This window comes from Pan troglodytes, chromosome 9, assembly GCF_028858775.2.
Source record: "Pan troglodytes isolate AG18354 chromosome 9, NHGRI_mPanTro3-v2.0_pri, whole genome shotgun sequence".
NCBI classification, from domain to species: domain Eukaryota; kingdom Metazoa; phylum Chordata; class Mammalia; order Primates; family Hominidae; genus Pan; species Pan troglodytes.
Window position 1 is genome coordinate 36,870,265 of NC_072407.2, and position 120,727 is coordinate 36,990,991.

The window sequence follows — 120,727 nt, forward strand, 5'->3', positions numbered from 1 at the left end:
AAGTGCATGCCACCATGCCCAGATAATTTTTGTACTTTTTGTAGAGACAGGGTTTCACCATGTTGGCCAGGCTGGTCTCAAACTCCTGACCTCAAATGATCTGCCTGCCTCAGCCTCCCAAAATCCTGGGATTACAGGTGTGATCCACTGTGCCCAGCCCATAGTATGTTTTCTCATGTATTAAGATCTTTTAAATTTATCTCAGCAATGTTTATAGGTTTCGGTATATAGGTGTTACGTCTATTTTGTTAAATTCATCCTTAAGTACTTAATGTCTTTTTACACTGTTCTAGATGACATCTTTAAAATTTAATTTTCCAACTTTCTTTCCAAGAGAATTCCAATTATGTTTTCAAGAGAATTGAAAACGTATGTTCACATAAAAAATTGTTTATAGCAGCATTATGCATAATAACCAAAAAGTGGAAACACCCAAATGTTCATCAACCTATGAGTGAATAAACAAAAAGTAGTATATACATACAAGGGGATATTATTCAGTTGTAAAAAGGAATGAAGTACTGACACATGCTACAACATTGGTAAACCTTGAAAGCATTTCAGTAAGTGAAAGAAGCCAGACACAAAAGCCCACATATATTGGGTGATTCCATTTATATGAAATGTCGGAATAAGCAAATCCATAAAAATGGAAAGTAGATTAGTCATTGACAGGAACTGTGGGGAATGGGAAATGATAAGCAAGTGCCAATAGATAAGAGGTTTTTTTTCAGGGTGATGTAAATGCTCTAGAATTAGATACTGGTGATGTTTACACAATTTTAAGTACATATTAAAAACCACTGGACGGGCGCAATGGTTCATGCCTGTAATCCCAGCACTTTGGGAGGCTGAGATGGGCAGATCACGAGGTCAGGAGTTCAAGACCAGCCCGGCCAATGTGGTGAAACCCCGTCTCTACTAAAAGTACAAAAAAACTAGCCCGGCGTGATGGGGCGTGCCTGTAATCCCAGCTACTCGGGAGGCTGAGGCAGGAGAATCACTTGAACCCAGGAGGCGGAGGTTGCAGTGAGCCGTGATTGTGCCATTGCACTCCATCCTGGGCAATAGAGGGAGACTCCATCTCAAAAACAAAAAACAAAAAATACTGTATTGTATACTTTTAAATGGTGAGTTTTATGGTACACGAATTATACCTTGATTTTAAAAAAATTTATTTTCCAATTGCTTATTGTTAGTATATAAAAATATAATTAATATTTGGTTATTGACCTTGTATCCTACGATCTTGCTAAATTTAACTTTTAATGCTATGGTTTGCATGTGTTCCCCCAAAAGCAGGTATTGAAAACTTAATCCCAATGCAGGAGTGTTGGCAGGTAAGACCTAATGACAGGCAATTAGGCCTTGAGTGCTCCACCCTCATGAATAGATTAGTGATGTTATTGTGGAAAAGAGTTCATTATTGTAGAAGTGGGTTCATTGTAAAATTCTCTTTCTTGCCCTCTTACCTTCTGCCATGAGATCACACAGCAAGAAGTCCCTTGCCAGCCTCTCAGTCTTGGACTTCCCAGCCACCAGAACCATGAGCCAAATAAATCTCTGTTCTTGGGCATCCTGTTACAGTAGCACAAAAAAGCAAAAATAGAAAATTGGTACCGGAGAAGTGGGGTATTGTTATAACAAATACCTGAAAATGTGGAAGTGACTTTGGAAGTGGGTAATGGGTAGAAGCTGAAGAATTTGGAGGAGAAGCCTAGAAAAAAAAAAATACCTGTACAGAGCATTAAGGCTCAGAAGAAGAGATAGCTGTTAGGAAAGTCTGAAATTTCTTAGAGACTGCTTAAATGGTCGTGACCAGAATGTTGGTGGAAATGTGGACAGTGAGGACTATGCTGATGAGTCTCAGATGAAAATGAGGAGCAAGGTATTGGAAACTGGAAAATGGGTCATCCTTGTTATAAAGTGGCACACAAGTTAGCTGAATTGTGTCCATGCTCAAGGGCTTTATGGAAGACAGAACTTAAGAACCATGAACTAGGACATCTGGCTGAAGTAAAATCTAAGAAGCAAAGCATTATGAAGCTGTGTGGCTTCTCTTAACTATATGTGGTAAATTTAGAGTGGACACACATGATTTAAAGATGGCATTTATCATTTAAAAGGGAAGCAGAATAGAAAGACTTGGAAAATGTCCAGCCTGGCCATGTAAAGAGTGAAAAGTCATGTTTAGAAGAGCAAACCAAGGGTGTGGCAAAGCAACTGTTTACTAAAGGGATTAGTAGGGATGGAGGGGAGTCAGATGGTATTTATCCCACAAAGACAATGGGAGAATGAGGCTGCCCTTCTCATCACAGGCAAGAGCAGGGTATTAAGGGTGAGCTTTCCAGAGAAGCATCAGCAGATAATCAGCATTTACTACCTGCATTCCCTCAAGTCTCTGCTCCCTGCATTCCAGCACAGCACTGTTTGGCCACCCCAGCCCTGGCTCAAGTGTGGCCAGGTGCAGCATGTGATGCTACTCCAGAGGGCACAAGCTCTAAATCTTGGCAGTGTTCACACGTGTGCCAACTCTGCAGATGCCAAGAGGGTGCAAGCTATGGGCCATGGCAGCCCTCACCTAGATTTCAAGGAATATCTCGGACAGCCTGGGGGCCCAGGCAGAAATGTGGTGCAGGGTCAGAGCCACAGCAGAGAGTATCCTGGAGGCATCACAGAGTCCCCATTAGGACAATGCATAGTGGAACATGTTTGATTTCACAGGCTCAAGGCCAGAAGAAGTATGCCTCAGAATGAATTGTGCCATAAGTCTCTCCCATATCTAATATAGATGAGACTCTGGACTTTGGACTTTTGAACTGGTGCAGGAATGAATTAAGACTTGGTGTTGGCCGGGCGCGGTGGCTCACGCCTGTAATCCCAGCACTTTGGGAGGCTGAGGCGGGTGGATCACGAGGTCAGGAGATCGAGACCATCCTGGCTAACACGGTGAAACCCCGTCTCTACTAAAAAATACAAAAAATTAGCCAGGCGTGGTGGTGGGCGCCTGTAATCCCAGCTATTCAGGAGGCTGAGGCAGGAGAATGGCGTGAACCTGGGAGGCGAAGCTTGCAGTGAGCCGAGATTGTGCCACTGCACTCCAGCCTGGGCGACAGAGCCAGACTCCGTCTCAAAAAAAAAAAAAAAAAAAAACAGACTTGGTGTTATTAGGATAAAATTAATATATTTTGCTTGTGAGAAGGATGTGAATTTGGGGGGCCAAGGATAGAATACTATGTTTTTAACGTATTCTCCAAAAAGCATATGTTGGAAACTTAATCCTCAATGTAACGTTATTGAGAAGTGGAGCCTAATGAGAGGTGATTAAGCCATGAGGCTCTAACCCTATGAATGGATTAAGGCCATCATCGCAGAAGCAAGTTCATTATTTCAGAATGGGTTTGTTATAAAATGGCAGGTTCAAGTTTGAACCCCTTCTCTCTCTCTTTCTCCTTTCTCTCTCTCTCTCTCCTTTCTCTCTCTCTCTTGTCTTTTTGCCTTCTGCCCTGAGATGATGCAGCAAGAAGGCCTTCACAAGATGCCAGCCCCTCAATCTTGGACTTCCCAGTCTCCAGAACCATGACTCAATAAATTTCTGTTTATTTTAAATTACTCAGCCTTAGATATTTTGTTATAGCAGCACAAAATGAACTAAGACAATCAGTTATACTTTTCAAATTTAGATTCCTTCAGATTTTTATGACATTCACAAATAAAAAGTGTTTTACTTTTTAATTTTTGTCCTATATGTACTTTATTTATTTTTCTCACCTTATTGCTCTGGCTAGGTCTCCAGTACAATGTTGAATAGAATGGTAAGACAGAGAGTGATTGATAGCTAATACAAATATTGATATTTAGGGAATGTTAATAACGGATATAAGGGAGTTCTTTGTACTATTCTTTAACCTTCTTTATGTCAAAATAAATAGTTAAAAAGAAAAAAAGATAAGAAACTATGTACCACACACTGTTCTAAGCATATTTTAAGTTATTTAATTCTTTCAACATCCCTCTGAAGCAGATATTTTTACCCACTTTTACAAAGGAGGAAACTGAGGCACAGGAAGGTTAAGTAGCTTTACCAGGACCACACAATTTGTAGTTAGCAGAAGCAATATTTGAATCAAGGCAGCCTGGCTTCCGAGTCTTTGCCCTTATCCACTATGCTATTCTGTCTATCCAAAGAGTATATCTTTAGTTTTTATTTAGTTTATGAGGACATTCACGGGAACTTTCATAATCTCAGCCCCTCTAACTTAATTTTTCCCATTAGGTTAAGTTCTTCAACTAGAATTTCTCTTGGCCTCAGGTTTTGTTTGTTTGTTTATTCATTTGTCCAGGAACTTAAATGTAATAGCTGGAAAAGAACCACAGAACTTTAGTGACTTTGATAGATAAGTGTCTGAAAACGTGGCAGAGTGTTGTCACTCTAAATAAGATGGCACAGAAGGTGAAGATGCTCAGGTCAAGAGGATGTCTGGTGTAGAGCTTGAGGCAAAGGGACTTTGTGTAACAATAGCACTGTCTAGCACTAACTGTAGAGAAAAAAGGGACCAATTATGGTTTGTTTGTTTGTTTTTTGAGACAGGGTCTTACTTTGTTGCCCAGGCTGGAGTGCAGTGGTGTGATCTCGGCTCACTGCAACCTCTGCCTCTTGGGCTCATGTGATCCTCCCACCTCAGCCTCCCAAGTAGCTGGGCTACAGGCAAATGCCACCATGTCCGGCTAACTTTTATACTTATTTGGGGTATTTTTTGTAGAGATGGGGTTTCACCATGTCACTCACACTGTTCTCAAACTCCTGGACTCGAGCGATCTGCCAGCCTCAGCCTCCCAAAGTGCTGGGATTACAGGTGTGAGCCACTATGCCTGGTCCCCAATTATGATTCTAAGCTTATCAAAACCGTAATAAATGACACAAATATGGCTGTTGCAACCTTATTTTCTTTTTTTTTTTTTTTGAGACGGAGTCTCACTCTGTTGCCCAGGCTGGAGTGCAGTGGCACAATCTCAGCTCACTGCAACCTCTGCCTCCAGGGTTCAAGCAATTCTCTGCCTCAGTCTCCCAAGTAGCTGGGACTACAGGCACACGCCACCATGCCCAGCTAATTTTTGTATTTTTAGTAGAGACAAGGTTTCACCATGTTGGCCAGGCTGGTCTTGAACTCCTGACCTCGTGATCCACCTGTCTCGGCCTCCCAAAGTGCTGGGATTACAAGCGTGAGCCACCATGCCCAGCTGCAACCTTATTTTCAATAATATAATTTCAAAGGTATTCATGCACTTGGTGCTGGCACATACGCATTCAAAACAGTACTCTGATATACTGTGAATGGTAGGGAAACTGATAACAATCTTTCTGGAGAATAATTTGACAATGGGCATCAAAGACATCAAGGAGCATTGAGGATCTGGGCTTGGTGGCTCACACCTAGAATCCCCCCAGTTTTGGAGGCCGAGGTGGGAGGATGGTGTGACCCCAGGTGTTCAAGACCAGCCTGGGTGACAGAGCGAGATCCTGACTCTAAAAAAGAGGGGAGAGCATTCATGTTCCATGACAAAGAAAGTCTCCTTCTAGGACTGTACCCTAAAGAAATCAAATGAATTAGATGTACGCAGAAAGTTGCTTATTGCAGTATTGTTCATAAAGCAAAAAACTGGAAACAAACACCCAACAACAGCTGAAGGATTAAATTATAGCATGTAAATATAATAGATTGAAATATAGTTATCAGAATTTTATTGAAATGAGGGACCTTACAGATAAAAATTGTAGCACCAAGAATCACCCTCCTATTTCCTGCATATCAGCAACTCTCATTTCTTTTTTTTCTTTTCTTTTTTTTTTTTTTTTTTTTTGAGATGGAGTTTCGCTCTTGTTGCCCAGGCTGGAGTGCAATGGCACAATCTCAGCTCACCGCAACCGCTGCCTCCCAGGTTCAAGCGATTCTCTTGCCTCAGCCTCTCGAGTAGCTGAAATTACAGGCATGCGCCACCACGCCCGGCTAATTTTTTTTTTTTTTTTTTTTGAGACGGAGTCTCGCTCTGTCGCCTAGGCTGGAGTGCAATGGCGCAATCTTGGCTCACTGCAGCCTCCGCCTCAGCCTCCTGAGTAGCTGGGACTACAGGCATGCGCCGCCACCACGCCCAGCTAAGTTTTTGCATTTTTAGTAGAGTTGTGGTTTCTCCATGTTGGTCAGGCTGGTCTCGAACTCCTGACCTCAAGTGATCCGCCTGCCTCAGCCTCTCAAAGTGCTGGGATTACAGGCGTGAGCCACCACGCCTGGCCTAGCAACTCTCATTTCTGTGTCCTCCTTTGCTCTCCCGCTGGGCTGTAGCTGCTTGTCTAGCGCAATAGTTTTCAAACTGTTTGCCTAGGGGCTTCAGAGTTCTATCAGGTGCCTTGGGAGCTGTGGGTGAGGAGCAAGAGAGAGGACCCATACGCCTCGGGATTCCACTTGTATCACTTTTTTATACTGAAGTAGCATATAAGCTTTTGTTTAGAAGGATTGCAATGTTTAAAAAAAAAAAAATGGTCCTGGTGCAGTGGCTCACACCTGTAATCCTAGCACTTTGGGAGGCCAAGTTAGGAGGATCACTTGAGCCTGGGAGTTTGAGACCAGCCTGGGTAACATAGGGAGGCTCTGTCTCTACAAAAATAAAAAAATTAGCTGGGCGTGGTGGCACATGCTTGTGGTCCAAGCTACTTGGGAGGGTGAGGTGGGAAGATCGCTTGGGCCCAGGAGGTTGAGGCTGTAGTGAAGTGTGAGGGCGCCACTGTACTCCAGACTGGGTGACAGAGTGAGACCCTGTCTCAAAAAAGGAAAGAACAAAAAAGACCAAGTTCACTTATTTCACCCTCTATATTGATAACTTCTTTAATATTGTCCTAGTTCTGACCTCTTGAATATTCTTTTAGGATGTAGCTTTTAGCACTTTCAGCAACATTACTTTACCTTGTCCCTTTATCAACCCACAGCTGACAGAAGACCCAATAAGTAATTAGACTTGAGGGAAAGCCCCTTACGAAAGGACATCCCTAAAAAGTTAAAATACAAAAACTAAAATTATATATCAAACAGTAATGCAAGCAATGTTTCCCCAAAAGCAGAACCCAAGACAAGGATTTAGGTGCAGGTAGCTTATTTGGAAGGAAGCAAGGATGACAGAACAAGGAGAGAGACAGCGAAAATGGACAAGCCAGGGGTACATTATTAAAGTTGCTGCTGTAGGCAACAAGCACTCACTTCTGTGAGCCTCCTAGAGGTGTAGGTTGCCTCCTAGAGAAGGGTGCAGAATGCCTCCTAGAACAGCCCACCTGGAAGCTGGGAGACTGCAGCAGTTACCCATTGACTTCCATTCTCTATTAATTGAGGATTTCTTTTGCTTTGTGGGGTGTGTTGGGAAGGAGATGCACTCCAGAGAGCTCAGTGGTGTTTAAAAAAAAAAAAAAAAGCAGCAGGCTGGGTGCCCTGGTTCACACCTGTAATCCCAGCATATTAGAGGCTCTCTTGAGGCCAGAAGTTTGAGACCAGGCTGGGCAACAAAATGGGAGCCATCTTTACCAAATAATTAATTAATTAACCTGGTGCGGGGTGGCATGCACCTATAGTCCCACTTACTCTGGAAACTGAGGTGGGAGGATTGAGGTTGCAGTGAGCTGTGATTGTGCCACTGCACTCCAGCCTGGTGGCAAAGCAAGACACTGTTTCTTTTCTTTCCTTCCTTCCTTCTTTCTTTTTTTTTCTTCTTCTTTTTTTTTAATGAAGTCTCACTCTCTCACCCAGGCTGAAGTGCTATGGCACAGACTTGGCTCACTGCAACCTCCACCTCCTGGGTTCAAGCAATTCTCCTACCTCAGCCTCCCAAGGAGCTGGGACTTACAGGCATGTGCTACCACGCCCGGCTACTTTTTGTGGTTTTAGTAGAGACGGGGTTTCACCATGTTGGCAGGCTGGTCTTGAACTCCCGACCTCAGGTGATCCACCCACTTCAGCCTCCCAAAGTGCTGGGATTACAGGCGTGAGCCTCTGCACCCGGCCGACACCCTCCCTCCCTCTTTCTTTCTTTCTTTTTTTTTTTTTTTTTTTGAGACAGAATCTCACTCTGTTGCCCAGGCTGGAGTGCAGTGGTGTGCACTCTCTGCTCACTGCAACCTCTGCCACCTGGGTTCAAGCGATTCTCCTGCCTTAGCCTCCCAAGTAGCTGGGATTACAGGCATGTGCCATGACACCTGGTTAATTTTTGTATTGTTAGTAGACATAGGGTTTCACCATGTTGGCCAGGCTGGTCTCAAATTCCTGACCTCAGGTGATCCGCCCACCTTGGCCTCCCAAAGTGCTGGGATTACAGGCGTGAGCCGCTGCGCCCAGACCATTGTTTCTTAAAAAAATTAAAAAATAGGCCAGGTGTGGTGGTTCATGCCTGTAATCCCAGCACTTTGGGAGGCTGAGGCGGGCAGATCACGAGGTCAGGAGATTGAGACCATCCTGGCCAACACGGTGAAACCCCATCTCTACTAAAATACAAAAAATTAGCTGGGCCTGGTGGCATGCACCTGTAGTACCAGCTACTCGGGAGGCTGAGGCGGAGGAATTGCTTGAATGCAGGAGGCGGAGGTTGCAGTGAGCTGAGATCGCGCCACTGCACTCCAGCCTGGTGACAGAGCGAGACTCCATCTCAAAAAAAAAAAATGATAAAATAAAATAAATAAATAAATAAATAAATAAATAAATAAAGGCCAGGTACAGTGGCTCAGGCCTTTGGGAGGCTAAGGATGGCAAATTGCTTAAGGCCAGGAGTTCCAGACCAGCCTGGGCAACTAGACAAGACCCGGTCTCTACCAAAAATAATAATATTAAAATAAATTAGCTAAGTGTGGTGATGCACACCTGTAGTCCCATCTACTCCAGATGCTGAGACAGGAGGATCACTTGATCCCAGGAGTTCAAGGCTGCAGTGAGCTATGATCACTGCACTCCAGCCTGGGCAGCAGAGTGTGACCTTGTCTCTGAAAAGAAAAAAAAAAGGCTGGACACCATGGCTCATGCTTGTAATCCCAGAACTTTAGGAAGCAAAGGCAGGAGGATCACTTGAGCCCAGGAGTTGGAGAGTAGCCTGGGCAAGACAGGGAGATCCCTGTTTCTACAGAAAAAAAAAAAAAAAATTAGCCAGGCATAGCGGCGTGTGCCCGTAGTCACAGCTACTCAGGAGTCAGAGGCAGGAGGATCTCTCAAGCCCAGGAGGGTAAGGCTGCAGTGAGCTTTGATAGAGCTGCTGCACTCCAGCCTGGGCATCAGGTGATACACTGTCTCAAAAAAAAAAAAAAAAAAGAAAAGAAAAACGAAAAAAGAAAAAGAAAAGAAAAAGCAGAATGTAGAAAGACACATGGCAGCATCTTGAGGAAAGATGCTGTGAGTGTGAAGTAGGTTTCGAGCTGTCTCAGAATTGAGTCAGGGGATGTGACGTGGGCATTTGAGGGGTCTGTTACAACATGCCATGAGCAATGTTCCTCTGAGTTTTTAAAGTTGTGAGTAAGAAACCATATTCCATGAGCAGGAGCAAAATGAGTATACATGAACAGACTGATGGTGCAATAAAATTAAACAGGTATAATGAATAGTCCAGTGTTCACTTTGTTACTTTCATAAATGTTCTATGTGAGTGTATTTTGGTGGAGGGGGGACTCTATGAAGAGGCTGAATTTCAATGTTTCCACTGAACACAGAGAGCGCTCATGGAAGCAGAAAGCTGAAGACATATTGGACAAGAGACTGTAAGCCTCTCAAGAATTTGTAGATATTTGGGAGAGGGTTTTGGATTTCCACAAGAGCTTGAGTCTACCTTTTTGGATCTTAAGAAACAGAAAAATCCCTGCAACAAAATTTAACCTGATATTAAGCAATGACATGTTTAGCTAGTGTATTAGTCTGTTTTCACAATGCTATAAAGAACTACCTGAGACTGAGTAATTTATAAAAAAAGAGGTGGCTGGGTACAGTGGCTCATGCGTGTAATCCCAGCACTTTGGGAGGCCGAGGCAGGCAGATCACGAGGTCAGGAGTTTGAGACCAGCCTGACCAACATGGTGAAACCCTGTCTCTAATAAAAATACAAAAAATTAGCCCAGTGTGGTGGCACGCACCTGTAATCCCAGCTACTCAGGAGGCTGAGGCAGGAGAATTGCTTGAACCCAGGAGGCAGAGGTTGCAGTGAGCCGAGATTGCGCCACTGCACTCCAGCCTGGGTGACAAAGCAAGACTCCATCTTAAAAAAAAAAAAAAAAAAAAAGAGGTTTAATTGACACACAGTCCTGCATGGCTGGGAGGCCTCAGGAAAGTTACAATCATGGCAGAAGGGGAATGGGAAGCAAGGCACATCTCACATGGCAGCAGGAGAGACAGAGAGAGCAAGTGGGGAAGTGCCACACTTTTATACCATCAGATCTCATGAGAACTCACTCACTATCAAGAGAACAGCATGGGGGAAATCCACCCCCATGATCCAATCACCTCCCACCAGGTCCCTCCCCTGACACATGGGGAATAAAATTCCACATGAGATTTGGGTGGGGACATATAGCCAAACTATATCAGTTAGACTACATATACTAAAACTAACATACAGCCTGGCCAACATGGTGAAACCTCATCTCTACTAAAAATACAAAAATTAGCCAGGTGTGGTAGTGCACACCTGCAATCCCAGCTATTCGGGAGGCTGAGGCATGAGAATTGCTTGAACCTGGGAGGTGGAGTATGCAGTGAGCCGAGATCACACCACTGCACCAGCCTGGGCAACAGAGCAAGACCCTGTCTCAAAAAAAAAAAAAAATTAACATGCATGATAATTAAGTGAAGTCTAGATCTCTCCCAACAACCTTCCTTTATCACCACCATATCTGGGGCTTTGCGATAAAGGGAACAGAGAAGTACCTAAGGGAAGGGGGAGGATATAAACCAGCTGTGCAGAGGGCAGAGTGTGCTTTGGTGTCTTAGGCCAGGCTGTAGCAAAGAGAAGCTGAGGCTTGAGAATACATGCTCTACCACCCTTAGTTTGGGGCTCAGTCCTCTGGAGGCAAACCCTCTGAAAAATATTTGCCTCAAGCTGTGTTTTCAAACAACTGGGATAACAGGTGTAAAATGAGACTGTCCTAGGTAATGAAATGTTTTTTTTTCTTTTCTTAGTGTGTGTGTGTGTGTATGTGTGTGTGTGTAGTATGTGTGTATAAATCTATGAAGGGTCTTTTGGCATACCAGTTCCAACCAGGCTGAAGATATAGACTAGAGTGGGACATTAGGAAGGGCGAGAGAATGTTTTCCATAGCTTTGATCAACTCATCCTCCTGCTTAAAATGTTCTCATGGCTCCCTATTGTGAGAAAGTATACTAAAGTACTTATATGTTTGGATGATGGTCCAAATCTGGGACTATTTGAACATCAAAATAAACAAATGTGGTAATGGATTATAATCCTACGGTTGGGGACCCCTAAGACCACCCTCAATTTCAATGATTTGCTACAAGAACTCAAAGAACTCAGACACATTGTTATACTCGTGGTTATGATTCATTACGGTAAAAGGATGCAAATTAAAATCAACAATATGAAAATGCACATAGTGCAGAGTCCAAGAAAGACCAGATGCAGGCTTCCAGTGTCCTCTTTCAGTGGAGCTGTGCGGACATTAATACTATGTGACAACACACATGAAGTATTGTCAATCAGAAGCCCACCTAAACCTTGGTGTCCAGGGTTTTTATTGGGGGTCATTTGCATAGTCATAGTAATTGCTCCTATGGCTGACCTGAATTCTCCAGTCCCTCTAGAGGTCAAGCTGATATTATGTGGCCCAAAGTGCCCACTGTAAATCGCATTGTTAGCATGAATGATCTGGTGTGGCCCAAGGCCTTAACTAAACAAAAATACTCTTTATTAAGAGCCTTGAAACTAGGCAAGGGCCAAACTTTTCTTTGCAATGTACAGGGTTTGAACAACCCACGCCTGCTGAGTTAATCCTTTACAAATCTGCTAAATAAAATAAAAATCCATGAGTACATATTGATATAAATAAACAAGGAATGTTAAATTAAGTTTAGCCTAAAGCTGCCGCCTTACATATTTTAAGGTCAGCCTAAAAATTTCTCCGTACATGGTGAACTATAACCTAACTGGATGTGTAAACAGACTGTACCTATTCTTGTGCCAATCACTGAGTTTTAGCCAACCAAGGGTGGCCAACTGTTCAAACCATGTTCAAATAAGGCAAATACTAAGCCGTAACCAATCAGCTGTTTTTATACTTGTATTAGTCTGTTCTCACACTGCTATAAAGAACTACCTGAGACTGGGTAATTTATCAAGAAAAGAGGTTTAATTGACTCACAGTTCTGCAGGCTGTAAAGGAGGCAAAGCTTTAGAGGCCTTAGGAAACTTACAATTGTGGGAGAAGGCAAAGGGGAAACAAGCAATTCTTCACATGGCAGCTTAAGACAGAGAGAGTAAAGGATGAAGTGCTACACACTTTTAAACAACCAGATCTCATGAAAACTCACTATCACAAGAATAACAAGGAGGAAACCCGCCCCCATGATCCAATCACCTACCACTAGGTCCCTCCCCCAACACTGGGAATTACAATGCAACATGAGATTTGTGTGGGGACACAGAGCCAAATGATATCAATACTCACTTCCATTTTCTGTATATCACCTTCCTTTTCCCGTCTGTAAATCTTCTTCCACCAAACAGCTGTGCTGGAACCTCTCTGAACCTATTCTGATCCAGGGGCTGCCCAATCCAAGTCATTTTTTGCTCAATTAAACTCTATTAAATTTAATTTGTCTGAGGCTTTTCTTTTTAACAGGGATGAGGAACAATCCTTCTTGAAGAATGATAACTAATGATGTAGAAGGAATGATGAAGTTAGAAAAATCACTACAGTTGGTCCTCTGTATGTGTATAGCAGAGCCTCTAGAGGGAGCATGACCCTGCGCCAACTCCTTGATTTCAGACTTCCAGGCTTCAGAACTGTGAGATAATGAATTTCTGTTGTCACCTAGTTTGAGGTCATTTGTTGCAGCAGCCATAGGAAACTAATGATATGAACAGGAGACAGGGAGATCGGGAAATTCTGCGTAGAAGAGGGTGGTTCCCTGGCAAAGGCCCCACCTTCAAGCCTGGAGGCCATGGCCCTAAATGGAGACAGGCATTCCTGTTTTCATGCCCAAAACATTGCCTTTTGGCCCACCATGCCCCCTATCTCTTACCCATATAAACCTGGAACCCCAGGCTCCAGAAGCAGATGAGCAGACAAGCAGATGAGGAGACAAGGAGACAAGGAGACAAGCAGATGAGCTGTGGCACAGCACAGCAGGGAAAGAGAGAAGAGGAGGAACGTCTGAACACCAAGAGGAGTTCAACTGAGGGCAGTCAGAGAGGAGTTTGGCTGCTGGATGGCCAAACTTTAGGGGATCATCTTCCCACTCCATCCTCCCTTCCAGCTCCCCATCCATCCCACTGACTGCCACCTCCGCCACTCAGTAAAACCCCACATTCATCCTTCAAGCCTGTGTGTGACCTGATTCTTCTGGGACGCTGGACAAGAGCTCAGGATACAGAAAGCTGTCACACTGGCCCTCTGCTCTTGCAGAAAGGCAGAGGGTCCATTGAGCTGGCTAACACTCAAGCTGTCTGCAGACGGCAAGGCTAAAAGGGCACACGGTAACACACACCCACTTGCGCTCCTGCACCTGCCTGTCTGCGCACTCCCCCTCCCGTCAGGGGTTTGAGCAGTGGTGGCAACCAAATAGGCAAGCCACACCCCTGTCGCACGTCCTTCGAGGGGGATTAGGGAACATGCTTGTTTCAGTAATACATATGCTAAAAGCAGAGGTGAAAGAATGATGCCTTGAGAATTTTTTTTTTTTTTTATAGACGGATTCTCACTCTTACTGCCCAGGCTGGAGTGCAATGGCATGATCTTGGCTCACTGCAACCTCCGCCTCCTGGGTTCAAGCAATTCTCCTGCTTCAGCCTCCTGAGTAGCTGGGATTACAGGTGCCCGCCACTATGCCCGGCTAATTTTTGTATTTTTAGTAGACATGGGGTTTCACTATGTTGGCCAGGGTGGTCTCGAACTCCTGACCTCAGGTGATCCGCCCGCCTCGGCCTCCCAAAGTGCTGAGGTTACAGGCGTGAGCCACTGCACCGGCCTCAGGAATTTACACAATATTCAAGTATCCCCGAAATACTTATTGATTACAAAGTAAAATGTAGTAACTCTTTAGAGGAGAAATCTGGCAGTAACTCCTTTAACCAAGCCTATTTGGTCTGGAGTCAAATTGCTGATTTGAAGCTCCACTTGCATCATTGTGGTTTTTTGTTTGTTTGTTTGTTTGGAGACAGTCTCACTCTTGCCCAGGCTAGAGTGCAATGGCAACATCACAGCTCACTGTAACCTCTGCCTCCCAGGCTCAGGTAATCCTTCTGCTGCAGCCTCCCGAGTAGCTGGTATACAGGCACATGCCACCACACCCAGCTACTTGTTGTATTTTTTGTAGAGACAGGTTTTGCCATGTTGCCTTGGCTGGTCTCGAACTCATGGGCTCAATCAATCCGCCCACCTGGGCCTCCCCAAGTGCTGGGACTACACGCGTGAGCCGCCAGGCCCTGCCTGCATCACTGTCTTATATTAGCTTGTACAATGTTGGGAAAGTTACTTAATTTCACTAAGCTTCAATTTCCTGTAAAACGGATTAATAATAAAAAATATCCACATCTTAAGGATCTTAGGAGGATTGTGACAATTCCACATAAAGCCCTCAGCACAGGACCTAAGACATACATTGTCAATATGTATCAGTTATTCTTATGAGAATCACTCTCACCTACAGAATAGGTTTAAATCTCCTGTAATCTATTTAGGGAGATAAAATGTCCTCTCAGTGAAAGACTTCATGATAAGGCCACAGCCTTGTCTTTCCAGTTCATACTTAAATTGTACTCCTTTCCCAGACCTCCTGGTTTCTAATCATTCAACCTTGCTTACTGCAGGCCCTTGATCAACGAAACCATTCATCAGTGCCCCAAAGTCCCTCCATATCCATAGCTCAGAAAACTACCTCTCCACACAAAATTGATGATCAAGTATGTTTCTTGAAGCTCTTTCAGGGACACCCCCTAGTGAGGCTGCAGCTTCCAGAGAAGCAGGGTTAAACAGCAGCTTTCCTGATTCCATTGCTGTCTCCCTGGAGGGGTATGGCAGACAACAATGAGCAGAGTCAAAGATGATTGATAGGGTCAAGCCTCAGAGACAGAGAAAATTATAGTGGGACTTAGTTTCTTTCTAACTTTTTTTATTTTAATTTTTCTTTAGAAACAGAGTCTTGCTCTGTTGCCCAGGCTGGAGCATAGTGACATGATCATTCCTTACCGTAACCTTGAAATTCTGGGTTCAAGTGATCCTCCAGCCTTAGCCTTTGGAGTAGCTAGGACTGTGTCCGGAATTGGCGGGTTCTTGGTCTCACTGACTTCAAGAACGAAGCCGCAGACCCTCGCAGTGAGTGTTACAGTTCTTAAACGGAGGGTGTCCGGAGTTTCTTCTTTCTGGTGGGTTCGTGGTCTGGATGGCTTCAGGAGTGAAGCTGCAGACCTTCGCGGTGAATGTTACAACTCTTAAGGTGGCGCGTCTGGAGTTCTTCGTTCCTCCCCGTAGGTTCGTGGTCTCCCTGGCTTCAGGAGTGAAGCTAGACCTTCACGGTGAGTGTTACAGATGATAAAGGCAGTGTGGACCCAAAAAGTGACCAGCAGCAAGATTTGTTGCAAAGAAGGAAAGAACATAGCTACCACACCGTGGAAACGGATGCCAGCAGGTTGCCACTGTTGGCTCGGGCAGCCTGCTTTTATTCTCTTATCTGGCCCCACCCATATCCTGCTGATTGGTCCATTTTACAGAGAGCCGATTGGTCCACTTTACAGAGAGCTGATTGGTCTGTTTTGACAGGGTGCTGATTGGTGCGTTTACAATCCCTGAGCTAGACACAAAAGTTCTCCACGTCCCCACTAGATGAGCTAGATACAGAGTGCCCATTGGTGTATTTACAATCCCTAAGCTAGACGTAAAGGTTCTCCAAGTCCCCACCAGACTCAGGAGCCCAGCTGGTTTCACCCAGTGGATCCCGCACCGGGCAGCAGGTGGAGCTGGCTGCCACTCCCACGCAGTGCTCCACACTCCTCAGCCCTTGGGCCTCCGATGGGACTGGGCGCCGTGGAGCAGCGGGGCGGCGCTCATCGGGGAGGCTCCGCCCCACAGGAGCCCACAGCAGGGGGTAAGACTCAGGCATAGCGGGCTGCAGGTCCCGAGCCCTGCCCTGGGGGGAGGCAGCTAAGGCCCGGCGAGAAATCGAGCACAGCAGCTGCTGGCCCAGGTGCTAAGCCCCTCACTGCCCAGGGCTGGCGGGGCTGGCTGGCAGCTCCGAGTTGGGGGCCCGCGGAGCCCACGCCTACCCAGAACAGGCACTGGCCCGCAAGCGCCGCGGACAGTCCCGGTTCCCGCCCCCGCCTCTCCCTCCACACCTCCCCTCAAGCTGAGGGAGCCGGCTCTGGCCTTGGCCAGCCCAGAAAGGGGCTCCAGTGCAGCAGTGGGCTGAAGGGCTCCTCAAGTGTGGCCAGAGTGGGCGCCAAGGCCTAGGAGGCGCCGAGAGCAAGCGAGGGCTGCCAGCATGCTGTCACCTCTCAGGACTACAGGTGCACCACCATGCCTGGCTAATTTTTATTTCCTTTCTGATGTTTTAATTTAATTTATGATGTTGACCTAAGAGATGGAAACCAGGGCTGCTCTGGCAAAGACAGGGCTTATAGTTTCCCTCAATGCCAGAAGAGAAGGGAAAAATTTAAAACCATATCTTCTTTCCCTGTTCAAATCACTTCTCACACACATATTCCTTGTATTCTCAGTGAAACCACAAACTTGACCTTCTTGGATCTTTCTTCTTGATGGTTGGTCTATTTATAACATAGGAATGTGTGGACTTACTGACTACATTTCTAGTTAGGCAACCCCAAATTCTGCATTTCCCAACAAGCTAATGAACAAGGCCACCTCAGTGAAGATGGGGTTTCCTGGGTCTCACCCCAACTGATTCCCTCCATCATCTTAAAGCAAGTCACTCAATACCAGGCCTCAGCTTCCTCAACTACAAAAGGAAGGCAATGAACTATGTACTCAATAGAACTCCAATCTTTCTACCAGTTGAAATACTTATTGATTTTTTTTTTTTTGAGAGGCAAAATCAATTACTTCCTTTTCAATTGTCCTCTGGTGCTTTATTCCAATTTCTATTATATTTAACACTATCCTATTGCATTACAATTAGTTGTGTGTCTGCCTCTTTTCCTCATAAATTACAGGTTCCATAAAGACAGGCGTTGTATTAAATTTACCCTCTTATTCACAGCATTTAGTATTATGCTTGGCACTGTATTAGGCTCTAAATACATATCTATTGAATGAATAAATATGTAAGCTACTTAAAAAATGCCCATTCAGGCTGGATGCAGTGGCTCATGCCTGTAATCCCAGCACTTTGGGAGGCTGAGGTGGGCAGATCACGAGGTCAGGAGATCGAGACCATCCTGGCTAACACGACGAAACCTCGTCTCTACTAAAAATACAAAAAATTAGCTGGGCGTGGTGGCGGGCACCTGTAGTCCCAGCTACTCGGGAGGCTTAGGCAGGAGAATGTCGTAAAACCCAGGAGGCAGAGCTTGCAGTGAGCCGAAATCGCGCCACTGCACTCCAGCCTGGGCGACAGAGCAAGACGCTATCTAAGAAAAAAAAATGCCCATTCAGAAGTTCCAATTAGTCATTTACATATTCCTTTCCTTTCCCCCCCAAAAAAGAAAAACCAAAACACTCTATCTCAATTCTAAAATCGGGGCAAGATTTGAAAATTGATTAAATCAAAGGCAGTTTGGTTGTAAGATGAATTGGAGTAAATCCTACACTTAAGAAGGAATCTTCCAGCACTTTGGAAGGCTGAGGTGGGAGGATTGCTTGAGGCCAGGAGCTCAAGACCAGCCTTGGACACCATAGCGAGACCCTGTCTGAAAAAAAACAAAAAAAAAACTCTTCCCTTCTTCCTCACCTCCATCTCCCACTTCCTTCTGAGTTTATTGTCTAGAGTTAGTCATGCCTTAGAATATGCCCATGAACAATCTCCCCACATTTTCCACCCTAACTCCCATCCCATTAGAAAATCAATACGTATTTCGCAGGTCGCGGTGGCTCACGCCTGTAATCCCAGCACTTTGGGAGGCTGAGGCAGGCGGATCATCTGAGGTCAAGAGTTCGAGACTAGCCTGGCCAAAATGGTGAAACCCGTCTCTACTAAAAATACAAAAAAATTAGCTGGGCGTGGTGGCATGCGCCTGTATTCCCAGTTACTCAGGAGGCTGAGGCAGGAGAATCGCTTGAATCCGGGAGGCGGAGGTTGCAGTGAGACGAGATCACCCTACTGCACTCAAGCCTGGGCGACAGAGCGAGACTGTCTCAAAAAACGAACAAACAAAAACACGGGACCAACAATGCTCATTCTAGAGTTTGACATTACCTAGATCAGACTTGAAGCAGCTTGGTTACGAATCATTTGAGAGACCCCGAAACGTTCACAGAGCTGGAAGTATATTTTCAGTAGGGAAGAAGACATTCTTCAGATAGTATCATCAAGTGTACAAAATTTTTAAAAGATTTATTTACATATATCAAAGCATCACATTGTACCCCATAAATGTATGCAATTATGATTTGTCAGTTAAAAATAGTATTAATAAAAAATGTAATGATGTTATTTGTAGACTTGTAACATTTGAAAATAAATATAATTGTACTGATTTAGAGTGAACTAAGGAAATTTCATTTAAATGGCAAAGGAACATATGGTGACAGAGTAATATTACTAAAAATACTCACTAGAATTTTCCCTTAATATCTTTCCCTGATTTATGTGACATAAACAAACTACATAATGGTGTGAGGGACTATAAAGGTTTTATTGCCACTTGCTTGGTATTGCCTGCGTAACTCACTCTGAGTGCCAGTTGTGGGTATCTCAAACTAAGTGCCATAAAACATTTATAGCATGCCACTCCATTTCCTATACTTTTCATAGAGACAAAACTTTAGCGCTCACAAAAGTACTTATAAATATAATAGCTAGTTGTGAAAACTTTTTAATTTAGATCCCACATTTCCAGTTTGCAGGAAGAAAAATAAATGTAATGAAGATTTACGTTACTTCTCTGCATGAACTCAGATTAGTTCGCAAATTCCTTTTCAAAGAAAAACCACTTTTCAAAGATATCCTCAGTAAATGCATTTTGTAATTAACATAAAATTGGCAAAGTCGCTGTGCCTACACGTTTGAATTCATTTGTAAATAACGACTACTCACTTCCTTGCTTCCCCACCCGGGGACCAGGCTCCAAGCATCACAGGTGCAGAAAGACTTGCAAAAAGGAGTGAATAGGAACAAAAGGATGTAGGCGCCAGGAGGAAAACAGGATCTTCCAGAACAAAATTAATCTCGCAAGGCATAGCAGATCCGACACCAGATTATTACCAAAGTTTAAACTTTTTCAATGGTCATCAGAGATAGCGTATCAAGTTTATTAGGTCTTTCACTACGGCTGATTTGCTTAAACCTTTATGTTATGCTTATCTTGAGGGATAGATTTCTGTGCTAAGCACATAATAGGTGTTAAACCAATATTGATTTTTAAAAGGAGGTGGTCATTAAATAGAAATTTTACTGTTATTTTAACCTTTAAATTTATGGCCCAAGGGCCAAACGATGATTTGCACGATTCCCTAGTTTCAATACTTGTGAGTTATTACAAGAAATACAACTCTGCTATGCAACAGAAGAACCGCAAATAGTCATTAAATTACCGCACACCAAGCAGCTTGGAGATCAGATAGGAAATGTTTGGGGAGAGAGTCCTGCTGAAGTTCCAAGTCTCAAACAAAACCCCTCAACATCAGAGTGCATGGTGAGTTTAAATTTATTGTAATTAAAGTCATCCAGATGGTAGTTGGATTAATCAATGAAGAGGTGGTTATCTATCTTGGGATAGAAGATTCTGAAACCCAGAGTGAGAAAAATCCCCAAGGTGGGGGTGGGGAAAGTTAATAAGAGCCCTTGGGAAAGGCCCTTTCAGCGAGGATTGGAAAATAATACGTTTGAATTTGAATCTCTTTGAATATAAATCTCCCCTAACAGCAGGAAAAGGGTCCTCTAGCCCAGCAAGCTTTGGGGACGGAGTAAGCGGAACTGCAAAAGAGCTCGCTCAGCTGTTTCTGGATTGGGGCGCAGAGAAAGAAATCGCGATCAGGGAACTGAGTACTGGAGTCCCTCAAAATAACCCGAAGGGTCAAATAGTGAGCTCCAAGCAAAGCGTTGACCCGGCTACCCCTGAGCAGCGCCCTACGCTGGGTTCCACTCCACTTCCCCTCCCCCGCGCGGGGCGATAGCCAGGCGCGTTCCCTTCCCACGCGGGCCGCGGCGAGTGCGGACAGCTCCCTTCGGGGCTGCGGAAGGCGGGAAGTCTGCGGTTCGCGGGCTCCGGCCGGCGGGCGCCCCTCGGAGTCCCTGAAGTCGGCCGGGCCCCGCAGGACCCGCGCCTTCTCGGCCCCAACTGTCCCTCGCGAAGCGTCCTGCGGTGGCGGAGGCCTCGCGGCCGCCCGCCAGCCCCGCGAGCGGCAAGCGCGGGGCTCAGAGGGGAGGCGGGGCAAGGCCGCGGGGCGGAGGGGGGCGGGAGGTGCATCCTGGGAAATCCACCAACATGGGGCGCAGCGGCCGCCGCCGCCGCCGCCGTCGCCGCGAGTCCCGGCCGCGGGTGCCTCCGCTTCCCTGACGCCCAGCTGGGGCCTCGCCGCCCGCCGCGGCCCGGGTCTTTGCGGCCCAGACTCGCCAGCGCGCCCTTCTCCCGCCTGCTCGCCGGGGCCATGTGAGGGGGCAGCTCCCTCCACCGCCGCCGCCCCCTCTTCCTCCCCCGCCCCCTCTCCCTGCCCGCCCCCGTCACACGGAGCCCTGGAGGATCCCCCGCTGCTGCCCGCCCTCCCTACGCCACCCCCACGATGGACAGGAACTACGCGACCTCGGGCTTCACCGAGCCGCCGCCGCCGCCCGCGCCCCCCGCCGCCCCCGTCCCCGCCAGCGCCGCTGCGCAGCCCCCCGCCCCAGCCTGGGCCTACGAACCCCGAGCCGCCGCCGCCGCCGCCAGCAGCAGCTGCAGCAGTGGCAGCTGCAGTAGCGGCAGCAGCCCCAGCCTCAAGGCCAGGTAGGGAGGGTGGGCGGCGGGGTCGCGGTGGACCAGGAAAGGCCGGGGATGCGTTTGGGGCCTTCGCTCGGTTGCAGCGCCGCCCAGAGGTCTGGGCCGGGCGGGGAGCCCTCCGCTCGCCCTCGCCCAGCTCGGGGGAGGCGGCTGATGACTCCTACGGGGTGGTCGCGGGTAGGTGGGGGCGCCCGGTGCAGGATTCGCGCCTGGGGACGGCGGGTGAAGGAATAGCTGGGCGGGAGTCGTGGGGCTCCGTCACCTCTTGGGTCCTGGGCTCTCACATGGTGAAGTTTGGGCTCGTGGCTGAACTCGGGATCTGTGAGACCCAGGATTGGCGCCGGGGGTCCGAAGGGGGCGCCGGAGAGTTTGGGGCAGTGGCGATCCATTGTATTGGAACCTGGGTGGCCGACAATGCGGTCTTGGGGACTCCGGCGTGTGAGGGTTGCGGAGGCGGGAGAGGAAGAGTCGCGGAACCGCGTCCCGGAGACACTGGGGGACCCGGGAGGGCTGGGCTACGGGAGAATCCCCGGGGCGCAGGGCAGAAGAGGGGGCCCGGCAGGGCGCGAACGCGGCCCCAGGGCCGGGTGACATATGTTTGCGCTGGTGGCCAAGATTTAGGCGATTTTTCTTCCACGCGTTCAAAGTTGCTCTTAGGTTTCCTCCCCTTTTAACAACAGCAGGAAGTAAGGAATCTTTCTTTGCCTTCTATGCCTCGGGGTGACTGAGAGCTGGGAAGAAATGGGGCGGGGGTTGGGGTGGGGTTAGTGAAGGCCGTAAAGGTTGAAGAACCAAAGCATGCTTCTCCATCTCGGCCTTTAAGGTCCGGGTGCATTATGTAGCGTGGGGTTCAAGAGTTCATCTTGCATGACCAAGGGAATCTAAAATTTTGACTCCTACTTGATATTAAGCTCGCGGGAAATGTGTAGTAGTGCCACACTGTGAAACGGTCCCATTTGAATGATAACTGGAAGGCGTGGTCTGGTTTGGAGGATTGGTGAGCGGGGTGTTTTAAAGCCACCTCTCCCGAACAATACAGAATCTGGTAGGTGCAGCTTCTGATTACATGGACCAGGGAATCCTGGGTTGCTAATGACTTCATCCTCAGCTACCAACAGGAAGCTTCGTGGCTTTATGATCTCATCAGATTTCTTCATTATTTTTCACGACGGAAGTGAACTTTTGTTTTAAGTTTATACATCACCGTGTTCCAGGTTATCTTCTTTGTTTTTACGAAAGTTCTACGTTCATGATTGAGCAAATAAGTGTGAAGGGTAGCTGGTCTTTGTCTTAGATTGTCCATTGGGACGGTTGTGAAAGAATGAGAAAAATTTGCTTCAAGAATAGGGATATAAGCTTTCTCAGAAAATTTTAGGCCCTTTGTTTTCAAGACTTGGGAGTTAACAAAAATAATGTGATGTGCCAATTTGGAGCTAAGTAATTAAATGCTGAAACCTTTCAGAAATAGCCATAATTTTGTATTACATACAAGTAAGCCATTTTAAGGAGTTTCATGAAAGACGTTTGGCACTTCACCCATTATTTCTTGCTGATGGTAATTTGACTATCCTTTTTCAAGTAGCTTTTTGCATTGACTAGGATAATTTACAAATGAAAATTACTTTCTCATCATTGAACAGCATGATAGGTATTTGTGCCGCATTTTTTATCTTTTAAATGAAAAATATTTATTAGGTAAATGGAACTGAAATACTACCTAGTTACTTCTTTTGGTAGAATACTTCTGAGGCAAGAAACTAAAATCTACTTGTCATATTTTCCAAATGTTATTTATCAGAGTAACACGGAATGACTTCCCAAACACACTTGAAAACAGTAAGTAGATTCACTTGGCACACATAATCTAAAGGAGATTTATTTTCTGTTTACTAGAAGTTATTGAATCTTAAATATTACCCCTCATGCCCTCTCCCCCTGCTTTTTTAAAAAATAAGCGGTGGGGGGAATCAGCTAAAATACAGCATAGAAAATGCAGGTTTACCCCCCTCCCCCGCCAGCCTGCTTTGTTAACATCTTGTATTGGGATCAGGCCATCTGTACAGAGTTACACTTCTGAATTATACCTCATTTTATTCCTCAAACTGTGCAAATATTCCTCTTTGATTTCAGTTATATCAAAAATGGCAAATCTGAAATATGCCTTGTAAGTCTAAATATTCTACACTTCAGAAGCTTATTTATATTTTTATACCATTTTAAAAAGCTTTTTCATAATGCACGTATCAGTTGAATGTTTTTGTTCCCCTTTGTGGCAGTTTCTTGTGAAGGTGCAAATGAGTACTAGTTGTGATGATGTAATATGGATACTTATCCATAAAGAATTAGCCTGTCTGTCACCTTGTTTCCTGTAACCTATTCAGAAGCTGACAGATGGTAATGACATTCAGTTGTTGCCGACAGGGATCTAACATCCTACTTTATGCCTTCTTGGTCTTGAAATACATCATTTTCATCAGTTGATGGGAAGGTACATGATAAACAGCTTTTCATGAGTTTGAAACAATACTTTTTTGAATACAACAGCTCTGTTAGTTATTAGGTAGTTTTATTGTACTAACAGTGGAAAAATAGAGTGGGAAACTCCAGCATTATACCTTAAATGGGGCTTATAGAGAGATTTTTGAATATTTCTCAGAGTACTTGCTAGGTACTTGGAAAGTACAGGGATAAGGACTGGCCATATAAATCTTCATTTATTTGTGCTAATTTCAGTTCGTTTTAGGAACTAAATGAATGAACATGTCCTTTGCTGAACACCACGCAGTTGGAAATACCTTTTGGGGTGCAGTTTTGGATGTTGTAAATACCTTTGCATAGCTTGGGAAATAAGAAGGTCATCAAGAGTCTGCAGATCCATTGCCGCATTCTGTACTTGATACTTATATCTTGGTCACAACAGGAAGAGGCAGGCTGTTTTATGGTGATAATCGATGTGTTCGTATTTGAATATGCACCAGAAAGTAAGGGAATGGAAATATTTTGTATTTAAATAGGTTTATTTATTTTATTTTATTTTATTTTTTGCGATGGAGTTTCGCTCTTGTTGCCCAGGCTGGAGTGCAACGGCGTGATCTCAGCTCTCTGCAACCTCTGCCTCACGGGTTCAAGCAGTTCTCCTGCCTCAGCCTCCTGAGTAGCTAACCACACCTGGCTAATTTTTGTATTTTTAGTAGAGATGGGGCTTCACCACATTGGCCAGGCTGGTAATTTTTGTATTTTTAGTAGAGATGGGGTTTCATCACTACATTGGCCAGGCTGGTCTTGAACTCCTGACCTCAGGTGATCCACCCATTTTGGCCTCCCAAAGTGCTGGGATTACAGGTGTGAGCCACCGTGCCTGGCCTGTTTTTTGCCTTTCTAACTTGAAATAACTTTTGGCACCAGTTTTTAGAATTCCTAATGCATACTTTTTTTTAGTATGAGGTATAATGAGTATGATAAATACTCCTCTGAAAAACCAAAGTAATGATTAGCTCTTCTAAAACCTGTCAGTTTCTATATGATGGACATTTGTTTGATACATTTCAAATCTAGAGTTTTCCTCAAGGTTTTTGGGAAAAGGCCTTATAGATCATAATTTGTAAGGCGTAAGAACAATCTCAAGTTAATGAAAGGTTATTTCAGACAAACTTCCATTGTTAGAGTTCAGAAAGTTTTTTCCCATGGAAACCGTGTTGTAAGTAATAGTAGCTGTCATTTACGTCACGAGCAACTAATTTGTGCTAGCTGTTTTAAGTCACACGTACATTCATTTATCAAAATTCATTTATCATGAATAAATGAATACATACATTCATTTATCAAAATTCATTATAAAAATCCTTTGAGGTAGGCATTATTTTTACCATCCTTTTATGGATGAGGAAACTGAGGGATAGAGACATGAAGTAATTTATACCTACAGCTACATAGCTAGTAAATAGTGGTGCTGTGATTGAAACCTGGGCATTGCAGATCTGGAGCCTATGTGATAACCAGTGTACTGCACTGCTTTATTGTAAGATAGTGGAATGCTGTAATCCACCTATATGTGAAATGAGTTTCTGTGAGTTGGCCTGGAAACCTAAGCATCATTAATATCCTTATTTAAGTGTTCTTTGTCACCGTTGACCATTACCTCGTTGAAATATATTCCTTTTCACTTCCATAGCACTGCACTTGCCTGGTTTTCCTCCTACTTTTCTGGCCCAACGCTTTTTCCTGTTCTTCACTGGTGTTTACTCCTCTTCTGTCTAATCTCTGCATGTTACTGTTTCCTCAGGGCTTGGGATTGATAAATTTCTTGTTCATTCCTTGCTTTCTCCTGAGGACTCACATCCACGTCCATGCTTTTAAATACTATCTCAGTGGAGATGCCCATATTTGAGCAGACTCTTCTCAGGACCTCAGACTCTTCTGAAAACCTGATCACATAACCAACTACCTCTTTGACCTTTTACTTGAGCTTAATGATAGGCTTTCCCCACCCATCACACCTCTGCTTCTCTAGTGAGGCCCATCTCAGTAAGTCATACCTCTGTCCACTTAGTTGCCCAGGCCAGATGGTGGGAGTTGTGTGTGCTCAGTCACTAAGACCTACTGTTTTGAATCTAATGTCTTGAAACTGTCTGCTTCTTTTGTATCCACTGCTCCAGCTGGTCCAAGCCACCATTATTTTTCACTTGGACAACTGTGGTAGCTTCCTAACTTAGTCATCTTGGACCTTTTCTTTCCTCTCTTCAATTCATTCTTCTTATGCCATCCAGAGTGATTTTTAAAAACACAGATCTACAAGTTTGCTCTTGGTCCTTTGCTTGAAGCCTTTCCATGGCTACTCCTACATATTAGGGTCACATTTTTAAACATCTGTAATATGGTCAGGCGTGATGTCTCACGCCGGTAATCCCAGCACTTTGGGAGGCTGAAGTGGGAGTATTGCTTGAGCCCAAGAGTTTGAGACCAGCCTACGCAACGTGGTGAAACCCTATCTCTACAAAAAATAAATAGAAAAAATTAGCCGTGCATGGTGGCGTGCGCCTGTGGTCCCAGCTACTCTGGAGGCTGGGGTGGGAGGATGGCTTGAGCCTGGGAGGTGGAGGTTGCCATGAGCTGTGATGGTGCCACTGCACTTCAGCGTGAGCGGCAGAGTGAGAACCTGTCACACACACACACACACACACACACACACACACAAATTGTAATGTGCTCTGTATGGCTCTGCATTTACTGACCAATTTTTTTTTAATTTATTTTCTTTTTTATTTTTTCTTGAGACAGGGTCTAACTCTGCTGCCTAGGGTGGAGTACAGTGGTATGAACACAGCTTACTGCAGCCTCGACCTCCTGGGCTCAGGTGATCCTCCCAAGTAGCTGGGACTACAGGCATGTGCCACCACACCTGGCTAATTTTTAAATTTTTTGTAGAGATGAGGTCTTGCTATGTTGACCAGGCTGGTCGGGAACTCTTGGCCTCAAGCAGTCTTCCTGCCTTGGCCTCTCAGGCGTGAACCACCATGCCTCGCACTGGCCTGTATTAAATTCTTTGAATCATCCTAAATTCCTTCTTACCTTAAGGTTTTCATACATCGTCTTACCTTCACTTAGATAACTCTCACCCTATCCCCACCTCCCAGACTGACTTGTTAAGGCATCTCATGTGAGAAACCTGCAGTATTTTCAACCCTCACTCCTTGTTGCTTTGTGCAATGGTATATGTTTTCACAGAATATTTTATTTTACTTTCATATTCTTAGAAATATATATCTATGTATTGTTTATGTAATACGTATCTTCTTCAGAATGGAGGTTATTTGAAGAACCCCTATGTGTTTTGCTGTTATATTTGTAGTACTTAGTATTTACTTTAATCCATGGCATATAGTTGGTGCTTAATACATACTTATATCATGAAAGCCAGAACTCTGCTTCAGTGTGGGAATTGGAAGCCCCTTTATTCCTGTTGCAGCCTCTAATGCCATTCCCCCTCTACCCTGTAGTTGGGACCAAGATGAAGGGTAAGTTTGTGATTATCTTTGGTTAGCAGGGTGGGGATATGGGCTACTACTTGTTTCTTCCTTTCCTTGGTATGTTCTCTGGAACAATGAGTACTAAAGTATGTCTACCAAAACACAGTTTTCTTTTATTCATTAAACAAATATTTGAGTACCTGCAATTGTTAAGGCAGTGTTACCTGTATCTCCTTGAGTTATATTTCTGCAGTGAAAGCTTGAGAAATCAAGTGACAAGCATGCAATCACTCATTAAAATGTAGTGGCCATCTCTCAGTTTCTGTTTCTCAGCTGAGTTCTGCAGGGTGCCACAAAAATGAAAAAAAAAAACACTGTCTTGCCTCTGAAAGAACTTGTGATCTGGAGGGTGAGAGGGTAATGCACTTGCTTCCTCTCTGCTTGGCTTCTAAATGTTGAAGTGCTCAGAAACTTGGAGTTCTGTCCTTTTTTCTTTTCTCTCCACTGACCCTAGGTGTAGTTGCCATATATATGAGATGACTTTCAAATTTATATCTCTGGATTCATATCTAGCATCTGACATCTTCATTTGAATATTGAATAGGTATTTCCAAAATGACATATCCAAAACATGATTGTCACCCTCTCAACCTGGGCCTCCTCTAGCCTTCCCCACCTCAGTAATTATTATCACCATTTACTCCATTGCTTATGTCCAGAAGGTTAGAGCCATCCATGATTCATTTCATTCCTTCCCATATTGAGTCCCTCAGCAAATCCTGTTGGTTCAATCTCCATATCCATAATTTCCTGCATGGATAATTGCAGTTGCCTCCTGTTGCTTTTCTTGCCTCCTTTTAGGCCTTCTGTAATTTATTAAGTATGCAACAGCCAGAATTAACTTTTCAAAAGTATAGGTCAGGTAATGTCATTACCCTGCTTAGAACCTTCCAGTGTTAATCAGTAAAATCCAATGACTTGGTCAGGTGTGGTGACTCATACCTGTAATCCCAGCACTTTGGGAGACTGAGGCAGGATCACTTGAGGCCAGGAGTTCGAAACCAGCCTGGCCAACATGGCAAAACCCTGTCTCTACTAAAAATACAAAAATCAGCTGGGCATGGTGGCAGGTGCCTGTAGTCCCAGCTACTCAGGAGGCTGAGGCAGGAGAATAGCTGGAACTCAGGAGGCGGAGACTGCAGTGAGCCGAGATCGCACCACTGCACTCCAGCCTAGGTGACAGAGCAAGACTCCATCTTAAAAAAAAAAAATCGAATGACTTATCGTGGCCTACAAAGCCCTGCATGATCTAAGCCTCAGCTAATTTCTCCAACCTCATGTCATTCCCCTCCCACCACCATCCTTCAGCCATACTGGCTTTACTTCTGTTCCTGAAACATGCTAAGATTATTTGTGTCTTAGGACTTTTGCACCGGCTATTCTCTTTAACTGAAGTTTTCTTTCCAGGTCTTTGCTTTGCTGCTTCTGCTTTTGCTGATAGTTAGGTCTTTCCCCACATGTTACCTTCTCAGAAAGGCCTTCTCTGACTGCCCTGTCTAAAGTAACTGCACATCACTGACACATGACAGTTTTACTTCTTCAGAGCATTCTCACTCTCTGGAGTAATTTTGTTGATTTATATGTATCGTTTATTACCACCCTTTCCCGATACCACTAACCATCACTGATAGAATGCATGTTCCATGAGAACAGGGCTCTTTGTCTTGTTCACATCTGTACAAGGCAGGTTAGTATAGTAGTTGATAGCATAAGCTCTGGAGTTATAATGTTTGAGTTTGTATTTTGACTCCACCACTTGCAGTATGATCTTAGACAAGTTTCTTAACCTCTCTGTGCCTCAGTTTCCTTATGTAAAATGAGGACACTTTTAGAATTCTTGAAGATTAAATGGAAAAACTTAGAAAAGTATTTAGAGTGATGTCTAGCATATAGGATAGCATATAGATTATTAACTTTATTGTCAGCACTGAGAACAATGTCTGATGCATTGTGCCATTAAACATTCAATGAATGAATGAAATAACTGCTATTAATACTTGCCAGACTATTCCAGAGGTACAAAAATAATTCAGGGACTTAGTGGGGAAAATTATATTGAGTTCAAGGGGATCATGGTAGCATTTGTCAAGTAGATTGCATACAAACTGATCTGAATTATTGCTAATGTTGCATAGTGGAATAAGGGATTAGTACAAAGAAGGAGCTCCTAAGAATAAGTGTTCTAAGAGGGAGGAAATGGAATCTGCTAGGCCAGTTAAGGGCTGGGCCTTGAACTGGCACAGCATCACTTCTGCCAGTCTGTTGGTCAAAGCAGTCCCTGGTCCATTGCAGAATTGTCATGGGAGGGAAACTACACAAAGGTGTGGTTCACTGGGGAGCTCACCAGAGTAACACTGTACCACAGAGCGTTGGTACTAGATTTTAGAGGGCTTCTGATGACAGATCATGGAGTTTAGTCTCTCCACTCTAAAGGATAGGGAGTGGCCAGGTGTGGTGGCTTGTGCCCATAATCCCAGCACTTTGGGATGCTGAGATGGGCTGATGGCTTGAGCTCAGGAGTTTGAGACCAGCCTGGGCAACATGGTGAAACCCCGTCTCCACAAAAATACAAAAATTAGCCTGGCATGGTGGCATGCGCCTGTGGTCCCAGCTACTTAGAAGGCTGAGGTGGGAGGATCGCTTGAGCCTGGGAGGTGGAGGCTGCAGTCAGCCATGATTGTGCCACTGCACTCCAGTGTGGGCATAGGGAGTGAGACCTGTCTCAAAAAAACAACAAAAAAATCCACATAAAATCTCTGTTCTTGTGGAGTTTACATTCTTGGGTGAAGGAGTCGGGCAGGCAAATTATTGAGAAAATTTTCTCCTAGAGGAAGTGCACTTCCCTGAGATCTGAGGAAGCAGCAAGTGCAAATGTCGCAAGGCAGGAACAAGCCTGGCAGTTCCCTTCCCTGGCAGGATCTTGCTGTAGCTCAGTGGTACTTCAGAACCACCCAGAGGGCTTGTTGAAACACAGGTTGCTGGGCCCAACTCCAGAGTTTCTGAATCCATAGGTCTTGGGTGGAGCTCAATAATTTGCATTTCTAACAAGTTTGTAGGTGATTCTTATGCTGCTTGTCCAGTGAGGAGATTTTGAGAACCACTGACCTGGATCTTGTCAGTGTTGGCTTCTTGACATTCTTATCTCCTTAAATATCATCTCTTCGCAAAGACCTTCCTTGACCACCAGATCTAAAGTCCCACCAGGTTTCCTTTGTTCCAACGCTTCTGTTTTCCCCAAAGTATTTTTCCTTAGCTGACAAGACCAGACAGGTGAGTTTAGGAGTCTGACTGGACATGTGTATAGAGACAATAGTGGAATCTCAGAGATTAAGGTCTTTGAGGGTGAAGAATGAAGGGCTGAGAACTGAGCCTTTGCCATTGTAGGTGATAGTGTCTATTACATGCCTACTGTGTGCTGAGCACTGGCCTAATAATTTTATAGTGTTATCTCATTTAACTTCTCATAATAATTCTAGAATGTAGGTACTATTGTTAGCCCGTTATATAGACAAGGAAACTCAAGCAAAGAGAGATTTATTAATTTGTCCAACATCATTGCTAGTAAGTGGCAGAGGCAGGATTTGAACCCAGGAGGTGTAACTTCAGAGACCGTGCTATTAATCATAAGCTTTCAGGGAAAAATCCTTTTGGGAAGTTGAGGGTATAGGATTAAATAGAATTGGCAAATGAAGTCAGAAAGAGGTTTAATGATAGAATACTTTGAAGAAGGATGTTGGGTCTTTGGGATTTAACATTTATGCTGGGAGGTTATATTTTCCATTATTTAAAAAATTAGAATCATTTTCCCAGAGCATACTTTTGCCAAAAGTTTTTGCAGAAAACTTGGGGACATGGGCTTATACCAGACTGAATGGTTGCCGTAGGGTATGGGTAGTTCAGAGATTTTAACTGAAGCACCTCTCATATTCTAGACACTATTCTGGGGGCTTGGGATACATGAGAGAACAAAACCAAGATCCTGAGGTGAATGGGTTGAGACAGCTAATTAGAAAATGAACATAACTGTACATTATCTAGTATGTTGGGAGGTGATACCAGAAAAAGAAAAGCAGAATTAGGCAGAATGGGATGTGGATGGAGGAGGCGTTGCAGATTTACAAACAAAGTGGACTGGGCAGGCTTATTGAAATGATTGAACAATGACTTGGAAGTGCTAACTTTTGAAATGAGAAGAAAAAATGTTACCTTGGGAAACAGGGTGCTTCAGTAAGTTTTTTATTTGTTTGTTTGTTTGTTTGTTTGTGAGACAGTCTTGCTCTGTCGCCCAGGCTGGAGTACAGTGGCGCGATCTCAGCTTGCTGCAACTGCAACCTCCACCCCTGGGATCAAGCAATTCTCCTGGCTCAGCCTCCCAAGTAGCCGAGATTACAGACGCCCACCACCACGCCCAGCTAATTTTTGTATTTTTAGTAGAGATAGTGTTTCACTGTGTTGGGCAGGCTGGTCTGGAACTCCTGACCTCAAGTGATCCACCCGCCTTGGCCTCCCATAGTGCTGGGATTACAGGCATGAACCACCACACCCAGCCCCTGTAAGTTTCTTTTGCCCCTAATTCAAATGAGACTACAAGTTTTGTAAAAAACTTATCTGTTCCTTGGGTTAACTTGCTTACAGGAAATCTTATTTCTTTGTTTAATGTTTATCCCTATTGCTGCTTCTGGTGTTTTAATTTCAGCTACATGCTGGGTGACTTTGTTACTAGGCTGCTACTAACACAGTTTCCTTACATTGACTCAGGCCAGTCTAGCCAGGGCTTTTCAGTCTAGGCCTTTCTGCAGTCAAGGCAATAGTAAGCATTTCTTTTTCTTTTTCTTTTTTTTGTAGGGGAACAGAGTCTTGCTATGTCACCCAGGCTGGAGTGCAGTGGTGCGATCTCAGCTCACTGCAACCTCCAACTCCCAGGTTCAAGCGATTCTTCTGCCTTGGCCTCCTGAGTAGCTGGGATTACAGGCATGCGCCACCACATTCAGCTGATTTTTGTATTTTTAGTAGAGACGCGGTTTCACCATGCTGGCCAGGCTGGTCTCTAACTCCTGACCTTGTGATCCACCCACCTCGGCCTCTCAAAGTGCTGGGATTACAGGTGTGAGCCACTGCGCCCAGCCAGTAGTAAGCATTTCTTAATGTGCTAGCCGTGAATATGAATATGTGTATGGATGCTGTATAATATGAAGAGGTAAATGAGAGGATGTGGGCCTGGTTTCAGCATATCCACTCTTTTTTTTTTTTTTTTTTGCAGAACCATCTTCTCTTTTACCTTTGAGTGAAACACAGTTTTTTCACTGTTCCTAGAATGGTGTTAGGAATGCTCTTATCTAGGGTCTTTGTGCTTTTTCCTGTGCCAGGACCACTTTTCCCTGAGATAATCTGCGTGAGTTCCTCATGTTGATCAGTGGTCTCTGCTAGTACCCTCAAAAGAATGGTATGCACCCCCATCACCATCAACCCTGCTTAAGGTTTCTTCATAACATTTATCAATCCTTGATATAAATACTTCTCTGTTCTTGTTTATTGTAGTCTCTGTCCTTTAGCTTGGGTGTTTTTTGACAGTAGAACTTCAGCTGTGTTTTCCCCCACTTGCCTGGCATATAATAACTGTTCAATGAATACTGATTTAATAAAGAATATGTTTAATGGGGGATATTCTACTTTTACTTGTCTAATATTTCAGAGTTTAAATTTGGCCTCTGTAAGTTAACAACTCTTTAGGGATCCTGACCGTGTAGCTTGTCCTATGTTGCTAGGCATGTAGGCATTTATGGGGTGTAACTAAACATAAAATAATGAAATTTTCATATGGCCTAATGCCATCATTCTCATTACTGTGTGATCACTGATCCTGTTTAAGTAACTTGAGACCAGATTTGTCTGACCCAGTGAAGCAAACACAAATATGTGGATAAGCTAAAATACTTTTGCTTGGATCTGCTTAAATTAGATGGCTTAACGTTTTAAAACATTTCTCAGGTTGAGCAAAACTGCAAGATGAACATTACTCTGGTAAAGCAGCTGGTACTATTCTCACTAAAACTTTAGACATTAAACTACTTCAAGTCAGAGTTTGATTTGGCCAGAGCCACAAGGGACTGGTGGAATGATGTCAAAGTGAAAGTGTGAACCCTTCGGAAGGATGGGAATTAAGTAGAACTGTGCCTATGCCAGAAACCCCAACTCCTCAAGAAACCCAAAACTTAGAGATGGTCTTTTGCTATTTGTTAATACCTTTGTATTACTTTTTTTTAAACAGCAAGTTTTTGACTCAAATCTGATCCTCTAACATGGTAATGATTAGAATTGTTTCTAAGACTCGTAAGTTGTGTTTTAATAAGGCATAGGAGTTGAAAGTTCCAAACTTGCTTTTAAAAGCTAATCTAGCATACCAGCTAACTAATCTTGATCTACTGGGCTGCCTTTTAAGAAGGTCATGTTAGCACCATCTTCATAGATATCAAGCATATTTCACAGTATGTCTACTATTTGCTCTTAACAGATATGCTTATTAGGGAAAATTTAAAAGATAGTAAACTTGTGTGTTATGACATTTGATTAATATGTTATAATTTTTTTTGGTGTGTAACTTGTTTCAAAATATATACTCCTCTAAAATTCATTATAATTTCTTCCTTTACATTAGCCTTTGTTGTGAATTAATAATGCAGAACAAGAATTAGCCACCTTAAAGTTGATTTTCTCTACTATAAAAAAGACTATTTTTTAGTTTTTTTTTTTTTTAAGTTAAAAAAATCTGGGCTGGGCATGGTGGCTCACACCTGTAATCCCAGCACTTTGGGAGGCTGAGGCGGGTGGATCACTTGAGGTCAGGAGTTCAAGACCAGCCTGATTAATATGGTGAAACCCTGTCTTTACTGAAAATACAAAATTAGCCAGGTGTGGTGGTGCATGCCTGTAATCCCAGCTACTTGGGAGGCTGAGGCAGGAGAATCGCTTGAACCTGGGAGGCAGAGGTTGCAGTGAGCCGAGATCGGTGCCACTGCACTCCAGCCAGGGCAACAAGAGCAAAACTCCGTTTTTTAAGAGACAGGGTCTTACTCTGTCATCCAGGCTAGAGTACAGTGGCTCTCTGTAACCTGAAGCTTCTGGGCTCAAGTGATCCTCCCACCTCAGCCTCCCAGGTAGCTAGGACTACAGGTATGTGCCACCATGCCTGGCTAAATTCGGGTTTATTTTTGTTTTTGTTCATTGTAGAGATGGGGTCTTGCTATTTTCTCAGGGTGGTCTCAAACTTCTGGGCTCAAGTGACCCTCCTGCCTGACCCTCCCAAAGTGCTGGGATTATCAACATGAGCCACTGCACCTGGCCAACAACAACACTTGTACAGAAAATTTCAAACCAAACAAATTTAGAGAGAAAAGTATAATGAACCCCTGAGTATCCATTACCCACCTTCAACAATTTTAGCACATGGTCAGTCTTCTTTCATGCATATCCCTACATTCTCCCCCAACTCCCATGTATCATTTCAAAGCAAGTTTCAGGCTATGTATCTCTTTCAACCATAGTATGAAAGAGAACTCTGAAAGATAAAGACTTAAATTTTTTTTGATATAACTACAATATGTAGGATATTTTAAGGCAACCTATACATATTTCATTGGTTTTAGTACTTGAAGTCAATCTTCTAATAGTATAGTACAATTAAAATAGTATAAGTAGTATAGTACCGTCACAACAGGATAAAATACTACTGGTTTTATTATGAGTCTTTGGCTTACAAATTTGTGGACATTTCCTTAGGAAAACAGAAGCATCAAACTTTTTAAGCTTCTAGATGATTTCAGATGACTTTTCTAAAAGTTTGTAAGGAAGGAACAGCACATTGAGTATAAAATGAGTAATACAATTTTGGATTTTGATTCACCTGAACATATTCTTTTCTACCCTAAAATGTTATTAAATTCTTGTATTAAACCAAAGATATGAAAACATTTGTAATTCTAGTTCATATTCAGATGTGAATTGTGATAAATGTATTTTTGGACAGATTTCCTTTATCTAATGCCAGAAATAATAGACTATGTTAATAATAATACATAAAATTGTGATGTAGTGAAAAATTGACTCTACGGTTTTCTCAAACAAGGGAGAAAATTTAATTTGGTAAATGAAAGACTAAGCCACAAACAAAAGGATACATTGAAAAAGCTGAAAAAAACATTTCATAGCACGCATACATTTGAATCATGGAAATATGAACTGTGTTACATGTTGAGAAGTAACCAGCTATATGTTAGTTCATTTTTATTCATTCCTTTGTAGCCAAAATAAGAGATAACCATCCAGGGCCCATATAACCACTTTTGTCTGTCTCTTAAATAAACATGCCTGGTATTTACAGGTAGCTAGTACATGCAAACACAAAATAATTTGCTTTGATGGATGTATTTCTTTTAAAAGAAAAGCATAGGCTGGGCACGGTGGCTCATGCCTGTAGTCCCAGCACTTTGGGAGGCCAAGGCAGGCATAGATCCCTTGAGCCCAGTAGTATGAGACCAGCTTGGGCAACATAGGGAGACCCTCGTCTCTACAAAAAATACATAATTAGCTGGGCATGGTGGCATGCATCTGGAGTCTCAGCTACTCAGGTGGCTGAGGCAGGAGAATCATTTGAGCCCAGGAAGTCAAGGCTGCAGTGAGCCATGATCACCTCTCTTCTCCAGCCTGGGCAACAGAATGAGACACTTTCTCAAAAGAAAAGGAAAGCATTACAAAAAAAAAAACTGAAATATTGGAAATAAGGGGAAAACTTGGGACCAAAAAATCTTGTCTTTGTCCAGAAGAAAGATTGATAATGCAAATGATGACAAATAGAAAAAGAAGATGATGAAATGCAATTTTGGAGTTGTCCAATCCAGGCCTTGGTGGCTCTTGTTATCATGGATGTAGCCAAGCATATGCCATATCACCATCACATTTCATTATTTCCCTGTGAAACAGCAGACAGAAATTCTTAGCTGCCTTGACTTTGGCAGTATTTTTCTTGGGCAGCAGTTACAAATGCCAACATCTGTCTCTTTTTGTTGTGAATACTCTTTGGAACTGATATATTGGTTTTTTAATATACTCTGCCACCCCACTAGATAGGAAATTCCATACTACTAATTTGACCTTTCTTAGTGAAAACAAACATCTTCTGTTTAATCAGCTTGAGTATATCATTTGTACAAAATAAAATAGGATTTTTGGTAAAGATCATTAATGATGTATATGGCTGAATAATATTTCATTGCATAGACATAGCACATTTTGTTTATCCGAACTCTTTTGATGGACATTTGGGTTGTTTCCACTTTTTGGTTATTGCAAATAATGCTGCTATGGACATTTGCATGTAACACTTTGTATGAACATGTTTCCGGGGTAGGTATCTGGGAGTGGAACTGTTGCAAATTTATGTTTAACATTTTGAGGAATTGCCAAATTTTTCTCTCCTAAAGTGGTTGTACCATTTTGTATTCCTATCAGAAATATATGGGCCAGGCGCAGTGACTCACGCCTGTAATCCCAGCACTTTGGGAGTTTGAGACGGGCAGATCACGTGAGGTCAGAAGTTCAAGACCAACCTGGCCAACAGAGCGAAACCTCATCTCTACTAAAAATATAAAAATTAGCTGGGCGTGGTGGTACACGCCTATGGTCCCAACTACTTGGGAAGCTGAGGCAGGGGAATCGCTTGAACCCAGGAGGCGGAGGTTGAAGTGAGCTGAGATCGCGCCACTGCACTCCAGCCTGGGCAACAGGGCAAGACTCCATCTCAAAAAATGAAAAGAAATATATGGACGTTCCAATTTCCCCATGTCTGTGCCACACTTGTGATTGTCTTTTTATTTATTGCGCATTCATTTCTTGAAAAGTTTAGCATGTTTGACTCATCTGCCTCTTCTACCTCTATTTTCTCTAAAATTGGGTTCAAGGAAGGGAAGTATCTTTTATCATCAACAGCTTTATCGATTTGATATTTTCACTGATTTTTTTTAAACTAAAAGATGACGTGAGATTATTCAGCAGTTGGTAGCCAAGTTCATTAAACTCTAGATCTTTTTTTTTTTTTTTTTTGAGTCAGAGTTTCCTTCTCGTGGTCCAGGCTGGAGTGCAATAGCACGATCTTGGCTCACTGCAACCTCCGCCTTCTGGGTTCAAGCAATTCTCCTGCCTCAGCCTCCCAAGTAGCTGGGACTACAGGCACACACCACCACGCCTGGCCAGTTTTTTTGTATTTTTAGTAGAGACGAGGTTTTGCCACATTGGTCAGGCTGGTCTCGAACTCCTGACCTCAGGTGATCCACCCACCTTGGCCTCCCAAAGTGTTGGGATTACAGGCGTGAGCCACTGCGCCTGTCCTAAACTCTAGATCCTTTAACATTTATTTTAAAAGCAATTTCTCATGAAACTTGGAGCTACTTGGGAGTCGTGTGTATGGGGGGGTGTGGTCATGACATTATAAGGTGTATTTTGATTTTAGGATTCCCTTGGTATCGATTTTAGTTCGGAAACTAAGGGAAGTTGTGTAGCAGGTAGCTATGTTTAAAAAATGTAATTTAGACACTCCCATGCTTAAAAATCCTTTGGTTTTCCATTGCAGTTGGAATGAAATCCAGACTCATTGTGCCCACAAGGTTTTCCACGTCTGACCGTTAACTACTACCTTTCCACGATCTCCTACTGCTCACCCACTTCCCTTAATACACTCACAATATGCTGGTCTTCTTTCAGCTTCTCTATGTTCCAGACTTTTCCCACTTCAGGCCTTTTCCTAACTGTTCTTTCTCTTCCTTTGGTTTGGGGCAGGGCTTGCTTAAGATCCCTTCTTCAGGAGGCATTGCTGATTACTGTGTCCTCTTTCTCCCATAATCTCTGTATTTAGACTTTTTTCTTCTTTATTCATTTGATAGAGTTTATAATTGTTTTATTAGTTGTTTTCCTTTTATTTACCACCCTGTCTCACAACTAAACTGTAAGCTCTTCAAAGACTTATCCTTTTATTATATCCCCAGTGCCTTGCTCATTGCCTGGTACATAATATCTAATATTTGTTGAATAAATTAATTTACCCTGCTCAGCCATATATTTGTTTTATTCTATTTTGTAGAATTGGCTAGACACTTGTATGCTGTTTAATACCCCATAGTTAACAATAGGTCATGATGGCAGGAACTTTGTCATTGTGTATGCCTTTCACTCCTACCTTTTGCATGCATATACTCAGTAAAGACATAGAGACTTAAGTTGAAATTTTCCCTTGAAAATAATGTTGAGCATGTTGAAATGGATACCTTAGAAATGTTCTGCAGCTACACTGCCAATATAATGAGAATTTTTAAACAAAAAGTTTAAGATCAAAGGTAAATAGAGTAAAAATCAAAATGGACATTTTAGATCTAGGCCATAAATTAGGATTTACAAGCACTTTCTTATTCCTGTTCCCTACCTTTTCCTACCTCCCTCATGCCACTGTTATAACTACTTTTTTGTTCCAGTTGGCTTTTTCTGTTTTGGTCCTAGCCTTCTGGTCCACAGAACTTTGTAGCACAAGGGGTTGTGGGAGGAGATAGTACAATGTAATAATTGTATAGGTAATATATATGTAATATGTATGTTATAGCTGTGCTTGATTTATTATTACTGTCTCCTCAAACGGTTTCTCTAGCTGTCTAATCTTACTGCAGCAGTTAGTCCTCCTTTCTTGAAACTTACAGTTCCTTTGATTTTTGGAGACATTCCTGGTTTTCCTCTTAAGTTTTTAGTTAAACTTTCTTATTCTTCCTTATGGTTTCCTCTTCCTCTACCTTTCCCTTAAATCTGCATCTCAGGTAATTGATTTTAAAAGTACCAAGTTATGACATGGACACAGAGAGGGGAACAACACACACCAGGGCCTCCTGGGGGTGGTGGGGGAAGACGGGAAGGAACTTAAGAGTATGGGTCAGTAGGTGCAGCAAACCACCATGGCATATGTATACCTGTGTAACAAACCTGTATGTTCTGCACATGTATCCCATTATTTTTTAGAAAAAATAAAAAAATAAAAAAGTACCAAGTTATGAATGATTACTCATTGTCTTTAAATAAGATAGAGTTGATCCCTATGATATGGTTTGGCTCTGTGTCCCCACCCATATCTCATCTCAAATTGTAATCCCCACATGTCAAGGGAGACCTTGACGTGGAAGGTAACTGGCTCATGGGGGTGGTTTCCACCATGCTGTTCTCACGATAGTAAAGGAGTTCTCATGAGATCTGACAATTTAAAAGTGGCAGTTTCCCTTGCACTTGCTGTCTCTCCTGCCACCTTGTGAAGACATGCCTTGCTTCCCCTTCACCTTCTGCCATGATTGTAAGTTTCCTGAGGCCTCTCCAGCCATGCTGAACTGTAAGTCGATTAAACCTCTTTTCTTTTTAAGTTACCTAGTTTCACGTCATTCTTTATAGCAGTGTGAAAATGGACTAATACACCCTATAATAGTATTATTACTCATTTATTTCTGTGATATCGTAAGTGGAAGAGGGAAGAGTGGTACTTCAGTTGAGTTGCAAGGAATTTTGATTTGCAGATAAGTAACATCCTTGAGAAGCAGGAAATTAATATTGTTGGTCATATGTGTAAAGCAGTGTCTCCATAATTTCTGCCCTTAGCCCACTTCTGATGTGACTCACTCTTGGACATTTTCATTTACTTCCATGACTTCAAAAAACACTCAATTTGTAACGATCCCCAATTTTTTATTTCCAGCTCAGATTTCTCTTCTGAGTCCTAAGTAGGAATATTCATTAGCCCTCTTTCAATTATTTCTCACAATATGTCTCTTTAACACCTCAAACTCAGTGCTTTCAAAATTGAAACCGTCCATGTTTGTTCAGCCTTATGGGTGGCTCACTGTCATTAATGATTCCTGTCTTCCCCGCAAGTCTTCTCAATTGTATTTTTTAAGAATTCCTAAGTATCTAGCTATTGCCACTGTTTTGCCCTCATAATTTCTTACCTGGATTTCTGCAGTAGGATCTTGGCCTTCTCTCTTTAAGGTTTGCTCTGTTCTGCACAGTATTTATCAGATTATCTAAGATAATGATTCTTTTGAACTTTTCAAAGTGAACTTATAGGGTCCCATGTCACATGTCAGAACTACTAATCAATAATTTCTGAAAGGGAGATCTGGATGTATATAGTTTGAAAAAACTAACCAGGTGATGCTGATGAGCACGGCTGGTTACTAACCATTCTTTAGGCCAGGCAAAGTGGCTCACGCCTTTAATCCCAGCACATTAGGAGGTGGAGGTGGAAGAATCGCTTGAGTCCAGGAGTTCAAGACCAGCCTGGGCAATATAGGGAGACCCTGTCTCTGTAAAAAGATATTTAAAAAACTGGCCAGACATGATGTCGCACGTCTTTGGTCCCAGCTACTCAGAAGGCTGATGTGGGAGGATTGCTTGAGCCTGGAAGGTCACACCTAGGGTGAGTTATGATCACACCACTGCACTCCAGCCTGGGCAACAGAGCAAGTCCCTGTCTCAAAAAAGTATAAATTTAACTCTTACTAAAATTCTTGAGAGGCTCTTGATTCCCTTGAAGATAAAATGTGAGATCCTTATTTTGGTATATAATATTCCATAGTTTGGTTCCTGTTTACCTCATATCCCTGTTCTCCAATACAACCATGCTGAATTACTACAGTTCTAATGTGCCATCTTAGGGATATTTCTAGGTCTTCATATATGTGATTTTTATCTTCTTGGAACCTTCTTTTCTTTTGCTTTCCCTGGATAATTTCTCCTCTTCCTTTTTTTTTTTTTTTTTAAGATGGAGTCTTGCTTTGTCGCCCAGGCTGGAGTGCCGTGGCGCGATCTCAGCTCACTGCAAGCTCTGCCTCCTGGGTTCATGCCATTCTCCTGCCTCAGCCTCCCGAGTAGCTGGGACTACAGGTGCGCGCCACCATGCCCAGCTAATTTTTTGTATTTATTTTAGTAGAGACGGGGTTTCATCGTGTTAGCCAGGACGGTCTCGATCTCTTGACCTCATGATCCGCCCACCTTGGCCTCCCAAAGTGCTGGGATTACAGGTGCGAGCTACCGCACCCGGTCTTTCCTCGTCCTTTTAATACTCAGTTGTCATGTCCTAGAGGAAGTCTTCCCAGATTGTGTTATGTTTATTTACTTATGCTCTTTTATTTCTCTAGTTCCTAGCATAACACTTGGCAGTCAGTAAATGTCAGTTGTATAAATGCAGAACTTACCTTTAGGTGCAACAATAATAGCATTGATTCAGCATTCATTATGCGCCAGTTGCTGGACTGTGCTAGTTGCTGCTGACCGTATGTGCTTTATTGTTTATTTACCCTCACAACAACCTGATGAAGGTAGGTGTTACTATTACCCATATTTTACTGTTGAGGAAACGGGGACTTGGTTAAGTCTAACTAATTATCTGTGTGGCTAGCCTCTAAGTCACAGAATTTATATAGAACTGGATTTGAATCCTGTAGCCTGTTTGCAGAGCTATGCTTTTATACAGCTGTTACACAGTTGTTTCAAAGTTCCCTCGTTTATTTTTTCAAATTCATGATAAATAATTTCTTAATAAGAGCTGATTATTCTTAGGCTACATGTTTTTGCTTTTAAATTATCAAACTGGATTAGCTAAAACAAAGATTTTAAAATATTTGGCATTTAGGTATGAATGGGATAGGTATATGCTAGAGTTCCACGCAGATTTAATTCAGTGGACTTAGTGTTTATTTCTATTCGGATTTTATACCAAAGAATACTGTGTGCTAAATAAAGTAAAAATATTTATCTTAACTGAGAATATTAGAACTACAAAGAACATTAGGCTTTATAAGTAGGAAAACAAGTATTCTACAAGATTATGTACTTTGCTCAAAGTCTTGTAGCATTTATTTGCAGAATCAGGACTGGAATTTGGGGCTCCTAACTTCCAATCCAGAATGTTTATCTTTCTCAACTATGAAAAGCTGATATACCTAAAACTGTAACAATATTTTCAAAGCTTAAAGAGAATTCTATTTTTATTATATTCTAGGTATTTGTGACCAAATTATTTAACACAAAAAGAACAAAGTGATATGACTACTTAAGGCAAAATCATTTATTCAGTGCTTAAGTAACTTATTACTTGTGTGCAAGTACTGGCTTGTTTTCTCAGATTTAACATATTTCGTGAAACATTTGCTAATTGATTTTTAAACCTGGAATGTGTTTTATTTCTTAAGCATCATAAACATAAGAGTAGGCTACCCAAGGTGTAGGTTTATATGTTATTAATATCTGGGTATAAACCATAAGAGCATATATTTAAAAGCATTTTATCTTACAGTCATATAGCATCTTCACTGCATGAGTGGACATTTTAGATGAATTTTTTGCCTCAGCTATATCTGCTTTAGAAATTAATTTTCTTTGTTATAGTGAAGTTGACTAAAAAATGGTCACACTTAAACAGTGTAGAGAGTGGTAATCAGATAACTAATCTTTGTTGGTTTGTTTCAATTTTTGTTGTTGTTGTTTTTTGTTTTGAGACAGTCTTGCTCTGTTCCCCAAGCTGAAGTGCAGCGGCCTGATCACGGCTCACTGTAGCCTTGACCTGCTGGGCTCAAGCCATCCTCCCACCTTAGCCCCCCTGAGTAGCTTGGACTACAGGTGCCACTATGCCCAGCTAATTATTTTTTGTAGAGATGGGGTCTCACTGTGTTGCCCAGGCTGATCTTGAACTACTGGACTCAAACAATCCTCCAGCCTTGGCCTCCCAAAGTGCTGGGATTATGGGTGTGAGCCACTGCACCTGGCCTGTTTTGGTTATTTGAGAAAATTATAATTTTTTTTTTAAATGTGACAGTGACTGAAAGAAGATGATACTTCCCTTTGCAAAATTCTAACCTTCCTTGTCCTCAATTTCATACCTTACTCATGAGTGTGGGGAGGAGATAGAAGATTTGTTTTATGCTAGGGCTGGGAATATGAAGATTGAGACTTGGTTCATTCTCCTCTAGGATTTAGCTGAGGTAATACTTGGAGTTTGTAAGGTGATGGTAAAAGTTTACTATTCTCTCCCTACCACGACTACCCAGGGCTTGGGGATTAAGAAGGGCTATGCTGGGCCACAGTAGGTCCTATCTTACATAAATGTACCTATATTCAAAGACGAGTCTATACTGGTCCAAACGTGGAATTACAAATCAAGACCATGTTTTGAGGCATGCTTTTTCCTTTTAGGATTACAAAAAAGAAATTCTGGCTTTTGATTAAAAAATAAACAATCTCAACAGACCAGTACTATCAGATTATTATTGCTAAGATTAATACCTTCTGAAATTGATCTTAAAACCATAAAGCACAGATTTTTAAAAAACATTATTATATGGTATATGGAGATGGGCCAACCATAAAAGATTGAATACATGCATGACAGCAAGGCTTATCTAGAAACCACCTTCTTGTTTGGTAGTGTTGCGTAGTTCATGAAAAACTAAAAATGATCACTAAGGTTGGATGAGTATAATTTTGTTTTTTTTTTTTAGATGGAGTTTCACTCTTGTTGCCTAGGCTGGAGTGCAATGGTGTGATCTCCAACTCCTGGGTTCAAGCAGTTCTCCTGCCTCAGCCTCCCGAGTAGCTGGGATTACAGGCATGCGCCACCACACCCGGCTAATTTTGTATTTTGAGTAGAGACAGGGTTTCTCTATGTTGGTCAGGCTGGTCTCCAACTCCCGACCTCAGGTGATCCACCTGCCTCGGCCTCCCAAAATGCTGGGATTACGGGCATGAGCCACCGCGCTCGGCTGGATGAATATAATTTTTATTGATACAATTTACATGGATGAGTGACCATTTTAAATCGTACAATTCAATAATTTTTAGAATACTCACAAGGTTGTACAATCATCACCATTATCTAATTTCTAGAGCATTTTCATTACCTAATAAAGAACCACATACCCAGTAGCAGTCTTTTCCTAGTTTCCCCTCTCCCCAGACCCTAGCAAATGCAGTAATCTGTCTCCATGGATTTGCTTGTTTGGGACATTTCATATATAGCCATGCATCACTTGACAAAAGGGGTATGTTCAGAGAAATGTGTCGTTAGGCAATTATATCACTGTGCAAACATCTTAGGGTATACTTACACAAACCTAGATGGTGTAGACTGTACACACCTAGGCTATATGGTATGATCTGTCAAGCCTAGGCTACAAACCTGTACAGGATCTTAACTGCCCTGAATACTCTAGGCAGTTGTAACACAATGGTAAGTATTGGTGTATCTAAACACCCCTAAACATGGAAAAGGTACAGTAAAAATAAGGTATTGTAAGTTGTACATGTGGTCTGTTGATTGAAACATTGTTATGTTGGGCATGACTCTTTTTTTTTTTTTTTTTTTTTTTTTTGAGATGGAGTCTCAGAGTCTCGCTCTGTTGCCTAGGCTGGAGTGCAGTGGCGTGATCTCAGCTCACTGCAACCTCCACCTCCCGGGTTCAAGTGATTCTCCTGCCTCAGCCTCCTGAGTAGCTAGGACTACAGATGCATGCCACCACACCCAGCTAATTTTTGTATTTTTAGTAGAGACGGGGTTTTGCCATGCTGGCCAGGCTGGTCTCGAACTCCTGACCTCAGGTGATCCACCCACCTCGGCCTCCTGCAGTGCCGGGATTACAGGTGTGAGCCACCACGCCCAGCCGGGCATGACTCTAAATGGAATTATATGTGGTCTTTTGTGTTTGGCTTCTTTCATTTAGCATAGTACTTCCAGATTCCTCCAGGTTGTAGCATGTATCAGTATTTTGTGCCTCTTCGTGGGTGAATAATATTCCTTTGTTTGACTACATCACATTTTGTTTATTCATTTGTTAGTTTTTGCACATTTGGATTGTTTCCACCTTTTGACTATTATGAATAATGTTGCTATGAACATTTATGTACAAGTTTTTGTGTTAACATGTTTCCATTCTCATGGGTATATGGGAGTAGAGTTGCTGGGCCATGTGGTAATGATGTTTAACTTTTTGAGGGAGGCATGAGATTTTATTAATATTTTCTTAATTCAGTTAACTACTGTTGCTTTATTCACAGCTAACTTAATGTCAAATGTAATCTTTATCCCATTGAACACAAGATACTAAAAAACCCTATTTTATGGCCAGGTGTGGTGGCTCATGTCTGTAATCCCAGCACTTTGGGAGGCCGAGGTGGGCGGATCACTTGAGATCAGGAGTTCAAGACCAGCCTAGCCAACATGGTGAAACCCCATCTCCACTAAAAATACAAAAACTAACTGGGCGTGGTGGCACCGGCCTATAGTCCCATACTTGGGAGAGGCAGGAGAATCGCTTGAACCTCAGAGGCAGAGGTTGCAGTGAGCTGAGATCGTGCCATTGCACTCCAGCCTGGGTGACAATGTGAGACTGTCTCAAAAAAAAAAAAACAGCATTTCTCTGTATTGCTTTCTGTGACTTATGATGTGGAGCTCTCTTGTTTTGTGCTTCAGTAATTAATATCATTAGATGGTAGCTCAAGTAGGTTTTGGCCTTATATGAAATCCTGATATAATGCCTAAAATTAATAATATTAAGTCTCAGATAATTCAGTTTTTAATTAGCATGGAGTGACCTACTGGCTTAATCTTTCATTTTTGAATCCCTAGTCCTTAACAGGATGCCTGCCCAGTCAAGTAGGCACTCAGTAGAAGTTTGAGAGATTATTGAGCTCTAACTTGAAGCTGATTTCTCTTCCGAAACTGTACATGGGTTGTAATTATTTATGACTACCTGCTGTGTACCACATACTATTCTGGGTGCTTGGGATGTACCAGTGAATAAAGCAAAGGCCCTGTCCTTCAGGATTTTACCTTTCAGTGCATACTGGGCAAACTAGCATACTATATATAGTAAATACATATAGTATGTTGAGTGTTTATTAATGCATGGAGAAAAATAAAGAGGGTTAGGGCATGTGGAGAGTAAGGATGTTGTTTTATATGGGGTGGTCAGGGAAATCTTGAGGGGTGAAATTTAAGCAGAGACCTAAGGAGAAATGAGGAGTGAGTTTGAGGGATGAGGCAAGAGACCTGTCTGGCTGGGAGTAAAAAATAGGAGCTAAAATCAGAGGTGTAAGGGAGCAGCAACTAGATCATGTAGTGCCTTGAGAACTTTGTAAGAAGTTGTGGCTCTTGTGAGGTGGGAAGCCGTTGGAAAGTTTTTCATGATTTGATTTTACCTTTTTAAGAGAATGACTCAGGCTGAGGATGAGGGGAAGGAGGGGCAAGAGCAGAGGCAAGGAAACCAGTTAGGTGTAATAATTCCTTGCCTGTTCAAGAAGTGATTGGAGTTAGCAAAGATTTATAAGGAACACCCTCTTCCCCCCAAAAACCCCTGATATTTATAAATTAGATCAATAATTATTCTAACGCTTAGGAAGTTGTGTTTAGATTTAGCATGGCTTACATTTTTTTAAATGTAGACTTCATTTTTGGGAACTGTTTTAGATTTACAGAAAAATCAGGAACATAGTATAGAGTTCCCATACACCCCCCACCTAGTTTTCCCTATTATTACCATCTTGCATTGGTATGGGACATTTGTTACAGTTAATGAACCAATATTAATACAGTATTATTAACTAAAGTCTATAGTTTATTCAGATTTCCATAGATTTACTTAATGTCTTTTTCTGTCTCCTCTTATCTATGACAGTTTTTCCAGCTTAGTTTGTTGTTTTTGTTGTTGCGGTTTTGTTTTTTAGAGACAGAGTCTTGCTCTGTCATCCAGGCTAGAGTTCAGTGGCATGATCACCTATGAACTCCTGGGCCGAAATGTGTAGCTGGGAACTACAGGCAAGCACCACTAGGCCTGGCAAATTTTTAAAAGTTTTTTAGAGACTGAGTATTGCTATGTTGCTCAGTCTGGTATCAAGCACTTCTCTGGCCTCAACCTCTTATTACTTTGCTTTTGATAACCTTCACAGTTTTCAGAAGTACTGGGCAAGTATTTTGTAGGATACCCCTCTTTTGGAATTTGCCTAATGTTTTTTCTTTTCATGTTTAGACCGGTGTTACTGGTTTTGAGGAGGGAGACCACAGGGGCAAAGTGTCACTTTCATCACATCCTGTCAGTGGTACATACTATCAACGTGATTTATCACTACTGATAAAAGCCTTTATCACCTGGTCGATTCTTGTCAGGTTTCTACACTGTAAAGTTACTCTTTTTTTCCTCCTTTCAATACTATACTCTTTGGAAAGGCGTCACTGTGTGCAGTCCACACCTGAGTGGGGAGTTATGGTCTCCCTCCTTCAGGGTAGAGAATCTACACAAATTAATTGGGAATTCTTCAAGGGAAATTTGTCTCTTCCTCTCTATTTATTCAATCGTTTAATAATTATCAGTATGGACCCATGGATATATATTTTATACTTCGGGTTACAAGCCAGTACTATTTTGTTGCTCAAAATGTTCCTTCTTTGGTCATTGGGAACTCTTTTCAATTAGCTTGTGTGTTCCTTTGACATAAATGTCTTTTCTCTCTTTTTTTCTCCCTCCCTCTCTGCCCCCTTTCTTTTTAGCACTTTCTTACTTTCTGGCACTACAAGATACTCCAGACTCATCTTGTATATTTCCTGCCCCAGTACTAGAATCAGCCATTTCTCCAAGGAGCCTTGGTTCCTTTTTCTTGGAGAATGGTACGAGAAACCAATCTGGGCACTAGGTATATTCTTTGCTGCTGGAGTGTCATTGCTTCTGGGCTCTGTCCGCCAGAGTAAGGAAATACACATGTAGCTTGTTTTAATATAGAGAATGATTGCTATGATCATTTTAAAAGCATATAAAATCGTAAGAGTATTTTGAAAATAGCAGTTGGGCATTTGGGTTTTTGTATTAAGGGATTTCTACATTACACTTTGAGTAGCAAAAGAATGAAACTGGACTCCTACCTCACACCATATAAAATAATTAATTTGAAATAGATCTGTCATCCTAAATGTAAAAGCTAAAACTAAAAAACTCTTAGAGAAAACATGGGCATAAATCTTCATGACCTTGGATTACAAGTTATTTCTTAGATATGCTATCAAAAGCATGAGTGTGACAAAGGAAAAAATAAATTGGACTTCAAAATAAAAAATTTTTGTGCTGTACATGATACCATCAGAAAGTGAAAAGATAACCAATGAATGGAAAACAATGTTAAAAATCAGATTTATCGGGGACTTGTATCCAGCATATTTAAAGAACTCTTATACTTTAATAATAAAAAGATAACCCAGTTAAAATATGAGCAAAGCATGTGAGTAGACACTTGTCCAAAGAAGATGCAAGTGGTCAGTAAGCACATGCAGAGATGCTGTACATTATTAGTCATAATGAGGTAAATGCAAATCAGAACCACTCCACACCTGTTAGGATGTCTACTATAGATGAGAAATATAGATAATAAATATTAGTGAGAATGTTGAGAAATTGTAACTTATACTTTGCTGGTGGGAATGTAAAATGGTACAGCCACTTTGGAAAACAGTTTGGCCATTTCTCAAAATGTTAAACATGGAGTTTTCATTTGACCCAGCAATTTCACTCCTGGATATATATACCCAAGAGAAATTAAAACATATATCTATACAAAAACTTGTACATGAATGTTCATAGCATCGCATGATAGCCCAAAAGTAGAAACAACCCAAATGTCCATCAGCTGATGAATGGATAAACAAAATGTGGTATATCCATACAATGGAATATTCAGCCCTAAAAAGGAATGAGGTACTGATATATCCATGTTGTAATAAGGTGAACCTTGAAAACATATTTAGTGAAAGAAGCCAGTCATAAAAGGCCACATGTAGTATGATTCAGTTTTTATGAGTTATTTTGAATAGGCAAATCCATAGAGACAGAAGGTAGATCAGTGATTGCCAGGGGCAGAAGAGAGGAGGGAAATAGGACCAATTGCTCACGGATACACGTTTATTTGGGGGGGGGGTGATCAAAATATTCTAAAATTAGATTGTGGTGACAGTTGGACAAGTCTGAATATTCTAAAAACCACTGATTAGCATACTTTAAAAGGGTGACCTTTATGGTATGAAAGTTGTATTCCAAATTTGTTTTTTTACGAAATCATTTAGAACAGAATAGCAAAAGATACTTAGGGATAAATTTAACAAAATACACGTAAGAATTATACACTAAACACTACAAAAGACTGTTGAGAGAAATTAAAGATCAGAAACAGCTATACCATATTCATGGCTTAAAAGATTCAGTACTTTTAAGATGGTATAGTTTTTCCCAAATTGATGTTTAGATTCAATACAGTTTTTTTGTTGTCATAGAAATTGACAAGCTAACTCAAATGTATGTGGAACTACCTAGCACAGCAAAACAATTTTGGAAAAAGAACAAATTTGGAAGATTTGTGTTATTGAATTGAAGACACTATAAACACAGTTGTATAAAAATATAGTTAATTTGTGGATTGATTTATATGAACAGACATTGGTCAGTGTAACACTATAGTCAAGAAATAGAAACCCATATATATGGTTTATTGGTTTTTGACAGAGGTGCCAAGACAATTCAATAGGTAAAGAATAATCTTTTCAATATATAGTGCTGGAACCATCGCACACTGAAATTTTAAAAATGAGTATCAACCTTTTATACCACGTATAAAAAATTAACTCCAAATGGATTATAGCCCTAAATGGAAAAGTTAATACTATAAAACTTCCAGAAGAAAACAGAAAATCTTTGAGATCTTAAATTAGGCAAAGATTTCTTAGGTACACCACCAAAAGTACAATAGATAAATTAAAAACTGATCAAAATTAAGAGCTTTTGCCCTTCTAAAGATACTGTTGCAAGAATGAAAGCCACCGGGTGGGAGAAAATATTTGCAAAACATAACTGGCCAAGAACTTGCTCCAGAATATATAAGCAACTCTCTAAACTCAATAATAGAAAACAACCCAATAAAAATAGGCAGAATATTTCAGTAGTACTTTTACTAAAGATTTCTACATGGCAGATGGTGAGATACTTATTGCACATCAATTAGAATGGCTAATTTTTTTTTTTTTTTTTTTTTTTTTTTTGAGCCAGAGTCTCACTCCGTCACCCAGGCTGGAGTGCAGTGGTGTGATCTTGGCTCATTGCAACCTCCGCCTCCCAGGTTCAATTGGTTTTCATGCCTCAGCCTCCCGAGTAGCTAGAATTACAGACCTGTGCCGCCATGCCTGGCTAATTTTTGTATTTTTAGTAGAGATGGGGTTTTGCCATGTTGGCCAGGCTGGTCTTGAACTCCTGACTTCAAGCGATCCACCCACCTCAGCCTCCCAAAGTGCTGAGATTATAGGCGTAAGCCACCATGCCCGGCCTAATTTTTTTTTTTAAGTAACAACTTACAAACTAACAATACCTAGGGCCCATATGGATGCAGAGTTACTAGACATACATTATTGGTGGGAATGTAAAATGTTATAGCCACTCTGGAAAACATGCAGTTTATCTGAGTTAAAGATACATTACTGTATAACTCAGCCATCTCTCTACTCAAGTGAAATTAAAACTTATGTTCACACAAAAACTTATGCACATGTGTATAGCAGCTATCTTCATGATTGCCCCAGATGTCTCTCAACTGGTGAGAAGGTTTTAAAAAACAAACCAACCTGTGGTACAACCATGCAATGGAATACTGCTCAGCAATAAAAAGGAATGAATCACTGATAGAAATAACAACATAGATGAATCTCAGAGGTGTTACACTAAGTGAAAAGCCAGACACAAAGACTACATATTAAATGATTCCATCTATATGACATTTTGGAAAAGGCAAAATCACAGAAGCAGAAAACAGATCTGGGGACTTGGTGGTAGGATGGGTTCACTGCAGAGAGGCAGGGGGAATCTTTGTGGTGATGGAAGTGTTCTCTCCCTTGGTTTCTGTGGTTTGTTTGTGCAGGTATGAAACACACTAGAGGGCTGGGCACAGTGGCTCACGCCTGTAATCCCAGCACTTTGGGAGGCCGAAGTGGGCAGATCACCTGAGGTCAGGAGTTTAAGACCAGCCTGACCAACATGGCAAAACCCCGTCTCTACTAAAAATACAAAAAAAATTAGCCTGGCGCAGTGGTGCACGCCTGTAATCCCAGCTACTCAGGAGGCTGAGGCAGGAGAATTGCTTGAACCTAGGAGGTGGAGGTTGTGGTGAGCCAAGATCACACCACTACACTCCAGCCTGGGCAACAGAGTGAGACTCTTGTCTCAAAAAATAGGCCGGGCACGGTGGCTCACACCTGTAATCCCAGCACTTTGGGAGGCCAAGGCGGGTGGATCACGAGATCAGAAGATCAAGACTATCCCGGCCAACATGGTGAAACCCCATCTCTACTAAAATATAAAAAATTAGCCGGGTGTGATGGCGGGTGCCTGTAGTCCCAGCTACTCAGGAGGCTGAGGCAGGGGAATCGCTTGAACCCGGAAAGTGGAGGTTGCAGTGAACTGAGATCGCACCACTGCACTCCAGCCTGGCGACAGAGCAAGACTCATCTCATTAAAAAAAGCCCTAGAAAAGGTGAATTCTACCTATGCAAATTATACCTAATTTTTAAAAAGCGAAAATGTGAAAAATTTGAACCTTGAACTTTACCTCATACCATACACACAAAAAGATCTCAAAATGAGTCACAGACCTAAACATAAAAGCAAAAACATTAAAACTTACAAAATAAGACAATAGGAGAATGTATTAGTGACTTTGGGTTGGTGAAGATTTCTTAGGACACCAAAAGCACAAACTATAAAACAAAAAATCTTGATAATTCGCATTGAGCAAAAATTAAAACCATTATTTAAAGACAATGGAGGCCAGGTGTGGTGGCTCACACCTGTAATCCTAGCACTTTGGGAGTCCAAAATGGGTAGATTGCTTGTTTGAGTCCAGGAGTTCCAGACCAGCCTGGGCAACATGGACAAGCTTTGTCTCTACAAAAAGTTAGCTGGTGGTGGTGGTGCACGCCTATGGTCCCAGCTACTCGGGAGACTGAGGTGAGAGAATCACCTGAGCCTGGGAAGTGGAGGCTGTAGTGAGCCGTGATCATGCCACTGCAATTGAGGTTGGGCGACCGGAGTGAGACCCTGTCTCAAAAAAAAAAAAAAGGAATAAATAAAGACACTGGAAAATGAAAGAGAATGAAAAGGCAAGCCAATAGACTGGGAGAAAATACTCCCAATACATATATTTGACAATGAATTTTGATCCAGGGTATGTAAAGAACTCTTAAAACCCAATAAGAAGGGAAACAACCCAGGTTTGGTTTTATTTTCAGCTTTTATTTTAGATTCAGGGGGTACATGTGCAGGTTTGTTACAGCATGATGCTGAAGTTTGGAATACAAATGATCCTGTCACCTGGGTACTGAGCATAGTAGCTGACAGTTTGTTTTCCAGTCCTTACCCCCTTCTTCCCTCCTCTAGTAGCCCCCAGTTTCTATTATTGCCATCTTTATTTCCAAGTACCCAATGTTTAGCTCCCACTTATTAATGAGAACATGTGGTATTTGGTTTTCTGTGCCTGCATTAATTTGATTAGGATTATAGCCTCCAGCAGCATCCATATTGCCCCAAAGGACATGATTTTGTTCTTTTTAATGGTTGTGTGGTATTCTAAGATGTTTGTGTACCACATTTTCTTTATCCAGTCAACCGTTGATGGGCACGTGTGGGTTGACTCCATGTCTTTGCTATTGTGAATAATGCTGCAATGAACATGCAAGTCAATGTCTTGGTAGAATGACTTGTTTCCTTTTGGATGTATACCCAGTAATGAAATTGATGACAACCTAGATCTTTTAAAAGGGCTAAAGATTTGAATAAACTTCACTAGAGAAGCTAAAAGAATAGCCTTACAAACATACAGAAAAATGCACCTCCTCGTATGTTATCAGAGAAATGCAAATTAAGCCCAGTGATACTCCACTGAACCCACCTAGAATGGCTAAAATTAAGAAGACTGAAAAGATCAAGTATTGACAAAGATGCAAAACTACTGGAATGTTGATACATTGCTTTTTTATTTATTTATTTATTTTTTTTTTTTGCAGACAGAGTCTTGTTCTGTCACCCAGGCTGGAGTGCAATGGTGCAATCTCAGCTCACTGCAACGTCTGCCTCCTGGGTTCAAGCGATTCTCGTGCCTCAACCTCCAGAGTAGCTGAAATTCGAGACCTATGCCACCACGCCCAGCTAATTTTTGTATTTTTAGTAGAGATGGGGTTTTGCCATGTTGGCCAGGCTGGTCTCGAACTCCTGACCTCAAGTGATCCGCCTGCCTCACCCTCCCAAAGTACTGGGATTACAGGCATGAGCCACCACACCAGGCTGTGTTGCAGACATTAATAAGGATACATTACCTTAACGACTTCAAGCTCAGAATCGTCACTAATGAGACAAACTGACACTGTGTGCCTCCTCATGTGATGCAATAAGAAGTACACAACAGGTCAGGTGTGGTGGCTCATGTCTGTAGTCCCAGCTACTTGGGAGGCTGAGGCAGGAGGATTGCTTGAGCCCAGGAGTTGGAGGCTACAATGAGCTATGATCCAGCTGCTGCACTCTAGCCTGGGTGACAGAGACCCTGTCTTCTTAAGACAAATCTAGAATTTGGGACATCTTATAATTTAGTTGCCCTGGATTCTTCAAAAGGTCAAGGGATTTGGGATTAGGGGTTGGGTGAAGGCACTGATACTAAGTTAGAGAAATAACCAAATGAAATTACTGAATTTTGATTGGATCCTAGTTAAAAAGAGCTTAAAACTTTTAGATGTTTGGCAATAATTGGGGAAACTGGAATATGACCTATATATTACATGATTATTGAATTAATGCTAAATGTGTTTAAGTCTGATAATGATATCTGGTTATATAAGAATGTCCTCATTCCTATGAGATGCAACTGATGATATCTCCAAGTTATTTTCAAGTTGTTTAGCAAAAAAAAGTGGGTATGTGTGTATAGAGAAAAATAAATGTTACAAAATCTTAATAGTTGTTGAATCTTAAGGGACAGGTATATGGTGTTCATTGTATTTTTGATTTCTTTCTATGGGTTTACAATATTCAAAATAAAAACATAACCTTTCCTTTCCAAGGAGAGGGGGAAAAATCTTGTTTTGGACTACTCTGAAAATGTTTGAGCTTGAAGTTTTCTCAGTGAGTTATTGGGAAATAGTATTAATTATGTATTTGAATTATCTGTTATTCCATAGAATACTATAATTAGAGAGGTTATGGAGGTTATTTCATCTGGTCCTTTTTTTATACAGATGGAATTAGTCCAACAATAATTGAGTCCCTTATTTAAATTACACTGTAAGCCAGAAGTAGAGCCTGTACAATGAATTCACCTCTCTGTTGTCCAGGATATTACTTTTTCTTCTGTACCACATTACCTCTCCCAGTAAAAAGACTCTTGTTTGAGGTAGAATTGAATTAAAGAAAATACTGTGTATTATTTTTCTTCCTAATGCATCTTAAATATATTTCCTCCATTGTGATAGTATTGTCAGACTGTGTTTGATCCACGAATCAATAGGTCAGGAAATTGGTCAAAGGTTTCTACTACTTTTATAGTTGTTCTTCTAGAAGTTTTTTTTATCAGATGGTTTGGACTGTGTATTTTGGTCACTGATTTTTAATGTCCTCTAGTTTAATCTATGAAGAAGGACATCCCTCACACTCTGAAACAGATCTCCTTCAGAGACAGAGTTTTGCAGCCTCTCATCAGCTTCCTGGATATGCTCCCACACCTCAGCCTACTGGTAACAATTCTCTTGTGAAATATACTACGAGTCTGGGTACATTTAGTGAATAAGAAGAAAAACCAATTTTCATGTGTTGAGTTCTGAATGTGTAGGACATACTCATGCCATGGGAAATGAAATGAGAGTAAAAGCTTGTTTTTTGTTTTTATTTTTGACATGGAGTCTCGCTCTGTCAGCTGGGCTGGAGTGCAGTGGTGTGATCTTGGCTGACTGCAACCTCCACCTCCCGGGTTCAAGTGATTCTCCTGCTTCAGCCTCCCGAGTAGCTGGGACTACAGGCACCTGCCACCATGCCCGGTTAATTTTTGTATTTTTTAGTAGAGGCGGGGTTTCACCATATTGGCCAGGCTGGTCTCAAACTCCTGACCTTGTGATCCTTCCCAGAAGTGCTGGGATTACAGGCATGAGCTGCCACGCCCGACCAAAGCTTTGGTTTTTACCAACGGAATATTTATATAATTAATAAATTAAAAGATCTTCTTTCATGCATCTTTGGAGATTTTAAATTATAAATATGCTTGGTCAAATTAATATGTTTACTATCAAAATAAAACCATCTGGGGTTGTAGAATGTTTTGGCCTTAATTTTCAGAAATTTTAAAATAGAGTCAGGAATATACTTTTATACAAGTAAATTTTTTTTTTTACTTTGGGATATATTTTATCTTCAAATTTAGGTCTTTCTGGAATATTTGATACTAGTGTGAACAGTGCCAGCAGTAACACTAAAGAGTCTTCAGTGATGAATTTTCTGTCTACTGCTGAATCCCGAACTGCTCAGGCTGCTGCTTCAGGAACTACTCTCTTACCACAATTCAGGGCTCCATCCTGGCAGACAGGTGATTCTCTGTTTTTAGAATTTTTAAGTCCTATAAAAATGCTGATGAAACATATACATTTGATGGCCTTGTCATTGTGGCTGGGAGTTTTGTTACAATATTGATTTTCCACTGAACTTTAAGACCTGGAATTTTTCAAAATTTTCAGGTGGATAAAATTCAAGAATTTATTACTGGCAGAAATTTAGTTTTAGCATTCTGACAAAAACTAGTAAGTTGACATTGAGGGGTAGATAATGATTAAAGAAGGTCTCATATAAGGTTTATATCTAGCAATTACTTGTCTACTTGAAAGAAGCAAAGATTAAAATTTATTTTAGTGACTTCAGAATGGGTAGGTGTTATAGTAAAAAAAATCTTGGGACTCATTTCATTGTTAGTTTTATATAAAGTTATCCTTAATTGGATAGATTAAGTCACTAATAAGAGACATTACAAGTTGATATTATGATGTGCCCATTTTCCAGCAATAATTACAAGGTCTATAATGTGCTTTTCTATTTCATTTTTCTTATTTTACTTTTCAACCGTTTCTCATCAGAAATTATATCTATATATTTCTGTTTTTTGTAGTATGACAGGAATTTTTTTTGGAGTTTTGTCTTAAGAAATGTCATTTGAGAATATGTTTTTAAAGGATAGGTATAGGAAATAGTATTTTAACATTCTGATGTAAATTCCACTAATAGAAGTTTCTCAGTTTGCCTTAGCAACATTTTTTTTCCTGCTTCTAAGGGGATAATCAATGATTTGGCGAAATAAAATAATATTTTAAAACATAGCTTTATTTTTTACTTCCTGAAATAATTTTATATTTCATGTATTTAGTTAGATTTTCCTATCAGTATATTCATGCTGAAACTTGAGAGTTGAAGAAGTTTTAAAATAAAACAAAAGAAAATCTGTTAATATTTCTGTGAAGTGTTTTTACTCTTGTATAGTTTGTTTTTAAAGTTTTTGTGGTTTTTTAGGTTGCAATTTTGTTTTGTTTTGTTTTTTGAGACAGAGTCTCACTCTGTCGCCCAGGCTGGAGTGCAATGGCACAATCTTGGCTCACTGCAACCTCTGCGTCCCAGGTTCAAGTGATTCTTGTGCCTCAGCCTCCTGAGTAGCTGGGATTACAGGCATGCAGCACCACACCCAGCTAATTTTTACGTTTTTAGTAGAGACGGGGTTTCACCACATTGGCCAGGCTGGTATCAAACTCCTGACCTCATGTGATCTGTCTGCCTCAGCCTCCCAAAAGCGACCGGCCTAGGATTCAATTTTTAACAATTCATTTTTGCAATTTGTATCTGATCCCATAAGTGAATTGCATTCAGAAGGGCTTGGACTCTCAGGTTAGTAGGTAGAAGTTTTTTTATTTTTATTTTTTCTTAGAGCACGACTGATTTTACTATCATATGGCCATTTAAAAGGAATTTAATGGATTTTTGAGCACATTAAACTGGACCTAAACTAATGTACTCTGAATGGGAAATAAAAATGAAATTGAGACAAAAACATACACAACATATAAATACACCATTAGTTGGAAGAAGGTATTAGTGTTAGTGTGTTAGGATAAGGAACATCATCTTTTGGCATGTTTGAGATTACAATATGATCATTAGATGCATTTCAAAATATCGTCTGTGGGCATACTGTGGGGAATTTGCTAGCCTCTGTGACTCCCTTCTACATTAATCTAATAAATCATGCAGAAGTAAGTGAAGTGAGAAAGATCTTATATCACTCTACTGGATAGAAGGATTTCAAGAAATAGAAGCTCCTTACCACATTTGGGACATCTTAAGCCCCAGATATTCTCTGTCCCTTCTAAATAGCCTCTTCCTCATTCTAGGCATAACTGTGATAATGTCAGTCACTATGTAATTACAATTGGTTCTTTAAACATGATTTATGTGACATAAAACACCTCATAATAACCATTAAAACTGAATCAATCCATTATTTGTAACTTTACATTTAGTTAAATGTCGGTTCTTTATTACTGTTTACTTATTATGTTTTAAACCCCCCACCCCAACACACAGAAAAGAACAATAGGAGATCTCTGGTAAAGAGCAGAACAATAGGAGATCTCTGGTAAAGAGCAGTAGAGTCAATTGATTAGAGTTTCATGAATATCACTTGACCCTCAGCAAGTCACATCACCTGTCAACCCCAGTTTCCTAATTGCTAGAACAAAGGAGTTGAACTATATTATCTCAAAAGTCTATTCTAGTTCAGTGTATTATTTTAAACATTTCTAAGTGTTATTTATTCTTTCAAGTGCCACTAGATATTTTCTATCTTTGTAGTAATAATTCTTTTTGGATATTTAATGGAAAGTAGGAAAATATTTTTCAAAGAGCCAGAGAATTGTTTTCCCCATTTTTCCAAAAATGAAAAAAAAATTTAATGGAAGTTCACATAAAACATTTAAATAGTAAAAAGGTATATAAAGTGGAAAGTGATAGTTCCTAACTTTTCAAAGAGGAATTAACAGTTTGTTATTTATTTTTATTGGATATCCTTCTATGTCAAAACATATGTATCCACCTTAATGTTTATGGCAATAGTATTATTATGGTATGCCATAATTATTTGATTGATCCCTTGTTTATGGACTTTATGTTGTTTCTACTTACTGTAAACAATAACTATAATGAATATCTGGTACAAATATTTTTGTATGCACTTATTTCTTTAGAATAAATTTCTATAGAACTTTCAGATCACAAGGGTAAACCCATTTTTACTTTTGCCATATGTGGCTAAAATGCTGTCCTGAAATGTTAACAGTCTCTTTCTGACAGTACTTTGTTAATTTCTGATCAACTTTTCATGATAAACATGCATCTATTATGATTGGGAAGTTGTTCATAGGAAGTCAAAGCTTGAAATGCAAGAGATTTTTAAAGTGAATATATTTTGGTAAAAGAAACTGCAGTTCACTGTTTTTTTATATTTATTTATCATGTTAGATGTAGGCAGTTTAGCTTTTTTTTTTTCCATTTTAATGTTATGTACATTTTAGTTTGTCCATTGGTATTTTGCATTGGTACTTTGGGATAAATTAATCACTAGAGATATGTACATTTTTACTGATTTCTTCATTTTCCTATGACCTTATCAAACTATATATAAATTATATAACAATTACAGATATGAATTGCTGATATCATTGTAACTTCATTTTTACTCTATGAAAACTAGCTAATCCAGGCGTGGTGGCTTGCACCTATAATCCCATCACTTTGGTAGACCGAGATAGGAGGATCACTTGAGCCCAGGAGTTCAAGATAGCCTGAGCAACATTGCAAGACCCCATCTCTACAAAAATTTAAAAATTAGCCAGGTTTGGGGGTATGCGCCTGTAGTCTCAGCTACTTGGGACACTGCGGCTGCAGTGAGCTATGATCGCAAGACTGAACTCTAGCCTGGGCAACAGAGTAAGACCCTGTCTCTTAAAAAAAAAAAAAAAGAAGCTAGCTATTTTGAAATGTAATTTTCAAAATTTATATGCAGAACTAACTGGTCAGGTTTTTCAGTCTTAAGACATTTTGATGAGTTGAGGGTTATGTAAGTCATTACTATGAAAACATAAAGTAATTGTGCCATAATTACATAAAAATCTTTGTGCCTTTTCTTCATAGGCATGCATTCCTCAGCAGCAACTGAGCTGTTTGCTACTGGACCTTTGCCAAGCACTGGAACACTTCCACCATCTCTCTCTGCTTATCAGCATCCCACCACCTTCAGCAATAGAAACTTTGCTACCACTTCACCTTTGGTGCTTCAGGATTCAACTTTTAACACTACATCAAATGGAATTTTAAGTCATCATGACCCTTTGCTACAAATCAAGACTTCCCAGGGAACTGTTCCAACTGCTTTGGCATTTGAGCGCCTGGGCAGTTCTGTATTAAGTAACAGCATACCACCTCAGTCTTCAACATACCGCTCAGCTCAAGAGTCTGCACCCCATCTTTTACAACCTCAATTTAGTTTGTTGCCTTCAGCACTTGGGGGATCCCAGCAGACTCCTCAAGCCTACAGTTCAACTCTCTTTACTAGTTCTACTGCTTCCATTGAAAGAGCTCTTCTTCGAGAATGTAGTGTTATTAAACACCATCAGCGGCCTTCAGGTACCCAGTCAATTCAGGCACAACTGACTGGTTCACAGCACTCCTTACATAGTTATCTATCAAATTCAAGTGTAGTTAATTTTCAGGAAACAACCAGGCAGTCATCTTTATCCTGTAGCCCAATTGGAGATTCCACTCAGGTGAGCAATGGAGGATTACAACAGAAGACCTCCCAGGTCTCAGTGGAACTTGCTCAGTCTTACTCATCTGCGATTCCATCATCAGGGTATCCTCCTTCTACTACAAAAATAAAAAGCTGTTCTACAGAACAACCACTGACATCAACCAAGACCCCTAAACCTCAAAGTATAATTCCTCCTGTGCAAACACTAAGCTATTCCAAACCTTTACATAATCAGAGTTCTGTAATATCGGGCCAAGCACAAATTTATTCTACAGCACAGCTACCAAGCCTTTTATCAGTTAGTCAGTCCCAAAATTACGGTTTAGTACAGCCACATAATGTGCCATCTATTATTCATTCACAGGTTTATAGGTCCAGCAAGGTTGAGAAATTGCCACCCTTGTATAAAACATTGACTTTTTCTGGGTCATCTCAGACTATAACTCCTGAAAATCAGACGCTTAATTATTCATCTAATCAGCAAGAGGTATTGTCTTCAGTTACAAATGAGAATTACCCTGCTCAAACAAGAGATCTGTCTTCAGTAAGTCAGTCTCAAAGTTACTCATCTGGTCACTCTCAGGGTTTATCACCAGTTAGCCAGACACAGGTTAGCTATTCATCTCAATCACAAGTTTTGTCAGTTGTTAGTCCTTCAGAAAGCTATGCTTCAGGGGAGTCCCTAACATTAACAGCCCCTTCTCTTTCTTATTCTTCTGCCTCTCGGGCTCAGAATTTGCCAGACTCTAGCCCGACCCAGAATTATATTTCTATGCATTCTTCCCAAAATGTTCAGACTCAAGAGTCATCATCTCCCCAGTCCCAGAAGTTTTTGCCTGCTGTCCAGTCATCATCTTTTGCATCCTCTACTCATTGTCAGACATTACAAAATAACATAACTTCCCCTGACCCAAAGTCTTATGCTGAAAGAAAGCTTGACTCAGATGTGTATACATCTTCAAAGCAAGAAGATGGTTTTCCAATGCAAGAGTTACAGGTGTTGCAGCCACAAGCATCTCTTGAGTCATCAACCCAAAGGCTATCTGATGGAGAAATTAATGCTCAAGAATCAACTTATAAGGTGTCAAAGGCAGATGACAGATATTCTCAGAGTGTAATCAGAAGTAATTCCCGTCTTGAAGATCAAGTTATTGGGGTGGCTCTGCAAGCATCAAAAAAAGAAGAAAGTGTTGTTGGTTCAGTGACACAACTTAACCAACAAATTGGCCAAGTCAATAATGCAGCTACCCTTGATCTTAAGAACTCAACTAATTTAATACAGACTCCACAAATAAGGTTGAATACTAAAGACTTAAAGCAGCAACATCCTCTCATACTTAAGGTGCATGAGTCCAAGGTCCAGGAACAGCATGATCAAATAATTAATGCTTCATCTCAGATTCAAATTCCAAATCATGCTTTAGGGCATGGCCATCAGGCATCTCTTCCTAATACACAGGTCCTTTTAGATTCTGCCTGTGATTTACAAATTCTTCAGCAGTCAATACTGCAGGCAGGTTTAGGTCAAGTAAAGGCATCTTTACAAGCACAGCGTGTTCAAAGCCCTCAACAAATAGTACATCCCTTCCTTCAGATGGAAGGTCATGTTATTCAAAGCAATGGCGATCATTCTCAGCAGCAACTCCATCCTCAAAATTCTGAAGTTATGAAAATGGACCTCTCTGAGTCTTCAAAACCATTACAACAACATCTAACAACAAAGGGCCATTTTAGTGAAACAAATCAACATGATTCAAAGAATCAGTTTGTTTCTCTTGGATCGATGTGTTTCCCAGAGGCAGTGCTTCTTAGTGATGAAAGAAATATTTTATCAAATGTAGATGATATCTTAGCAGCTACAGCAGCAGCTTGTGGAGTTACACCTGCTGATTTTTCCAAGTCAACTTCAAATGAAACCATGCAGGCTGTTGAAGATGGTGATTCTAAATCTCATTTTCAGCAGTCATTAGATGTCAGGCATGTGACTTCAGATTTTAACTCTATGACAGCTACAGTAGGAAAGCCACAGAATATAAATGATACTTCCTTAAATGGAAATCAGGTTACTGTGAACCTTTCACCAGTACCTGCCCTTCAGTCAAAAATGACTCTTGATCAACAGCACATTGAAACACCTGGTCAAAATATACCAACTAAAGTAACTTCAGCAGTGGTTGGACCAAGTCATGAAGTCCAGGAGCAAAGTTCTGGCCCATTCAAGAAACAGTCTGCTACCAATCTTGAATCTGAAGAAGACAGTGAAGCTCCTGTTGATAGTACATTAAATAATAACAGAAACCAAGAGTTTGTTTCTAGTAGTAGAAGTATAAGTGGAGAGAGTGCTACATCAGAGAGTGAATTTACCTTAGGGGGTGACGACAGTGGTGCATCAATGAACCCAGCTAGGAGTGCACTTGCACTGTTGGCCATGGCCCAATCTGGGGATGCAGTCAGTGTCAAGATTGAAGAAGAAAACCAAGATTTAATGCATTTTAACCTTCAAAAGAAAAGAGCTAAAGGAAAAGGGCAAGTTAAAGAGGAAGACAACAGTAATCAGAAACAGCTGAAAAGACCTGCCCAAGGCAAACGCCAGAATCCAAGGGGAACAGATATTTACTTACCGTATACTCCTCCTTCCTCAGAAAGCTGCCATGATGGTTATCAGCATCAAGAAAAAATGAGACAGAAGATCAAAGAGGTGGAGGAAAAACAACCAGAAGTGAAAACAGGATTTATTGCTTCTTTCTTAGATTTTCTGAAATCCGGGCCCAAGCAGCAGTTTTCCACTCTTGCTGTACGAATGCCTAACAGGACTAGACGGCCAGGGACCCAGATGGTTCGTACATTTTGTCCCCCACCACTTCCCAAGCCTTCATCTACAACACCCACACCTTTAGTGTCTGAAACTGGCGGTAACAGTCCATCAGGTAAAGTTGATAATGAACTTAAAAACTTGGAACATTTATCTTCATTTTCTTCTGATGAAGATGATCCTGGATGTAGTCAAGATGCTTATAAAAGCGTCTCTACTCCCTTAACTACTTTGGATGCTACTTCTGATAAAAAGAAGAAAACAGGTAAAGTTTTACAATTTAGATTCATAATTATTACTTTCTTCTATTTTTCCAGCTATAGCCCACATTTTAAGCTTTTTTCACTTAAAGCAGCTCTGCAAGTACATTTTCAGGACAAAATGTATAGGTAGGTATCTTAAGGACTTATTTTTTAAATGTTTCTTGCCTGTAGGAAAGGTCTACGTTTTAGGTTAAGTAGTTCTGCTTTTTCTTGGCTTTTTGCCAAAGGCAGCATAATCTGTACAGTATGCCATCTAATCTGAGACATCTTGAGGTAATTGAGGCACTGTATTGTGGGCATTGCTGTAGTATAAACCTGGTACACTTTCTTAGTTTGCCAATTTTATCTGAAGATTAACATTTTAGTATTAAATATGGTTATGTTTAAATATGTTGCAATAGTCCAGGTGACAAATGATAGCTTTTTTCAGATGAGGCAACAGGGATGTTATAGAGTTAAAATCTGAACCATTAAATGTGGTTATGTGCAGCATGCACACTAATATAATTAAGATAAACTTAAAAATTTTATGCTGGCTTCAGATTATATACCCAAATCTTTGGGTATGTGTTTCACTTTACTCTGTGGCTAAGGGAGCTTTAGAGGAAATTTTTTTTTTTTATACTTTAAGTTTTAGGGTACATGTGCACAACGTGCAGGTTAGTTACATATGTATACATGTGCCATGTTGGTGGGCTGCACCCACAACTCGTTATTTAACATTAGGTATATCTCCTAATGCTGTCCCTCCCCCCTCCCTCCAGCCCACAACAGGCCCTGGTGTGTGATGTTCCCCTTCCTGTGCCCATGTGTTCTCATTGTTCAATTCCCACCTATGAGTGAGAACACGTGGTGTTTGGTTTTTTGTCCTTGCGATAGTTTGCTGAGAATCATGGTTTCCAGCTTCATCCATGTCCCTACAAAGGACATGAACTCATCATTTTTTATGGCTGCATAGTATTCCATGGTGTATATGTGCCACATTTTCTTAATCCAGTCTATCATTGTTGGACATTTGGCATATTTTAAGAAGCATTGACTTATGTAAACAATTGGCAGTAAGTATGGTATTTTCTATTGTAAGGAACATGCCAAGGAAAAATTTATTTGTAACAATAATATAACTACCACCTCTGTGCCAGGAACTAGTAGCAATGTTGTGAGATACACATTGTTATCTCCAATATACAGATGATATAACTGAGAATAAATGAATTATGTGGGCCCATACCTCTAGTAAGTGACAGAGCTGGAATCTGAACCCAGGTTTTTCTGGTTCTAGAGCCTACATTCTTTCTCAGCTCTTTAGGATAAATAGGGTGGTGCTTTAAGACTTAAACCTTGTTTTGTAACATACTTCCCAGCTTCTCTCTGGACTTGACTACCTTTAACTACTAAAGTGTTACGTGACAGCTGGTATCCAAATAACCTGTTAGCATAAATATCTGATAATACATTTCTAAAGAATTCTCATTTCATTACACAGGGAAATTAACATGATAGAAAGTCAGTCTCAGATTCAAAGACATTACTACCATGGATGTGTCTAATCCTAATATGGTTTTATAACGTCTCACCCAGTTCAGAGTGCTTTGCAATCGCTATTATATTCCCTCTTACATTCCCAGAATAAACCTTTTGAAATCTCTGTTCTAAAACATGAGTCTAAAACTAGTTTCTTCCAGAGATATGTTATCTCATTTTTAGTTAAAATCATCATCATAAACCCGATCCTTACTATTAGGTCTTTGAAGTTCTCTTATCACCATCCCTGTTGCCTCATCTGAAAAAAGCTATCATTTGTCACTTGGACTGTTGCAACTGATTACTCATTACAGACTTTTCTTTTTTTTCTTTTTTTATTATTTTAAGAGACAGAGTCTTGCTCTGTCACCCAGGCTGGAGTACAGTGGTGTGATCTTGGCACATTGAAACCTCAAACTCCTGGGCCCAGGCAATCTTCCTTCCTCAGCCTCCTGAGCAACTGGGACTATAAGCACATGCCACCATGCCTGGCTAATTTTTTTTTAATCTGTTGTAGAGATGGGATCTTGCTGTATTGCCCAGGCTGGTCTTGAACTCCTGGCCTCAAGCAGTCCTCCCACCTTGGCCTCCCAAAGTGCTGGGATTATAGGCATGAGCCACTGCGCCTGGCCTAGAATTTTTTCTCGCCAGTCTCTATGCCAGTCCATCCTCCACATTGTCAACAGATTCAACTTTATAAAAAAGGAAAGCTGATTGTTACTTTTATTTCAAAACACCTCTGTGCTTCATGGGAAAAATAAAGATTATATGTAAAAATTCCTTTTTCCATGTTTTACTCTCTTTCCACTGTCCCTCTGCTGTGACAATTGAATTTTTCATTGTTTCTTGGATGTCTGTCCCCCTTCTACAGTTGTGAACCTTTGAACACATTTTTCTCTTTGTAGACTACTCTCTTCTCCAGTTTTTAGTCTAGAAGATACTTATCAATCTTTAAAGACTATTTTCAAAGTCATGTCGTAGGCATTATTCCAGACGGAATTAGTGCTCCTATCCTTTAAATTCCCACAACCCTTAAATTTCAATGAAAGCATTTACTTTTGTGTTTTAATGTGTTCATTTACATTTGTATATTTCATTAGAAAGTGAGTTCCTTCAAGCTAGTGAAGGGTTATGGTTAAGAATTTAGGCTTTAGAGTTAAATCACCTTGGGTTCAAATTCTAGAATCATAGTGCTGTGACTTTAGGGCATGTTCCTCATCTGTAAAATGGGACATGGTGATACAGTCAGTATATAGTAACCTCTCAGGTTTTTGAGAGGACTCAGGGACATAAAGAACGTCATGCACAACCTGAGTCATTAATTGTAGTTATTATACTGCATTCATCTTTGTATTTGCAAGACCTGAAGTGTAGCAGGTACTCAAATAATGAGTGAGGGTATGTAAAAGAAAAGTAGAACATTGAGGTGATCGTGAGTTAAAGTTAAGTAGCCAGGTTTTGATTTTAATTTTGTGAGTAGAATTCTGACTTTTGCACATAGGTTGCACAGTCCCAAACAGTTTAAATGAAGTCACAGAGATATATGATGAGCCTGTGGTACTCCACATTTCACTGTTCCATGGTAAATAACTTAAACGTGAGTATATCTTCCACTGATGCTAGTTTCCAAATACTTGTAATATTTTCTGGAACATAGGCTTGCTGTTAGTTTTTTGTGGACTGCTGTAGCCATTCTGAGCATATGAAGATGTCTTTAGTTGCACCTGTTTCCTCCTGTTTTTTGACTTTAAATTATTCAGATGCCTAAAGGGCATATTCCTTGCTCTAAAATAATAAAGTTTTCTAGTAAAGTTTGTGATAAAATAATTATAAAGTAAGAATTATTTACATATTTACTTGCAGTATAGGAGTTGGATTAAGAAAAAAAGAAAAACTAATGGAACTGTATCTTGTATCAACATAAACTAAATCCTGGGCTCTTTTAGGCAAGATGGTACACAGTTGTCTAACACTCTGAATTCTATATTTGCATTAAAAAGACCAGTGGAATATAAAAACCCATCCCTAGTTTTGAATCCTGAAACTAGGGTTAGGTGCTATTTTCACCATTCCTTACTCCTTTCAGATAGAATTAAAGTGTAGTATAAAACCAGTTTTTGCACTACTAAAATGTTTCTGAATCTGTATCAAGTAATTTACTATTATCAAGTCAGTGGAAGTAGAATGTTAGAGCTATACAGTCTAGTTACAATTTGATTTCATTCAAAGTGACTGGTATATTTTTTCAAAATGAAGGCCAAACTGATGAACAGCACTCAGCCCCTACTTCTCAGGCAGCCATGGGTATGCAGAACAAACTGTTAAGGACACAAGTGACAGGCACCCAGATCTCAAGAATGTAATGAAACCAAAATTGGTGTTTCCCTTCAGTTTTGTTTGCATCTCTGGATAAAATGGACTTGGCTGAAATGTGTTGAAAGCTTAAAAAAATGTGTAATACCACCGTCAGTTTTCTGGGCTCCTTGAAGATCTTTTAAAACTTAAAATTTGGGTTTGAATTTTTTTTTAAGGTTTGTTTTAGTTCTTTGTCTCTGAAATTTATTTGGCATTCTGGGATGTTCTGGGTCTTTGTATATTGAGTAATTTTGGATTTTATCTTGGACATTTTGAGTACTGTATTGTAAAACTGTAGGTTCTATTAACATCCTCTGAAGAATATTGATTTATTTTGTTCTGTTTTAGCAGGCAGTCAGACCATAAGTTCTGTCTTACTTTTTGTGAATGGTGTTTCCAGTGTCAGTTCTGTTTTCAAGGCTTTTGCTTTGCTGTTGTAGGTCTGTTTTAGCAGTTAGCCTAGAACTTGGGTGGGTTGTAGACTGTGTTGTAGTTCAGATCTCAAAGCCTTTCTTTTGCTAGTTTTGTTCTATCTCACACTTGTGCATCCTAGGTATGAAACGCTGATTTGTGTGGATCCATACATAAGAATGAGAGGATCCCATTCTCCAGCTCCCTTTTCCCTGGGATTTTCCCCACACTGTCCAGATCCCAGGGTCCCTTTTCCTAGTCTGTTGCCTAGAAGACTGAGTTTTTTGTTTTTGTTTTTTTTTGAGATTTATCTTCCCAGGCTTTGACATAATTCTCTGCAACTGGGACTGCCCTTGAGGCAATGCAGTGAAAGAAATGAAGGAACAGGGATTCTCCCTATTCTCTTGATGCCTTAGGGGCCTTGTTTCTAGGTTCCTTTTGCCAACAAGACAAGCGTTCTGTTAGGATTTTAGATTTCTGATTCATTATTACTGCATTTCAGCTCTGTGACTTGGGCCTCTCTCTGGACAGAGTTGGAAACAAAAAAGAGAAAACAGAAACAGATTTTCCCCTTACTGTTAGCCTTGCACAAGGCTTCTTTACCCATTCCTCTGGCCAGAAAGGTAGGGTTTTTCTTGAAGTTTTGTTGCTTTTGTGTTGTATAGTTTTGCTTAGGGACTATCATGATCCCTGCTTGGTCATGACAGATTATTTTAATCTGTTGAAAGATTTAACTTGCTAGTATTTTATTTGAGATTTTTACACTTAGATTCATAAGTGAGATTAGCTTATAGTATTTTTTTTCTTAATCTGACTCACTTTTGTATTCAGGATTATGTTGGTCATACAAATTAAACTGGGAGTTTTTTTTTCTGTTCATCTAAGCTTTGAAAGTTTATCATACATAATAGGGATTTGATAAAACTTTCTAAGAACAGATCTAACTAACTGTCTTTCCAGTTTTTCTTGAGGTCGCTTGGTCTGTCTAGGTCAATTTAAGAAAGTTACATTTTCTAGGAAAATCATTCATTTAGATTGTAAACTTTGTTGTAAAGTTGTCCATAGTAATCCTTAAGTTTTAGTCTCTTCTACCTCTGTAGTTATACCCTCTTTCTTCCTCTAAATGATTATTTGCATTTTTTCCTTGTCAGTCTGTGAAAGGTTTTTGCCGAATAAATGGTTCTTTTTAAAGAGCCAAACTACTTTTATTTTTTTGCTCCTGTTATTTTTTACTTTTTTTTCTTAATGTCTGGTTTTATCTTAATTCTTTTGCCCTTTATTCCTTGGGTATAATTTGATAATCTCTTTCTGGCTTCTTGAGTTTAATACTTAGTTTATTTTTTTATTTTCTGTCTAATGAATGGCATTTAAGCTGTCAGTTTTCTTCTTTGCACCACACTTTGACCATATCTCATGGTTTCAGTTTATAATGCTCTCACTTTCTTTTCGAACTGGTTTATTATTTCAGTTTTGATTTCCTTCTTAGCCCAGGATTTATGAAGAATGGTCAGGGGTTCTTTGTCTGTTTCCTAGTAGTTTTTGTTTTAATTATTTTATTTTATTTTTTTATTATACTTTTAAGTTTTAGGGTACATGTGCACATTGTGCAGGTTAGTTACATACGTATACATGTGCCATGCTGGTGTGCTGCACCCATTAACTCATCATCTAGCATTAGGTATATCTCCCAATGCTATCCCTCCCCCCTCCCCCCACCCCACAACAGTCCCCAGAGTGTGATGTTCCCCTTCCTGTGTCCATGTGATCTCATTGTTCAATTCCCACCTATGAGTGAGAATATGCGGTGTTTGGTTTTTTGTTCTTGCGATAGTTTACTGAGAATGATGATTTCCAGTTTCATCCATGTCCCTACAAAGGACATGAACTCATCATTTTTATGGCTGCATAGTATTCCATGGTGTATATGGGCCACATTTTCTTAATCCAGTCTATCATTGTTGGACATTTGGGTTGGTTCCAAGTCTTTGCTATTGTGAATAATGCCTCAATAAACATACGTGTGCATGTGTCTTTATAGCAGCATGATTTATAGTCCTTTGGGTATATACCCAGTAATGGGATGGCTGTGTCAAATGGTATTTCTAGTTCTAGATCCCTGAGGAATCGCCACACTGACTTCCACAATGGTTGAACTAGTTTACAGTCCCACCAACTGTGTAAAAGTGTTCCTATTTCTCCACATCCTCTCCAGCACCTGTTGTTTCCTGACTTTTTAATGATTGCCATTCTAACTGGTGTGAGATGGTATCTCATTGTGGTTTTGATTTGCATTTCTCTGATGGCCAGTGATGGTGAGCATTTTTTCATGTGTTTTTTGGCTGCATAAATGTCTTCTTTTGAGAAGTGTCTGTTCATGTCCTTCGCCCACTTTTTGATGGGGTTGTTTTTTTTTTCTTGTAAATTTGTTCGAGTTCACTGTAGATTCTGGATATTAGCCCTTTGTCAGATGAGTAGGTTGCAAAAATTTTCTCCCATTTTGTAGGTTGCCTGTTCACTCTGATGGTAGTTTCTTTTGCTGTGCAGAAGCTCTTTAGTTTAATTAGATCCCATCTGTCAATCCTGTCTTTTGTTGCCATTGCTTTTGGTGTTTTAGACATGAAGTCCTTGCCCATGCCTATGTCCTGAATGGTAATGCCTAGGTTTTCTTCTAGGGTTTTTATGGTTTTAGGTCTAACGTTTAAGTCTTTAATCCATCTTGAATTGATTTTTGTATAAGATGTAATGAAGGGATCCAGTTTCAGCTTTCTACATATGGCTAGCCAGTTTTCCCAGCACCATTTATTAAATAGGGAATCCTTTCCCCATTGCTTGTTTTTCTCAGGTTTGTCAAAGATCAGATAGTTGTAGATATGCAGCGTTATTTCTGAGGGCTCTGTTCTGTTCCATTGATCTATATCTCTGTTTTGGTACCAGTACCATGCTGTTTTGGTTACTGTAGCCTTGTAGTATAGTTTGAAGTCAGGTAGTGTGATGCCTCCAGCTTTGTTCTTTTGGCTTAGGATTGACTTGGCGATGCGGGCTCTTTTTTGGTTCCATATGAACTTTAAAGTAGTTTTTTCCAATTCTGTGAAGAAAGGCATTGGTAGCTTGATGGGGATGGCATTGAATCTGTAAATTACCTTGGGCAGTATGGCCATTTTCACGATATTGATTCTTCCTACCCATGAGCATGGAATGTTCTTCCATTTGTTTGTATCCTCTTTTATTTCCTTGAGCAGCGGCTTGTAGTTCTCCTTGAAGAGGTCCTTCACATCCCTTGTAAGTTGGATTCCTAGGTATTTTATTCTCTTTGAAGCAATTGTGAATGGGAGTTCACTCATGATTTGGCTCTCTGTTTGTCTGTTGTTGGTGTATAGGAATGCTTGTGATTTTTGCACATTGATTTTGTATCCTGAGACTTTGCTGAAGTTGCTTATCAGCTTAAGGAGATTTTGGGCTGAGACAATGGGGTTTTCTAGATATACAATCATGTCATCTGCAAACAGGGACAATTTGACTTCCTCTTTTCCTAATTGAATACCCTTTATTTCCTTCTCCTGCCTAATTGCCCTGGCCAGAACTTCCAACACTATGTTGAATAGGAGTGGTGAGAGAGGGCATCCCTGTCTTGTGCCAGTTTTCAAAGGGAATGCTTCCAGTTTTTGCCCATTCAGTATGATATTGGCTGTGGGTTTGTCATAGATAACTCTTATTATTTTGAAATATGTCCCATCAATACCTAATTTATTGAGAGTTTTTAGCATGAAGCGTTGTTGAATTTTGTCAAAGGCCTTTTCTGCATCTATTGAGATAATCATGTGGTTTTTGTCTTTGGCTCTGTTTATATGCTGGATTACATTTATTGATTTGCATATATTGAACCAGCCTTGCATCCCAGGGATGAAGCCCACTTGATCATGGTGGATAAGCTTTTTGATGTGCTGCTGGATTTGGTTTGCCAGTATTTTATTGAGGATTTTTGCATCAATGTTCATCAAGGATATTGGTCTAAAATTCTCTTTTTTGGTTGTGTCTCTGCCCGGCTTTGGTATCAGAATGAAGCTGGCCTCATAAAATGAGTTAGGGAGGATTCCCTCTTTTTCTATTGATTGGAATAGTTTCAGAAGGAATGGTACCAGTTCCTCCTTGTACCTCTGGTAGAATTCGGCTGTGAATCCATCTGGTCCTGGACTCTTTTTGGTTGGTAAGCTATTGATTATTGCCACAATTTCAGATCCTGTTATTGGTCTATTCAGAGATTCAACTTCTTCCTGGTTTAGTCTTGGGAGAGTGTATGTGTCAAGGAATTTATCCATTCCTTCTAGATTTTCTAGTTTATTTGCGTAGAGGTGTTTGTAGTATTCTCTGATGGTAGTTTGTATTTCTCTGGGATCAGTGGTGATATCCCCTTTATCATTTTTGATTGCGTCTATTTGATTCTTCTCTCTTTTTTTCTTTATTAGTCTCGCTAGCGGTCTATCAATTTTGTTGATCCTTTCAAAAAACCAGCTCCTGGATTCATTAATTTTTTGAAGGTTTTTTTGTGTCTCTATTTCCTTCAGTTCTGCTCTGATTTTAGTTATTTCTTGCCTTCTGCTAGCTTTTGAATGTGTTTGCTCTTGCTTTTCTAGTTCTTTTCATTGTGATGTTAGGGTGTCAATTTTGGATCTTTCCTGCTTTCTCTTGTGGGCATTTAGTGCTATAAATTTCCCTCTACACACTGATTTGAATGCGTCCCAGAGATTCTGGTATGTTGTGTCTTTGTTCTCATTGGTTTCAAAGAACATCTTTATTTCTGCCTTCATTTCGTTATGGACCCAGTAGTCATTCAGGAGCAGGTTGTTCAGTTTCCATGTAGTTGAGCGGTTTTGAGTGAGATTCTTAATCCTGAGTTCTAGTTTGATTGCACTGTGGTCTGAGAGATAGTTTGTTATAATTTCTGTTCTTTTACATTTGCTGAGGAGAGCTTTACTTCCAAGTATGTGGTCAATTTTGGAATAGGTGTGGTGTGGTGCTGAAAAAAATGTATATTCTGTTGATTTGGGGTGGAGAGTTCTGTAGATGTCTATTAGGTCCGCTTGGTGCAGAGCTGAGTTCAATTCCTGGGTATCCTTGTTGACTTTCTGTCTCGTTGATCTGTCTAATGTTGACAGTGGGGTGTTAAAGTCTCCCATTATTAATGTGTGGGAGTCTAAGTCTCTTTGTAGGTCACTCAGGACTTGCTTTATGAATCTGGGTGCTCCTGTATTGGGTGCATATATATTTAGGATAGTTAGCTCTTCTTGTTGAATTGATCCCTTTACCATTATGTAATGGGCTTCTTTGTCTCTTTTGATCTTTGTTGGTTTAAAGTGTGTTTTATCAGAGACTAGGATTGCAACCCCTGCCTTTTTTTGTTTTCCATTTGCTTGGTAGATCTTCCTCCATCCTTTTATTTTGAGCCTATGTGTGTCTCTGCACATGAGATGGGTTTCCTGAATACAGCACACTGATGGGTCTTGACTCTTCATCCAATTTGCCAGTCTGTGTCTTTTAATTGGAGCATTTAGTCCATTTACATTTAAAGTTAATAGTGTTATGTGTGAATTTTATCCTGTCATTATGATGTTAGCTGGTTATTTTGCTTGTTAGTTGATGCAGTTTCTTCCTAGTCTCGATGGTCTTTACATTTTGGCATGATTTTGCAGCGGCTGGTACCGGTTTTTCCTTTCCATGTTTAGCGCTTCCTTCAGGAGCTCTTTTAGGGCAGGCCTGGTGGTGACAAAATCTCTCAGCATTTGCTTGTCTGTAAAGTATTTTATTTCTTCTTCACTTATGAAGCTTAGTTTGGCTGGATATGAAATTCTGGGTTGAAAATTCTTTTCTTGAAGAACATTGAATATTGGCCCCCACTCTCTTCTGGCTTGTAGGGTTTCTGCCGAGAGATCCACTGTTAGTCTGATGGGCTTCCCTTTGAGGGTAACCCGACCTTTCTCTCTGGCTGCCCTTAACATTTTTTCCTTCATTTCAACTTTGGTGAATCTGACAATTATGTGTCTTGGAGTTGCTCTTCTCGAGGAGTATCTTTGTGGCGTTCTCTGTATTTCCTGAATCTGAACGTTGGCCTGCCTTGCTAGATTGGGGAAATTCTCCTGGATAATATCCTGCATAGTGTTTTCCAACCTGATTCCATTCTCCCCATCACTTTCAGGTACACCAATCAGACGTAGATTTGGTCTTTTCACATAGTCCCATATTTCTTGGAGGCTTTGCTCGTTTCTTTTTATTCTTTTTTGTCTAAAGTTTCCTTCTCGCTTCATTTCATTCATTTCATCTTCCGTTGCTGATACCCTTTCTTCCAGTTGATCGCATCGGCTCCTGAGGCTTCTGCATTCTTCACGTAGTTCTCGAGCCTTGGTTTTCAGCTCCATCAGCTCCTTTAAGCACTTCTCTGTATTGGTTATTCTAGTTATACATTCTTCTAAATTTTTTTCAAAGTTTTCAATTTCTTTGCCTTTGGTTTGAATGTCCTCCCGTAGCTCAGAGTAATTTGATCGTCTGAAGCCTTCTTCTCTCAGCTCGTCAAAGTCATTCTCCATCCAGCTTTGTTCCCTTGCTGGTGAGGAGCTGCGTTCCTTTGGAGGAGGAGAGGCGCTCTGATTTTTAGAGTTTCCAGTTTTTCTGTTCTGTTTTTTCCCCATCTTTGTGGTTTTATCTACTTTTGGTCTTTGATGATGGTGATGTACAGATGGGTTTTTGGTGTGGATGTCCTTTCTGTTTGTTAGTTTTCCTTCTAACAGAGAGGACCCTCAGCTGCAGGTCTGTTGGAGTACCCTGCGGTGTGAGGTGTCAGTGTTCCCCTGCTGGAGGGTGCCTCCCAGTTAGGCTGCTCGGGGGTCAGGGGTCAGGGACCCACTTGAGGAGGCAGTCTGCCCGTTCTCAGATCTCCAGCTGTGTACTGGGAGAACCACTGCTCTCTTCAAAGCTGTCAGACAGGGACATTTAAGTCTGCAGAGGTTACTGCTGTATTTTTGTTTGTCTGTGCCCTGCCCCCAGAGGTGGAGCCTACAGAGGCAGGCAGGCCTCCTTGAGCTGTGGTGGGCTCCACCCAGTTCGAGCTTCCCGGCTGCTTTACCTAAGCAAGCCTGGGCAATGGTGGGCGCCCCTCCCCCAGCCTCGCTGCCGCCTTGCAGTTTGATCTCAGACTGCTGTGCTAGCAATCAGCGAGACTCCGTGGGGTAGGACCCTCCGAGCCAGGTGCGGGATATAATCTCGTGGTGCGCCGTTTTTTAAGCCCGTCAGAAAAGTGCAGTATTCGGGTGGGAGTGACCCGATTTTCCAGGTGCCATCCGTCACCCCTTTCTTTGATTAGGAAAGGGAACTCCCTGACCCCTTGAGCTTCCTGAGTGAGGCAATGCCTCACCCTGCTTTGGCTCGCGCACGATGCGCGCACCCACTGACCTGCACCCACTGTCTGGCACTCCCTAGTGAGATGAACCCGGTACCTCAGATGGAAATGCAGAAATCACCCGTCTTCTGCGTCGCTCAGGCTGGGAGCTGTAGACCGGAGCTGTTCCTATTCGGCCATCTTGGCTCCTCCCCCTGTTTTAATTATTAATTTGACTCTTTTGTATTGTGTTCAGGGAATATGTTCACGTTTTGAAATTTATGGAAATTTTGTTAGTAGTTTGGTAAATGGTCCATTTTTATAGATATTCCAGTTTTTATAAATACTAAGTACTAATAGATTTCATTAATAGTGTTCAAATCCTTTATATCTTTTTTAATAAATGATATTAGGTTATTTAAGAAAATGTTTACATATGTGTATATTTTGGAGATAAATGACATGTATGGAATTTGGCTTAAAATAGCCCAGCAAATATAAAAGGGAGTGATGGATAGATTAAACAGATGAACCAAAATGTTTGTGCTTGTTACAGCTGGGTTGTAGTAGGGTTTGTATTCTCTACTTTTGTGTAGTCTAAAATTTTATAATAATAAAAAGTTTTAAAACTCCTCTCTACCTTTATTTGTTTTTAGATTGCTTGATCTGTTGATTCCTGAGAAAGGTGTGTTAAAGTTTCCCATTATGTTATATTATTTTTCTAATACTGTTTACTTGATATTTTGAACCCATGTAATTCAGTGCATAAAATTTTACTAAAGTTAAATTTCCTTTTATCATAATAAAATCTTTTTCCCACTTAATGATTTCTGTTTTTAATATTGTCATACTAATGTTGTTATTAGCATTTTTTTAGTATTTTTCCATATCTGTGTTTTCTTTTGGAACATTTTTTCTTGTGAATTACAACCCACATGTGAAAATCAAACATGCATAAAGAAAAATAGAAAACAAAACTTCCACAGATTTGAAAATGCAGACATTATTCAAGCAGTATTCCCTGGGTACAGTGCAGCCATTTCTAGAAAGAACAAAGAAAGGAACAAAGAAAAACTCACTCTTCCAAATAACTCTTGGCTTAAAAAGGAAACCAAAACTGAAATGACAAACTAATTGGAATGGACAGTGGAGCACTGTATACTGAAACTAATAGGATGTGGCCAGAGTGTGGTGTGAAGAAGCAAATTTGTAGTGTTAAATGTCATTCATTGGAAAGCAAGAAAGTATCGAAATTAATTGAGTATTAAATTAAACTCACTCTTAACCTCTAGAGCAAATCACTAACTGACTTGGATGGTAATCACTTCCTTACTTAATATAATTTTACCATCTATGTATGCATCTCTAAAGACTATACTTTTTATTTGGGGAAACATAGTGAGAGCCTATCTCTACAAAAAACAAAAAAACAGGTGGGCATGTTGGCATGTGCCTGTCGTCCTAGCTAATGTGGAGCCTGAGGCAGGAGTATCGGGTGAGCCCAGGAGTTTGAGGGGGCAGTGAGCTGGGATCACACCATTGCACTCCAGCCTGGGTGACAGAGCTAGATACTATCTCTTAAAAAAAAAAACAAAACTATTGTTTGGTTTGTTTTAAAACTTCCTACAAAGGGCATATAAATAAAGTATTGATGAACTTTCCCTCTACTAGAAGTTATACATTCTTTTTTTAAAAAAATTTGCTTTTTTCATAGAAATTTTCAAACATACAAAAGTACAGAGATTGGCATAATGAAACCCAATTCTGGGGGCATCATCCATTTCAATAATCATTATGTGGTCCATCTTGCTTTATTCATACCTTTATCTAGGTGCCCACTCCCTGATTATTTTGGTGAAATATTTCTTTTCTTTTCCTGGTTACAACAGAAATTACAACATGCACTTTTAGCGTCTCCAAATCTGTCAATATCTTCCTTTTTCTGGATAATACAGATTTTTTAACACTGGAGCTCCATTTAATCCCCTCCTGACATAAATGTTATTGTTACTACATATTTAATTCTATCATCATTAATAGTCTTTTAAATAGTCATTTGTTTACATTTACTTATATATTTCCCAGTTTACCCTTCATTCGTTCTTGTATCTCATAGCTTCTCCTTGGGATTATCTGACTAAAGCAGACTAAATACTAAAATACCTTTAGTATTTCCTTTTCTCAGAGTCTGCTGCAGCATCTCTGTTTTTGTTCACAGATAACTATGTGACTTGTTTTGACATATAACTTAGAAAGTATTTGTAGAAGTCAGTGACATTGCTATAACAAAGTCACTTTTATTCCTTAATTTACCCATTATTTATATGAACAAGGTTTCTAAGTTTTTATATCAATAAAAGTGAAGGACAAATAAAATTGGTTGTAAAATCTATCTCAATAAGTACTGTCCATGGATCCATGTATGAATAATTTTTAAGTGCCATGTCCAACAGAAGCATGAGTTTTACATTTAATACTTGTCAAAATGTGAAAAGATATTAATTTGGATCAACTATGCAATTGTATAATGTTAGAAATGTTTAACATTTTGAGCCTTCAGTTGCAAGACAAATCAGTTTCCATTTACATACATATTTTTGTGACAGAAAAGTATGACAGTGTAACTGTAGCATTATAGAAATATGTTAGGATAAAATAACATAGTATGCGCTCCTAGCATGATTAGAATATTCATCTGTATTTCCTCAACAGGTCTTTTCCCTTGAGTGGGAAATGTATAAATATATGAGAATAGCTTTAATTTGGGACAAGAACAGGTAGGCTGGCTGGTAGCAACAAGGAGGTCTTTATTTGTCAAGCACTTTAGTTCATGGATTTCCCCTGCCAGTCTGCATTTCCATTTTTTCTGTGTTGGAAGTCTGGATTTGCCTCAGGCCCTGCTTTGGTTTTCTCTCAGCTCCTCCACCACTCTAGGCAAGTAGAATTCACTTTCTTCAGAGTACAGCTTTTGCATTTTAGCCTATGGTCAAACACCCCTTCTGCCTACAGCTTAGTACAATTAAGGGGATCACTGGCCTTCCCTTTTTTTTTTTTCTTTTTTTGAGAGGGAGTCTTGCTCTGTCGCCCAGACTGGAGTGCAGTGTTGCAATCTGGGCTCACTGCAACCTCCGCCTCCCAGGTTCAAGCGATTCTCCTGCCTCAGCCTCCCGAGTAGCTGAGATTACAGACCCCTGCCATCACACCTGGCTAATTTTTGTATTTTAGTGGACACGGGGTTTTACCATGCTGGCCAGGCTGGTCTCAAACTCCTGACCTTAAGTGATCTGCCCACCCAGGCCTCCCAAAGTGCTGGGATTACAGGCATGAACCACTGTGCCCGGCCTGGCTTTCCCATTTTTATTTACTTATTGTTGTATATGTGATTATTTTAGTTCATCAGTATTATTCAGACTTACCACTGGAATTTTACATGTTATTTATATTTGTTCCTCAGCCCAAAGTTCCTCTATCAGCTCTGGTATTTGAAGTATTTTTTAATAGTTTTATTGAATTATAATTCATATACAATAACATCTACCCATTTAAAGTGTACAGTTCAGTGGTTCATAGACTTGTGCAGCATTTGTATCATTCAAAGAGAAACCCTGTACCCATTAAGGAGTCCATTCCCATACCCACACCCAGCTATAGGCAACCACAAATCTTTCTCTCTCTGTAGATTTGCCTATTTGGGATGTTTCATGTAAAGGGAATCCTATAATAAGTGACCTTCTGTAACTGGCCTCTTTCATTTAGCATAATGTTTTCAGGGTTTATCTATGTTGTAGCATGTATCAGTATCCGATTCCTTTTTATTCCCTAATAATATGGATATACCACATTTTGTATATTCAGTTATCCATTGATAGAATTTTTGGCTATCATGAATAAATCTGTAAACATTCATTTACAGATTTTTGTATGGATGTTTATTATCTCTAGGGTACACATCCAGAAGTGGAATTCCTCGATCATATATCTGCATGGTTAATAGAGGAATGGCCAAATTATTTTCCAATGTGGCTGTACCATTTTACATTTTCATCAGTGATGTATAAGGATTCCATTCATTCCACTTTCTTGCTAACATTTGTTAATGTCTATATTTTTAATTATAACCATCCTAGTAGGATGGTTAACTATTCTTTATTGAATGGTTCTGGCACCTTTTTTGAAAATCATTTGCTCATAAGTATAGGAGTTTCTTTCTGAACTTTCATTCTATTCCACTGATTTGTATCTATGTCTGTGTCAGTATCACAGTCTGTATTTCTATAGCTTTGTGGTAAGTTTTGAAATTGAGAAATGTCAGTCTGCCAACTTTGTTCTTTTTTCAAGATCATTTTGGCTATTCTGGGTCCCTTTCACTTCCATATGAATTTTAGGAACAATCTGTCAATTTTTGTAAAAAATGAAGCTCAGATTTTTATAGGAATTGGGTTGATTCCATAGGTCAGTTTGGGGAACACTGCCATCTTAACAGTGTTGTGTCTTCTCATCCATGAACATGGGATGTTTTTCCAGTTATACAGATCTTCTATGATTTCTTTGAACAGTGTTTTTATAGTTTTTACAATGTAAGTTTGCAGTTCTTTTGTTAAATTTATTCCTAAATATTACTTTTGATGCTATTAGAAATGGAATTGTGTTCTTAATTTTATTTTTTGAGTTGTTCACTGCAAATGTATAGAAATACATGTGATTTTTATATATTGGTCTTGTACCCTGCAATCTTGCTGAACTCATTTTTTAGTTCTAATAGTTTTTTAGTATATTCCTTGGGATTTTTTTTTTTTTTTTGAGACGGAATTTCGCTCTTGTTGCCCAGGATGGAGTGTAGTGGTGAGATCGTGGCTCACTGCAACCTCCGCCTCCCAGATTCAAGCAATTCTCCTGCCTCAGCCTCCCAAGTTGCTGTGATTGCAGGTGTGTGCCACCATGCCTGGCTAATTTTTTTGTATTTTTAGTAGAGATGGGGTTTCACCATGTTGGCCAGGCTGGTCTCGAACTCCTGACCTCAGGTCATCCGCCCGCCTCAGCCTCCCAAAGTGCTGGGATTACAGGCGTGAGCCACTGTGCCCAGGCCTTGGGATTTTCTATATACAAGATCATATCATCTGCAAATATAGCTTTGCTTCTTCAGATATCCTTCTTAGGAGGAAAGCATACAGTTTTCACCACTAAGTATGATGTTAGTTACTGATTTTTTCTAAATGTCCTCTGTAAAGCTGAGGAAGTTCCCAGGTTGTTGAATGTTTTTATCATAAAAGGGCATTACATTTTGTCAGATGCTTTTTCTTCACCTATTGAGATGATCCTGTGCTCCTATGCTGTTTTCTATTAACACAGTGTATTACATTGATTTTCAGGTGTTAAACTAACTTTGCATTCCTAAGATAAATCCCACGTGGTCATATTGTATGATTCTTTTTGTATGTTGGTGGATTTGCTAGTATTTCATTGTGGGTTTTTGTATTTATATACTAAGGGATAGTTTTCTCATGCTGTTTTTGTCTGGTTTTGGTATTGGAATAATACTGGCCTCACAGAATGAGTTGGGAAGTGTTTCCTCCTATTGTTTGGAGTTTATAAAAGATTGATATCTTCTTTAATTGTTGATAGAATTATCCAGTGAAGCCATATGGGCCTGTGCTTTTCTTTGCGGGATGTTTTAAAATTACTTTTTTTTTTTACTTTGTATTTGGGTATTCAGATTTTCTATTTCTTCCCGAGTCTTTTTTTTTTTCTTGAGACAGAGTCTGTTTTGCCCACGCTGTAGTGCAGTGGCACAGTCTTGGCTCACTGCAATCTCTGCCTCCCAGGTTCAAGCGATTCTCCTGCCTCACCCTCCTGAGTAGCGGGGATTAAAGGCGCGCACCACCACGCCCAGCTAATTTTTGTATTTTTAGTAGAGACAGGGTTTCACCATGTTGGTCAGGCTGGTCTCAAACTCCTGACCTCCTGATCTGCCCACCTTGGCCTCCCAAAGTGCTGGGATTACAGGTGTGAGCCACTGTGCATGGCCCCAATCTTTTTTAGTATTTTGTGTCTTTCTAGGAATTTATCCATTTCATCTTATTTAATTTGTTGGCATACAGTTTTTCATAGTATTACTTTATAATCATTTTAATTTTGATAGCTTCTAGTGCTGTTTCAGAAGGTTTTGGGGTTTTTTTTTCCACATGTATTTGGTTTTTCATCTTCTATGAAGAGTCACAGTTTTGGTTGGCCCACCCTTCCTTATCTTCTATCACTTTCATGTCTTTATTTTTATTATTATTATTTTTTTAAGTAGGGTCTTGTTCTGTCACCCAGGCTGGAGTGCAGTGGCACTATCATAGCTCACTGTAACCCTTGAACTCCTGGGCCCAAGCAATTTTCGCATCTCATCCTCCTGATTAGCTGAGACTACAGGCACACAACACTATGCTCGGCTAATTTTTTATTTTTTTAATTGGGCTGGGACTACAGGTGTGAGCCACTGTACCCAGCCTCTTCTTTTAAAAATAATTTTGCTCTACTTACATGGAATTGGCAGCGGGAGGATAGGTAGATAGTTGCAGGTTTGCAGTCTACTTGTCATCTAGACTTAATTCTCACATCTTTGATTCTTGGAAATTAACATCTGTTGTCTAATTTCTTCCTGTGGTTTTGTTTCAACCAGTTTGATTACAAAATAATCAAGTCTTTCTTTTTAAACTGTTTTGAGTTTTACACAAAACAAGTGTTTAAATATTTGTAATACTGATTTGCATTTGCTTGGTTTTGTTTCAGAAGCCCTACAGGTGGCAACTACTAGCCCAACTGCCAGTACTACTGGTACTGCTACTACTTCCTCAACCACTGTGGGTGCAGTTAAGCAAGAACCTCTCCACTCTACTTCATATGCAGTAAATATTCTGGAAAATATAAGCTCTTCAGAATCCTCAAAGCCCATTGAACTTGATGGTCTTCCTTCAGACCAGTTTGCAAAAGGACAGGACACTGTTGCCATAGAAGGTTTTACAGATGAGGAGGACACAGAAAGCGGAGGAGAAGGCCAATACAGAGAGCGTGATGAATTTGTGGTAAAGACAGAAGACATAGAGACTTTTAAGGTGATGTCAGTGTTCACCAGTGTAAAGGTCATAGTTTAGTTAGTGTGCCTGCGATAGCCTTCATTATGACTTCAATAGCATGCATCTACTTTGAATTATGGGAAGTTTTATGCATTATAAGTGTTTGATAAAATCAAAATATTAAGAGTAGATGTCAGATATCATTGAAGATAATTTTAACTTTAACTTAGTTGTACGTATTTCTGTACAAATGTAGTCAGTTGCATTTCAGTATTAGTAATTATAGTAGTTTTAAAATGTTGACTTTTTTCAAGGTTCCCAATTCATTATTAGTAGTTTGGAGAAAATCGTTATTTATATAATTTAAAAGTTTAAACAAAAATAACAGAGAACTATCACATAAAAGTAGAATTAGATTTAATTTCCTAATTTCAAGTTGTATAACCATGAAGAGAATGTAATAATTTTATGTAAGAAAGTTTTAGCTATGTTTAAAATAACATATTTTGGGGTTTCTGTTTGCTTGCTTTGCTTTTTTGCCTTTTTATGTATTTTTTTAAATAGAGATGGGATCATGCTATGATGACCAGGCTGGTCTCAAACTCTTGGCCTCAAGCAGTCCTCCCATCTTGGCCTCCCAAAGTGCTGGGATTACAGGCATGAGCCACTGCATACAGCCACCTTTGCCTTTTTAAAAAACATTGGAATGACATTAAAAAGTGCAGTGAAGAATCCAACATTCAAGTGTCTGTATTCTCACTATTCACAATTAACTACTTTTAATATTTTAATGTATTTGTTTATGGTCTTTTAAGATATGTATATATACATAGTTATAAAATTGCATATGTAACATAGGACAGTGTCATTAGCAGAAAACTTTCCAATAGTTTTAGCTGCACAAATGGGTAATGGGCTACTTTGTGTGCTAATGAACTCCCTATTTCTGGAATAATTTAAGCAGAGACTGAATAACCTAATCAGCTTATAAGAATTATTGCAGAATATCAGATAGAGAGGTGAGATAAAAGGTTGAGCTAGGGTAGGCCTTTCAGATTCCTTTCATCTCTAATATTCTAAGATCTAAAATATGTTGCTGTGTTTTGTAAGTATCATTAATTCTGGTTATTACAGGAGGCTTTAAAAACAGGAAAAGAACCTCCAGCTATTTGGAAAGTACAAAAAGCTTTATTACAGAAATTTGTTCCTGAAATTCGAGATGGTCAAAGAGAATTTGCTGCTACAAATAGTGTAAGTAAAATGCATGTTTACATTAGCCTTATTTTGACAGTGGTCCTGAAAAAAACAATGATTTAAATTTAGAAGTATTTTATATTGAATATTTTTGATATAAAGTAGCATATAATTTGAACTAGAATATTGATGCTCTTTGATAGTCTAATAAAAATAGTCATTTGTTAAATATCAGCTATTTAAAATTAAATGACCTTGTACTATTGTTTAACTTTTTTTTTTTAATAAAGGAAAGGGATTAATGTTAGCCTGTGAAGAGTTCAGATGGACTCAGAGGCTCCTTTATATTGATTATTCTACTAGTCAAATATCCTGATTTACCAGAAGACTGATGGAAGTTATTCTGTCATACTTAATGTAGCTGGAAGTAAGAATATGCCAAATGAGATTGCTTGTACATATGAAATCAATAATGAGCCTGGGATCAGTTTTTGAGGGTAAAATTAGCCTGGCCAGAGCTGCATTTTAGAAAACTTGAAGGTTGGCTATGGGATAGTCAATTGAACAAACAAAGTAGCATTTGTATCTAGATTGTTCAATTATGTAACTCAAAGTGTTTCCTTCCTCAGTATCTTGGATATTTTGGAGATGCAAAGAGTAAATACAAAAGAATATATGTGAAGTTCATTGAAAATGCAAACAAGAAGGAATATGTCAGAGTGTGTTCTAAAAAGCCAAGAAATAAACCTTCACAAACTATCAGGTATTTGTTTTCTTAGGTGATATATTTGTGCATATATATAGGTGTATTATTGATGATACCAATGTACAAAGGAGCATATCAATTAGATTTTTTTTTATTATACACAAGTCAAAAAATTTCAGTGCCTGATGAAATAAGTGATTCTTTTGAAGGCATGAGATGGGCACTGTAAAGCTCATGGCTATCTGTGGTGGGTGGGTGCCCTTTTCTTTTCCCTAAGTCCTTTTGGTGTCATCCCAGTATTGTGAAGAAAAATTGTAGAGGCAAAAAGTTTTGAGTCCAGCTTTATGTGACCTAGAGAAGACAGCTTTCCTGAAGCTCCCTTTTTCATCTATAAAATGTAAATAATATAATGAAGTAAATTAAATTTAAAATAATTTTTGATAAAAAACTATAAGAACTCTACATTACTGTACAAGTGTACACAATAGAATTATTATTGTGTATTAATGTGACTCTGGGTTGTCTGGAGCATGAATCTGGAAGATAACTGACTTGACCCTGTGGTCTGCATGAGAAGCAGGTATGACCGTAGATGTTCTTACTCCAGTGCCAAGTAGGTCCAGTTTCATTAACATTCCCACCTACTGGAAGCAGCTTACCTTATTTTTATGATGGAATTTTATCCACTCAAATCTTCAGACCTGGAAGAGAGCAAATCTTTTTTATTTGAGACAGGGTCTCACCCTGTCACTAAGGCTGCAGTGTAGTGGCGTGATCACAGCACTGCAGCCTCGACCTCCCAGGCTCAGGTGATCTTCCTGCCTCAACTTCCCAAGTAGCTGGGACTACAGGTGTGCACCACTGTGCCCAGCTAATTTTTATAGGGATGGGATTTTACCATGTTGCTCAGGCTGGTCTTGAACTCTTGGGCTCAAGCAATTTGCCTGCCTCAGCCTCCCAAAATGCTGGGATTATAGGCATGAGCCACCATACCCAGCTGGCATAGAGCAAATCTCGAGGGACTCTAGGACAGATGCATTTGGGTTTTTCTTTTTTTTCTTTTTTTTTCTTTTTTTTTTTGAGATAGAGTCTTGCTCTGTCACCCAGGCTGGAGTGCAGCGGCGTGATCTTGGCTCACTGCAACCTCCACCTCCCGGGTTCAAGCGATTCTCCTGCCTCAGCCTCCCGAGTAGCTGGGACTACAGGCGCCCGCCACCACTCCCAGCTGGTTTTGTATTTTTAGTAGAGATGGGGTTTCACTATGTTGGCCAGGCTGGTCTCGAACTCCTGACCTCAAGTGATCCACCCACCTCAGCCTCCCAAAGTGCTAGGATTACAGGCATGAGCCACCGCGCCGCATTTGGGTTTCTACATCAAAACCTGACACCACCAGAGCCTGTGAGAGTTTCTTAGGGTCAGAACTAGATATGGCAATTACGGTTATAACATTCATTACCTTCCTAAGCCCACTGATCATCTGTTGTACAGCCTCATAGTCTCTGGGAAATAAGTCCATAAATCAAGGAGGGCAATGAAGAAGTAGAAATAAGGACTGAACTAAAAGTCCCTTAATAACTGAATATTGAATGCTTCTGGTGAAAAGAATGTATTTTAAGAAAATTTTATGGGAATCACCATTGAGATATATATAGGACTTGGACTGTATATTTTGAAGGTATTGGTGAGAGTAATTAGATAATCCTCTCCTGTGATTCTCTTTTATTTTTCTATTTTATTTTAGTTTAACAAGATTTCAGTGTGTTAATGAAGTTTGTTTGTAACATTGCAGAACTGTTCAAGCTAAGCCAAGTAGTAGCAGTAAAACTTCTGATCCTCTAGCATCAAAAACTACAACTACAAAAGCCCCTTCCGTGAAACCCAAAGTTAAACAGCCAAAAGTAAAGGCTGAGCCACCACCAAAGAAACGGAAAAAATGGAAAGAAGAATTTTCATCATCCCAATCTGACTCATCTCCTGAGATCCATACTAGTAGTAGTGACGATGAGGGTGAGTTTTCCGTGAAATGGCTACCCTGATAACTTTAGATTATCTACATGAGTGGTGAGGAGCAGGATGCTGACAATTCAAAATGTATTTACTTTTCAGGGAATTTATCTACCTAATAAATTCTGTTTAGGTTTTTATGAAAGTAAGTTCACATTCCCTGAACATACCAACTGAAGCACAGTTGGCCCACACGTGCAGCCTTGTAAATAGAAAAGGCAGAACTTACCTTAGTAATGCCAGTTATCTCAACTCTGGATAAGATGAAGGTTAGATCAGATGATTACTAAGAATCATCTAGTTCTAAACTTTTTTTTTTTTTTTTTTTGAGACAAGGTTTCATTCTGTCGCCCAGGCTGAAGTGCAATGGCATGATCCTAGCTCACTGCAGCCTCGAACACCTGGGCTCGTAACTCTCCTACCTCAGCCTCCACAGTAGCTGGGACTATAGGTGTGCACCACCATGCCCAGCTAATGTTTCTTTTTAAGATATGGGCTCTTGCTTTGTCACCCAGGATGGTCTCAAACTCCTGGGCTTAAGCAGTCCTCCTGCCTTAGCCTCCCAAAGTGCTGGGATTACGGGCATGAGCCACTGCGCCCCACCTAGCATAAACATTTGAGTCTAAGTTTATGCTAGAAGAAAAGAATAACTAAGCCTAGGAAAGGGGCACTCAAATTATAATATAGTAATATATTTAATAACGTATACCACTACATTATTTAATAAATGCTTACTACTATATATCTGCCACTAGCTAATCATGTACCTATAACTAAGGTAGGATATCCTCTCTTAGTTTTCTTTTTTTATAAAATGTAAAGGTTGAAATAATTTGTTATCAAACTTCTTGATCTTAGAACCATTTTACATTCTTAAAAATTATTGAGGATCCTAAAATGCATTTATGTAGGTATATCTATTGATATTTACTATATTAGAAATTAAAACTGAGATAGTTGTAATACATAAGAATATACCAGCACACAAAGCATGGTGTACAATATATGTAAGAAATTTCAGGTGGTTTAGTAGTCTAGTACAGAGGTTGCCAAATGTCTTGCAGACTGAATCTGACCCTCAGCCTGTTTTTATAGTTTTATTGGAACACAGCCGCATAGATTCATTTGCATATTTCCATACAGTTGCTTTCCCACTACAGTGGCAGATTTGAGTAGTCCTACAGAGACCATATGACAAAATCTAAAATATTTACCTATAGCCCTTTACAGAAAAAGGTTGCTGGCCCCTATTTTTCTAGAACATAAAGTTGAATTTAAGAAAAGAGGAAGGGATGATGAAAGACCTTGTATGCCATAATAAAGCTAAGAAGCTTCTGATCCTGTAAACAAATGAAAGTCCTTAGAGGGATTTATAAAGGGGAAACAATATGGTGAAATTTGAATTTGAATTACAAGACATAATTCAGGCATAAATTGAGTCTGAACCTAAGTAGTGGCAGCAGGGATGGAGATGAGGGGACAGTTTTGAGATATTCAGGATGTAATTTTGGCAGAACTTGAATGGTGAATTAGTTGTTGGGGCTATGGTTGAAGTTGATGTCCAGGATGGTTTCTGACATTACAAGTATCATTGCTTGAGAGATTATCTTAGAAATTATCTGATTAGAAATAGAACCATAATAAAAAAAATTCTTCAGTGCTGAAGTCTACTTTAAATTTACCGTTTTTATTTTTTATTTTTTATTTTTTGAGTCAAGGTCTACTCTGTTGTCTAGGCTGGACTGCAGTGGTGCACTCATGACTCACTGTAGCCTCGACCTCCCAGGCTCAAGTGATCCTCCCACCTCAGCCTCCTGAGTAGCTGGGACTACAGGTGGGCACCACCACACCCAGCTAATTTTTAAATTTTAATCTTTGTAGACACAGGGTCTCACTGTGTTGCCCAGGCCGATCTCAAACTCCTGGGCTCAAGCAATCCTCCCACTTCGGCCTCCCAAAGTGCTGGGATTATAGGCATAAGCCACTGTGCTCAGTCTAAATGTACTGTTTGTAAATGCTATTTGTGGGCAAGTGCAGTGGTGCACATCTATACACCCAGCTACTTGGGAGGCTCAGGAGAAAGGATTGCTTGATCCCAGGAGTTCAAGACCAACCTAGACAACATAGCAAGACCCCATCGCTTAAAAAAATAATAAAAAATAAAGCTATTTGTAAATGGTTGTTTAGAAATATATACATCAGGCTGGGCATGGTGGCTCATGCCTGCAATCCCAGCACTTTGGGAGGCTGAGGAGGGTGGATCGCCTGATGTCAGGAGTTCGAGACCAGACTGGCCAACACAGTGAAACCCTGTCTCTACTAAAAATACAAAAAAATTAGCGAGGTGTGGTGGCAGGCACCTGTAATCCCAGCTACTCAGGAGGCTGAGGCAGGAGAATCACTTGAACCCAGGAGGCAAAGGTTTCAGTAAGCCAAGATTGCGCTATTGCACTCCAGCCTTGGGCAACAAGAGCGAAACTCCATCTCAAAAAAAAGAAAAAAGAAATATATAATCAGAATATGTAAGGAAATTCGGTGCCTTGAATATGCATAGAAGGCATTATACATAATTTTTGCAGTTAGCAGTCTTGCCTACTGCTTAGAATCAAAACGTTTGTTCTGAATTTGCTCTCAATTATAGTTTCTTCAAATGACAAGATAACATTTTCTTCTCTTGGTAATTTGAGTGACCACTAGGTGTCACTAATAGTTAAGCAAACATTTTTAGGCCTTTTTGTTCCTTGCTTTACATTCTCAGGCTAAAGAATGTATTTAGTTCTCTTAAGAAGTCAAATATTGATAATAAACATATATTCATAGGCTGGTGATTTTCAGACTCTTTGTTTCAGGACTCCAGTGGAATCTTCAAACACATTGAGGATTCCAGATACTTTGGTTTATGTGTGCTAAATCTATTGATATTTACTAAATACCAATTCAAAGTTTTAAAATATTTATTTAAAATGAACCCATTACTTATTAATGTGAGGTGTTTTTTTTTAAAACAACTATACTTTCCAAAACTAACAGTATTTAGTGAGATGAGTGCATATCTGCTTCTACATTCAGTTTGTTATTACATGTTATTTTGGCTAAAGTATCAAGAATATCCGTACTTAACTGAGAAAGCAATGGAAATACTCCTCCTGTATGTAGTTAGGAAAAGGAGGAGGATTTCAGTTGCCTTCTCAGATACTCATAGATACTCCTGATACTGACAAGTAGTAGTTTCTTGAGTTTTCATGCTATTACATTAAAATCTATTGGTTTGTCTTAACTTTACATATCTCTCATCCATGCATGGTTTTATAACATTGTTCATTGGTCATGTGAAAATATTAGTTAGCTCAGTGATATAGATCTTCCAATAATTAATTTTTTTCACACTTTAAAACACTGTGGTTCAATACAAATTTGCCTTTTTAACCATTTTTAAGTGTACAATTTAGCATTATTTACATTCACACTGTTGTATAACCCTCACCTCTATTTCCAAAACTTTTATCATCCCAAACAGAAACTGTAACCATTAAGCAACAACTACTTATTCTCTTTTTCCTCCAGCTACTGGTAACCTCTAATGTGTTTTTCCTCCAGCTACTGGTAACCTCTAACCTATTTTTTGTATTTGTGATTTTGCCCATTCTAAATATCTCATATAGGTGGAATTATACAATATTTTTCCTTTTGTGTCTGGCTTCTTTCACTTAGCAAAATGTTTTCTAGGTTCATCCATGTAAAAGCATATATCATAACTTCATTCCTTTTTATGGCTAAGTAATATTCCATTGTATGTTTATACCACATTTTATTGATGGTATTTGGGTTATTTCCTCCTTTTGGCTAACTGAATAATTGGTGTAATGAACATTGGCATACAAGTATCTAAGTTCCTATTTTCAATTTTGGAGGCATAGACCTGAAGCAGAATTGTTACTATTGTCACATAATAATCCTATGTTTAGCCTTTAGAGGAACCATCAAACTGTTTTCCACATGGTTACACCATTTTATATTCCCACCAGGAAAGCATGACAGTTCCAATTTTTCCACATCCTTTGCTAACACTTGTTATTTTCTGTTTGTGTGTGCGTCTTTTTAAAGTCATCCTAACAAGTGTGAAGTGGTATCTCATTGTCGTTTCAGTTTGAATTTTTCTAGTGACTAATGATGTTGAGCATTTTTTCCATGTCCTGAGCATTTTTTCTATGTCCTTATTGGCCATTTGTATATCTTCTTTAGAGAAATGTCTATTCAGATCCATTGCCCATTTTAAACTGGGTTATTTGTCTTTTTGTTGTTAAGTTGTAGGAGTTTTTTAATATATTCTGGATATTAAACCCTTAATCAGATACATAATTTGAAAATGTTTCCTCCCATTTTGTAGGTTGTCTTTTTCACTTTCTTGATAATATCCTTTGATGCACAAAAGTTTTAAATTTGGATGAAGCCCAATTTACTTATTTTTTCTTTTGTTACTCAGCTTTTGTTCACATAGAATCCATTGCCAAATCCAAGGACATATTTACTCCTACATTTTCTTCTAAGAGTTTTATGGTTCTAGCTCTTAAGGTCAGATATTTCATTTTACACTATCAAAAAATAGCACTCATCAATTCTATGAATGATCTCATTAATGAAGTCTTTACAAATTGGGAAGCTCAGACTCACAGTGGGGATAGAAGATGTCCAGAATTCTAATTTTCACTTGAAATCTCAAATTTTATCATTGGCAACAAATACCGTCAGTTGTTTTCCTTGAATGAGCAGATTCTCTTAATTTATTTTTAAGAATAAATTAAGGTCTGCCAAATACCCAAGTCTGGATAGGCATAGTGTATCTGTCAGTCATTCTTTCAAATAAAAATCGTGTTTTCTTGGGGGAAAGAATAGCTAGTTTATCTTGTAACTCACACAACTGTATGGGTGCTCCTCCTGGTCATACCCATTATACTTATGCAGAAGTGCTTTATGTGTACCTGCTATTTCATCACACAGAATATTAAAAAGACATCTATTCAAGAATAGAAATTTCATAAAATTAATAATTTTTACTTCTTCATCAAGGACTATTATTTTTTATTTTGTTTTATCTTTTTTTGAGACAAGGTCTCACTCTGTCACCCAGGCTGGAGTGCAGTGGTACAAACAAGGCTCACTGCAACCTCAATATCCCAGGCTCAAGTGATCCTCTCACCTCAGCCTCCTGGGTATCTGGGACTACAGGCGCTAATCTTTTGTATTTTTTAGTAGAGACAAGGTTTTTCCATGTTGCCCAGGCTCTGTTTGTTTGTTTGTTTGAGACGGAGTCTCACACTATCGTCCAGGCTGGAGTGCAGTGGCGTGATCTCGGCTCACTGCACCGCCTCCCAGGTTCAAGCGATTCTCCTGCCTCAGCCTCCCGAGTAGCTGGGATTACAGGCGCCCACCATCATGCCCAGCTAATTTTTTGTATTTTTAGTAGAGATGGGGTTTCACTATGTTGGCCAGGTTGGTCTGGAATGCTTGACTTCGTGATCCACCCGCCTCGGCCTCCCAAAATGCTGGGATTACGTGCATGAGCCACCGCATCCAGCCTTGCCTAGGCTCTTTTTAAATTTTGTATATTTAGAGAGAGGTCTCACTCTGTCACCTAGGCTGGAGTGCATGGTGTAATCATAATTCACTGTAACCTCAAACTTCTGGCACAAGCAATCTTCTCACCTCGGTCCCCCAAGTAGCTAGGACTGACTACAAGTATGCACCACCATGCCCAGCTAATTTTAAAGTTTTTTGTAGAGACTGGGTCTTACTATGTTGCCCAAGCTAGTTTTAAACTCCTGGCCTCAAGCCATTGTCCTGCTTCAGCCTTCCAGAGTGCTGGGATTATAGGCATGAGTCACCTCACCTGGCCCTAAGACTGTTCTGGTTGTTAATTAAGAGATGGGGTCTTATTCTATCACCAGCAGGAGTAAAGTGGCACCTTTTTAGCTCACTGCAGCCTTGAACTCCTGGGCTCAAACAATCCTCCTACTTCAGGCTCCCAAGCAGCTAGTACTACAGGCGCATGCCACCACACCTAGCTAACTTAAAATTTTTTTTTGTAGAGACAGGATCTCACTATATTGCCTGGGCTGGTCTTGAACTCCTGACCTCAAGCAATCTTCCCACTTTGGCCTCCCAAAGTGCTGGTATTAGAGGTGTGAGCCACCATGCCCAGCCCCTAGGACTATTCCTAAGTGAAACTTTTTCCCCCTCCAAATACATGGTAGTGAGTGACATGACAAAGTCATGCAAAGTATATTACTGTTAGTACAGTTTGTTGTCATTGCCTTGATTCGTGGTAAGGCACCATGAATTTTACCCAGTAGTAGTTTTGCAAATGGCAATGCAGTGAAGAAAGTACATATTATCTTAATATTATCATGAAAACAGTTTTGATATCAGAGACCACCGAAAGGGTCTTGGGGTCCCCCCTGGGGTCCATGGACTGTACTTTAACAGCTGCTGTTTAAAATACATACACCTACTATAGGCCAGGCACGGTGGCTTACAGCTAATCTCAGCACTTTCAGAGGCTGAGACAGGAGGATCACTTGAGGCTGAGAGTTCAAAACCAGCCTGGGCAACATAGTGAAACCCTGTCTCTAAGAAAAAAAAAACAAAAACATATATATATATACACATACACATACACACACACACACATACACACACATAAATGCACACTATATACCCACAACATTAAAAATATTTTAAAAACTGCTATTTAAGGGTGTGACTTGATTATATATTTGAATACAAAAAGTCAAAATTGAAACAAACTTTTTTTTTTAGATGGAGTCTTGCTATATTGACCAGGCTGGTCTTGAACTCCCAGGCTCAAACAATCCTCCCACCTCAGCCTCCCAAGTAGCTGGGACTACAGGTGTGCACCACTGCACCCAACAAGTTAATGTCATAGTTCTTTCCATTGGATTTGAATGAAATTTTCTCTGTGCACAGGCTGTGTTTACATTAAAATGATTTTTTTCTTTTTTTCTTTTTCTTTGAGACAGGGTCTTTACTCTGTTTCCCATGCTTGAGTGCAGTGGCGCAGTCACAGTTGTCTGCAGTCTCAACCTCCGGGACTCAAGCAATCCTCCCGCCTCAGCCTCTTGAGTAGCTGGGAATACTGGTACATGCCACCACACACGTGGCTAATTTATTTTTTTTTTAATTGAAACGATGTCCCACTATGTTGCCCAAGCTGGTCTCAAAGTCCTGGGCTCAAGCAGTCCTCCCACCTTGGCCTCCCAAAGTGTTGGGATTACAGGCACGTGCCACTGCACCTGCCATACTTTAAACACTTTTAATACATCCTAGGCAAGAATTTTATAGTAATTTATGTCTAGGAATAAAAAGGAAATCTATGTATTACTCATACATTGGATGTCATACGATTTCTTTACTACTAAACATAGAGAAACCATCAAGACTAGAGTAGCACCACCTGGCAGCAGATGTCTGTGGTGGGATCCAGCAGAAGACAAATTAGTTTCTTACCCAGTCTACTTTTTCTGGTGTTGGGCTTCAGAATCACCTAGGAAGGGCCGAGCGTGGTGGCTCATGCCTGTAATCCCAACACTTTGGGAGGCCGAGGCGGGAGGGTCACCTGAGGTCAGGAGTTCAAGACCAGCCTGGCCAACATGGTGAAACCCCCTCTCTACTAAAAAAGTTAGCCAGGCATGGTGGTGTGTACCTATAATCCCAGCTACTCGGGAGGTTGAGGCAGGAGAATTGCTTGAACCTAGGAGGCGGAGGTTGCAGTGAGCCAAGATGGCGCCATTGTACTCCAGCCTGGGCAACAAGAGCGAAACTCTGTCTCAAAACACACACACACACACACACACACACACACACACAAGAATCACCTAGGAAGCTTTTTAAGAGCATAATACTTAAGCTTCATCACCCTACCACGACCACCACCACTACCAAAGATTCTGTTTTAGGAAGTCCAGCAATCTGGTTTTTGTTCTATTGTTAACAAAGCTCTGCAGTCATTGTGATGTGCAAACCAGCTTTGAGAACCTCAGACCTTAAAGGTAAGGTGAGAAAGTCTTGAATTTGAAGAAATTGTATCTGCAATCTGCTTCTAGGGTCTCGTTATAGAGAAAAGTGTTTTAAAAATTGTCAGGAAGGAAAATTTAATATTTAACCCTTTCTCCCTCCCAGAATTTGAACCTCCCGCTCCCTTTGTCACTCGCTTTTTGAACACAAGAGCAATGAAGGAAACCTTTAAGAGCTACATGGAATTGCTTGTTAGCATTGCCTTGGACCCTGACACAATGCAAGCCTTAGAGAAGAGCAATGGTACAGTCTTCTAAGTAGTATTTTCTTGGTAGTACTTCCTGGAATTAAAAAAAGAAATCTTGTCTGTTAGTTATATGTTTATATGTGACTTGTGTAATATATACCTATAAATTGTCAGTTAAATATATAGCATCTTAATTCCATAAAATGGTCATATCTTTTCATGCATTCTCTGAATATTTGAACTTTTATTGCTTTCTACTCATGGGAAAATTGTATAGCTTCTAACCAGTTTCTTCCAATTCTAGAATCTAATCATCCTCATAAATAGTTTACTAAGTGTTAGTATTACATGAAAGGTCTGTATGTCAGTATATTTTATTTTCCAATAATTGGAAAGATGAACCGGATAAAAGTGGCATAAAGATTAAAATCATATACTTGTATCTTTTGTAAAAGATACATCATAGCAATTATTTTCTAATCAATTAAAATTAGTATTAAACCAGTAAATGCACTGGGTTATACCAATTAATATTATTCCTTTTAGTTATTTGAGAAATCTCCATACTGTTTTCCATAGCAGTTGCACTAATTTACATTCTCACCAGCAGTCCCAGTACTGAGTATCTACATAAAGGAAAATAAATAATACCCAAGAGACACCTGCACATGTATGTTTATTGCAGCACAGTTCACAACTGTAAAGATATGGAAAGTGCCCATCAGTCGATGAGTGAATAAAGAAAATATAGTGAATACTATTCAGCCATAAAAAAGAGCAAAATAATGTCTTTTGCAGCAACTTGGGTGGAACTGGAGGTCATTATTCTAACTGAAGTAACTCAGGAATGGAGAACCAAATATCACATGTTCTCACTTATAAGTGGGAGCTAAGCTATAGGTACACAAAGGCAGTGTGGTATAATGGACATTGGAGACTCAGAAGGGGAGAGGGTGAGAAAGGGGTAAGGGATGAAAAACTACCTATGGGGTACAATGTACACTACTTGGGTGATGGATGCACTAAAATCCCAGACTTCACCACTATACAGCTCATCCATGTAACCCAAACCACCTGTACCCCTAAAGCTATTGAAATTTTTAAAAAGTTTTTTTTAAAGAAGAAAATAAAAGGTACAGTAAGAATATGGCATTATAGTCTTATGGAACCACCATTGTATATGTGGTCTGTCATTGTCAAAAATGTCATTATGCAGTGCATGACTATATACTGCTTTATTATGTTCACATACTTAGACATATGTTCTAATTTAACCTTAAAACAACTTAGACAGCCATTTTGTGGATTAAGACAGGTTCAGAGAGGTTAAGTGACTTGCTTAAGGGCCCACAAACTTGAAACTGGCAGAGAAAGGATTAAAATTAAAAAGTCTTCTAATTTCTGGTCTAGTGCTTTTCTTACCACCTAATCAGAGACAGTAACCTGTATATCAGTCATTTTCAAGTAATTAGGAGCTGGAAGGGACTTTAGATATTACCTAGTCTGAAACATTTATTTTGTAAACTAAAGTTCAAAAGAGATTAAAGTTAGAGAACAGGTTAGAGGTTGAAGAACCATGATTAAAACTCAGTTAATCCCAGGTCAGCATTTTTGCTATTAAATGTTATATTCCTTGCATCATAAAATATGCTTCTCTTTGTAGTAGTCATTTCTGTATAGTTGTATTTTGAAAGATTTTTTAAAATTGCTTATCAGTGTTTTCTGATTTTTCTCTAAGGGGAGAAAATTTTTTAAGATTATTTTTAAATCACAAATGTTTAAAACTTATTTTTGTAGAATGTAAATACAGTACTAGAACAGATTGAATCACTAATAGAAAGACTATGTAAACAATCATTTTACTTAGCTGTGAAACTTGTGACCTGGATTCTGGGTTTTTTTTTTTTTTCAGAAGGTTATTAGAGGCAGTTAGTATTATAAAATATAATAAATTACTATGCTGGTAAATTAAGAAAGAATCTAATAATCTAAAATGTTTAATGCTACATCAAAACTAATTATATTCTAAAAGTGCTTTTCTTAATGGAGCTTAAAGTTCAGAGTGGTAACACTGAAAGCCAAAAGCTTTGAATAGGAATCTTTGTCATAATTTTACTCTCCCCTCTTTTTCTAAAATAACTATTTTGATTCATATTTTTGGTACTGGGTTTTGATCATTTTTCTTCGCCTACTTTTTCTTTGCTTCAAGTTAAAGTGATTTAATATCCCTTGGTCATACTCAGTGTTTTGTTAGATCAGTTTGTATTTTGTAATTGTTCAGATTGTTCAGAGGGTAAATGAGGTCTGGAGGAATTAGGCAGCTTGCCTATTCGTCACATAGCTGCCACATATCAGTTCTATTCAGTTAAAATCCAGTTCTAGTTTATCCAGCAGTTGTAGTTCAGCTAAAACTTAGAACTTTGGATCCTCATGTAGTGCTCATCCCATCATGATACTGAGCTGCCTCTTTCTCACTTGCTACTATAAACCTACTTTTCAAGTTAACCTTTGTTCAGAAAGCTTCATGTCAATTTTTTTGCAATCAGTATTTTACATATGCCAATGAATTTAGTGTATTTTAATATAAAAATGTTTTGAGAAAAAGTTGGATTTTTTTCAAAAATATTTATTGATAGTTTATCCTGTTAAATTATAATGTTGTTTCAGATGAGCTACTTTTACCTCATATGAAAAAAATAGATGGCATGCTAAATGATAACCGAAAGAGACTTCTTTTGAATCTTCATTTGGATCAATCATTCAAGGTATTTCCTTCTGATGACTTATTAGCAAAATGCAATGACAGTCATAGTCTTAAGTATAATAGGAAGGAAATTTATGAAAATTATTCACTTACAACATTTTTCACCTAATGAAAATTTGGCTTTTATTCATTGTAAGTCCATTTAGTTTGTCTTCTTAGTGTTAATCACTTGCTTTTCTCCACTTAATTTTTTAGGCATTTATAGTTATCTATTATATCTTCCATAAAATAATTTCCAAATGTTCTTTTAACGCTTTTCAAAATTTTTACGTTTTGTCTGTAATTAAAATTAGCTTTTCCTTAGCACAGTTATCAAAATTCACCTTACTTGCCTCATTTATTCAATATTAGAGGAAACGCTGATTTTTATAAGGGTAGGAAATGTATATAATTCTATCTGTTAATATATCTTGGCAATAAGTTGGTTTTGGTGTTATCAGAAATATAGAAAAAGCTAATCTAAACTCAACTCAGATAATTTTTCATAGAAGCTAACTTGGTAGTTTAAAAATTTCTAGCTTTTTTTCTTTTCTTTTTTTTTTGAGACAGAGTCTCGCTCTGTCATCCAGGCTACATTGCAGTGGCACAATCTTGGCTCGCTGCAACCTCTGCCTCCTGAGTTCAAGCAGTTCTTGTGCCTCAGCCTCCTGAGTAGCTGGGACTACAGGTGCCCGCCACCACACCCGGCTAATTTTGGTATTTTTAGTAGAGACAGGATTTTACCATGTTGGCCAGTCTGGTCTCGAACTCCTGACCTCAGATGATCCGCCCACCTTGGCCTCCCAAAGTGTTGGGATTACAGGCGTGAGCCACTGCACCCGGCCGAGCTTTTTATTTCAGTTGGAGAAAAGGCATGCAAATTTATTAACGTGCACATGGGAGAGAATCACAGAATGATTACTCCGTAGCCTTTCTTATTCAAAGTATAATATCACATCAAGAATCATTTGGTTATATCTACCTTGGGGAACATTTTTTAATTGATGGTAACAATATTATACATTTGTATAACTTGTTCACATCCCTATCTTATGTGAACTCCATGTAAAAGTGAGTATTGACTTCATTTCAATTAGGTGAAAACTGAGGCCATTAGATTGCATTCAAAATTAAATGACACAAAACTATCATAGTAGTCATGTATTCTTCACTGCCATGTATTCGCAGGAAGAAAAAAAATTTAGAAGCTAGTAAGAAATCCAGTACTAAGAATTTGGTCTCCTGACTCCTAGTCCAGTTTTTGTTTGTTTGTTTTTGTTTTTGAGATGGAGTCTTGTTCTTTCGCCGAGGCTGGAGTCTAGTGGTGTGATTTCAGCCCACTGCCATCTCCACCTCCTGAGTTCAAGAGATTCTCCTGCCTCAGCCTCCCAAGTAGCTGGGTCCACAAGCATGCACCACCACATCTGGCTAATTTTTGTGTTTTCAGTAGAGACAGGGTTTCACCATGTTGGTCAGGCTGGTCTCGAACTCCTGACTTCAAGTGATCCGCCTACTTCCGCCTCCCAAAGTGCTGGGATTATAGGCATGAGCCACGGCACCTGGCCCTAGCCCAGTGTTTTCTGCTTAACTGCTGCCTTCAAATAAATCAAATATTCTTTTGTGAAATACTATATTTTGTGGAGACAAGGGAACATTTTTAGATTTTCTAAAGTGTTTTCTAAAGATTTACTAAATCTTAAAAATTACCAGGTTTGGCTAATCACTGTTGAAATGTGAAACCAGTTCTCTAACAAGATTTCTAATTCTGTTATTAGTTATTAATTTTGATAATTGTCATATAAAGCAATTTGCTTTTTTTTTTTTTTTTTTTTTGAGACAGACTCTCACTCTGTCTCCTAGGCTGAAGTGCAGTGGCGCGATCTCCGCCCACTGCAACCTCCTCCTCTCCTGCCTCAGTCTCCGGAGTGGCTGGGATGGCCTGGCTAATTTTTGTATTTTTAGTAGAGACGGGATTTCACCATGTTGGCCAGGCTGGTCTTGAACTCCTGACCTCAAGTGATCTGCCCGCCTCTGCCTCCCAAAGTGCTGGGATTACAGGTGTAATCCATGCCCAGCCTTAGCAATTTGCATTTCAAAGCCAAATTACATAATATTAAGAGTTAGACTGATCTGAAGTAAAATATTACAAATAGTAGAGAAAGAAAGATTTTTCTGTTCTTTAGAAATAATTAGTGTGCTTTCCTATGTTGATCTTGGTGGTGTTAGGAGTCCTGAAGCTTTTTCAAGGTAATGATGTTCTGCCTTTTTCTGAAATCTGTGTACTTCAGATCATCTTAAGCATTTTGTGGTCATTGGAAAGATTTAAATTTTCTTCTTTCATCTCCACTGACTTAGTGTGTGTTGTTTCCAAATTTAGAATCTTTAGACTTTAAATTCTATTTGTTGCAAATAATAATTCTGGATCCAAAAATTGTCAAGGTGCATGTTTTAAATGGAAAACACCAGAGTACATGATAAGTGCACAAATAATCTGAGAAAGGAACGAAGCTCGAACGTGATGGTAGCTCACTGTGGTAGAAAATGCCAAAAGTGTTATTGTTTCTATCAAATGAAATTTAGTGCCCTTCTACACTTATACTAAGAAAAATTTAGGTTGCCTGTTTTTAAAAAGGTACCGTTTTTGGGACTGGCGCAGTGGCTCACGCCTGAAATCCCAGCACTTTGGGAGGCCAAGGTGGGCGGATCATGAGGTCAGGAGATCGAGACCATCCTGGCTAACACAGAGAAACCCCATCTCTACTAAAAATACAAAAAATTAGCCGGGCGTGGTGGCAGGTGCCTGTAGTCCCAGCTACTCGGGAGGCTGAGGGAGGAGAATGGCGTGAACCCAGGAGGCAGAGCTTGCAGTGAGCCGAGATCATGCCACTGCACTCTAGCCTGGATGACAGAGCAAGACTCCATCTCAAAAAAAAAAAAAAAAAAAAAAAAAAACAGTACCGTTTTCAGGGCCCCAATACCAGGTGCTTGGAAACAATAGATGAGTTTGGAGAAGAGTGGCTTTAAAGGTTGTAACTGTTTATAAGACACTTGCGCTTATCGAATGAGGACTGCATTCTGAATCATAAATATAATAGGAGGACTTCAACATTTTTAGTGTCAAAATAATAAATGATGGTAGGAGCTCGATTTAATTTTTATAAAGTCATAATCAAACTAGTTAAATGTTGCCACAAGTATCATTCAGTTATTGTTTGTAGCTTTTCAGTCAGGCAGAATGATTTGCCAAGTAGGTGAGGGCATAAATAGGCCAGTGGCTTATTTATTTATTTATTTATTTAGAGATAGAGTCTCTCTCTGTCACCCAGACTGGAGTGCAGTGGCACGATATTAGCTCAGTACAACCTCTGCCTCCCGAGTTCAAGCGATTCTCTTACCTCAGCCTCCTGCGTAGTTGGGATTACAGGTGTGCACCACCTCACCCAGCTAATTTTTGTATTTTTAGTAGAGACAAGGTTTTGCCATGTTGGTCAGGCTGGTCTCGAACTCCTGGCCTCAAGTAATTTGCCCACCTTGGCCTCCCAAAGTGCTGGGATTACAGGCATGAGCCACCATTCCTGGCCACCAGTGGCTTTTAAAGGATGGAGTGGAATTGGTTTTGCCACGTGACCACTGTCAAAAAACCCATCATGCTCTGTTTTAGGATCTTATCTTACAAGTACTTGTCTTGCAGTCAAAATAAGCAAGAGAAGAGTGAAGCCAGAGAAGCACTACAGTGCCGCTTCTCCTCTGTCGTCATCTTCACCAGAGGCAGATGACTTCTTTATAGCAAGGCCCAGCCACATTTCATGGGGCAAGCAGTGGTTTAAGTGGTAGGGCTTTAGTGAAACATATATGTCTTTCTTTCTCCTGCCTTGAAGCCAGAGACATTACTAGAAAGAACTCTTGGCCCTGTTCAGGGTTCCCAGTGTGGTGTGCTGTTGCTTAAATAAGCAGGTCATAGAGTTGGCTCAGATTTAAGGGATTTAAGAGAAATAGATTACATATCCAATAGGAAGGGCTGCAAAGAGCTTATGACCATGTTTAAAACCCAACCTGTGTATGTATATGTATGCATATCCCATCATCAGTACACACACACCTCTCTGCAAATAGGTGTTTGTGTGCACACACTTCTAAATTTTAGATAGCTGGAAGTAGTTTAGGTTAGTTTTCTTCTGGTGTCAGTTATTTTGCTTCATTGTTTTCCAGAATGCTTTGGAAAGTTTTCCTGAACTAACAATAATTACTCGAGACTCTAAAGCAAAGAGTGGAGGAACTGCTATTTCTAAAATCAAAATGAATGGCAAAGCTTATAATAAGAAAACGCTAAGGACTTCTAAAACAACCACCAAATCTGCACAAGTAAGTGTAATTGATTATTAATTTAACTATACCTTTTCCAATTGTTAATACAATTCCTACTTAAAACATTGAAACAAGCAAATATTTTACTATGTTGTCATTAAGTGTGAAGGTTTTTCAGGTAGGAATAAGCGTCACTGGCCTGAGGAACAGGGACGCATGGTGGTTTATTGTTTTTCTATAGCACAGTATCAGGTATATAATATGTGCTCACAAATTTCTTAAATTGACTAATATGGAAGAAATCATCTCATGCTCATGTTTATATATTTGTAGGTAGTTTTTCATTTTTTAAATTGCATATATTATGTACAAAATGTTTTGAAATGTGTGTACATTGTGAAATGGCTAATTCGAACTCATTAACATATGCATTACTTGTAATATAGGTATATTTTTAATTGTATGTGCATGCACATAGATAAGTGAGTGTGCAGAACACATTCCATAAAAAGATGAAATGTTTATTTCATATCTGCAAAGTCATTAAAATTGGAATTTGTTCCATCTTCAAACATAGTATAAATTGTTATAACCTTTTCAGAAAACAGTTTGGCAACATATCAATTTCACAGCAAAAATGTATTCAGGGCTAAGCACAATGGCTCAAGCCTATAATCCCAGCACTTTGGGAGGCTGAGGCAGGAGGATCACTTGAGTCCAGGTGTTTGAGACCAGTCTTGGCAACAAAGCAAGGCCCCATGTCTACCCTGGGGGGAGAAAAAAAAATCAGCCAGGCATGGTGCCATGCACCTGTAGTCCTAGCTACTTGAGAAGCTGAGTGGGAGGATCGCTTGAGTCCAGGGAATTGAGACTGCAGTGAGCTGTGATTGCACCCCTGCACTCCAGCCTGGGTGACAGAATGAGACACTGTCTCAAAAAAAAAGAAAAAAAAAAGTATTCTGTAGAAACAGATTCAGAAATGCATAAAAATACATACCTTTGCTCATTGTAGAATTGTTTGTAAGAGCAATCCAATTATGTACCACCAGTGTGAGGTTAGATAAATGAAGAGCCACCTAATGTCATACTATGTGCTTTTTATAAAGAAGAGATAGATTTGTTCATTCTTTCAGAAAAAATTTTTTGAGTGCCTATAGTATGCCAAGTACAGTTCTAAGTACTAGAGATACAACAGTGAAAACTGGTTAGAAGTCCTTACCCTCATATAGTTTGTATTTGGGGAGGATGGGGAGGGACAGCTATATGTACTAAATGAAAAGATAGCCAATTTTTAGTTAGGTCAAAAAACAAGTTGGAAGAAAGAAGAAAAGTTGCTAGACAATATGTATAGTGTGATTCCCTTCTCATTACAAAATTAGTGTTATTAACATACATGTTATACCTGGGGGAAAACATTAAAAAATACATAACATGCCATTAGCTTTGTTTAGCTCTGAAGCAGGAGATTATAGGGAGCTTTTATTTTATAAATCATCTCATATGTTTATTGTTTAAATTTTCCTATAATGCTTAAGTTTTTTCAATAATCCATATTTATATTCAGGATAAAGAATAAGATTTTAAAATATAATTTAAATTCTTATTTTGAATAAGTCTCTCCATATTAACCCAACTGAATACCTACCCATATATGTCATTTTCAACACTGCCATTGAGACTTTTGATCTAGTATTTTCCCTCAAAGTGTTCTTAGCTCAGATACTCCATGAAATGTATCTATAAACTTTTTTCTTTTTATAGGAGTTTGCTGTTGATCCAGAGAAAATACAGTTGTATTCTTTGTATCATTCACTCCATCATTATAAGTACCATGTTTATCTGATATGTAAGGATGAGGTAATTTCTTCTCATTTACTTAAAAAAAATGTTTTTCAGAATGTTAAGGAGACTCTAGCCATAGTATTTTGGAGTGTTTTAAAGAGAGTTGTGAAATACATGTGTGTATGTATTTTGTCTGTGTATTCTGTAAATAATGACTTGATTTATTGTTCTGAGTCTCTCTGCTATGTTTTGTGCTCAGATTTACCCGAGCCTCACCACTCTTGTAGGAGCTATAATTGGTAACGTTTTGAAGCTGTTGGTGCTTGCTTTACATCGCCATAATAAGTGATGTTTTATTGCATTTTGTTCTCTCACAGTGTATGATGATCTTGCTTTAATTCACTTCAGTCACTGCTTTGACATCTCACTGCCTTACTTATTACTTAGAATGGCCTTATCCCACTTAATTGCAGAGAAGTGGGGTTTTGTGCCTTGGCCTGAAAAACTGAAAGTTAAAATTTAATTGTAGCTTTTAAGTTGTTCAGAGATTATACATGACAAAATATCACCTCATGGATGGGATATAAGCATTAATTTCCACAGCCATGCTAAATGGTTGTAGACAATACTACCTTATTTGACCAGCACTATCACTTCTTTTCATTAAAAAGGGTTAAGTTGGGCCAAGGCTATATCTAATGTGTTTGACAGTAGTCTGGTATGGAAAGATGCTCATAAATCTAACCTTTATATAGCAAAAGAGAAAGCAAAGATGGTGATGCAACATAGGTTGACTATTTTTACAATGCTCTAAAATGCAGAATCGACTCCAAAATTTGTCATTTGACTTTTAACGTAATTGGAAGAAATGGAGAAAGTCTGAAGTACTTTTTCTAGCCTTCCTTTCTGCCACCTTGGAGCCAAAGATGAGAGGATGAGATCTCACCCAAATTTAGCTGAAATAATCATTCTCCATGGATAGGATTAAGAAAAAAATAAAATACCAGTACTTGTAGTTGAACTTAAATATGACGTGATAAGTATAAGCTAATTTGGCGATTTTCTTTTTTTAGATTTCTTCGGTGCAGAAAAAAAATGAAGATTTAGGACAGGAGGAAATTGTTCAACTTTGTATGAAAAATGTAAAATGGGTGGAGGACCTCTTTGAAAAATTTGGAGAACTTCTAAATCATGTACAGCAGAAATGTTCCTGACTTTTCCACAAAAATCCCATCTTTTTATAGCACTAATGAAATGGCAGATATGGGGTGGTCAAAGATAATCAGATGTCAAGTAGTGGCCTTCTGCAGGCCGGCCGCTTCCATCATGGAACTGTCATTACCACCTCTGCTGAAGGACAGTGGTGCGGCCTTTAGGAACGAAGTTAGTCCTCTGGAAATGGACCTAAATCCCACCACATTTTTACCCTAATGAATGATTTTTCTATTTTGTAAACCACTGGGTAACTTGAGTTATATTTTCAGAAACATTTTTTGACAAATGATGAAGCATGCACTAAGTATAATTTTTTTTTATTGCTAGAGAAGTAACACTTAAAGTAACGATTTTTTTTTTCTGACTCCGGCTAAATACCAGAATGACAGAGAAGTGGCAGAAACCATACGTTTGTACTCACATCTGGCCACAAAACCAGAAATACTGTACATTATGTAAAGAGGTCTGGTGTGGTGTGACATCCTGTATAAGAATATCATCAATTTAAAATATAAAATTTGGAAACTATTCTGCTTTACAGACTCCTTTTACTCTTAACATGTTCAGGAAACTGGATGTGGAATTGGTGCAATTCTCTGACTGCTTTTTGTGTCAAATTATATTGTGATAAAAAAACAATGACATACTATTTTCCCTATCGCAAAGAAAAGTATTTTCGTTTATACTGTTTTTTCCTTTGGAAAATTTTCAATTGTACATTTTATTTCACTGATAGTTGTATTTTTCACAAGGAAAATGTTGTGGTTATAATTACGTTTGATATATCTCTACAACACCTTTTGTTATTTTCAGTAAATCTTAGTTATATGTTGAATTTCTATTGTGAATTCTATCTTGAGGTAACCATTTTTGTTCATACAGATTTGCTTCAGTGTTATCCAGAATATGCATTCAGTACTAGAATTAGTTTAGCTTTATAAATAGGGCTGTGTTAGACACTGCAGTAATTTTCTAATTCATAAAATAAACTTCTTACTAAACTAGCACTTGATTAACTTGTTGAGGTAAAAATCTAACTACATTTACATTTTGAAGAATAAAACTGATAATTAGACTATTTGCAGTGTTAAACATAGCTTCCTTAACTCTTAGAACTGGAAGTTGTAGAGCTCTCCTTTTGGTGCCTTTCCAGCCTTTATACACACTATTGTAGCTTTCTTAGGTTTGATAGGTAGCGTTTCAAGTAGTTTAGCTGAGACAGTGAATGTATTAGGTTCAACATGACCTTGTGTTTTATTTGTGTTTGCCAACAGGATGCCTTATTTGTTTGAGAAAAAGATGTACTAGTGTCATTCTAAACTATCTCCTTTTTTAGGATTCTAAAGAAGTTAATCATCATCCTTTTGTTTATTTTACCACCATTTAGTGCCTTAAATCCTATCAAGAAAGCAGTGTTACTGCTCAATGCCCAAATAAGACACGCGGATATTGCTATTGTCTTGCTTTTGAGTTAACAGGCCAACTTTTTATACTTAAAACCTCAGTAAACTGGCAAAGAATTGAAGGTAATGTGATTTGATTTGAGAATAAAACATTGTAGCATTGGGTGAAAAATGAGTATTTGAGTTAAGCTTACATATTTATTTCTGATGGTTATCTTATTAAAAGCAATAATCCTTAATACTGTACTTGCCATTAGACTAGGTACTCAGTAATGGAAGTTTCTCTCAAGGGTTAAATGTTCCATTTTTGAAAGTTTTAAAAAACCTGTTTGGGTGGTTTATTTTGAAAACAAAAGTAACCTGTTAGATTCATTTTGCCTAACTCATATGAGAGATGCACAGTATCAACAGTGGGAGCATCATAAAATGAATTTTCCAAGTGGAGAAGAGTAGGAAGCAGCCATATGATAGTATTGACTCTGGACAGAATTGATGTCTTTCGTTTCCAAAGTGCAGAGTAGGGAACTACATTTCCTAATGTGGCATTGTAAATATACATCTTTATATTACTCTTCCAGCTTACGTTCCTAAATCATTGATAATTTAAATATTTTTTAAAGCCACCTTAATTTAGGTAGCTCTTGGAATCGATGTTTGAATTCACTAGCCACATTTTCTTCATGATATGCCTCGTGGCAAACAAAGATGTTTCCTTAAGATGAATCTTACATTTCCCATAGAAAATAACCCATTTCCTTTGGCACTGCAGTTGCCCTCAAACTGCTTGCAGTTGTATTCATTTTAGTACAACAAAGGTTTTCATAATATGGGAGGCCAAGTCTATGATACTGCCTCAGAGAGACCCTATTGTTTAGATGCATCATCTTCTCTCATTTGATCCATAGAGCATAGGCAAAGACGTCAACCTCAGGCCTTAGAGAAAAGTGGAAATGTTGTTATGACAGCCATCCATGAGTTATCGCTTTGTATGAAGTTAAATACAGTCATGCGTTGCTTAACAGCAGGGATACATTCTGAGAAATGCATTGTTAGGCAATTCCATTGTGCGAACATCCTAGTGTACTTATACAAACCTAGGTGGCATAGCCCACAACGTACCCAGGCTATATGGTAAACCTGTCCAGCATGTTACTGTACTGAATACTGTAGGCAGTTGTAACACAATGGTATTTGTGTATCTAGATATAGAAAACATACAGTAAGAATATGGTATTATAATCTTACGGGACCACTGTCAAATACGCGGTCTGTCTTTGAAAAGTTGTAATGCGGCGCATGACTATAAATACCTAGCTGGTTAGCATTTACATTCCTTGCCAGGGAGTTTGAAATTTATACTATAGAAATAACTTTAGGTTTTAGGTAGAGTTAAAGAGGTAAAGCACATGTTGCCACAACCCAGGAAAGTATTTTTAAGAAAGATTGGATTTTCCTACCTTTAGAGATCTAAAAAAAATTTAATATAAAAAATCATTTTGTGTTGGTGTTTATTACTAGTTCAGATGAGTGGCTGCTGAAGGGGCCCCCTTGTCATTTTCATTATAACCCAATTTCCACTTATTTGAACTCTTAAGTCATAAATGTATAATGACTTATGAATTAGCACAGTAAGTTGACACTAGAAACTGCCCATTTCTGTATTACACTATCAAATAGGAAACATTGGAAAGATGGGGGAAAAAATCTTATTTTAAAATGGCTTAGAAAGTTTTCAGATTACTTTGAAAATTCTAAACTTCTTTCTGTTTCTAAAACTTGAAAATATGTAGATGGACTCATGCATTAAGACTGTTTTCAAAGCTTTCCTCACATTTTTAAAGTGTAATTTTCCTTTTAATATACATATTTATTTTCTTTAAAGCAGCTATATCCCAACCCATGACTTTGGAGATATACCTATAAAACCAATATAACAGCAGGGTTATTGAAGCAGCTTTCTCAAATGTTGCTTCAGATGTGCAAGTTGCAAATTTTATTGTATTTGTAGAATACAATTTTTGTTTTAAACTGTATTTCGATCTATTTCTCCAAGATGCTTTTCATATAGAGTGAGATATCCCAGGATAACTGCTTCTGTGTCAGTCGCATTTGACGCATAACTGCACAAATGAACAGTGTATACTCTTGGTTGTGCATTAACTTACATGTATAATTTTTGGCATCTGTGTTCACAAATGCATGTGTTAGCAAATCACCTTTATTTATAAGTGACAATAATTGAAGTTAAGGATATAAAGAAACCTGCATTTGTAGTCCAGCGTTTTCATTTGGTCCATAACACAATGTATGGAAATGTGAAAGACAATTTTGTACATTTGTTTGTTACTAACTCAGATCATTAAAATGAAAACAATTTTTTTAAACAAGAAAATCAGAATGTTTGGGGTTTTTTGTTGTTGTTGTTTGTTTTTTTAAGAATTGAAAACAGGTATCATATAGCCAAAATCATCATCATGTTACAGATTCCTCACACAAACTAAACAGTTATTAGTTACAAATGGCATAGGGCCCACCCATTATTTTCTCAGATTATTTTAAGTTAGTATTTGATGAATATGCATCCTTAGCTAACAATGGCAGACCATATTTAAGAGTTTCTGTTTTAAGATATAACTCTTTTAGTCCTTTTCCACCTATAAAGAGTTATACATCTGCCAGGCGGGTGCAGTGGCTTACACCTGTAATCTCAGCACTTTGGGAGGCCGAGGTGGGTGGATCATGAGGTCAGGAGATCGAGACTGTCCTGGCCAACATGGTGAAACCCCATCTTTACTAAAAATACAAAAATTAGCTGGGCGTGGTGGCGCGTGCCTGTAATCCCAGCTACGCAGGAGGCTGAGGCAGGAGAATCGCTTGAACCAGGGAGTCAAGTTGCAGTGAGCCAAGATCGCGTCACTACACTCCTGCCTGGCGACAGAGCAAGACTCCATCAAAAAAAAAAGTATAAATCCATTAACTTATAAATCCATTAACTTACATCTTCCTAGTTTTGTTTATCTGAAAATAGTCCATAGCTAGAAGTAATTGATAATAAGCTATTTCTGCCATCTCTATACAACTATTGAGTAAGTTAAAAAAATAAAAACGTGTCCTGACTGGACTAGTGAGTTGATTTTCTGAGTAAGATTCTGCCTTAATCTTCATATAATATTTTTAGCATATTAAGTATTTCAAGTGAAGATACTGTCTAATGTGCTTGCTCTCTTGTAGTTTGGATTATAAAAGCACTGAATCTTCTTGCCTTTATACAGTTAGAAAATAAATATTTAATGTAATAAATGATCTGTATCAAATATTTATCATCTCAGTAAAGTCTGTGAAAAGTTTTTTTTGGTTCTATGACATCCGTTTTATTCTCCATTGTTTGCTGAAATTTTAATATTTTCATTTTAGTATTTTCCTCAAAATATTTTAGAAAATAGTCATTATTCAAGTGATCTATATAAACCTGAATGACAGCACATATACTACACTGCTCTGTTAATGTTTTGTTACCGTCTGTTTTTGTTTTGTTTTGTTTTTGTGACAGAGCCTTGCTCTGTTGCCCAGGCTGGAGTGCAGTGGCCCGATCTCAGCTCACTGCAGCCTCAGCCTCCCAAATAGCTGGAATTTTAGGTACGAGCCACCACGCCTGGCTAATTTTTGTATTTTTGGTAGAGACAGGGTTTCGCCATGTTGCCCAGGCTGGTCTCAAACTTCGGGCTTCAAGTGATCTGCCCACCTCAGCCTCCCAAAGTGCTGGGATTACAGGCGTGAGTCATTGCGCCTGGCCTACTGTCTGGTTTTGTTTGTTTTACTGTACTTTGTCTCAGACACACTCTATAAACTGAACCTGAACCTTCTCTAGGAAGAAGTGAAAGAGGTTACTTCTACTGTTTGGTTTTCCAAATAGAAATATTTTATTACTCGAAAAATAGTAAAGCTACTCTGGCTTGTTTTTTAAAAACTCAATAGGGAAAAGTGTAAAGAAAGAGATATAAGCTACTCTCAGTGGAGGCTTTTTTTAAGGTGGTATGGGGTCTCCCTCCATTGCCCAGGCTGGAGTTCAGTGGTGCGATCACTGCTCACTGCAGCTTCCACCTCCTGGGCTCAAGGGATCTTCCCACCTCAGACTCAAGTAGCTGGGACTACAGGCACGCACCACCACACAGTGCTAATTTTTGTAGTTTTTGTAGAGATGCGCTTTCACCATGTTGCCTAGGCTAGTCTGAAACTCCTGGACTCCAGTGATCCACCCACCTAGGCCTTCAAAGTGCTGGGATTACAGGCCTGAGCCACTGCACCTGGCCATACTAAGTATTGATACTGGCCTAAAACATGCTTTCAGTTCAATATGGGATGGGTTACAAGATTTGGTACTATGGGTTGTTCCTTTTCTGTAGCATAGCTTTAAGTGAATTCCTAAATTTGGCATACCAATGTTTAAATTACAAAGCACATTCTAAAGTGAAATAAAATGATATGGGTTATTGATCATTTTAGGTTATGTATATATCTCTTCTTTAGGTAGGATGAATAATTTAGAGCTGACTGGTTTCAAATAAAAGGAAGATACAATTACCAATTGGTCTGTTGTTAAACCTTATCTATTTTATGATGTTAATCAGGAGTCAAGATATTGCTTTACAGAAATAATGTGTCTTGCATATAATTTACCTGTGGGCAAAGTTTACTATTTTCACCTAAAGTATAGATTTTCTTTTAATTTTACTCAAGGTATTTAGAATAAGACAACAACAAAATTTAAGACATAGATTAAAAAATAAAGGGCATAGTAGAAATGTTTTTCTAAAACTGCATCCAGGAATATCTTTCACCTGCCTGCCCTTCCCCATGGTGGCCCAGGCCTGAGGGCATCTAAATTCCCTAAAACTATACGGTTTTTCCCTTGCCTCCAGTCCTTCCTGTTCCTCCTGTTGAATTAGTCTTCTTCACATCTCAGTCTTCAGATTTCACTTTAACTTCACTTCCACTGAACCAGATTAGGTTTTTTTGTTTGTTTGTTCCCTTGTTTTGAGATAGGATCTCAGCTCTGTCACCCAGGCTGGAGTGTAGTGGCACCATCACAGCTCACTTCTGCCTTGAACTCCTGGACTCAAGCAATCCTCCTGCCTTAGCTTCCTGAGTATCTGGGATTACAAGCACACACCACTGCACCCAGCTAATTTTAAAATTTTTTGTAGAGATGGAGTCTCTCTTTGTTGCCCAGGCTGGTCTCAAACTCCTGGCTTTAAGAGATCTTCCTGCCTTGGCCTCCCAAAGTGCTGGGATTATACTTGTGAACCACTGTGCCCGGCCCAGATTAGGTTTTAATCCAATGGACCAGATTAAGTGCCCTCAGTTCCTCCAGCATAGCATTTATGATGCTTTGTTGTGGTTGTGTGATTGCTGGACTTTCTTTGCTGCTAGGTCCTATCATCTGATAATAGGACTTAGGAGTTTTGCTCACCACTGCATCCCCATCATCTCATGCACTGTCTGGAACATAGTATATTCTCATTAAACATTTGGCAAATAACTGGACATATGAAAAAAAGTCACAGGGAAAATTAAAAAGGTTAAGAACAGGAAAGTATTCGTTGGATTTTGTAATAAAGACACAACTTTAGGAGAATTGCAACTTCAGAAGAAAATGACTACACCAACAAAAATAGCTGACATTTTATCAAAGTGAAATGCAGTAGCCATCATTTTTTACATTTTGCCTTCATATGCAGAAAAAGCTCAGGGACCAGGACATACATTCCTCTATCTGGGGCTTGAGATTCTCCAATAGAATAACTGGGGAAGAAAGTACTGTCAAAAAAAATTTTTTAGCCTGAGGTGGTGTCACACTCAGGAGGCTGAGGCGGGAGGATTGCTTGAGCCCGAGTTCAAGGTTGCAGTGAGCTATGATTCACCACTGCACTCAAGCTGGGCAACCCTGTCTTAAAAAAATAAAGTTTCTGTGAGATGCACTCATGAACAAAACACTCTGGTAAGGGGAGTTTATCTATTTGAGGAGGGTAAGTGAAGATTTCATGGAAACAATGATTAGCTGAACCTCAGCGGTTAGGAAGACAACAGAGCTGGCTGACAAGGCATAATGCTTTGTTTTCAGGAGGATGGTTTCTGCTCCAGTTTTGCCACGAAACTAGCTCGATCCTCAGGCATGCCATGTGAAACCTAATCTGAATCTGTTTTCTCATCCTGAAAGTGAAGAAACAGTCTTTTAAAGCTATTAATATTCTTTGATTCTAGATAGACCGGAATGTTGGGAGAAATGCAAAGCGGCTCAGTTAGCAGCACCAGAAGATCAGAGCAGCAGAATAGTAAGAATGGAAAGGTCTTACTACATTTTTCACTATCTTGCAAGATTCATTTCAAAACCATTAATCAGCTATTTTATACATACACACACACCTTAGCAATCTAGTTCGTCTTGTGACACTAGTGTAAAAGAAACGTCGTGTCGCCAGTCAATTTTGAAATGCTTAGAGTCTGTATGTACATAGTCTTCATCTTTATATCTCCAACAGCACAAAGTATTTCACTCCATAGGTACCTAATAGGTATGTGCTGCATAGATGGGTGAATATATAAATGAGAGTTTACTTGGAATCAGTTTAAAGTGTTTTCAAGCTGGCCTCTTAAAATAGGTCAATATACCCTGTTGTCAGTGGTACATTCCCTGCTTTCCTTGTTTTCTTCTTCTTCTTTTTTTTTTTTTCCAGAGGGAGTCTCGCTTTGTCGCCAGGCTGGAGTGCAGTGGCGTGATCTCGGCTCACTGCAGTCTCTGCCTACCGGGTTCAAGCCATTCTCCTGCCTCAGCCTCCTGAGTAGCTAGGATTACAGGCGCCCGCCATCACCCCTGGCTAATTTTTGTATTTTTAGCAGAGACAGGGTTTCATCATGTTGGCCAGGATGGTCTCAATCTCCTGACCTCGTGATCTGCCCCCCTTGGCCTCCCAAAGTGCTGGGATTACAGACATGAGCCACCGCGCCCAGCCTCCCTTTCTGTTTTTAAGGGAAAGCACCTCTCTTACAGTACCAATTATTTTCATATCACTCTTTAATTCTCCTCACTCTGCTTACTTCACAACATACCAGAGTCCATTCTCCTAATTTGTATTTTGAATTTCTATTTAATCCATGAAAGTGAATGGGCTATCATCAGAGAGCAAGTATCTTGGAGCAGTGAAGCAAGAGAATTCAAAACACTAGCAACAGGCTAACAGAAAGAACCTGGCTTTAGAATGAAGTTTTAAAATTAACCTTGTTTACTTAGAATTTATCAATGACTTAAGAACTGTTTATGGGTCACTCAGTAGAAGATCTTTATAATGTCAGTCCTCCATTGAGTTTGTTATAATATTTGACTTAAGTAGAAGTCAGAAGTTAGGGTTTTTCATAGCTGACGCTAATGTGAATGCATTAACATTATTACAGGAATTTGCAAACAATCCACTATCAAAAAGATTACATATTAAAGCATATTTTAAAGGCACTACAAAACAAAAACTTGCTTTAACTGTGCCCATACTGCTCGTGAACAAATATTCTGCCATCCAAATGAGAAATACAAGAAGTCCACCAGCATGGTGGCTCATACCTGTAATCCCGACACTTTGGGAGGCCAAGGTAGACAGATTGCTTGAACCCAGGAGTTCAAGACCAGTCTGGTAACAGCGCAAGACCTTGTCTCTACTAAAAATTTTAAAAATTAGCCGGGTGTGATGGTGCTACTTGGGAGGCTAAGGCAAGAGGATCACTTGAGTCCGAGACATTAGGGCTGCAGTGGGCTACGATCATGCCACTGCACTCCAGCCTGAATGAGCGAGACCCTGTCTCAAAAAAAAAAAAAAAAAAAAGAGATAAGAAAAAGAAAAGTCATCGCTGTGACTGCTATAGCTGAGAGCCTCACTATTTTTGTCTCCTCAGGCTGCCATAACAAAATGCCATAGACTGGGTGGCTTAAACAACAGAAATTCATTTTCTCATAATTCTGGAGCCTAAAAATCCCAGATCAAGGCTGGCAGGGTCAGTTGCTGGCAAACAGCCCTCACATGGCAGAGAGATGGCAAGCCCTCTGGTGTACCTTCTTATAAGGGAACTAATCCCATAATTAGATCCCCATCCTCATGACCTCAACAAACTCTAATTACCTCTCAAAAGTATCTCTAAATACTATCACACTGGGGCTGGACAGGGTTGCTCACACCTGTAATCCCAGCACTTTGCGAGGCTGAGGTGGGAGGATCACTTGATGTAAGAAGTTTGAGACCGACCTGACCAACATAGTGAAACCACATCTCTACTAAAAATACAAAAATTAGCTGGGTGTGGTAGTGGGCGCCTGTAGTCCCAGCTACTTGAGAGGCTGAGGCAAGACAATCTCTTGAACCCAGGAGGCAGAGGTTGTAGTCAGCTGAGATGGCACCACTGCACACCAGCCTGGGTGACACAGCAAGACTCAGTCTCAAAATAAATAAATACATACATACATACATACATACATACATACTATCACATTGGGGGTTAGGGCTTCAATATAAGAATTGCAGGAGTACACAAACATGAGGTCCATAACAACCACTGACTGAGGTGTCAGCTACAGCACAGAAAAGGTGAAAGCCTTGCAGATAGTCATCGCTGATGGGCTTAAAATTCTCTCTCTAGTCTATCCAGAAGCAAGAACATCATTTATTTACACTCTTCTCTTCTGCTGTAGGATTTTCAGATGTTCACAGATTAACTTTTAGCACAGACTATAAAGACCAGTGGTAGAGACCTTTGCCATTGAGTCATATTCTTTGAACTCCACAAAGGGAATTGTATCCTGTCAGTTCCTAAATAAATCTTACCTTTCCCTATCTCTCTCCTCTGTCTTCTTTTTGGTCCAAACCACCATCATCTCATGCCAGGACTACTATAATAATCTCTGAACTGCTGCCTCCCCCTTCCCAACTGCTTTCCTTTAGTCCATTCTCCACAAAGCAGTCTGATTTTCAAACAACTCTGATCATGTGAGTCCCACTGGAAATCCATCAGTGCTGCCTACTGTTGTTAGGATAAAGGCAAAAATGCTAATGGCAACTTCTACTTTGAGCCATCATGGACTAACAGGGCCAGATGTATCTTTCTGCTTTACTTAAAAGTGAGGACAAAAGAAGTGAAAATTGTTTTCAAACATTGAACAATGTGCAGCACAGGACAGTAATCTTGAGAGAAGGGAAACAAATCAGTAGTAAGAAAACAATTCTTAAAAGGACAAAGGACCTAAGCAAACATTTCTCTGAAGACATACAAATGACTAGCAGGTATACAGAAAAATGATCAGCATTGGTCGGGTGTGGTGGCTCATGCCTGTAATACCAGCACTTTGGGAAGCTGAGGCGGGTAGATCACCTGAGGTCAGGAGTTCAAGACCAGCCTGGCCAACATGGTGAAACCCTGTCTCTACTAAAAATACAAACTTAGCTGGGCATGGTGGCCCGCACCTGTATTCCCAGCTACTCAGGAGGCTGAGGAAGGAGAATCACTTGGACCCGCGAGGTGGAGGTGGCAGTAAGCCAAGATCATGCTATTGCACTCCAGCCTGGGAAAAAAAGTGAAACTCTGTCTCAAAAAAAAAAAAAAAAAAAAAAAAGGGAACCCTCTTACACTGTTGGTAAGAATACAAATTAGTACAGCAATTATGGAAAACAATAGGGAGGTTTTTCAAAAAATTAAAAATGCAGGCCGGGCGCAGTAGCACACGCTTGTAATCCCAGCACTTTGGGAGGCCAAGGCGGGTGACTCCCTGGAGGTCAGGAGTTCAAGACTAGCCTGGCCAACATGGTGAAACCCCGTCTCTACTAAAAATACAAAAATTAGCCAGGTGCGGCAGTGTGCACCTGGTATTCCCAGCTACTCGGGAGGCTGAGGCATGAGAATTGCTTGAACCCGGATGGCAGAGGTTGTAGTGAACTGAGACCACACCATTGCACTCCAGCCTGGGTGACAGAGTGAGACATGGTCTCAAAAAAAAAAAAAGTAAAAATACAACTACCATATGATCCAGCAATCCCACTATTGGATATATATCCAAAGGAAATGAAATCAGTATATTCAGGAGTTATCTGCATTCCTATGTTCATTGCAGCATTATTCACAACAGCGAAGATATGGAATCAACCTAGGTGTCCATCAACAAATGAGTGGATAAAGAAAATGTGGTATATGCACATGGTGGAATGTTATTTACCCTTAAAAAAGGAAGTCTTGTCATTTTTGACAACCCAGACAAATCTGGAGGATATTATGTTAAGTGAAATAAGCCAGGCACAGAAAGACAATTACTCCATGATCTCACTAATAAGTGGAATCTGAAAAAGCTAAACTCATAGATGCAGAGAGTAAAGTGGTTGCTAGAGGGTGGGAGTGAAGGGATTGGGGAGATTTTGGTCAGAGGACATAAAATTTCAGTAAAACAGGAGGAATAAGTTCAAGAGATCTATTGTAATCATGGTGACTATAGTTATTAACAATAAATACTTGAAAATTGGCCAGGTACAGTGGCTTATGCCTGTAACCCCAGCACTTTGAGAGGCTGAGGCGGGCAGATTGCTTGAGTCAGAGGTTCAAGACGAGCCTGGGCAGCATGGTGAAACCCTGTCTCTACCAAAATGCAAAAAATTAGCCAGGCATGGTGGTGCGTGCCTGTAGTCCCAGCTACTTGGGAGACTGAGGTGGGAAAATCACCTGAGCCCAGGAAGTTGAGGCTACAGTGAGCCAAGGTCGTGCCACTGCACTCAGCACTCCAGCACTCCAGCCTGGGTAGCCAGAGTGAGCCCATGTCTCAAAAAAAAAAGAAAGAGAAAGAAAGAAAATTGCTAGGAGTAGATTTGAAGTGTTCTCATCAGGAAAAATGGTAAGTATTTGAGACAATGCATATGTTAAATAGCTTGATTTAGTCATAATGTATACATATATCAAAACATCATGTTGTACACCTTAGATATATACAATGTTTACTTTTAAATACAAAAAATTAAAGGCAGAGATTGTCAAATTAGACTTTTTTTTTTTTTTTTGAGACAGTCTCACTCTGTCCCTCAGGCTGGAGTGCTGTGGCTCACTGCAACCTCCGCCTCCCAAGTTCAACCGTTTCTCCTGCCTCAGCCTCCTGAGTAGCTGGGATTACAGGCACCTGCCACCATGCCTGGCTAATTTTTGTGTTTTTTGTAGAGATAGGGTTTCACCATGTTGGCCAGGCTGGTCTCAGGTGATCCACCCGCCTTGGCCTCGCAAAATGCTGGGATTACAGACATGAGCCACCGCGCCTGGCCTTTGTCAAATTAGATTTTTAAAAAACTTCGTGCAGCCTACAAGCAACCTACTTTACTAAGAAGATATGGATACTTAAAAGTAAAGAGATGAAAAAAATATATACTACACATAGTGGGTTGAATGGTGGCCCCCACAAACATATGTCCACATCCTAATCCCCAGAATTTATAAACGTGACCTTAGTTGGAAATAGTTTTTGCAGATATAATTAAATTAAGAATCCTGAAATGAGATCATCCTCAATTATCCTAGTTAGTGGATCCTAACTCTAATGACAAGTGTCCGCATAAAACAGAGATGAGAAGAAGAAATGCAGAGGAGAAGGTGATGTGAAGACACAGGCAGAGACCACACTTGTGCAGCCACAAGCCAAGAAACACCTGGAGCCACCAGATACTGGAAGACGCAAGGAAAGATTCTCCCCTAGAGCCTTTGGAGGGAGTGTGACACTGCGGACACCTTGATTTTAGACCTCTAGCCTCCAGAACTGTAAGAGAAGAAATTTCTGTTGTTCAAGCCACCACGCTTGTGATGATTTGTTATATTAGCCCTAGGAAACTAATTTACCATGTAAATGCTAACCACGAGAAAACTGGATGGCCTATATTACTATAAAAGTAGACTACAAAGCAAAAGACTACTATCAGGATTAAAGAGAGACATTTCATAATGATAATGGGGCCAATGCATCAAGAAAACTTAATAACAGAGCTCCAAAATTCATGAAGCAAAAACTGATACAAATGAAAGGAGAAAATGGCCGAGCACAGTGGCTCATGCCTGTAATCCCAGCACTTTGGGAGGCTGAGGCGGGCGGATCACCTGAGGTCGGGAGTTCGAGACCAGCCAGACCAACATGGCGAAACCCCATCTCTACTAAAAGTACAAAAATTAGCCGGGCATGGTGGTGCACACCTGTAATCCCAGCTACTTGGGAGGCTGAGGCAGGAGAATCGCTTGAACCCGGGAGGCAAAGGTTTCAGTGAGACGAGATCGCGTCATTGTCTAGCCTGGGCAATAAGAGCAAAACTCTGTCTCAAAAAATAAATAAATAAATGGAAAGGAGAAAATAACAAACCTACAACTATATAGGGGTATTTCAATATCCCTCTCAATAACTGACAGAACAAGTAGACAGAATATCATTAAGGATACAGATGACTTGAATAACACTATCAACTACCTTGACCTAATTGATATTTATAATATGCTATGCCCAACAACAGCAGAAGACATTCTTTTCAAGTACACACAGAGTATTTTACCAATATGGATCATATTCTGGGTCATAAAACAAAACTTAATAAATTTTAGTGGATTCAAATCATACAAGGGTATGTTCAGTCTCTGACCACAATAAAATTAAATTATATTATACAATACCAGAAAAATATGCCTGTGTGTGGTGGCTCACCCCTGTAATCAGAGCACTTTGGGAGGCCGAGGTGGGAGGATCACTTGACATCAGGAGTCTGAGACCAGCCTGGCCAACATAGAGAAACCCCATCTCTACTAAAAATACAAAAACTAGCTGAACATGGTAGCACACGCCTGTAATCCCAGCTACTCGGGGGGCTGAGGCATGAGAATTGCTTGAACTCGGGAGGCGGAGGTTGCAGTGAGCTGAGATCATGCCACTGCACTGCTACCTGGACCACAGAGTGAGACTGTTTCCAAAAAAAAAAAAACAACAACAACAAAAAACAGACAAATAGCTGGAAAATCCCCCAAATACTAGTAAATTAAACAAATTAACCCCTGGTCAAAGAAGAAAATAATAAAAGAAAGTAGAAAATATTTCAACTGTATTTAAATGATAAGATAACATCAAAGTGTGTCAAATGTAGCTAAAGCAGTGCTTATGGGGAAATTTATACTATTTAAAACACATTAGAAAGTATAAATGTTATGCCAGTAAATTTGACAATTTGAAATTGATAAATCTCCTAAACAGAAATTATCAAAGCTCATTCAAGAAAAATAAACCATGTGATCTTTTACCCTGCAATCTCCCTGAAATTCCTTATTAGTTGTAATAGTTTTTTAAGGGTTTGTTTTGTTTTGTTTGAGATAGAGTCTCACTCTATTGCCCAGGCTGCAGTACAGTGGCGATCTTGGCTCACTGCAACATCTGCCCCGCGGGTTCAAGTGATTCTCCTGCCTTAGCCTCCCGAGCAGCTGGGACTACAAGTGTGCACCATCATGCCCAGCTAATTTTTGTATTTTTAGTAGAGACGGGGTTTCATCATGTTGGCCAGGCTGGTCTCGAACTCCTGACCTCAAGTGATCCACCTGCCTCAGCCTCCAAAGTGCTGGGATTACAGGCATGAGCCACCGTGCCTGGCCAAGATTTCTTAGGATATTCTATATATTAGATCATGTCACTGGAAATACAGATAGATTTACTTCTTCCTTTCTAATCTGTGTGCCTTTTACTTTATCTTCTTGTCTAGTCACCCTGGCTAGAACATCCAGGACAGTGGTGAAGTGGTGAAGGCAGACACCCTTGCCTTGTTTCTCATCTTAGGTGGAAAGCATCCAGTCTTTCACCATTAGGTATGACATTATGTTTTAGATTTTTTGTAGATGCCCTTGATCAGGTTGAGGAAGTTCCCTTCTTTTCTTTTTTCTTTTTTTTTTCTGAGACAGGGTCTCACTTTGTCACCTAGGCTGAGTGCAGTGGTATGATCACAGCTGACTGTAACCTCAACCTCCCTGGCTCAAGCAGTTCTCCCACCTCAGCCCCATGAGTATCTGGGACCACAAGTGCATGTCACCACACTCAGCGAATTTTTTGTTAGATTTTTATTAGATATATTAACTGGCTTTTCGCATTTTGTCAAATGCAAAAACCGCAATTACTTTTGCACCAGCGTAATACTTGTAGAGACAGGGGTCTCCCTGTGTTGCCCAGTCTGGCCTCAAACTCCTGAGATCAAATGATCCTCCCACCTCGGTCTCCCAAAGTGTTGGGATTACAGGCGTGATCTACTGTACTACCTGGCCCCCTTCTATTTCTAATTTGTTGAGTTTTTTAAATTACAAAAGTATTGGATTTTGTCAAATGCTTTTTCTGCATCTATTGGGATGATAATGTGATTTTTGTTTTTTATCTTATTGATATATTAATTGGCTTTTGCTTTCATTTTTGTTTAGAGACAGGGTCTTGCTTTGTCACCCAGGCTGGAGTGCAGTGGCGCAGTCATAGCTCACTGCAGCCTCCAACTCCTGGGCTCAAGTGATCCTCTCATCTTGCCCTCTTGAAGTGTTGGGATTATAGGCATAAGCCACCATACCTGGCCTATTAATTGTTTTTTTAATGTTAAATCAACCTTTCATTTTCTGGGATATTATAACGTACAATTCTTTTTTCATGTTGTTGGATTCAGTTTGCTATTATGTTTTTAGAATTTTTGTATTTATATTCCTAAGAGATATTAGTCTGTATTTTTTTCTTGTGACCTCTTTGTCTAGTTTTGCTATCAGAGTAAACTGCCTGCATAAAAAATGAGTTTGGAAGTATTCCTTCCTCTTCTATCTTTTGGAAGAAATTTGTGAGGAACTGGTATTAATTTTCCTTTAAATGTTGGGTATACTTCAGCAGTGCAGCCATCTGGGCCTGGACTTTGTAAGTAGTCTTTTGATTACTAATTC

The 120,727-nt window shown here is 39.9% G+C and overlaps 1 protein-coding gene across 5 annotated transcripts; it reads left to right on the forward strand.

Moving 5' to 3' along the window:
* The first annotated feature begins 20,821 nt into the window (after nucleotides 1-20,821).
* QSER1 (glutamine and serine rich 1) lies at nucleotides 20,822-108,134 on the forward strand. 5 transcript variants are annotated; one of them, XM_508354.9, is made up of 13 exons: nucleotides 20,825-21,342; nucleotides 55,112-55,224; nucleotides 55,905-56,066; nucleotides 59,708-63,400; nucleotides 81,829-82,151; nucleotides 83,247-83,363; nucleotides 83,936-84,069; nucleotides 85,802-86,019; nucleotides 94,213-94,350; nucleotides 96,962-97,059; nucleotides 101,247-101,399; nucleotides 103,104-103,199; nucleotides 104,198-108,134. In XM_508354.9, the coding sequence occupies exons 1-13, from the start codon at nucleotides 21,140-21,142 to the stop codon at nucleotides 104,336-104,338; spliced, it is 5,589 nt and encodes a 1,862-aa protein (XP_508354.5). In that variant the 5' UTR covers nucleotides 20,825-21,139; the 3' UTR covers nucleotides 104,339-108,134. The 5 variants fall into 5 exon arrangements, with proteins under 5 accessions (XP_054518171.2, XP_508354.5, XP_054518172.2 ...); XM_054662196.2 differs by lacking the exon at nucleotides 103,104-103,199 and having other exon boundaries at nucleotides 20,822-21,342; XM_054662197.2 differs by lacking the exon at nucleotides 55,905-56,066.
* The last annotated feature ends 12,593 nt before the right edge of the window (nucleotides 108,135-120,727 follow it).

Bases quoted from the DNA above. Each gene is read 5' to 3' on its own strand.
- QSER1 (XM_508354.9), top strand. From the start codon at position 21,140: ATGGACAGGAACTACGCGACCTCGGGCTTCACCGAGCCGCCGCCGCCG. The intron at 21,343-55,111 runs GTAGGGAGGGTG...AATGTCCTCTAG, and splicing joins AGCCCCAGCCTCAAGGCCAG to TTTAATCTATGAAGAAGGAC. The intron at 97,060-101,246 runs GTATTTCCTTCT...ATTGTTTTCCAG, and splicing joins ATTTGGATCAATCATTCAAG to AATGCTTTGGAAAGTTTTCC.